General features: G+C 40.2%; 2 protein-coding genes across 6 annotated transcripts; one reads left to right on the top strand and one right to left on the bottom strand.

Annotated features, from left to right (window-relative positions):
• The first annotated feature begins 12331 nt into the window (after positions 1–12331).
• Positions 12332–74533, top strand: LOC111155090 (DNA topoisomerase II binding protein 1). Of its 5 annotated transcripts, none has more exons than XM_022515141.1 (28): positions 12332–12387; positions 12996–13086; positions 14843–14977; positions 17278–17421; positions 18281–18462; positions 19528–19724; positions 21305–21484; positions 22181–22335; positions 25578–25741; positions 25885–26132; positions 33742–34058; positions 34748–34920; positions 39673–39884; positions 41583–41869; positions 48630–48803; positions 48895–49004; positions 53566–53689; positions 54266–54412; positions 54531–54633; positions 56635–56827; positions 58377–58597; positions 59616–59779; positions 60016–60127; positions 61660–61823; positions 63261–63398; positions 65332–65421; positions 65600–65761; positions 73823–74533. In XM_022515141.1, the coding sequence occupies exons 2-28, from the start codon at positions 13003–13005 to the stop codon at positions 73964–73966; spliced, it is 4524 nt and encodes a 1507-aa protein (XP_022370849.1). In that variant the 5' UTR covers positions 12332–12387; positions 12996–13002; the 3' UTR covers positions 73967–74533. The 5 variants fall into 5 exon arrangements, with proteins under 5 accessions (XP_022370849.1, XP_022370848.1, XP_022370847.1 ...); XM_022515140.1 differs by having other exon boundaries at positions 22166–22335; XM_022515139.1 differs by having other exon boundaries at positions 21305–21496; positions 22166–22335.
• Positions 74534–100447: 25914 nt separating this feature from the next.
• On the bottom strand, positions 100448–118814 carry LOC111154995 (CDV3 homolog). Its single transcript, XM_022514976.1, is given in 8 exon segments — positions 100448–102642; positions 102771–102820; positions 104350–104509; positions 108081–108226; positions 114900–114902; positions 117375–117451; positions 118197–118267; positions 118270–118814. Coding segments are annotated over 8 exon segments (681 nt in total). The 5' UTR covers positions 118436–118814; the 3' UTR covers positions 100448–102634.
• Positions 118815–126993: the final 8179 nt, after the last annotated feature.

The raw sequence follows: 126993 nt of genomic DNA, 5'->3' as shown, positions 1-126993 counted from the left end.
GTGGCGGATCCGCCTACTCCGAAGAGTTAGCCTTTTCGGCAAATCACCCTCGCCACACCCCCCGACCCCTCCCAGGGGCCGCTCGCCTGCAGCCCGGGCCCTCCGCAGCGCTGAAGCGCGGCAAGCTTCGGGCTACGCTCCCGCCAACCCGCGGCCACCCCCTCCGCCCAGCTCCAAGAGCAGCGAGGCTGCACCTCTGCTCGCGGGCTGCACCTCTGCTCGCGGGAGGGGTTCGGCCTGCCGGAGGTGCGAGTGGAAGCAAACTCGGAAGCCGCTGCACTGACGGCCTTCTCAGAGACGAACAGAGGCCGGAGGCAAGTGATCCGCCGGCCTCCCAGTTTAGTTACTAGAACGTAAGTTCCTTGACCCCTGGGCCATCATCTAGCCAAGCAGCTCTTAGATGTTTGGAAAAGACAGACTCCATAGGAATGGGGACCCACAGGATGAAACCTAGGGACTCTTCCCCCAGGGAAGCATGTGCACACTTACAAAGTTTTCAGCACAATTTTCAGGAATCATCGGACTCTTCTTCGAAAGCTTCTCCGCAGCCCACTCCATGTCCCTCCCGGAAGCCCCTCTTGTAAAAGACACGGTTCTGTACAACACTCTGGTGAAGGCTAAGGTCAGGAGAAACGCTGAACCTGAGAGGGCTGCTTCTGCTTAGTCCTGCCGCCTGCAGCCCAGTCCTCCTGAAGTCTGTGAGCTCCACTTGGGGAAAATTTAGATCAAGTTTTAACAACTTTTGCTGAAGTATAATAAACATACCTAAAACTTTACACATCCTAAGTGTACAACGAATTATCACCAGGTGAACACAGCCATATAACCACCACCCACATCACTGAACAGAGGGGGGCCTGGATGGCTCAAACGTTAAGCGTCTGTCTTCCCTCAGGTCATGATCCCAGGGTCCTGGGATGGAGCCCCACATGGGGGTCCCTGCTCCGCGGGAAGTCTGCTTTCCCTCTCCCACTCCCCTGCTTGTGTTCCTGCTCTCACTCTCTCTCTTTCTCTGTCAAATAAATAAATAAATAAAATCTTAAAAAAAAAACAAAGCAAAACATGAACAGAGCCGGGATGGGCCCCTGGTGCCCTCTTCCAGTGGCTTCCCATCCCCTCACAAAGATATACATTATCCTGACTTCTAACAACATAGACAAATGCTGTTGATTTTTTAACATTATAGATATGGAACCATACAATATATACAATTTTGTGTCTGTTCTTTCACGCAAGTTTTTATTTGTAAGATTCCTCATTGTTGTTGTGTATAGCTGTCCTTCATGTGTTCTCTGTGTTGCATATTATCCCATTCTTTATCTTTCCTTTTGGTGATAGTAGTTTCTAGTTTGTGCTCTTATAAAGAGCCAGTGAGTGCTGCTATGAACATCCTAGCACATGTCTTTTAGTACATGTAGGTATGCATTTTGTAGGATATTTCCTGGGAAGAGTAATTGCTTGGTCATAAAGTAGAAGTATGTCTAATATGTACTACCAAACAGTTTTGCAAAGTGGTTGAACCAATTTGCACTCCCAACTTAAGAATATGAGAGTTTGGGCGCCTGGGTGGCTTAGTGGGTTAAGCCTCTGCCAGTGACTCAGGTCATGATCTCAGGGTCCTGGGATCAAGTCCCGCATCGGGGCTCTCTGCTCAGCAGGGAGCCTGCTTCCCTCTCTCTCTGTGCCTGCATCTCTGTCTACTTGTGATCTCTCTCTGTCAAATAAACAAATATAATCTTAAAAAAAAAAAAAAAGAATATGAAAGTTTGGTTGCTCCACATTCTGACTGTTTTGGTAAGAGTGTTACTGGTTTTACACTGTAATTTTGAGTTTCTCTAATGGCTAATGAGGCCGAGCATCTTTCTATATGCATATTGGCTGTTTGGGTGCCTCTTGTATAAAGTATTAGTTCAAGTCTTTTGCACTAAATACATTTTAAATAGACTTTCATTGAATTAAGTTTGGGGATTGGCAATACAATTATTCCAACTATAAACCAAGGCTTGTCTAATAAAGCATCCTTGGAACTGGGCCTTAAGAATGTAAGACTGTGCTGTATTATTTGAACCCATCATAACTATTTTTTCTGCATCCTCTTCTTGTGTGCAAAGGATGAATCTTTGCTAAGTAAATATTGTTGTTTGTTTCAGTCCCAATCAAGATTGTGACAAATTCTTCTCTCTGGCAGAGATTGACCCTGCCTTCCACTGAGGCCAGAGATAGTCCTAAAGGAGTTAGAAGAGATTGTAAATCACAGAATTCACAAGGTCAAGGGCATGAGACCATGATATACAAACCTGGGCTCTTTTCTCTCTAATACACATGCACATGGGCATGCGTGTGTGCATGCAGACACACACACACACACACACACACACACACACACACACACACCCCTCAAACAGCTTACCCTCTTCCTTCTGTACCTAAAAGACTTCACCATCTTTGGACAACCCAGTGGGAGATTGTCCTAATTCCTCTACATCTTCACACCACCTCTAGCCAACTGAGTTAAGTTTTCAATTTAAGGGATGTACACTGTCTCTCTCTGTGTACCAGATGACTAGGGACAGGGTGGAGTGAGGAGAGGACCCCTCACATCTGGTGACCCTCTGGACTTTGGAGAAAAGACCAGCTGGAGCCCACTGACACAAGCATACGAGCCTCAGTTACACAGGAACTGTGCTTTCCAGAGAGGCAGTCAACATCCCGGCTGACCACAGCCCATCTGCTCTTGAGCTGGAAATAACTACATCTTTCTGGTCAGAGATTAAAGCAATCTCTGGACCAGTGATCCCTGCTGAAGAGCAACCCAAAGAAAATGATGAACAAGTTCTCACTTTGCTGAGATGCTCATCAGGATGTCCCTGGCATAAGATTTGCCCCAGAGACTGCTAAGAGGTAAACCCTTCCTTGGGACCTACTGTGATAATGACATACAAGACCTGAAAGCCTGCTACATCCACCCCATGCTGAAGACATGAGAGGGCAGAGGTTCTAAGAGGGGTCTCAGCTACTTCTCCTTGGAGTCAAGGAATTCTTTGACCTTTAGAATTTCTGAAAATGAGAATAAGAGTCTCTTCCTTTGTCTAATCTAGAAGAAAATGAATTTATATAGTTTTTAAAAAAGATTTTATTTATTTGACAGACAGAGATCACAAGTAGACAGAGAGGCAGGCAGAGAGAGAGAGGGGAAGCAGGCTCCCCACTGAGCTGAGAGCCCAATGCGGGGTTCGATCATGACCTGAGCTGAAGGCAGAGGTTTAACCCACTGAGCCACCCAGGTGCCCCAAGAATTTATATAGTTTTAATGCAAACCTTTTATTGAACTTGAACATACACATAGTGTACAAATCATAAGTGAGCAGCCCATGTGGCCAGTATGTTCTGTTTCCTTCTGAAAGCTTCATAGATTTTACTTACCCCTTACATTTAGATCTAGAATCCACCTGGAAATGATTTTTTTAAAAATACATAGACAGATTATTTTCCAGACAGTTTAAAGAGAAATTAGGTTAAAAGAAGCAGGTGACTTGTCTTACTGACTTTTTTTTTTTTTTTGCCCTTAATATTCACTCATTAGGTCTCCTTGAATTTTATTTTTTATTTTTTTAAAGATTTTATTTATTTATTTGTCAGAGAGAGCACAAGCAGGGGGAGCTGCAGGCAGAGGGAGGATTAGGCTCCCCACTGAGGAAGGAGCTGGATGCTGGACTTGATGCCAGGACCCTGGGATCATGACCTCAGCTGACGGCAGATGCTTAACCAACTGAGCCACCCAGGCACCCATGTCTCCTTGAATTTAACAAATGATTTATAAGCCCTTTAATTTGTACTATATAACTATAGTTATAAACTAAATAACTTAGTGAGCTAGCATAATGTCATAGAAGACAAAGCTCAGCCACATGGCCTAGAATATTTTAGAATTGATGTTTGTGAATGGTGTGAGATAGGAGCCTATATTCTTTTTTCTCCCATGTATATGTCCAATGGACCCAGCACCATAACTGGAAAGATGATTCTTTCCTTACTGTACTTTAATATAAACTTTATTAAAAATCAGGCAATTGTACATATGTTTCAGGACTCTCCATTCTGTTCTACTGATCAGTATATCAAGCCTTCCATTTATATCTCACTGTCTCAATTTCTATACCTTTGTTTTAAGTCTTGCTATCTCATGACATAAGTCTTTGGTTTTTTTCATCTTCAAGATAGACTTGGGTTTGTTTGTTGTTACTATTTTGGCTTTTGCCGTACCCTATAAATTTTAGAACTGACATGTCAATTTCTAGAAAAAAAAAAAAAACAACAACCCAGCAGATACTTGATTGGAACTATACAAAAATACAGATCAGTTTGGAGGGATTTGACATCGCCACAATATTGACCCATGCAACTCATGAACATGGTATATCGCTGCAATTATTTAGGCCTTCTTTACTAGTTCTTCTCTTGATAATATTTTGTAGTGTTCAGTTTAGGGGTCTTGAACATCCTTACTAGATTTGTTCCTAGATAGCAACTCGTTTTTGGTACTATTATAAATGGGGTCATGATTTTAGTTTATTTCCCACTTGCTTGTTGCTGGTATATGAAAAAAACAATTGGTTTTTGTATATCAACCTTGAATTTAATGATCTTACTAAATTACATTATTAGTTATAATAAGTTCTTTTGGATTTTATGTGTACATCCTTGTGCCTTCGTGAATCATGTTTTTGTTTCTTCTTTTTCAATTCTTATAATTTTATTTCTTTTTCTTGGTTTACTGCACTGACTGGGACTTCCAGTACATCACTACATAGAAGTACTGATAGAGGAGGAAAGTTTTCAATAATTCACCATTGGGTAGAATGTTTGCTAGAGTTTTGTTTCGTTTTAAATATTATTTATCAGATTAAAGAAGCTCCCTTCCTTCCTGGTTTGCCTATTTTTTTTTCCTTTAAATCATGAATGAAAGCTGAATTTTTATCAAGTTTTTTCTGTACCTATGGAGATAATCATATGATTTCTCCTCCTTTTTCTGTCGACATGGTGAACTACTCTGACTTTTAAATGTTAATCCACTATTACATTCCTGGAATAATCCCCACTTTGTTGTTACATATAATGCTTTTAATATATAGCTGAACTTGAATTTTAAACGTTTTGCTTAGGATATTTGTTTAGGATATTTTGTTAGGATATTTTGCATCTATCTCATCTTTTTTTTAAATGAGAGTAATTATTCTTCAATTTTACCCTCATTTTAATATCCCCATATGTTTGGTTTTAAGGTTATGTCTCTTATCCCCTCCCTTTTCTAGTAATTTGGCACCTCTAAGTCTCTAATGCCCTTAAATAAATGTTTTATAGTGCTTTATTCACATCTTCTAGATGTACTCCACAAGAGCACAATTTGTACATAAGTTACTTCTTCATGAAAGAGGCACAAGTGGGGACTATGTTAGCTACTAGTTTTTAACATTTATTTTTTAAGATTCTAGTATATTACTACTGGATTAATGAGTTTCATGGGTTATGGTGCTCATTTATAACTGTTTCAGCTTTTCCTTCATTCATTCATAACTTTGAAAGGAAGTAAGATCTATAAAAGAAGGCATCACATTTTTGTTTTTCAACATACTAATCCTAATATTGGAAAATAGTGTCTGGTAGGGCATCCAGATGGCTCAGTCAGTAAAGCATCTGACTTCATTTCAGTTCATTATCTCAGGGTCCTGGGATCAAGCCCTGTTTCAGGCTCCTCATTCAGTGGGGAGTCTGCTTGTCCCTCTACCCCTCCTCTGCTCATACACACTCTCTCAAATAAGTAAAATCCTTTTAAAAAAGAAAGAAAATAATGCCTGGTGTTATATAGGGCTCAAGAAAAGTATCGAATAGATGAATAAATGCACATAAATGATTGTCTCAAAAATGGGTTAAGCAATCTTGTCTGTATGCCTTTGGACAAAAACCAAGTAGGGTCAAGAGATGAACATTTCTCCTAAGGTTAATGATCTACCTAAAGCTAACACAGCCTGAATCCAATAGGGCAGAGGTGCTATCTGACCTCTGAGTGGAGCAAACTCTGAAAATGTCCTATGTACAGGAACAAAGTCATATTGCAAAGGAAGAACATCCAAAGTGCTAAAGCCATCTCTGTTGCTTTGGCACAACCTCTCACAATAGCAGAGCAGAAGGCAGGAAATTATATTGTGGGAAACAATTTAAAGACTTCATGATGGCCTTTGGAAAATTAGGAATTTGTAAATTTTTTTTTTAAATTTTATTTTTTTAAACATATAATATCTTTTTATCCCCAGGGGTACAGGTCTGTGAATCGCCAGGTTTACACACTTCACAGCACTCACCATAGCACATACCCTCCCCAATGTCCACAATCCCACCCCCCCAACCCCCCTCCCCCCATTAACCCTCAGTTTGTTTTGTGAGATTAAGAGTCAATTATGGTTTGTCTCCCTTCCAATCCCATCTTGTTTCATTTATTCTTCTCCTACCCCCTTAACCCCCCATGTTGCATCTCCTCTCCCTCATATCAGGGGGAATTTGTAAATTTTTTAAAAGATCTTATTTATTTGACACACACAGAGAGAAATCACAAGTAGGCAGAGAGGCCGGAGGCGGGGGCGGAGGGGAAGCAGGCTCCCCACTGAGCAGAGAGCCCAATGCGGGGCTTGATGCCAAGACCCTGAGATCATGACCTGAACTGAAGGCAGAGGCTTAACCCACTGAGCCATCCAGGCACCAGGAATTCGTAAATTTATCATTAACTGTGTACCAGGCACTGAAATAAGTGCTCTTCAAACATTAATTTATAGTAACCCTATGAGTAGATGCTATTATTATCCCTATTTCATAGAGGAAGAAAGTGAAGCACAGAGAGATTAAGTAACTTGCCCAAGGTCAGGCAATAGTACCTGTCAGAGCCAGGATTCAAACCAGGCAGCTCACTTCCATAGTCCATGGTCTTCCCCATGTGGCCTCTGGCGCTTGTCTCTGGAGCAATTTTACTCTCTTCTTTCCAAGGGCCTTTGAGGTAATAAAGACAATTTTTGAAGTGACCACACATTTGTGAAAACCTTGCCAAGTTTAGATTGATTAGGTTGGTACCAGTTGCCATAAAAGTTGAAGCTCCAAATCTCAGTGACTTAACATAATAGAAGAAAGCCCAACTGGCAGCAGTGGTGGTGATTTGTTAGAGGGGCAGGGGTGAAGAGTTCACCTGCCCAGCTCTGGTCAGTCATTCAGAGATCAAGACTGAGAGAGTCTCTGCCATTTGCAACATGTGGCTTCCAAGCTTGCACTGTGCGTTGACATCCAGAGTAAGGAAGCGTGGGAGATAGTACAAGAGGTTTTCATGGACCACTTCTACCTATATTCTTTTGGCTATAACTCAGTCACATGACTTCACCTAGAGTGGATGAGAACTGCAATCCCTCACTGGACAGCATCCCAACAACGACACACACCATGAAAGGGAAACACACATCTTGCGTCTTTTATCTCAGTTTGAGTTCCCACAGAAAACAGGCTCTTAAATAAGACTTTTCAAGTGTTTTATTTGGTAAGTAAAGAAACACAGGTAAGAGGATGAGAAAGGGAAAAGAAAGCATCCAAAGCTAGATATGGTTTACCTCTGGGAACGAGAGTAGAGTATCCCAATCGAGAAGTTTGCAAACAAGGGTCTGTGTACACCTGTCAGTCATGGGTCATAATCTCACCCTCTAGCCTACTGTGTAGGTGGTAAAGCAGACTCCTGGCATCAGAGAATGTCTTTATGCAAAAAAACACAGATGCTGGCAGTTGGAAGTTTGTACTTACACTTTGAAGGGATATGTCTGAATCACTAAAGGTCTGCTACAATCTCTCCCAGAATCGACTTTATGGCCCAGTGACATATGGACTAAAAAGACAAGTTGCTTCACCCTCCTTAGCCTTGCCCAATCACATACCTAATACACAATGGTGGGGCAGGAACAGAATAACTAAAATAAAACTCTCTTTCAGAAAGGGGAGGAGTAGAGACCCATAGCTGTTGTTAGTCAGGATCAACTTTGAAGTTCTGCTAGGCAGTATTAGGTGGTTCCTCTGCCTGATTAGATTCAGATTCTGCTTTCTGAAAGTAGATTTTTGATTCATTGCCCTCTCTGGCATCTCCCTCTGGGAGGTTCTTCCTTCTCCATTATCTTCTCTAGCTACATCTGGATTGGATATTGAGGAGTTTGAGCTCCTCGGGGGCTGTATGAGTTTTCACCCATTTCCTATTGTGCAAGCTTGAAGACTGTCAAAGTTTGATTGCTCCAGGTTTCTGGCTGCCTTCACAAAGCAACTATCTGAAAACCTTAGTATCCTTTGTATCTATTTGCTTCCAGTCAGTCCCATGTATTAGTCATCAACCTTGAACACAGGACAAGGGGAAGGCCTGACTGATTAGCCTGGTGAAGATACATGAGACAATTTTAGAGCATTTTTTACTTCCACAGATAGTAAAAGAGAATAAGCCAAAGGTGCCAGCTCCCCAGCTCCTTGTCCCACACACCAAAAGGGATGACACTGAAAGAAAACAGCTGAGGACCACAACCTGAGTTGTGGGGAAACCCATCACCATGGAGCCAAACGTAGACAGCAGTCAAGTGGTTCTGTTCTGAGGGGATGGTGCAGAAAGCCCCATTTGTCATCAGAATCTGGGAGGCTATGAGAAACTATCCATCACCTTGCTAAGAGAAACAGAAGGACAAGTGAGAGGTACCTCTGAGCTAGCAGCTCCACAGAGGCCTCCCATCCTCTCATGTTCCAGCAGGATCACAAGGTGTTTGGATGTGGCACCACCAAATATGCCACAATTCCAAACCCTTTCCTATATGCATACATGCAAAATTGCCAGGAAGTCATGGCAGAGCTTTCCCCCTACAGTAGTAGCCACACACACAGTTCTCCCCTAGACCAACTTTCAAGCCTGGCTGCTATCTTGGTCACACATCTCTCTCTCTCGGTTGATGGTGCCTATCCAGCTTGGGTGGTACAACCATACTCTCAACTAGATCCTTCCCACATGGATAGGTTGACATTTGTTTTGACATTTGTTGTGCAAAACCTCTCTCAGGTTTATCTCTTGTTTTTATGGCCCAGATGTAGGCAGCCTTTCCAACCTTGCAAAACCCTACATTTTTGGATTTTCTTAATTCCCTTTTATTTTTCACATACAAACAAACAATTCTTCTCTGAGTTTGTCTCTTTCTTATAATACCTAATTAAATGCAGCCAGTAGCAACATGTGTCACTAAGATTCCATTTTATTTTCTTTCCCATGCACCTCAGTAGACTCAATATGCTTATGCTTTACTTTCTAAGTTACCGAATACAACAATTTTTTTTTAAGATTTATTTATTTATTTGACAGAGAGAGACACATTGAGAGAGGGAAAAAAGCAGGGGGAGTGGGAGAGGGAGAAGTGGGCTTTCTGCAATGCAAGGAACCCGATGTGGAACTCGATCCCAGCAACCTGGGATCATGACCCTAGCCAAAGGCAGACCTTAATGACACCCAGGTGCCCCCGAATACAACAATTTAAACAAATGTTTTGCCACTGCAAAGATGGTTTCTGCAGCAATCAAGATCATTTACTAATCTCATTTTTAAGATATAATCCCTATCTTTATCCATTTACTGTACTAGAATCTTAAATATAAAACCCTATCCCTCAAAGAAATACATACTTTTAGTTTATTTATTAATTTTCAGAAATCTTATGTAGCAAAATATAATAAGAAATACTCATATTCCCTCCATTCATATTTCAAAAGTAACTATTTTGTCATATTTGTTTCTTGTGTTTTTTCATTCTACAGACAGTTAAATATCAAGTTCCCTTTAATCCTACACCAAGTAGGGTTTGGAATGTCTGACTGTAGATGACAGAAGTGCCCAAGAAGCAAGAAGATGACCCTGAATGCCATAGAAATGAAGAGAAAGTTAATTCTGAACCTCATCTTCTGAGGCAGCTGCCTGTGGAAAAATCACAGCTATTCCCCATTTTCACCAAAACTTTCATGGACCACAACCCATATCACCACTTTCATTCTTTCCTCAGAGATTCTTTTCAGGCAAACTTTTATGGGCATCAAAATCAGCCGGCAGGTCTATTAAAATAGAATGCCTGGGGCGCCTGGGTGGCTCAGTGCATTAAGCCTCTGCCTTCAGCTCAGGTCATGATCCCAGGGTCCTGGGATCAAGCCCCACATCGGGTTCTCTGCTCAGCGGGGAGCCTGCTTCCTCCCTCTCTCTCTCTCTGCCTCTCTGCCTACTTGTGATCTCTGTCTGTCAAATAAATAAATAAAATCTTAAAAAAAAAAAAATAGAATGTCTGGACCCACGTGCAGAGTTCCTGACTCAGCAGGTCTGAGATTAGGCCCAAGAATTTGCATTTCTCACAAGTTCTCAGGTGATGCTGATGCAGCCAGTCCAGGCACTACACTGGATTGAGAAAGACTGCTCTGTTTTGCCAAGATTACGTACTCAGGGACAGATCCAGACCCTCCCTGCCTATGTAGACACACAGACGGGAGAACCTGTCACCTCGTCTATTCTAAAGACAAGATGGACGCCTCCGCTGTTACAGTCAGCTGGCTGAAAGCTAAAAGGTAGAGCTCATTTTCCCCCTCTTCTTCGCTAGAGCAGCGGGGACTCTCCTATCCTGAAGCCTCCACTTGGCCCAGAAGTGCCAGGAATGGGCTCCTGCCTCCTGGGGCAGAGAAGGGCAGGCAGCACGTGGCAAGGAGTAAGGTGGTGTATCAGGAAGGGCAAGGTGCTTCCAGTCACACCACCTCTTCTCAAGCCCAGGGGCAGCCACTCCCTGGCTGATGGCCCTGGGCCTCACTTTCCCCATCCACACAGGATAATGACGCCCACAGCCTGGAGGACAGCTGAGGAGAGTAAATGGGAAGAGTGCAAGCAGGAGTCCTTCGTTGTCTGTGAAGAACCACAGCTTTGTGACACATCTGCTCCTTAACAATAAGCCGTAGTGCTGGTAGCTCATCCTCCTTGTTTTTATTTTATTTTTTACAACTCTAGTCACTTTGCTTCATTTTTAAGATTTTTCTCACCCTCTCCCCAACGATGGCCTTTACCTTTGAGCCCCAGTGTTACTGATGCTGACTCACCTGCCACGGGTGTATTTACACACGTAGACCCATCTGTAGGCACTGAAAAGAAAAGCAATCGGTATACATGCCATTAAGCTCTCATATTGCTCAATCCAAAGTCATGAGCTTCTCAGTCTCAAGAGTGAGGAATGAAATAAGAAACCAGCTAAGTGGGAGCCTGCTTCCCTCTCTCTCTCTACCTGCCTCTCTGCCTACTTGTGATCTCTGTCTGTCAAATAAATAAATAAAATCTAAAAAAAAAAAAAAAAAAGAAAGAAAGAAACCAGCTAAGCAGTTTGTCACTGGTTCTCAACAAGCCAAAATTCTGCAGGCCCATTTAACCCCTCTCCCTGACCTTTGCCATTTGAACATCAGGTTCTGCCCCAGAATCTCCCCAACACTCAGAGAGTTGCAGAGAAAGAAAAGGAGAGGCCCTTTGAAGAGGGGCAGAGACTACTGAAGATCTGGAAAAGATCGTTTTGCATTAGCTGTGTGATTCAAGCCATCCTGACATCTTCCTTCCCTTCAGAGCTCTGGTTTGTGGTAGGTGGTGCTCATATTCCGGTTATATTAGAGGTAAAAGGACTCTGTCTGTGGAGTCAAAGACTTGGATGCAGTTCTAATTCTACCCCTTAAAGCGTGACCTCACATCATTTAACTTATTGAAGCCTCCGTTTTCACATCTGTAAAACGGAGATACTACGATTTGCCTCATAGAGGGGTGATAATACATGGTTTCTCACGTACTGCCTGGCGAATGGCAGGTGTAAAATACTGATTGAGGAAACCTAATTTTCCCTGGGGCTTCATTTTTCGATGTGTTAGGACCACGTCTAAGGTACTCCTAGCCTGCTGCCCCACCCCCTGAGCCGTGAGCACTTGGCCTACTCCCAGCGGGGCCCAAGCAGCCCCTTCAAAGCCCTAAACCTGGGCAACCCCTAAACCTATTGGCGACAGTGCCACTCCCACCGCCCCACCCCCACCCTTGACATCTCGGCCCTCCTCCCTCAGCTGCGGCCCGCCTCACTTCCGCAGGAAGAGGCGGGCGAGTCCGCGCGCTTGGCGCGAAAGTCGGTTCGCCGCATCGGCAATTTCCGGGTTCGGCGATTGCTTCGGGTCGGGGGCGCCGCCGGCTGCGGCGGGTGTGCGCCGGGCTGGCGCCCGACCCCAGCCACCGCCCAGCAGGCCGCGTGCCCCTCCACTCGCCTCCCGAAGACCCCCCCTGGCTCCACCGAGGTGAGTGAGGCACGGAGAGAGGACCCAGCTCCCTCCCCACCCCAACTGGGGGGTCGCGACACCTTCCCTGGCCTTCGGGGCCCTTGTTTCCCGCCCGTGTAACCGGCCTTCGGACCGGCGGGTGGGACTTTGACGCCGGACAGGACGTGGCTGCGGTTGGACCGAGAGCCGGGCCTCTCTGTGGCAGCTGGCAAGCAAGAGCATTCGGCCTTCTGGGGGCATGGCCTTGCTAACCGGCTTCCACTTTTCCATTAAAGTCCGTTTACTGAGGGGTGAACAAACGTCAGGGGCCGTGGACAGTTCCGTTCGTGGATCCTTGAGCTAAGTGCAGTTGAATGCCCATTGGCTTAGGGGTCTTAGAGCCCCATAACAAAGGGCCCGAATGTATTCAATTTAGGGACATTAATTTTGTTCTCTGATTTGCCAGGATTGGTGTTGTCATCTTTTTCCCTGACTTTGCCCGCATTCCAGCGTTTCTTAGAAACTAATGAACGAATCCATGGACAAGGCCTTGTCCTTGGGCATTGTTGTCTGCACAGAAAAGTAGACGCTTTTAACTTTATACATGATGTGTTTTGTCCTTGTTAATGGTTCCTTTATTTTGACAGTTCAAAAATGTCCAGAAATGACAAAGAACCGTTTCTTGTGAAGTTTTTAAAGTCTTCAGACAATTCCGAATGTTTTTTTAAAGCACTTGAGGTAAGAATAGTTGAAAATGCCTTGTTTGATGCTGTGAATTCATTTTTTTCGTTTTTAGTGTTTTCGATTTGTTGGACTCTTTATGTCTTAGAAATTTATTTTCTTACTAGTTTTATTGTAATGTACATTAATATAGATGTGTCGTTACATATTTTTGGATTGATGTAAATATATCATTATAATGTATTTTGGGGAGCATGAAGTCTATTACTTTTTTTTAGGATTTTATTGGGTAGAGAGAGAGATCACAAGCAGGGGGAGAAGCAGGCAGAGGGAGAAGTGGGCTCCCGGCTGAGCAGAGAGCCTGATGTGGGGCTTGATCCCAGGACCCTGAGATCATGACGGAAGGTAGACGCCTAACTGACTGAGCCAGCCAGCCAGGCACCCCATTATGACATTTATATTGAAGTTCGCAAATTTGCTATACTTGGAAATTATATTGCTTTCTATGTCTACTAACTAGAGTAGACCTTTGTATGCTGAAGAAATTTGAATCTGTTATATACTGATTACACTTCATTTTTTTGTAGTTAAAAGTATGTTTCACAGTGTACAGTGTAATATGGAAAGATGTGGGGGGTATTGTAGAGCCTTCCTACTTACAGACCCCAGCAGCATCAGTAGAGTTGGAAGTGTAGAACCTTGGGCCCAACTCAGACTGACCAATTAGATTCTGCATTTTAATAAGATCCTCGGTATAATTCCTATATATATTAGAGTTTAAGAAGCACTGTTGTAGCAGGTTTTTTTTTTAAAGTTCATTCAGCAAATAATTACTGAGTGTCATGACCTGTTAAGCACTGTTGTAGTCCTTGGGATACATTGGTGAGCACAGCAGGGAAAGACCCATACTTTCTCAGAGCTTACATTCTGTTTTAGCAGGAGGACCTAGACATAAATCAGGATAAATGAGTAAACTGTATAATATGTTACATGGGGCTCTGTGCTGTGTGAAGAGAAAAGAGCAAAACAGTTTAAGGAGTTCTAAAGGATGTTTGTTGTGGGAGAAGGGAAGGTTACAATCTTAAGTAGAGTGTGATTGGTGAAGGCTTTATGGAGAAGTTAAGTACACTTGAAGGAGGTGGGATGGTTAGACATGTGAATGTCTGGGGAAGAAGCTTTCAGGCAGAGAGAACAGCCATACACAGGTCCCTGAGAAAGTACTTGGAGTGCCTCCCCAACATACAGTGTGGCTGTAGTGTAGTGAACAAGGGTTGGGGGAAGAACATTAATGGGTGCTTTAGAGAGTAAGAGTAAAGAGGTCATGTAAAGAGCCTTAAGAGCCGTGGTAAGGACTTCGACTTTTTCATTTGAGCAAATCTGATTGAAGTGAGGGATCAAGTCAGGTGAAGACTGGGAAAATATTTCATGGAGTGAGAACTAGAGCAGAACCTCTAAGGAGTTTATGCGTGGCTTGTTCCAGACCTAGCAAGAAACAAGAAGTGACTAGAGAATGGTAAGCAGGGGAGAAAAGAGGTAGAAGGTTAGAGTGGGGAGATAGGCAGGGGCCAGACTCGTGACCTGATTTGTATCATTAAAGAGATTACTAGTTGCTGTATGGATAATAGATTTAGGGCAAGGAAGGGAAAAGGAACCACTTTGTAGACTTCTGCAGAGGTCTAGGTGAGAGATGATGGTAGCTTTCAATGGGAGAAAAGATTGGATTAGAGATGGATTTTTGAAGATAGAGTTCATAGGACTTAAATACAGGTGAAAAATTTCAGGTGCACTCTTTCATTTTTTTTCTTTCTTTCAGTCAATAAAAGAGTTCCAATCAGAAGAATATCTTCAGATCATTACAGAAGAAGAGGCATTGGAGATAAAGGAAAATGACAGGTCGCTTTATATCTGTGACCCTTTTAGTGGCATTGTCTTTGATCACCTCAAAAAGGTTTGCTAACTTTTCGTGTGTTCCTTCTGTAGTCTGATTTTTGTTGTTTTTGCTTCAGTGGACATAAGTTCTTTACTGACCATGAGGTATTATACAGATTATGAATATAGAAGAATCTTTTGGTTTGGGAGACCAGAATTATATTTTTAAAGACTAATCGTGTTATGATAGGCTTTTGTTATATGTAATTTTTATATTTCAGGATATATAACTTCTCTTAGCTTAAGTCAATGATATAGTAATAAAATACTTTATTGACGGAGTTCTGCCGTACTTAAACTCAGTTTGATTGCAAGATTTTCCATAAAAATTTGGGAAAGACCTCAACATAATGCTTGGTTATTTACTGTCTTTCATATGTGCTCTTTCACACACAGTTTTCATACCTATACCTTGTAGAGAGGGTCTGAAACATTATATGCCTAAAGGAAGCATTTTGGGGATGAATATTGCTGATATACCAATGAGCCATCTTATTTCTTTTTGTTGATTCCAGAGTCTACTGACTCATTACTTTTTTGGTGTCTGGACAAGAGAGAAGCATTGAAATAAAAGTAAACTGGCTGTAATTCCATCCAGATTACAAAGAAGTGATTCTTGTTTGAAGGAGAAGAAAACATAGAAGAGTAGGTAGATGCAGTATCTGCACAATTTATGGAAGGTCTGTGCCCACCTTTGCCAAAAGCATTGTTGGTCTACCCTCCTTTTGAAAATAACACACCTTGTCAGATAGAATCAATAGCATTAAAAACAAATTTTCCTATGACTGAACAAAAAGGTAACAATAATTGTTTACCAAGCGCATCTTTAAATCAGTCATGCCCTGGTGACTTTGGCAACCATATGCTTTTTAGATCTGACTTGAATGTGCTGATGTTGAGCAAGACTGTCAACTTTTCCTAACTCAGTTATCAGTGAAAATAAAAGGCCATTTAAAAAAAATTTTTTTTTAATTTATTTTCAGCATAACAGTATTCATTGTTTTTGCACCACACCCAGTGCTCCATGCAATCCGTGCCCTCTCTAATACCCACCACCTGGTTCCCCCAATCTCCCACCCCCTGCCCCTTCAAAACCCTCAGATTGTTTTTCAGAGTTAAAAGGCCATTTTTAATAGCCTTGTAATATCTTTGAGAAATACTTACTTGGAAAGACATTGAGTTAAAGACAAAGTATTTAAAACACAAATGTAGAAACTGCCTAGGATTTTTGTATGTTTGTGTGACAGAATAGGTATTTTAGAAGGGGTTAATTAGGCTCTTAAACTTTTGAACTGCTTGGTTGGCTGGATACTTCATTTAAAAACTATATGAATTTTCCCAATTATTATAGCATAAGTCTGTTATTCCTATAACCTATCATTAAGACTGTTTGTTTCTGATATTAAAATTTGGTGGTGGGATGCCTGGGTGGCTCAGTTGGTTAAGCTGCTGCCTTCAGCTCAGGTCATGATCCCGGGGTCCTGGGATCGAGTCCCGCTTCGGGCTCCTTGCTCAGCAGGGGGCCTGCTTCTCTCTCCGCCTCTGCCTGCCTCTCTGCCTGCTTGTGTGTGTCTCTCTCTTCCTCTCTGACAAATAAATAAATAAATAAAATATTTTTAAAATAAATAAATAAATAAAATTTGGTGGCAGTTGTGATTGAATGTGGCTCTTAAAGCTTATTTCTTTTGATAACCTGCACTAATTGCCTGTGCGTTTAATGTGTAGTGTCTCTGAGAAATTATATAATGGTCCTTATTTTGTCTTATAACAATTTAGCAGTGGTCATCAACTTCTGTAAAGAATTGCTAAATATTGAGGCGCCTGGCTGGCTCGGTCAGTTTAGCATCTACCTTTGGTTCAGATCATGATCCCAGGGTCCTGAGATCGAGCCCCATGTTGGGCCCTCTGCTCAGCAGGGAGCCTGCTTCTCCTTCCCCCTCTGCCTGCTGCTCCCCTGCTTTTGCTCTCTCTCTCTCTCTCTCTCTCCCTCTCTTTCTCTGTCAAATAAATAAAATCTTTAAAAGAAAAAAAGGGTGGGGGCCTGGGTGGCTCAATGGGTTAAGCCTCTGCCTTCAGCTAAGGTAATGGTCCCAGGGTCCTGGGATTGAGCCCCGCATCAGGCTCTCTGCTCAGCAAGGGGCCTACGTCCCCCCCTCCCCACCCTGCCTGCCTCTCTGCCTACTTGTGATCTCTCTGTCAAATAAATAAATAAAATCTTTAAAAAAAAAAAAAAAGAAGGAATTGCTAAGTATTACAAAATATAATTTTATAAGCGAGAGGTCTTTTCCTACATACTAAACTTTCTCCCTTTTTTTGTAGCTTGGCTGCAGAATTGTTGGCCCTCAAGTAGTCATATTTTGTATGCACCACCAGCGATGTGTCCCAAGAGCTGAACATCCAGTTTATAATATGGTTATGTCTGATGTAACTGTATCTTGTACAAGCCTGGAAAAAGATAAAAGGGTAGGTACTGAGAGGAATATCATGATCAATATATTTATGTCCACACTTAATCTTTCACTGCATAGGAGACACTTTGAAAGACCTTGTACTCGGTGTTCATGACTTAAGGTCTGTATACACCAATGTATAGCTTTTCTATTTTAATGAAATAGAAATAGTGGAATCTGTTTTATTGAGAACTACTTGAAAGAAAACTCTTTTTCCCCTTTTTCCCCTGAGTTTGAGTCACATTTTTCCATAATAGGTGGTTAATCTTCTTTAAAAAAATGTTGATGGAGTGCCTGGGTGGCTCAGTTGGTTAAGCTTCTCACTTTGGCTCAGGTCATCATCTCAGCGTCTTGGGGTCGTTGGGCTCTGAGCTCAGTAGGGAGTTTTCTTCTCCCTTTCCCCCAACTTGTGCTCACGCTCCCTCTCATGCTCACTTGTTCTCTAATACATAAAATCTTTAAAAAAATTATTTTAAAAAACTTTGAGAGGTAGAATGGGCTGTGGGTTTAACATTTGCTATGAGGAAAGAAATGCTTTGACAATGCTAAAAGAGAAAATACATATTTTTATATATAATGTGTACAATTAATATTTTTAAATATATATATGCACAGTATATTATAGAAGCAACATAGGTTAATAAACTCATGGAGTTGAAAGGAACAACTATATGAAAGTAATTATTTTAAAATTTATGTATAATTCATATTTATTTTTATCCAAAAAGTAATTTGATTATTTAACTTTATAGTGGTGAGAAACATTTGTGCCTTCAAGTTAATAACAACAAAAGATATTTGAGTTTTTGTATAAAAAAATGGAAGAGGTATTGTTTGCTTTGGTATTAATGTATTTTCTTTTGGGTTTACAGGAAGAAGTTCATAAATATGTACAAATGATGGGTGGACGTGTATATAGAGACCTTAATATATCAGTAACTCACCTTATTGCAGGAGAAGTTGGCAGCAAAAAATATTTAGTTGCTGCAAACCTGAAGAAACCTATTTTGCTTCCTTCTTGGATTAAAACACTTTGGGAAAAGTCACAAGAGAAGTAAGAAAGACATTTATGTGTTTTCTAGATTTGAAAAAATGATACATTCGATCATTTTGGTGTATTGTGGGTTGTAACAGGGGAGGTTTTATGTTGTCCTTTTGGGATTTGTTATTCAGGGACCAAAAAAATGGGGTTATTACTCTTCACTGAAAATAAGCATAATCTGCAAGGTCTCATCAAGGTATAAGTTGATAAGTAGAATAGGCTTTTGATTTAATACTAGTTACAAGGTAAGAAATGCTTTGACAATAAAAATTGTTTTCAGCAGTACATGCCTGTAAAATAGTTGAGAAGATCATTGTGGCAACTGTTGTTCTTAAGTTGCATTATCCTTCTACTACTGTGCTAAGATGGAGAGTAAATTAGCCATTTTGACAGTCGTATTCCCTCACAAAGGTGTCTATGTAAAGTTGAATATAAACATATGTCAGCCATTAGGATGTGGTCATTCAGTAAATGTTTATCAAGTTCGTTTTATGTACCTGGCCTGAGCTAGGCTTTAGACATACCTACTAAGCAAAGCAGGATAGCATCCCTGCCTGCCCCTGTGGACTTAGAAATGGGCGTTTTTTCCAGTCTTTTTTCAACACCATCCAGCACATTCTAAACCTGCCTCCACACTGGTGCCTTTATTCTTAACACATCTGTCTTAAATGGAAAAAGAATGACATTTTTGTTAGTATTATGCTAAAAATTATTGCTTATTATTTATATCGTATGATGGAAGGATAAAAAGTCCATCTTTCTAGTAGGCAACCAAGGTCCTTTGAGTTTTTAAGTAAATTCACATGTAAAATTTTGGAAAATATACCACTTTGACCAGCATGAACTCAGAAGAGTTAATGAAATAACATTTTCCCTTAAAACAGCTTTATTTAAGAAGCTCTATCTGAAATACTTTTTTGATGAGCGGATAGTGTAATTTTGAGTTTCAGTACCCCTTTTCTAAAAAATGAAGAAAGCATTAGTGATTTCTGTTGTTTGTCATTATTCTTCTGATAAATTTTAAACCATTTGGTATATTAATATGTTAATTTTTTCCTTGTTACTTATTTTTTCCAGAAAAATAGCTAGGTATACTGATGTAAACATGGAAGACTTCAAGTGTCCCATTTTTCTTGGTTGCATTATCTGTGTGACTGGCTTGTGTAGCTTAGACAGAAAGGCAGTTCAGCAACTCACAGTTAAGCATGGAGGTCAATACATGGGACAACTGAAAATGAATGAATGCACACACCTCATTGTGCAAGAACCAAAAGGTAAAACTATGTTTCCCAAATGGAAAAAATGCAAAATTTTCTCTAGTATTTAACATTTTAAGATCTTTACAGAATAGCTTTTGCTTCTGATGTGTTAAAAATCTCATATTTTTTTCCTCTAAAATCTTAGAAAAATAGTTTGGTTCACAAATCTGTAGAAAAGTTACATGACTATCCAGGTTTATCCAGGTCATTGAAAAAATATTTTTTTCAATTTCCAGTGGTTTTTATTGTTTGATTTTTTTTCAAAGTTTGCTACATAGTTACCAAATAATTACAGAACAAGAAATTTGGATGAACAACAAAAAGGCTAATAGATGTAGCTAAATGACATTTCTTTCTAATGATAAATTTTATTTTATTTATTTATTTTTAACATTTTATTTATTTATTTGACAGAGAGAGAGATCACAAGTAGGCAGAGAGGCAGGCAGAGAGAGGGGGAAGCAGGCTCCCCCCCGAGCAGAGAGCCCAATGTGGGGCTCAATCCCAGGACCTTGAGACCATGACCGGAGCTGAAGGCAGAGGCCTAACCCTCTGAGCCACCCATGTGCCCCTCTAATGATAAATTTTAAGGGCCTGGCTTAGTTTTTAATTGAATGAATCTGATTTACTGGATGAACTAGAAGTTATAACTTGAAGATACACCTTGCAGAGCACGAGGCAGTTAAAAGAAGAAAACTATACTACCAATAAGAAGAATTCCTTAAAATTGTGTTTAATTTTGGTGTCCTGAAATGTTTATTATCTATTTTGGAAGATTTTTTTTTTCCTTTACAAATACCCTTAAAATATATACAAATTGATGAGAGAGGAATTTTGTTAATGTTTTTGTTATTTATTTATGTCTGTGTTTTATTAAGCTACCTAGATAGCAAAATAGGAAAAAAAAAAAAAATCCTGCTAAAATTAATTGGTAGTTGTCCTTAAATCAGAACTTTGTGTATGGCCAACTATGATATTATAATTGTGAGTAGAGTTGGTAACTGCTATTGAATTTCTGAACCTGAAGGCAGTTCATCTCTTTGCTCTCAAGAATGTCCAAAAAAATCCTTTTTGTGTTATTGTTTAGTACACAGTGACCTCAGTTTCTCTATGGTACTGTTTCAAAATACATTGTGTTAAAAGTTGTTTTAAGGTGATAAAAAGATATATTTCTTACAATATGCCTGTTTGGACTTCAAGTCAAATTCTATTGAGATTAGAATAGACTGTTCAAAGCTGGTATTTTTATATTGTGGACATTTACAATCTTCACAGTTGTTTTATTCAGTCTTACTGAAGCCACATAATTCTGTGAGTTATTCCCATGTTACAGAGTAAGAAACTGGTTTAAAGAAATTAAGCAGTGGAGACTATACTCAAACCTAGTATTTCAATCACCCCATATAAATTATGCAATTTTAAGAGACAGACCCCCTTGCATACAGTATATAGCATACTGTTTATATAAGAATAATTACTGGTAACTTTGATTTTGTTTTGGTGAGTTTTTTCCCATAACCTATCATGCTTTAATATTTCTACAAAGATATATTTTAATGGTTTACATTTTTCACTATTTCTTAATGACGTGATAGGTCAAAAGTATGAATGTGCCAAGAGATGGAATGTACACTGTGTGACCACGCAGTGGTTTTTTGACAGTGTTGACAAAGGTTTTTGTCAGGATGAATCCATATACAAGACAGAGCCGAGATCAGAAACAAAGACTGTGCCTGATACTTCAACTCCTACTGGCCAGATCAACACAGTTGATAGTAAGTTTCAGTGTGAGTAAAGTAAACAGTCATTTTTAACACCACTTTCTTTGTAAGAATTGATTTGTAAATAGGATCAGTGAGATATAGTAGGGAATTCCATCCTTTCTTGCTATGCTTCCAGGCATAATTATGTAGGCTAAATTGTATGAAAACTAGTCCAGAATTCTAGGTATTTCTTTTTAAAATGGATGTATATTTTCTTTCATACCTTAGTTTAATGCAAAAGATGATTAAAGAAGCCGAGATTACTACAAAGACTTTTTTAAAAAAGAATTTTTCTAAACCTGACTGATGGGCAAATGTAATACATTTTTATTAGTTTGCTACTATTATAGACCATCTATATTCATATAAAATTGAAAACCATTTCTATTTTGTACATGCCATGTTAGAATTTATCATACGTTATACTTTTTCCTTTCCTGGACTCTACAGCGAACAACTTCAGATTGCATATGGAAGCAAGCCACTATTAAATGTATTAAGTATGTTTTTATTTGAAATACGATATGAGCCTTAGTTTCATTTTCCCTTGTCATGCTTGGCCACCAAGATTAAAATAAAAACATTTGATGCTTACTTTGGAAATTATTCACAGCCCTTTGTAATTAACCTATAGGAAAATAGGTAATCACTATTTTATCTCCATAAATTTCTACATCTTTGTTTGATATGTAGGTCGTACTCTTTCAGATGTCAGCCATATTTCCAACATCAATGCAAGTTGTATAAATGAATCGATGTGTAATTCAGTTCTTAATAGCAAAGTGGAGCCTACACTTGAAAATCTGGAAAATCTGGATGTCAGTGCATTTCAAGCACCTGAAGATTTATTAGATGGTTGTCGGGTATGTCTTTATTATGTAATACCTCAGTGATAATGTACATCAGTACTTCTAGCCTGACTTTGAAGACCCCTCAGAGTTGGGCTTATTCTTTATCCATGTAAACTATTTACTCTAGCCAAGCAGATGTAAGTACTGGGCCACATCTGTCCATAACTGTCATTTATTAAGTGTTATTAATATCCTAGGCTGTGCTAATCAATTAATATATATTGTTAATATGTTGTATGTAATCTCGTTTAACTCCCACAAATAACTCTAAAATGGATATTACCCTGAAACTGAGGCTTGTTCAGTTCTTGTTCAGATTCATGCAGATATTAAGTAGACATCCATCTACTCCAAATCCTATGTTCCTGACCACTAGACCCACTACTTTGTTTTATGTCTCTTGGGCTACTTAATTTTTTAGTGTGTAAATAAACTATCTTATAAGTGCCTTGATGGAAACATCATATGCTATAGATCTCCTAGAGCTGAATTTTAATATATTTCTACTTGTAGAGTGGATAGGCTGTATATTAGTTGATAAAACATCAATTTATTGTCAGAACAGGAAGTGTCTTATATAATCTTTTATCCTAGACTCTGATAATTATGGATATGACTTTTAGTTATTGTTTTTTTTAAGATTTATTTATTTTAGAGAGGACACCACAAGAGGAAGGGGCAGATCTCAAGCAGACTCTGCACTGAGCATGGAGTCCAACATGCCCCTTGATCTCAGTATCCTGAGATCATGACCTGAGCTGAAACCAAGGTTAGACGCCTAACCAACAGGGCCTCCTAGACGCCCCTAACTTTTAGTTATTCTTACAGGAAGTTTATGATTCCTGATTTTTGTTACAGTATCTTCTAATAACAGAGGTTATTTAGTTTGGGATATAAATGGAGTTAGGAATAGATCTGCCATTCTTAAGAAAATTTTTTTAAAGACATCTAAAATACAGATGAAAAAGCTTTATATTTATTAAATTGGTTTCAATATATACATAGTGATACTTAGAAATAAATTATTGCATATAATCCTCAAAGTACTGTCCTCAGCTTGACTTAAATTTTCTTGTGTAATCGACTATGTAAAGGATATCTCAATTTATAGGTGAGAACACTGGTTTAAAGAGCCTAAGTCAATTATCATGGGCATGTAATTAATTATTGGCCTCTGAACCAAAATTTACACCCAAGTTTTCTGAATTCAGATAAACTCCTGTTTATTTCTTTTTTTTTTTTTTTTAATTTTTTTTTATTAACATATAATGTATTTGCCCCAGGGGTTACAGGTCGTGAATCGTCAGGCTTACCCATTTCACAGCACTCACCATATCACATACCCTTGCCAATGTCCATAACCCAACCACCCTCTCCATATCACCCTCCCCCCAGCAACCCTCAGTTTGTTTTGTGAGATTAAGAGTCTCTTATGGTTTGCCTCCCTCCTGATCCCCTCCTGTTTCATTTTTTCCTTCCCTACCCCATAAATCCCCCACCCTGCCTCTCAAATTCCTCATATCAGGGAGATCATGTGATAATTGTCTTTCTCTGATTGACTTATTTCGCTCAGCATAATACCCTCTAGTTCCATCCACGTCATTGCAAATGGCAAGATTTTCTTTTGATGGCTGCATAGTATTCCATTGGTGTGTGTGTGTGTGTGTGTGTGTGTGTGTGTGTGTGTGTGTGTGTGTGTAGATAGATATGCACACACACCACCTCTTCTTTATCCATTCTTCTGTTGATGGACATCTAGGTTCCTTCCATAGTTTGGCTATTGTGGACATTGCTGCTATAAACATTTGGGTGCATGTGCCCCTTCGGATCACTACATTTGTATATTTGGGGTAAATACCCATTAGTGCAATTGCTGGGTCGTAGGGTAGCTCTATTTTCAACTTTTTGAGGAACCTCCATGCTGTTTTCCAGAGTGGCTGCACCAGCTTGCATTCCCACCAACAGTGTGTGTGTGTGTGTGTGTGTGTGTGTGTGTGTGTGTGTGTGTGTGTGTAGATAGATATGCACACACACCACCTCTTCTTTATCCATTCTTCTGTTGATGGACATCTAGGTTCCTTCCATAGTTTGGCTATTGTGGACATTGCTGCTATAAACATTTGGGTGCATGTGCCCCTTCGGATCACTACATTTGTATATTTGGGGTAAATACCCATTAGTGCAATTGCTGGGTCGTAGGGTAGCTCTATTTTCAACTTTTTGAGGAACCTCCATGCTGTTTTCCAGAGTGGCTGCACCAGCTTGCATTCCCACCAACAGTGTAGGAGGGTTCCCCTTTCTCCGCATCCTCGCCAACATCTGTCATTTCCTGACTTGTTGATTTTAGCCATTCTGACTGGTGTGAGGTGGTATCTCATTTCCAGTTTATTTCTGTAATTTAAATTTACAAGTAGTGGGGCGCCTGGGTGGCTCAGTGAATTAAGCCGCTGCCTTCAGCTCAGGTCATGATCTCAGGGTCCTGGGATCGAGCCCTGCATCTGCCTCAGCATCCCTGCTGAACAGAGAGCCTGCTTCCCCCTCTCTCTCTGCCTGACTCTCTGCCTACTTGGTGATCTCTCTGTCTCTGTCAAATAAATAAATAAAATCTTTTAAAAAAAAAATTTACAAGTAATAAGATCTTCAGCATTTAAGGAGCGACCTGCATTTTAGATATTGCTATGCACTAGTATCCAGAAGGTAACTGAATTCTAGCTTCCATTTTATTTAAAGCCTCAAAGTACTTACCTGCTGTCTACAGCAGGATAGATATGGATATCTAGATATGGATAATAGATATGGATATAGATATGGATAATAATGCTATGGGATTGTGAAGAAATAATAAAAAAATAAAAATTTCAGAATTGTTGGGGCACCTGGGTGGCTCAGTTGGTTAAGCGTCTGCCTTCGGCTCCAGTCATGATCTCAAGGTCCTGGGATTGAGCCCCATGTCAGGCTCCCTGCTCAGCCTGGAGTCTGCTTCTCCCTGTCCCTCTGACCCTCTCCTCAGCTCCTGCTCCCATTCGCTCCCAACTCTCTCTCTCAAATGAATTTTAAAAATCTTTCTTAAAAAAAATGTCGGAATTGTTAAAAAAAAGTTTCAGATTATACTCTATTCTTAATGTATTAAATGTACGCAGAGCTGTGTATTTACACACAATGCATTTGGATATATATTTTTAATGTGTTCCTGTTGAGAGAAGCAAACCATCTTAAATGCATTAATCTAAAGTAAATATTTTCATTCTTTGCAGATCTATCTTTGTGGTTTTAGTGGCAGAAAGCTTGATAAACTGAGAAGGCTTATTAACAGTGGAGGTGGAGTTCGTTTTAATCAGCTCAATGAAGATGTAACTCATGTTATCGTGGGCGATCATGATGATGAATTGAAGCAGTTTTGGGATAAATCAGCCCACAGGTTTTGTCCGTTTTTAATTCAAAGCAATTTCTACTCTAATGATTTTTCTTAAAATTGCCTATCCATGCAATTATGGAAACTGCATGGCAAGTGGGATGATAGTCTTTATAGTTTAAACTAATAATTATGTACTATTTTTGCAGGCCTCATGTAGTAGGAGCAAAATGGTTGCTAGAGTGTTTTAGTAAAGGTTACATGCTTCCTGAAGAGCCATATATCCATGCTAACTACCAGCCAGTGGAAATTCCAGTTTCAGATCAGCCTGAGAGTAAAACAGCCCTTTTAAAAAGGAACAACAGCTTGTCTAAGAAAAACTTGGCTCCTGATGAAAAGCATGAACAAGCTGATGAAGATCTGCTCTCTCAGTATATAAATAATAACCCAACAGTAGGTAAGAAATAGTTGATGAGTATTTACAGTCATTAAGAAATGTTTTAGTAGGGGCACCTGGGTGGCTCAGTGGGTTAAGCTTCTGCCTTCGGCTCAGGTCGTGATCCCAGGGTCCTGGGATCGAGCCCCGCATCGGGTTCTCTGCTCAGCGGTGAGCCTGCTTCCTCCTCTCTCTCTGCCTGTCTCTCTGCCTACTTGTGATCTCTGTCTGTCAAATAAATAAATAAAATCTTTAAAAAAAAAAATGTTTTAATAGCTTAATACATACACATATGATTTCTGCCAGTTTTTCTAGATTTTAAGCTAAACCTTTTTCTTCCTTGATCTTTCTAAGGCAAAGCCTGGGGGGTGCTGAACCCTCTGACTGCCTTGTCTCTCTTCAACTCACTGGCTCCTCTTTGATCTGTTTTATATGCCAGCATCAGTTTGTTAGTGTGAGTTTGTAACAGCATGAATTTTTCTTTTTAAATTTTTAAGATTTTACTTATTCTTTAGAGTATACATAAGGAGGGTGGGGCAAAGGGAGAGGGAGAAGCAGGCTCCCTGCTGAGCATGGATCCCAATGCAGGGCTGGATCCCAGGACCCTGAGATCATGACCTGAGCTGAAGGCAGATGCTTAACAGACTGAGCCCCCCAGGTGCCCCATGTAACAGCGTACACTTTTATTTTAACCTTGTAATTATCTCTTACTTGGTTATTGTGATCATTAATGCATACAATGCTACACTGTACCACACCTTTGTATATAGTCTTCTTAGTGTGAGAAGGAAACTTGCCAGTGAAGAGTTGTGAGCAGAATTTCTTCTTACTTAAGAAAAAATTTTTTGAAATATTTAATACAGTGAAAAGGATGTCAAGAATAATGCGATGAGTAGCCATATACTACTACATAAGTATAAGAAAAATAGAATATTCCACTCTACCAAAGCCTCCTGTGAGTCTCTCCATTTTCCTTATAGTTTACATGTGTCTATATATATATATGTATTTATATGCAATATAGATATTCATTTTGTGTATATTTTAGCTTATATAGATGATATACAGTATGTACTCTTTTGCTGCTCCCCTCCAACCATGAGAAATATTTAACCAAGTAACTGATTGAATATACCACAGTTTATCTGTTTTCCCACCATATAGACATTTTTATTGTGTCTTTTTTTTTTTTGCCAGTGCAAACAGTACTGCTGAGATTGTTCTTACCTATGTCTCTGTGATTGCTCAGAGGTTTCTTTACATGTACAGGATGCCAAGTTTGGTCTGCTCTGTATAGATTAGTGATGCACATGTGTTAAACTCCTCCACTGTAATGTTGACTTTGACAGTTTCTCCATGTAGTTCTGTCAAATTTAGTTTTTTAATATATTTTGATGTTTTATTACATGATGATCCTCATTTTCCTAATTTTGTTTTTCTTAAAATCTGTTTTGTCTGATATTAATAGAACTATCCCTGCCTCATGTGAGTCAGTATTTATCTGGTATGACTGACTTTTTCTTTAAAACTGCAAATTTGGTTGCTTTACATTTACTGTTACTTGTGATATATTTTTATTATTTTATACCATCTTATTTCATGCTGTTTATCCCATTTTTCTGTGCCTCCATATTTAACATTTTTGCTTCCTTTTGGATAGCTTGAGCTTGCCCCCTCTCACCTCAATCTCCACTTCCCTATCCTCCCTCTACTGATGTAGAAGTTACATCTATTTATATTTTTAGAGATTACTTAGAACTAGAATGTGCATCATAATTTGAAATCTAAAGTTAATCAGAATTTTTTTCTTCATCTTGAATAATACGAGAACTTTATACACTATCTTCAACAGCACTGCTAATCATACCCCCCTACATACACTCAATTTATGTGATTTGGGCCAGTATTTTCATTGTCTTTTTTAATCTGACAGATGCTTAGGTTTTATATGGTCCATACTTGTTTTGATTTACCAACATGTTTAGCAATTTCTTTGCTTCTCATTCTTTGTTGTATCTGAGAATTCTCTTCTGGAATCATTTTCTTTCCTCATATAAAATAATATCCTTTAGAAATTTCTTCAGTTTCTGTTAATGTCTTTATTTCTGCCATTGTGCTTAAAAAATAGTTATGCTAGGAATACATCAATGTAATATCACCTCACACATGTCATAAAGGGTAAAATAAAAAAACACTAGAAATAACAGGTGTTGGCAAGGATATGGAGAAAAAGGAGCACTTGTGCACTGTTGGCAGGAATGCAAACTGGTGCAGCCACTCTGGAAAACAGTATGAAGGTTCCTCAAAAAGTTAAAAGTGGAACTACCCTGTGATCAGCAATCACACTACTAGGTATTTACTCAAAGAATATAGAAACACCAGTTTAAAGGGATACATGCAGCCCTATGTTTATAGCAGCATTATTTACAATAGTAAAGATATGGAAGCAGTCCAAGTATTTAATGACTGATGAATGGATAAAGAAGATGTGGTGTGTGTGTATACACACACAGGAATATTATTCAGCCATAAGAAAGAATGAAATCTTGCCATTTGCAATGGCGTGGTTGGAGGTAGAGTATAATGGAAGCAAAATAAATCAGAAAAAGACAAATACCAAATGATTTCACTCATATATGGAATTTAAGAAAGAAAATAGGCAAGGTGGAAAAAAAATGAAAGATACAAAGCAAGAAACAGCCTCTTAATTATAGAGAACAATCTAATGGCTATCAGAGGGGACAGGGGTGCAGGGATGGGCTCAATAGGTGATGTGGATTAATGAGTCTAAAGACCTAACTAGAAAAAAGTTGCTATGGGCTATGTTAAAGAGGTTACCGCCTGAGTTCTCATCTAGGATTTTTATGGTTTCAGGTCTCAGATTTGGGTCTTTCATCCCTTTTGTGTATGGTATAAGGAAGTGATCCAGTTTTATTCTTTTGCATGTAGCTGTCCAGTGTTCCAAACACATTTTGTTAAAGAGACTGTCCTTTCCAATTGCATATTCTCTCCTGCTTTGTTGAAGATTAATTAATTAATGACTATAATTAATTACCATGGTCATTAATTAATGACCATATAGTTAAGGGTTTATTTCTGGGTTCTCTTTTCTGTTCCGTTGATCTGGGTGTCTGTTTTTGTGCAATACCATCCTGTTTTGATTGTTTCAGCTTTGTAGAAATCTGGAAACGTGATGCCTCCAGGTTTGCTTTTCTTTCTCAAGATGCTTTGGCTACCAGCAGTCTTTTGTGGTTCCACACAAATTTTAGGATTGTTAGTTCTAGCTCTGTGAAAAAATGCTATTGATTTTTGATAGGGATTGCATTAACTGTGTAGATTGCTTTGGGTAGTGCAGACATTTTAACAATATTTGTTCTTCCAGTTTATGAGAGTGAAATGTCTTTCCATTTCTTTGTGTCGTTTTCAATTTCTGTAATCAGTGTTTTATAGTTTTCAGAGTACAGGTCTTTCACCTCTTTGGTTAGGTTTATTCCTAGGTATCTTATTATTTGGGGTGCAGTTGTAAATGGGATTGTTTCCTTAATTTCTCTTTCTTTTTTGCTGCCTCATTATTGGTGTGGAGAAATGCAACAGATTTCTGTATTTGATACTGTTTTTGTTTTGTTGTTGTTTTGGGGGATTTTTTATATTTTATTTTCCCTTTAACTAGGCTTCACACCCAGTGTGGGGCTTGAACTCATGACCTGGAGCTGAAGAGTCACATGCTCTACTGACTGAACCAGCCATGCAGCCTGTACATTGATTTGGTATCCTGTGACTTTACTGAATTCATTTATCAGTTCCAGCAGTTTTTTTGTGGAGTCTTTAGGGCTTCCTGTATATAGTGTATTATCTCCAAATAGTGAAAGTTTTAACTTTTTCCTTAGCCAATTTGGACATCTTTTGTTTTTGTTGTCTGATTGCTGTGGCTAGGACTTCCTGTACTGTGTTGAATAAAAGTGGTGAGAGTGGACATCCTTGTCTTATTCCTTGTTAGGGGGAAAGTTCTCAGTGTTTTCCCATTGGATGTTTGCTATGGGTGTTTCATATATGGCCATTATTATGTTGAGGTATTTTCCTCTAAACCTACTTTGTTGAGAGTTTTTATCATGAATGAATGTTGTGCTTTGTTAGATGCTTTTTCTGCATCTATTGAAATGATCATATGGTTTTTATCCTTTCTCTTATTGATGTGATGCATCACATTGATTTGTGAATATTAAACCACCCTTGCATCCCAGGAATAAGTCCCACTTGATTGTGGTGAATGATTTTTTTTAATATATTGTTGAATTCAGTTTGCTAAGTGGGGTGAGTGGTGGTTGCAGAGGAAGAGGGAAAAGCCCAACATGGGCCTCAATCTCTCGACTCCAGGATCGTGACCTGAGCCAAAGACATCCACGTAACCCACTGAGTTAGCCAGATGCCTCATGAACCCCCTCCTTTTTTTTAAGATTTTAGAGAGAAAGCTCACAAGCAGAAGAAACAGTAGGCAGAGGAAAAAACAGGCTCCCTGCTGAGCAAAGATTCTGATGTAGGACTCGATCCCAGGACCCCAGGATCAGAACCTGAGCCAAAGGCAGACGCTTAACTGTCTGAGCCATCCAGGTGTCCCACATAAAAACCATTGTTAACTTATAGGCTACAGGTCCAGTTTCGCCTTTAGGCTATAGTTAGCCACTCCTGTACAAAGTACCACTAAAGTTTTCAAAAACTAAGTTTTTACCTTTTTTTTTTTTATTATTATTTTTTATTTTAGTTAGTGAACATACAGTGCAATATTAGTTTCAGGAGTAGAATTCAGTGATTCATCACTTACAACACCCAGTGGTCATCACAAGTGCCCTCTTTACTTTTTTTTTTTTTTTTTTTAAAACAAGTGCCCTCTTTAATACCCATCACCCGTTCAGCCCATCTCCCATCCACCTCCCTCCCACCAACTCCCAGCTTGTCTTCTAATCTTAAGAGTCTCTTATGGCTTGTTTCCCTTTCTCCTTTTTTTTTCTTTTCCCTGTTCCCATATGTTCACTTGTTTTCTTTCTTAAATTTCACATACGAATGAGATCATATGGTATTTGTTTGTCTCTGACTGACTTATTTCACTTAGCATAATACACTCTAGCTCCATCCATGTCATTGCAGATGGCAAGATTTCATTTTTTTGATGACTGAGTAATATTCCAGTGTGTGTGTGTGTGTGTGTGTGTGTGTGTGTGTACACACCAACATCTTTTTTTTTTTTTTAAGATTTTATTTACTTATTTGACAGACAGAGATCACAAGTAGGCAGAGAGAGAGGAGGAAGCAGGCTCCCCCTGAGCAGAGAGCCCGATGTGGGGCTCAATCCCAGGACCCTGAGATCATGACCTGAACCGAAGGCAGAGGCCCAACCCACTGAGCCACCCAGGCGCCCCCACACCACATCTTCTTTATCCATTCATCTGTTGATGACATCTGGGCTCTTTCCATAGTTTGGCTATTGTGGGCATTGGTGCTATAAACATTGGGGTGCAGGTGCCCTTTCAGATCAGTACATTTGTATCTTTGGGGTAAATGCCCAGTAGTGCAATTGCTGGGTCATGGGTAGATCTATTTTCAACTTTTTGAGGAACCTCCAAACTGTTTTCCAGAGTGGCTACACCAGTTTGCATTCCTGACAGTGCAAGAGGGCTCCTTTTCTGTGCATCCTCACCAACACCTGTTGTTTCTTGTATTGTTAATTTTAGCCATTCTGACTAGTGTGAGGTGGTGTCTCATTGTGGTTTTGATTTGTATTTCTCTGATGATGAGTGATGTTGGCATCTTCTATGTTTGTTAGCCATTTGGATGTCTTCTTTGGAAAGGTATCTATTCATGTCTTCTGGCCACTTCATTGCTGGGTATTTGTTTTTTGGGTGTTGAGTTTGATAAGTTCTTTATAGATTTTGAATACTAACTCTTTATCTGATATGTTATTTGCATCTATCTTCTCCCATTCCATAGGCTTTTAGTTTTATTGATTGTTTTCTTTGCTGTGCAAACGCTTTTTATCTTGATGAAGTCCCAGTAGTTCATTTTTGCTTTTGCTTCCCTTGCCTAAAGCAGCGTGTCTAGTAAGTTACGAGGCCAAGGTTAAGAGGATGTGGCCTGTGTTCTCCTCTAGGATTTTGGTGGTTTCCTATCTCAACATTTAGGTCTTTCATCATTTTGAATTTATTTTGGTGTATGGTGTAAGAAAGTGGTCCAGTTTCATTCTTCATGTTGCTGTCCACTTTTCTTTTCCCAACACCATTTGTCGAAGAGACTTTTTTCCATTGGATATTATTTTCCTGCTTTGTCAAATATCAGTTGACCTTACAGTTATGGGTCCATTTCTGGGTTCTTTGTTCTATTCCATTGATCTATGTGTCTGTTTTTGTGCCAGTCCCATACTGTCTTGATGACTACAGCTTTGTAATAAAGCTTAAAATCCAGAATCGTGATACCTCCAGTTTTTTCTTTTTCAAAATTGCTGTGGCTATTTGGGGTCTTTTGTGGTTCCATGCAAATACTAGGATTGTTTGTTCCAGCTCTGTGAAAAATCTGGTGGTATTTTGATAGGGATTGCATTAAATGCATAGATTACTTTGGGTAGTATGGACATTTTAACAATGTTTATTCTTCCAATCCATGAGTATGGAATGTTTTTCCATTGCTTTGTGTCCTCTTCAATTTCTTTCATAAGTGAGCTCTACTTTTCAGAGTATAGATCTTTTAACTCCATAGTTAGGTTTACTCCTAGGTATCTTGTTTTTGGTGCAGTTGCAAATGGGATCGTTTCCTTGATTTCTTTTCCTGCTGCTTCATTATTGGTATATAGTAATGCAACAGATTTCTACACACTGGTTTTATATCCTGCAGCTTTGCTGAATTCGTGTATTGGTTCTAGCAATTTTTTGGCGGTCTTTCAGGTTTTCTGCATATTGTATCATGTTGTCTGCAAATAGTGAGAGTTTGGCGTCTTGATTCACCAGTGCTTATCCATATTAGGGATTATATATTTTGTTACTGACAGTTATGTTTTTTTCTTCTACTTATCTGTCAGCCAACTTGATTCTGAAATGTAATAGTTGAAACTATTTGCTTGAGTCCTTCATCAGTTCTCTTAAATCCATATTATAGTAACTAAACAGCTGTAATCTCAATATGAAAATTTTAGGAGTTTTTGAAAAATAAGTAACCATAAAAAATAATTCTCTTTATTATATTCATACAGTTATTTCCATGTGAAGGGCTTGATCACTTAGGCCTGTTACTTCTGTTTTTTTCCTTAACAATATTTTCTCAATTCTGTGAATTAGCAAAACCAATTTTGGGACTGAGACAAACCCAGAGAGTTATTGGAGTCCCCTAATTTTCAATTAATTGGAGTTTCTACTATACTAGGAATACCTGCAACAGTGACATGATTGCTCTTGTCATTCCTAATGGAAGGTGGAAATAATAACTGTATTCTTGGTAGCCAAGAAGATGGGGTGGGTTTGTATCCTTTCCTCAGGGTGTATTTACTGAGCCTTATTTTTTGTGAGTGTGGTCGCTATTCTCAGGCTTCATGTTACCTTAAAATGTAAGATAAATCCTCTGCTAGAAAACATTTCTTTTTCTCTTTCAGTTGAAGCTGTGAAGTCTGAAGTTGAGCCCTTTAATGACTCTACTCATATTTCTCTGCCAGAAGAAAACCAGTCTTCTGTCACTTGTTGCCTCCCTGACACTTCTACAATTACCGAAGAAGGTTTATTTAGCCAAAAGACTTTCCTTGTTTTGGGCTTTAGTAATGAAAATGAATCTAATATTGCAAATATCATAAGAGAAAATGCTGGAAAAATCGTGTCCCTTCAGAGCAGAATTGTTGCCGATTACGCTGTGGTTCCTCTGCTGGGGTGTGAAGTAGAAGCAACTGTGGGAGAAGTTGTCACAAATACGTGGCTGGTAAGAAGACCCTGTAGTAGTTGAAATGTAGTGCTGAAGGATATCAGATGCTGAGAGTGTTAATGATTATTTCCTAGACAATTCAGTTTAGGTGCATTGGTGTTTGAGCAAGGTTTAGATTTTGCCTTTACCAAAGGGAATTGTAAGATAGGAAAATGTACAAGCTTCTTGGCCCCAGGCCTGGCAGAGTAGAGCTTATTATTTCCCTGGGGCCACAGCAGCAACATTCCTTCTTAAGAAGTTACCCTAGGTCATCTCCTACTATTTCAGTCCTCCCTGTTTTCTCACAACCAAAGCATGTGTGCACTTTCGGATTATTCTTTTTTATTTTGTTTATTTTTTGTTCTTTTTATTTCTTATTATATCTTTTTTATTGACTGAACAGTGATAATTTCATCATTTTTTTTACTTTCCAAGAGTTAAGAGGAAAATTTATAAACTACTACTTGGGAAGAAATTAAATTTACAGCAGTATTTAGTAAGTTAAATGATAAACCTGCCTGCTCTTAATATCCTGTATAATGAATTGATTTTTTTAATATAATGTGAAATGTATTGAGAATAAGCATATACAAGGTTATATTAAATTGCTTTTCATGTAAACTCAAATTACTGGTAGTGTAAAAACCAGTGTTAACCACTGGCTGCTTATTTCAGGTTGGCATTCTTGTGTTTCTTGTTTCTAAAAGGTAACCTGTATAGACTATCAGACTTTAATTGATCCAAAGTCAAATCCTCTCTTCATGCCAGTCCCAGTGATGGCAGGAATGACTCCTTTAGAGGATTGTGTTATTTCATTCAGCCAGTGTGTAGGAGCAGAAAAAGATTCGTTGACATTCTTAGCAAATCGCCTTGGAGCAAGGTATGTAGTATTTTTTGTGCACCTGCTATCATGGTGTATCTTCTATCTGTTTTGACTTATTGGTGAACATTCAAATTGGAATTGGGCCAGGTGTCTTTATAATATTTATGGGTAGGGTATAGTGTACCTATGTGATGGCTCAGTACTACTAGATGGATACCTGGCAGAGGTTCAGACCATGGGCATTAGTGCTCACCTACCAGCAAAGGGAATGTGTAAAGCTCATACAAGGGCCATTACTGAATATGGCATATCCAAGCTTTATTCCCTTCCATGGGTCCATTTGGGAGATTTATTTTTTTTCAGTAATGAATACTTGGGAAGGAAAAAAAAATGGACTTGAAAGTTATTTCCAAAATCCAAATTAATCCAACCCCTAAGTTAACTTTAGGTGGTAACTGTTTTAAAATGAAGTAGAAAACTGTTCTAACAGTAAATGTAAAGGAACTCAACTTTTATATTAAAAAAAAAAGTTCTTTTAGATTAGATCTTGAAGCAACACTTAAAATGACTTTAAAGAGACACACCCAAAACAAATTGATTCAGAACATCTGAAAAAAAAAAAAGAAAAAAGAAAAAGACGGGCAAAGGTATGTCAAAGAAATGCGAACAAAAGGAAAGGAGGGGTTGCAGTTCTAATGTCAGACAAGTTTGGTTTTAAATGAAGAGGCATTAAATAAGAAAAAGAAGAGTGCTATAAATTGCTATTCACACTGAAGTTAATATATATATATATAACAAAAGAACATGACTTATTCATAAGACAAAAACAATAGGAGATACAAGATGGAATCAGCAGAAATACATTACTTGTAAGACTATAATTCCCATCTTTTACTTCATGAGAGGTCCTATAGAAAACAGGGAAGGATCTAGATTTCAATAGCATAGTCATCTACCCTGAAACACCAAACATACCTTTTCATGTGCCTGTAGAACACTTATAAACATTGCCTATAATGAAACTGGCCACAAAGAAAACCTCCGTAAATTGCCTAAAATAGGAAGAGTGCAGACCATACTCTCTAATCATGATGTAAAGACTAAAAATGAATAGTATAAATAGAAAATGAAAAGACCCTATAAACTGGACATTTTAGAACTATTTCATAACTCTTGTTCCAAGGGGGATTCAAACCCATTTACAAGCCTTGAAGTCATTTATCAACACAATGGTAATAAGCAATCCCAGTGCCCAGATTGTGATCCTAAAATACCATTTCCTGCTAAAAGAAACTAAAATGTAAAGAAATGATTAATTCCAGGGGTGCCTGGGTGGTTCAGCCCATTAGGCGTCTGCCTTCATCTCAGGTCATGATCCCAGTGTCGTGGGATTAAGCCCCACAGCCGGTTTCCTGCTCAGTGGAGAGCCTGCTTTTCCATCTACCCACCCCCCATACTTGTGCTCATACTCATGCTCACTCTCGCTCACTACCCCTGTCTCTCTCTCTCTCTCTGCACTCTCTCTCTCAAAGTCTTTAAATCTCAATCTCTCTCTCTGCACTCTCTCAAAGTCTTTATATATATATATATAGTCTTTATATATATGTATATATATGTATAATATGTATACATGTATGTACATATTATATGTATATATACATATATACATACATACACATATATGTGCGTGTGTGTGTGTGTGTGTGTGTATATACATATACATTTATTTATTTATTTATTTTCCAGATCTGGGGCAAAAAGGTGCCAGTGAGTCTGGAACATTTTGTCAGACCAGATAGCAAGGACTACTAAGAAAGTTGCATCAAAGGACCTCTGCTGGCCAAAGACAGGACAATTTAAGTACCACTAGACAGAATAATGGCAGTGGATCCAAGCACATCAAATAATGTTTAAATCATAATATTATAATGACACCAGACAAAGCTAATTGGTCATATTTGAAAGATGCTGGGAAACCAGCCTGTTATTTTGAATGCTGTTAGAGAAAGAGAAAGGATCAAGTATTTATCCTGCCTTTCCTATGTAATCTGTATAAGAGTACCATAATAATGGATAAGACAAAGTTTCCCTTTAAGAGGTGTTCCAACAAGAGGCGCCTGGCTGGCTTAGTGGGTTAAAGCCTCTGCCTTCAGCTCAGGTCATGATCCCAGGGTCCTGGGATCGAGCCCCACATCGGGCTCTGTGCTCCACGAGGAGCCTGCTTCCTCCTCTCTCTCTCTCTGCCTGCCTTTCTGCCTACTTGTGATCTCTGTCTGTCAAATAAATAAATAAAATCTTAAAAAAAAAAAAAAAAAGGTGTTCCAACAAATAAATGAAGAAGGGTGGGGTTATAATTCCTAATGAATGAAAACATCTAGGCCCTGAAAATCAATAATCATATAATAAAGAGGAAAACAGACATCATGTGCCTCCTGATGAAGAACACATGGCCACCTTGAAGTGGCCTTACAAAAATGATAAAACCTCAATCCGATGAAGCCTCTGGATTCAACTACTGATTTATAGGAAGTAGGAGAATAGCATGTTAAACTATAGCACAGAAATGCAATTAGCAAAATTCAGGCCCTGAGATAAATTATGTTATAAATAATACAGTGTCTTCAACAAATATCTATTAAGGGGATAGGGAAAGAGGATGGATCCTATAACTAAAAAGACAAAACAAAACTGTAGTGTTTAAGAATGCACTATGTGATAAAACTAAAGAAAGGTAAGGAAGTGATTGCCATAAATATCCAAATAGATTATAATCACCAAGTTTTGTATTTCCTTTTTTGCTGTGTTCTGTATTTGAATTAGGCTAAACAATGAAAAGCTTTTTTTAAAAAAACTGAAGTTGCAGAAGATCTAGAAAGTAACAACAGCAAAAGTATGACACCAGGTTCCATGGGGTAAACTAAAGCAGTGCTTGGAGAAAAATTCCATAAAGTGGCTATGTAGCAAATTAATATACAGAAATCATTGACCGTCATACCAGCCAGTTAGGAAAGTTAATGAAAACTAAGTTTACAATGAGAGATAGAATACCTACCAACAGGTTTAACATGAAACCTGCAAGAGCTACAGAAGCTTATAAAATGCTATTAAGGAAACAGTAGAAAAGATATCCATGTTCTCGGAAAGAAGATTATAAAGAAGTTTCTATTGTTTTCCTATATTACTATATAAATTTAACATCCCAGTTAAAATGCTGCCCAAATTTTTTAGGGATAGCATTAAGCAAACTAAATTCTTGAATTCATAAGTTAAGTTTAGCAAGCAAGAAAGTCATGAAAATTCTGAAATAGAATAGTTATTTAAATATATTTTGTAAAACCTCACTAAGTAATAGTGTGGATTTTATAAGTTGCAGAAAGTTTAGTGAGTGAACAAAAAGTCTAGAAATGGACCCAAATACAAACAGGAATTTAGGGTATGATAAAAGTGATATTTTTGGGGTGCCCTGGTGGTGGTTAAGTCAGTTAAACATCTGCCTTCGGCTCAGGTCATGATCTTAGGGTCCTGGAATTGAGCCCCACATCAGGCTACCTGCTCAGTGGGGAGTTGGGCTTTCCCTCTCCCCCTCTCCCTCACTCTGCTTGTGCTCTCTCTCAAATAAATAAAATCTTTATTAAACAAAAAAGTGATATTCCAAGTCATTGAAGGAGAGAGATGGCTTATTCAGTAAATAGGATTCAGTAAAGTTAGAGCCACATCTTATACCAAAATAAGTACCAAATGGATCAGTGAGTTAAATGTGAAAAATGAAACCATGAAAGTGCTAGGAAAAATGTGGGAGATTTAAAGCATCTTAAAAGTGGGGACTAGAGCATAAAACCTAGCAGTTGTTAAAAATTCTGTTTAAATGTTAAGTGGTGGACTTCTCTTTCTGCCCCTATGTTCTCTGTGTTTAATATCTGTCATCTTGAGCAAGTCACTTAATTGTATCTTCTTTTTCTTTTTCTTTGCATTTTTTTAAGTTAACATATAATGTATTATTAGCTCCAGGGGTACAGGTCTGTGAATCGTCAGGCTTACACAGTTCACAGCACTCACCATAGCACATATCCTCCCCAATGTCCATGACCCGACCACCGTCTCACTTAATTGTATCTTTTCCCAGGTTGTATCTTTACAATATTTTGTAAAAGGAATGCCTGGATGGCTCAGTGGGTTAAGCATCTGCCTTTGGCTCGGGTCTTAATTCCATGGTCCTGGGATTGAGTCCCAGGTCATAATCCCACGATCCTGGGATAAAGTCCCACATTGGGCTCCCTGCTCAGTAGGGAGCCTGCTTCTCCCTCTGCCTGCTCTGCCTGCCACCCGCCCTTGTACTCACACACATTCTCTCTCTCTCTCTGGCAAATAAAATCTTTCCCAAAACCCCCCAATATTTTGTAATATACTAGTACTTCCCAAATATTCATAAGAGATTGTGTCTGAAAATGCTTTGCAAAGACATAGTGGACTAGAAAGATACAGTGTGTTATTTATACCCTTTCTGTGCTCCCTGGCTATTCCATGCCTCCTTTTGGGAAGAAAGACCCAAAATGGGTAGGTGATGACTAATTAAGGAGGTAATTTTCCTGGTTAGTTCTTGAAAGTCTAGTTTAATTTTCTTAATGTTTTTATAAAAACTTTTACTGTAGCAATACGTTTTTACCTTAGAGTAGGCATGTAAGAGGGTTTGAAAATATATCAGCTTTTTATCAGTGAGTATTATACATAGAAGTCTAACAACAGTTGTATTAGAAACTTCTTAGCTTGCCCAGTTGTGTTTATGACCATTTGTTTTTATTTAATTTTCAGTGTTCAAGAATTCTTTGTTCGCAAATCCAATGCAAAGAAAGGCATGTTTGCCAGTACACATCTTGTATTGAAAGAACCAGGTGGTTCTAAATATGAAGCTGCCAAGAAGTGGAATTTACCAGCAGTCACCATATCTTGGCTGTTGGAGACTGCTAGAATGGGAAAGAGAGCAGATGAAAGCCATTTTCTGATTGAAAAGTCTGCTAAAGAAGGTTAATACTTTTATCTTGTTCTTTTATATGTATTTTTACAATTTGATGGTCTCTGGAATATGAATGTGTTGAATCTTGTTTTGTTTTTTTTTTTAAGATTTTTTTTTTATTTATTTATTTGACAGACAGAGATCACAAGTAGGCAGAGAGGCAGGCAGAGAGAGAGGAGGAAGCAGGCTCCCTGCTGAGCAGAGAGCCCGATGTGGGGCTCGATCCCAGGACCCTGGGATCATGACCTGAGCTGAAGGCAGAGGCTTTAACCCACTGAGCCACCCAGGCGCCCCTGTGTTGAATCTTGTTTTTAGAAAAGTTCATTGATTTCTAGTTTTCACATTGAGTATTGTGCACTGCTGTTGAGCATTCCTTATTTGGTGGCAAAATAAATGTGTTCATAGGACAGATTTAATTTTTATCTGCTCTCTACTACAGGCAGTGTCTGGAAGCTGGAAGATACAAAACAATCTAGAAGCATTCTGGGGTCTCAGTGTTTGAAGTCCAAATTTGTGGGCTAGGATCCCATTTATTGTTTCTTCTGTGGCTCACATTGACGCACCATGTCATTCATGTGCTCTCTCTTCCTCTCATCTTTGGACTTCTGCGTCTTTTCTCTGGCCCACCTCCTGGTTGCCTCTTTGTCCTTATCTTTCAGTCCTCCAAGCTTGGATGTTATTTTCCGTTGGAAAGCCTTCCTTAACTCCCAAGTACGGCCTTTGTCTTGCCAAATTTCCCTCCATTATCCCCTTTAAACCTTTGATCTCAGTGTTCTAATATCTAGTTTGCTTTCATGTCTCCCTACTCAGTTACAAGCTCTGAAAGGGCAAAGAATAAGTGTGTCTTGTGCATTATATATTTCCATTGTCTAGCATTGGACCTGGCATGGCATAGCCATCTAATAAGCGTTTTTGTTAAATACTGAAAAAAGACTGGTGGGAGGACACAATATAAGATGATGGCATCCCTGGGCAAACTTCAATAGCTTGGGAACAGCTCTCAGAGCCATTATTGCTTACCCAAACAGACTGGAAATTTTAGAACTGAGGCAAAGTGATATTTAAGTCATATTAAAATTTCACTAAGAACTTTATAAAATCTTCACTGTAGTTGTTAACTCAGAGTACATGTAATTGTTTTTGGTTTTTTCCCTTAACTCAGTCATTCACCAAGATGACACTTATATAATATTTGGCAAATCATGAGGTTATTAAAAAATATTTCAAGTTAACAAATGAAACAGGAAATCTAATTTCATTAATTGTTTCAGTTGATGTTCTGTGTTTATTTCAACATATATTTTAATGTATCATTTGGTTTGTTTCTCAGAAAGTAGGTATATAACTTTGTGATTTAAAATGTACTTGAGGGGGCGCCTGCGTGGCTCAGTGGTTTAAGCCGCTGCCTTCGGCTCGGGTCATGATCTCAGAGTCCTGGGATCGAGCCCCGCATCGGGCTCTCTGCTCAGCAGGGAGCCTGCTTCCTCCTCTCTCTCTGCCTGCCTCTCTGCCTGCTTGTGATCTCTCTGTCAAATAAATAAATAAAAATCTTTAAAAAAAATAAATAAATAAAATAAAATAAAATGTACTTGAGAATTTACATGAAAACTAACAATGAGACATAAAAATAGCACTTCGTATATTCATCTTCAGAGATAAAGGTGACTTTAGTGGTTCACATTTGTTTCTTCTCGTTTTAAATCTCTAGAACAAAGTGTGGAAACTGAAACAACAAACAGGGTGAATCTAAACCCAGGTACTCCAGAGCATCCTGTTGCACACCTGGAAACTCATAGGAAAACAGCCGTCACGCCTTTAGATATGAACTGCTTTCAGAGTAAAGCTTTCCATGCTGTGATCTCACAACACACCAGACAGGTTTCGGCCTCCCCACCAGTGGGACAACCACTTCAGAAAGAGCCCTCCTTACATCTGGATACACCATCAAAATTTCTGTCCAAGGACAAACTCTTCAAGCCTTCCTTTGATGTGAAGGTAGGGATTACAGAATATGGTCCTAGAGTTAACAATTAATAATTTGTAGTATATGAAGTTAATAATTAGTTATAATATAACTTATAACTTATAATAATAAGTTAATTGAAGCTCCAAATTCTGCATCACCTCTAGTTTGTGGTAGTAAGTTCTCCAGGGATACTGGCAGATCATATTATCGAGTCCCTCCATATACTTGGGGTTGAGATAACAGCTGGAGGTAAAATGGTGTGAAATTGGGACTGAGTTCAAGTCCTACATCTGTCATGAGCAGTATGACTCTAGACAGATTATTTAACATATCCAAGCATAGACTTTTTCTTTTGTATAAAGAGGATATCACTTGCCCTGAAAACTCACAGATTTATCTGAAGGATCAAATGAAATGGTGTGATGAAATGATTTTATTAACTATGATATAAACCCATTGCTACTTAAGTTTTGATTCTAGCAGTACACTCAGCGCTTGCTCTCCAAGAATTTGTCTCTTACCACCTTATCTTGCGGTCACTTCCCTTGAAAAGATGGGTTAAGTCTGCGTCTTTGTTTGATCTCCTGAGTACTGGAGGATGGCTCCCTTTCTGAGAAATTCATTCCCAGATCAAGACATTATTTGACAATAAATGGTTTCCTCTTATTCCCCCAAAATGATTTTCTTTACTATTCCTTTAGTAGCTGTTGGCCTTTCGAATGGCTATTGAAATCATTGTTTATGATTCTTTTTATCCATGAGTCTTTGCACCGTTATTATACTAGTCATCTATTGGAGTTTTGCTGATAGGGTATTAAGAAGCAAGGTTCTGGGACACCTGGGTGGCTCACTCTGTTAAGTGTTTGACTCTTGATCTCTGCTCAGGTCTTGATCTCAGGGTCTGGAGTTCAAGCCCAGTATTGGGCTCCACCACTTAAAAAAAAAAGCAACATTCTAATAATTTTTACTGGTGTGTTAGGAAATAGGTTTATAGAATTTACAGATTGTTCATCTTCAGAAAATAAATATAAATTGATACTTTGGATAGTTTCACTAAGCAAAACCTGTGCTCGAAAAAGTAACATTTTGTGCTATGATTAACACTGCTCATTATGCCTTAAGAAATAGAGAAAAATCACTGGTTTGAGACCTGAGATCTAGAATCAGGCTTCTCCTTTGCTTGTTGCTGTCTTTGAAAGAGGTCAACCTCTTTGGGCTCCATCATCTCTATCTATAAAATCATAGGGTATATCTAGATGATCTCTAAGGTCTCTTAACTCACAAACTTTTTTTTTTTTTAAAGATTTTATTTATTTATTTGACAGATCACAAATAGGCAGAGAGAGGGGGGGAAGCAGGCTCCCTGCTGAGCAGAGAGCCCGATGCGGGGCTCAATCCCAGGACGCTGGGATCTTGACCTGAGCCGAAGGCAGAGGCTGAACCCACTGAGCCACCCAGGCGCCCCCACAAACTTTTTGAATAGTAGATGAAATGACACTAGTAGGCAAGAAAATAAGAATATTCCCTGTCATTGACACTGTTCTTCTTTAGATACCTTGCAGAAAGCTGATGGTTCTAAATAGTCTCAGTGAAGACACAAAACACATTTAAAAGTTTTATTATTTAGAGTCATAATTCACTTAGGAGTGTTTATTTTTTTTTTTCTTTCTTTTGGGGTGGTGGTTTGGGGGCTTTTTTCTTTTTGGTAATACATAAAATGGTACTTCGTCTTACAATCAGTGCTTCTTCAAATTGATGTAATATGGTATATTGAACTTTGTACTCTGAAAACAGAAGGGCCCATGAAATAATCACAAAATTGAACACATTAGGCCTCATATTTTAAAAATCTATTTAATTTTTAATTGGCATCAGAGAAGTACAGCAGATGTGCTGCTAAATGATATGTTAAAGTTAACAGCTGGAAGGCTACTGTATATGTTCAGAAAGATCATTGCCAGGTGCCTTAGAGCCTTCCTTATGCCTCTCCTTCATCACTGTTTCCTCCTTCCTCCCGGAGGTAACACTCCTGACTTCTAATACTAACTTTGTTATGCTTGTTTTTTTGACTTTTAAATGTGGAATATAATATATATTCTTTTTTTGTTCAGCCTTTGTTTGAAAGCTCTGTCCATGTTCCTTTAACTTTAGTTCATTGATTCCATTGCTGCAGAATATTCCATTAAATGAGTATACCATAATTTACATTTAGATGGCTACTAGATTTTTGCTCTTACAAATCATGTAGATTCTTGTGCATGTCTCTTAGAATATGTGTGCATGCATTTCTTTTTGGTATATACCTAAAAGTGAACTTGCTGGGTCATATTTCAACTTTAGTAGAGACTGACAAATTGTCAAAGTGGTTGTACCAGTTAATAGTCCTACTAGTAATGTGTTGAGCACCCAGTGTTCCCCATCCTTTTCAATAAGGAATTATAAGGTTTGAGGTTGTTATTGTTAATATTGTTTTTACTTTTCACTTGGAAATAATTTCTTTAAAAAGTTGCAAAATAAAAATACTAGGAGGAATACTCATATACCCTTTGTTCAGAAATAGAGTTTTCATTACTTTCCAGATGGAAACACTTTGTTTTGTTTTTATTATTTTATTACATTGTGATCAGAGTGTTGTTTGTAATATTTCTACCTCATAGAACTTACTGATGTTTGTGCCCTGATATATGTCAATTTTTGAGAACATTGCTTGATTTTTTTAGAATATTTTATGAGCAGATATATTCTCCAACATGGATAGTCTTTGCTGTACACAGGCATACACACGAGATCGGACTTCTTGATAATGTTGTTTAGATCTTTTATATCCTTTCCTATTTTTTAGTCATTTAACTCACTCATACTAAGTGGTGTTTTTAAGTTTCATAATATGGTGTGTTTCTCTTTCTTGCATCTTGTGTGGTTTTGTTTTTAGATAGATGATTGGTATGTTAACTAGTACATAGATATTACAACTATTAATGTAACTTGGAATGTGTTCTTTTTCTCATGTAATACTTTCTGGCTAGAAGTCTACTTTGGTATCAGGATTTCAATCCATACCATTTTATGATTTTCATTTGCATTATAATCCTGTGTAGTCCTTCATTTTAGCCTTTGGAGATTGCTGCATTTTAAAGGTAGAATTGAGCATAGAATTGAGTTTGGCTTTATGAGCCATTTAAAAAAATCTTTTCCTTTTGGGGTGCCTAGGTGGCTCAGTGGGTAAAGATTAAAACCTCTGCCTTCGGCTCAGGTCATGATCCCAGGTTCCTGGGATCGAGCCCCGCATCGGGCTCTCTGCTCAGCAGGGAGCCTTCTTCCCCCTCCCCCTCTGCCTGCCTCTCTGCCTACTTGTCATCTCTTGTCTGTCAAATAAATAAATAAAATCTTAAAAAGAAAAATATTTTCCTGGGGCGCCTGGGTGGCTCAGTGGGTTAAAGCCTCTGCCTTCAGCTCAGGTCATGATCCCAGGGTCCTGGGATCGAGTCCCGCATCGGGCTCTCTGCTCCGCAGGGAGCCTGCTTCCTCCTCTCTCTCTCTGCCTGCCTCTCTGCCTACTTGTGATCTCTGTCTGTCAAATAAATAAATAAAATTAAAAAAAAAAAAAATATATATATATATATATATATATTCAAGAAGAGAAATTAAAGATATATATATCAATCAAGTAATATACCATGTTATAGAATTGGAAGTCTCATATTGCTGAGATTATGGGGGTAAGTAAATGGAACACATGCTTAACTGCAATCCCAATCAAAATCCCAGGAAGATTATTTTTTGTAGAAATTGATTGGAAAACAAGGGCACCACTGAAATTCAGTGGGAAAGACAGTCTTGTCAATAAGTGGGACTAGAGGGGCGCCTGGGTGGCTCAGTGGGTTAAAACCTCTGCCTTCAGCTCAGGTCATGATCCCAGGGACCTGGGATCAAGCCCCGCATCGGGCTCTCTGCTCGGCAGGGAGCCTGCTTCCGCCTCTCTCTCTGCCTGCCTCTCTGCCTACTTGTGATCTCTGTCTGTCAAATAAATAAATAAAATATAAAAAAAAAAAAGAAAAAAGAAAAATATTTTCCTTTCAACCAGGTGACTTAAGCCTATTCACATTTAATATGATTTCTATTTGGTCTCAATTCTGTCATATATTATAATTAGTTGACGTTATGTATGTATGTATGTTACATGTTTCTTCAGGTATCATGTCCTCTGTTTTTGTTTTTGTTTTCCTTTTTTTTAGGAAAGGGTTTGTTAGTTTTATTCTTAAGGTGCCCTTAAACCCCTATCTTAACCTTATGTCAGTTGTAAATTATATGATTTGACCCCTACTACTGTTGCAGTCAGTAATCTTATTCTGGTTCTCCATTTTCTCTCTTCCACTGTTTTTAATTACATTTATCAACTTTGTCAGAAGATAAAATGTTTATATATATATTTTTTAACCCATGGACCTCACCCTTGTTTAGTCTTAACTCTGCAATCAAATATGTGAAATGCTTACTGTCATTAAGGAGGAATGCACTACAGGAGGACGTGCATCCTCTAGAATATTTGGGAAGGACATATGTACAATATTTCCTGAGTTCTGCACATTCAAAACCTTTACCAGGGCCTTGATTATTCAACAGATTGTTTGGATGTATTGTTCTTGGTTTGCATTTTTTTTTCTTGAGTTTCCTGAAAATGCTACTCTACTGCTTCCTTTCTTTGTATATGTTTTTGAAATTTCTGATGCCAGTCTAACTACGTTGTTTTTGTAAGTTATTTTATCTTTTTTGCCAGAAAGCCATGTGGCGTTTTCTTTTATCTTTAAAATCTAATGATTTTACAAGAGTACGTCTAGATGATTGATCTCCGTCAGATTTCCTTAGTACATGGCAGGTGTTTAAATGTTTGGAATTTGAATCCTCTAAATTTTTGATCTGAGAGATTAGATGAATGGAGCTGCTGGTCAACTGAGTTGAATGGAACAGGTTGGGATCAGGGCCTCAGACCGAGAGTTTGTATTTTCGACACATAAAGCCTGTTAGACATCCAAGTACTGTTAGATAGGCAGTTACATGCATAGCTTGAAGTTTGGATTATGATCTGGGCTAGAGAAAGAAATTTGGGGATTTGAGTTTGTAGGTAGTTATTCAAGCATTGTATGAAGTTGCAGTAACTGAAGCAGTATGTCATCACATGAGTACTCATATTGATACACAGGATTACACCCCACAGATAGGAAAATGTATTATATGATAAAGGTGGCATTCAAATCAGGCAGCGGAGTAACCATCTGAGAAAACAGTTGGGATGAAAACTCACCTTACACCAGAATAAATTCCAGAGGATTAGATATTTAAATATAAGAAATGAAGGTATAAAGATTATAGGAACAAGCCATGAAAGAGTAAATTTGTTTTTCAGTAATGCCAGCATTAGGAGGACCTTTCTAACTATAACATATACCTCAAAAGAAAAAAGAGTCATATGAATCTGACAGCATTAAAAAATTCGCCACATTCAACTGCAGATTTTATAAGTGTGCAATAAAAGTATTTAGAATTCTCCATGGCAAAAATTTGACAACAAATTGAGAACAAACGTGCATATATCTCAATGTATATGTATGCATATAAACTCTTAGAAATATATTCAGGCAAGTGAGTAAAAAAAGAAAAAGCAGGGCCCCTGACTCTCGATGTCAGCTCAGGTCACTATCTTAGGAACATGGCATCGAGCCCTATGTCTGGCTCTCCCTCTGCCCCTCCCCCAGCTGTCTCACTCCCTCTAAATAAATAAATAAAATCTTTTTTTTTTTTTTTAAGACAAAGTAATGGGGAAAATGGGCAAAGTTAGGAAGAGATAGCTGTCACAAAAAAATTAAATGGAAATATTATACATTCATAAAGATGTTTAATCTCATTTAGTATAAAAGGGTGGAAAATTAGAGCAAACAGTTAAATTTTTTTAACCTATCAGATGGGCCAAAAAGAAAAATCTGATTACCCACTGGTGCTGTCAAACATGTTGGGAAACATTCTAATGCTTTGCTCATGAGAATGTCAGCATTGTTACACAAATTTTGCTTAAATGTTTCCTTTTGCAAAATGATGTGTGTACAAGGTTGTTCATTGCATCATCATACTGGCAAAAGATTATTAATCTAAATATTCATCAGTTGAATAGTGGTAAATCCAGTCAGCTGTGTGCATGGAATACTATATAAATGGAAAAGAGAATGAGCAGCGCAGCCTGAATAACACTGGCCCCTTCTCATGAGGGAACTGTGGGTGACATGGGAACAGGAATATATTTTGTCCTTTTGAGGATTTACCACAATTCTCAGCTCAGCCGATTTATTAACCTTACAGTTCAGATCTTGCTTATATCCATCCTTGCTTGTTTCCTTCCATGTTTATTGTTTGTTCATTTTGCTTTTTGGTGTCCTTAATTTTATCTGCACCTCCCGCTCTGAGATTCAGCCAAATGTGATGAGCACAGCTGAAAATGTGAGCATGTTGTGAGTCTCTTCGAAACTATTTGCTGGACAGTATGAAATTTTTTTTTTTATTATGTTCAGATGCAGTTAATACTTCATTCTTTTTGTTTGAAAGAAAACTGGAGGAGGCTAAAGCTATAATCCAGTTAATTTTGAGGTTTATCTCTTCTCTCTTTACCTCTCCCTTCCTCTTTCCTTGTACCATTTACCTTCCTTTTTCCTTCTGTCCCATCTTCTTCCCTCCTGTCCTTTTCTCCTCTTCCTCCTACATTCTTTCTCCCCTTTTCTTTCTCCCCTGACATACATGTAGGATGCACTTGCAGCCTTGGAAACTCCAGGAGGTCCTAGCCAGCAGAAAAGGAAACTGAGTACGCCACTTTCAGAAGTCATTGTCAGAAACTTGAAACTTGCTTTGGCAAATAGCTCTCGAAATGCTGTTGCTTTGTCTGCCAGCCCTCAGCTGAAGGATGCCCAATCGAAGAAGGTAGAATTAGATCTCTTATTAAAAGCAAATTATAGATAAAATATTTCAAACAATAATAGTTGACCTTATGTCTTTTCTTTTCCATGGACAGGAAGAAGCCCCCAAACCACTTCACAAGGTAGTTGTATGTGTGAGTAAGAAACTCAGTAAGAAACAGGGTGAACTGAATGGGATCGCAGCCTCTCTAGGAGCAGATTACAGGTAGGTGACACATCTTTCTGTTTTGGTACTGATATTGTCTAAACATATAGGAAAACCTAAACCTATTGTATGCATCCACAAAGGAACATTTACTTTGCCTTTTAACATGCCATATTGTCTGCTGTATCTCCAGTTGATTTGTCATTTACTTCAGCCTTGAAAAATACCCTTTCCCGTTATCAGTTCACATTGATACATGTATTTTTTAGGGTATGTGCAACCCATATGTGAGAACCTATTTTGTGCCACTCACTATTCTAGAAACTTGGGTTCCATGAATTATGAGTACAATCTAGAAGAATCCTTGCCTAATGTATTTAATAAAAGATTCATAGGATATTGACTTATATGAGATGTGAGATTAAGCATATTTGTACCTTAGTGTGTTTCATGGTAGAGCTCTTCTGTGAGCAGTACTGTAGCCATCCAGGCATTCAGTGGTCTTTTTGTAGACTGGTTTAATTTCTATTTATTTTCACTACTTTTGGAGACAGAGATTATCATATCTGCCCTCCACCTGACAGCCAAGCTAGAGACAGACTTCCAGTATAGATGGCATGTGTGCCAGGGATTGAGAGAGCCTTACCTGTGCTGGCCAATCCTGAGTCCCTCGTATTCCACTGTCTGCAGTGCTAGCTTTCTTGATCACTTCTATTCAGCCATTTATAGATAACATAATGATTGGTCCTACAAGTAATAGTTTGAGAAATACATTTGGGTCTATCTTCCCCTTTAGTTAAGTGTTATTTTGGTTAGCTTGCTATTTGATAAATTAGATCAGGAGAATAAAAATAAAATGTGTCTGAGATAGTTAAAAGCATCTTAATGTGTTTAGTATATCTGTTGTAGAAAAGAAGAACTTTCTTACCTGTTTTATATTACCTGCTTTGTGTATTATTATATAATATCTACTATATGATTACATATTACCATATTACCTTTTACCAGTTGCTGAGCTCTTAGTATGAGCCAAGCTTTATCTATCTCATTTCTTTCTCAAGAGTCTTGTGAGGGTATGTGTATTTGTCAAAATTGAATGCTTTATTGTATAATCGCTTGGCATCTGTACTTGATATAAGACATAAAAGGAACCTGTAGAACTTGAATTTTATTAAGACTTAAAATGCTCAGGGGGGAGCCTGCTTCCTCCTCTCTCTCTCTGCCTGCCTCTCTGCCTACATGTGATCTCTGTCAAATAAATAAATAAAAATCTTAAATTTAAAAAAAAAATGCTAGTCCTCTCAGTGTGAAAATAGAATCTGTTACTGAAATTGGTAAGTAATTCAGATTTAACTGATTAAAAGTTTGCTTAAATCCATTCCTTGGGACACCTGAGTAGTGCAGTCAGTTCAGTGTCCATCTCTTGGTTTTGGCTCAGATTGTGATTTCAGGGTCATGAGATTGAGCCCTACATCAGGCTCTGCACTCAGCAAGGAATCTATTTAAGACTTTGTCTCCCTCTCCCTCTGTCCCTCCACCCCTACCCCCAACTCATGCACATGCTTACTCACTCTCTAAATAAATTAATCTTAAAAAAAAAAATCTATTCCTGAAAGGGATTTCTCAGACTTTTCTCAGGGTGTTAGATGAGAGAGAAGAACACTTTAATACGTAGAGGTTACAGTATTTATATGTTTATAGAGTAATGTGTTCTCAAATGAAAACTGTCCTACTTTTTCCCATCCATAAGCTAGAACCTGAACATCATGAAGAGATTATCTGACACACCTCCGGCTTCCTACTGTTAAACACCTAGGCCAGAGCTCCTCAGCATGTCATAGCATTACCTCTTCTAAAAGGATTTCACAAATATGACTTTTTTTTTTTTAAAGTAAAGGACCACACCCAATGTGGAGCCCAATGCAGGCTTGAACTCATGACCCTGAGATCAAGAGCTGGACACATAACCAACTGAGCCCCCCATAACTTAACCACTTTCATAATTTTAATAAATGAAAGTCATCAGAAGGCACAGAACCATAAAATATATGTTTAGTATGTAAATACCTGTGGCTGATGACACTGGAAGAAAACAGTATTCATATGCTTACATACATATGTAAACTCACTTAAAATGCTACAGCCCCAAGGCTAAAACAGATACAGAGACTCAGATACCATGAGCAGCATTTCCTTTGGTAACAGGAACAAGATTTGTTCACAATTTGGCAAAGTTAAAAATTAAGCAAAGTATAGTCTTCCATTAGTTGCTCAGTAGTTAGATGTCCTATATATTAGTGTATATTTAAACTGGGAAAAAAAAAAAAAAACAAACCAAAACTTACTTGTGTTTTTTTAAGTAAAATAGGCCTCAGGCTTATCTAATTGTAAACAAACTTTTTTTTAACCTCTGAATTTGTGTCAGGACATTAGAAAATCATGCAAGATATGGGATAATTGTATTTATAACTGTTCCTCAGAATTTCTAGCATCCCTTGAACTTATTAAATGCTATTAGCGCCCCTCATCATATAAACCACATTATTGTAACAACAAAATCACTCCCACATATTTACAAAATAGCTTGTAAAGTAACAGTTTTGCTGAAAGCACTGATCTAGACCAGAGGGTCAGCCATCTGTTTTTGTGAGGTTTTTTTGGGAATACAGCCATGCCTATTAGTTTACATATTATCTATGACTGCTTTAATACAAGGCAAGAGTTGAGTAGTTGTAACTTTTTACAGTTGCAACTGTCACAGCTTTTTGCCCTGCAAAGCCTAAAATATTTATCATTTGGTCTTGTGAGAAAAAATTTGCTAATTCCTGATCTAAACCATCTATGCCCATTGACAGTCTGTCATTAAAGGATCTCTAAGGACTGAAACTCATAGTTTCCATATCATCACAGTGAGGCATGAAGCAAGATGAATCAGGCAGATACGTTCCTCTATTTTTCTAATTTATAATTTATTTAAGTTTGTATTGTTTTCCCTAAATCAGAAGTGGAAACAACTATTAGACTAACAACTAAATCAGGCAAGATGTTCTTTACTCTTATTTTTAAGGAAACACAGACAATAGAGTAGGAACTAGAGATGTTTATAATTTAGAAGGAAATATGCCTTCTAAATTTGTTTAACTTGGCTATTTAAAAAGTTCAGAGAGGGGCGCCTGGGTGGCTCAGTGGGTTAAGCCGCTGCCTTCGGCTCAGGTCATGATCTCAGAGTCCTGGGATCGAGTCCCGCATCGGGCTCTCTGCTCAGCAGGGAGCCTGCTTCTCTCTCTCTCTCTCTCTCTCTCTCTCTCTGCCTGCCTCTCCATCTACTTGTGATCTCTTTCTGTCAAATAAATAAATAAAATCTTTAAGAATAAATAAATAAAAAGTTCAGAGATATTTCTTAGTTAGTAAATGGAAAGTGTGTTAAGTGTCCATGATGAGAAACCTCTTTTTTGGCGATTATATTCAGAAATACAATTTTTACTTTCTCTTTGGTTTTTACTTGATTTTAAGAAGTATAGTATGTATTTTACAATTCTTAGATTATTTTCCTAGGTCAGAAAACTATTACATGGGAAGAATCAGGAGATTGTAGGATAATGTAATCCTTAAGAGTATGGGTTTTGAAGTCAAAACTGGCTCTGTCACTTACTGAATATTCTTAAACATGTTACTTAACCTTCAGTGTCCTTATCTGTAAAGTGGATATAATAATATTAATGTGTTGGGATTGTTGAGAGGAATGGCTGAAATGTTATATAAAGAACATAGTTTATGGGCACCTGGGTGGCTCAGTTGGTTCATCGATTGCCTTCGGCTCCAGTCACCATCCCAGAGTCCCAGGATTAAGTCCCACATCGGGCTCCTGGCTCCGTGGGGAGTTTTCTTCTCCCTCTGACCTTCTCTCGTCTCATGCTCTCTCTCACTTTCTCTCTCTCTCTCTCTCAAGTTAATTATTTTTTTTAAAAAAGAACATAGTTTATTGTGGTGCATACAGCAGATGTAGAATGACTAGTAATTGCCAATACCCGGAGGAGAGATTGGATGCTTAGCCTATTTTATTGATTTGAAAATACCTTTATTGTTACTCTAAGGTGATACTCATTGTGAAAAAAAAAAAAAAAGGAAAGAAAGAAAATTTAAACAATTCAAAAAAGTATAAAGAGGGGCGCCTGGGTGGCTCAGTGGGTTAAAGCCTCTGCTTTCAGCTCAGGTCATGATCTCAGGGTCCTGGGATCGAGCCCCCCATCGGGCTCTCTGCTCAGCAGGGAGCCTGCTTCCTCCTCTCTCTCTGCCTGCCTCTCTGCCTGCTTGTGATCTCTGTCTGTCAAATAAATAAATAAAATCTTTAAAAAAAAAAAAGTATAAAGAAACAAGTAATATTTTGAAAGACTGCCCTCCAGATCTTTCTCTGAACTTACATACTTAGAGATATGTATGTAACATTTGACCCAAAAAAAAAAAAAAAAAAAAAAATGGAGCCTGTCATTTAACGTCCATGTTTACTCTAGATCGTGAAAGTTTTGTGAAGGTGAATATATTCTATTCATAGAGAGTAATGATCATCTTAAACTCAGATATTTCTCTTAGTTATTTGTTTTTTAAAATTTGGTTGTTTCAGATGGAGTTTTGATGAAACAGTGACTCATTTCATTTATCAAGGCCGACCAAATGACACTAACCGAGAGTATAAATCTGTAAAAGAAAGAGGAGTACACATTGTTTCAGAGCACTGGCTTTTAGAAGTAAGCAAGACTTTTTTTCCTTCCCTCTCTATTAAATGAGAATGTATACAAACATTGTTTTGAAGACACAAACCAGTTTCCATGTATGTAAACAAGTTTGATAACCTTAGTTAACAGTGCACACTTCATTTCTTTGGCATTAAAAACTTAAGATCAGTCCCTAAATACTTAACAACTCTTTAATGGGTACTCTTTCTGATTTCTCTGGTTCTTTTCACTAACTAAAAATTATGTGAAAGATAACGTTACCGTAATTTAAGGAGAATTAATTTAGCATGCCAATGCAGTTTAGAACTATTTCTTTGCTTTCTGAATATTTCTAGAAGTATGAATGATTCCTTGGCAAAAGCAAGGAATGAATTAGATCTTATTCTTCAGTGTACATGACATTAAAATTAGAGCAATTTTGTCATTTGTATGATGGTATATTTCAGTATCACCTACTTTTCAAAACTTTAATTATGCAAACTTTTGCCACCTTAGGATGTAATGTATTGGTTGTCCTTATTCTACTTCATGTAATTTATTTACTAAGATGTTTTTCAGTCCTGTTTAAAGCATGCCATTGTATTTCAGTGTGCGCAAGAGTATAAACACCTTCCTGAATCTCTTTATCCACATACTTACAATCCCAAAATGAGCTTGGATATCAGTACAGTGCAAGATGGCAGACTCTCTAATAGTCGACTACTCTCAGTGGATTCAGCAACAAAGGATGATGAGGTAGATAATATGGATGACACATTTACCCCCTCCTTAAGCTGAATGTCTAATCATATGGTGCTTTGAAATTTTATGTAGTGACTTGGTTTAAGACATTGTAACTTTTCTCCTTAAATAGCCAGATCATTTGCCTGTAGAAGAAAACGATATAGACAGTGTGGCCACCAGTAACAAAGAATCAGGAATATCAAATGGCGGTGGAAGGAGTGACTCTAAAGGAGGTAAAATATTTTAAATTACAAAAAAAATTTGTTTACAAATATATTATCTTTCATACAGAATGCTTCCATTGCATTGAAAAACAGTTGTTTTCTGTGTCGCTATAAAGCATATGTTTGAGGATTGAATTAAAGTTCCATGCCAATCATTAAGTAATAATATACAAAGCTTTAGTGATTTTTAAGTGTCAAACTTGTGAAATCAGTGGAACTAGGTATTTTACGGAGGTAGTATGATAGCCCTATTTTGTTAAAGGTAGGTGGGATTGGTGGTTTTGTAAAGATTTCTTCTTCAGTTCAGTTCTTTTCAATAACTTCCAAAAAGCTTTGGTATATTATATATATGACATGGTTTAAAGGTATGGAAGGATGCATGAAGAGTTTCTCCCACCCTTCCAATGTTTTTAGTTTCTTAGGTTTTTGAGTTATCAGAGTTGTTTTATGCATACATAATCATAAGTACATATGTTCTCCCCTTCTGCACTTTAAAAAAAGAATGTATAAAGGGTAGACATACGATATATGCTGTTTTACCCTTTGATCCTTATCTTTTTTGCTTAATAGTTTAACTTGCGGAGTGTTTGATTTGGGTACATGAGCTTCTTTGGTCTTTTTCTTTTTTCTTTCCTCTTTTCTTTTCTCTTTTTCAACTGTCTAGTATTCATTGGATTGACTGAGAAGAAGAGGCTATAAAGCAACCAAAACTGACTATTTGAAGTTTTTAGGATTGCAGTCCAGGTGATATAGCCCATTGAAACTCCTCTAATTGCAAGCGGGGAGTACAGGCTTATATAGGCAAAAACCAGATGGCTATATAACTTGTTTTGAAAGAAATATGATTGGTGCTGTCAAAATTTGTTTATTTATTTTTAAGATTTTACTTATTTGAGAGAGAGAGTAAGCAAGAGAGAGAGAGCACAAGCCTGGTGGGGGCAGAGGGAGAGAGAGGAGCAGGCTCCCCACTGAGCAGGGAGCCCAGTGTGGGATTCGATCCCAGCATCCTAGGATCATGACCTCAGCGGAAGGCAGACACTTAACTGACTGAGCCACACAGTTGCCCCTGGTGGTGTCAGAGTTTAAACTGACTAATACAAGATTATCATTTGGCTAACAGGTATTGACATCTCTCCTTCAGTTCAAAATAGAAGGATATTTCTAGGAGGTGTTGGAGTTTGCAGTTGACAAATCGCAGTTGACAGAAGTTAACAATTCATGGTGTTCTAGGAATTAAAACAGGAGACTGCGCAGGCACTACTTCCTTAGCGTCCTTTGACTCTGTTTTAAGTGACTCTCTTAGCAGTGCTTCATTTTGAATCTTCTTTCACAACTGTGTGAATGGCCATTTAGCCTGTCCCTTTTGTGGGCAGCCAGTTTATTTCTGATTTCTTGCTATTACAAAGAGTGCTCCAATGAATAACTTTGTATCTATAGATGTCCTATTTTTAATTGATTAATATTTTCTATTTTCCTTACTCATCTTATCCTACTAGAGCTTTCCTTATGACTTATCTATTTAGTTAGTTCCACTCAGTTCATTCCAAAAATATTTAATTTAGTGCCTATTTCTATATTTAATCTACAAGGAAACCAAAGGTAAATATACTGTGGTCTGCTTTCAAGGACCACAGGAGAAAAATCACATATGTTAATTCCTGTAGTGCACCTCAGAGTGCGGTACATAACACAGGAGAGGGTCACAAGCAGGCAGGGAGCTCTACAAAAGGGATAATCACCAGGTCTTAGCAGTGTGTCTTAGTAGAGCTTCTTGATTTTTTTCGTACGCAGTCATCCTGGTAAGGACTGCCTTTGTGTTCTGCAGTATTCTGCTGTATTCTGCAGTATTCCTAGTCTTAGTGCATTACTATAATGTGTAGTAAGTATTCAATAAATGTCAATAAATTTGTGTTCAGCCAGATCTAGACAAAACAGTTAATGTGTATGAGATGCGATAAAAAAGAAACTTAAAACAAGAGAGAAAAACTTAATTGTTTACGTGTTTTCAAGCTCTGACACAGACCTTGGAGATGAGAGAGAACTTTCAAAAGCAGCTGCAGGAGATAATGTCTGCAACATCAATAGTGAAACCCCAAGGGCAGAGGGCTTCTCTTTCAAGAAGTGGTTGTAACAGTGCTTCTTCAACCCCTGATAGCACTCGCTCTGCCCGCAGTGGGCGAAGTAGAGTCCTGGAAGCACTGAGGTATGTACCTGTCACTGATGGTGGAAAGGAGTGTCTCTGACTTGAGAGAAAGGTAGTTCATTAGGTTCCTACTGCCTCAGTTTCATGAGTTAAGCCTAATTTTGCACCTTTCGGCCGGGGAGAGGAGAGGGGGATTGTGATCTGTAAAGCCAAAGATTAGACTGTCAGGATCAGGAAAAGTGTTATACACTGGGCTTTGTTTAGCGCAAACTAAATATATTATGTATTGGTTGTGTGGCTTTTTACTGGCTCACTTTTCCTTCCTCCCTGGCTTTTTCTCCTTCCCTCCCTTGTTCCAAGCAGTTCTAGAATTCTTACTTTGGAATAGGAAGCAGACAAGGGTTTGTTCCATACCAAGCAACTGCTTTCACGTTGTGGTATGATTAATATTTTTTATTACCTCCCCTGAGAAATTATTTTAAGATCCAGTTTGCCTCATTTGAAATGGATTCAATTGGTAATTCTCTCTGTTCTGTCATGTTAATGTTAAATAATATTAGTTCTAAATTAAAGTTATATCTTACTAGAACTACATGTGTTTTGTATTCTCTACGAATTTATCTTCTAGGGAAGGTGATTACAGATCACAGTGTGATATGACTGAAGTTCAGTAGTGTAACTACATCTTTTTCCTGATATAAGAATCTCCAATTGTATTGATGAATGTTAGGTGACTTGTATATTGAACTGATTAATAGAGCTATGCATCATGAGGCCAATTCTATGTCTGGATGCTGAGTGAAAGTGGCTTTTTATTTACTATGCTTCAGATCATGTGTTGTCATTACAGAGACCCTAAATCTTGTGCCAAGTCAGAGTAGACAAATAAACTCAGAATAAAAGGCTATCTTCCTTGTATTTGAGGCAAATGAACTGTGGGGGTACTATCAGCTTTGGTAAATTAAATTTGCTAAGATTCCACTTACATGTATATACATAGAAGGAAAATAGTTGGAATTATATTTACTCTAGTGAAGTTGCTAAAATTATGACATAAAACACACTTCACTCTAGTTCAGTATATGGCTGCTCTATCTTAGACTCTAGGAGGTTTGGTTACCAAGAGCCAAAGGGACCTTCTTTTAAGGCAGCTTTTATAGTACTCATTATAGTTTTTATTATTTCAAGTGATAAAAATACAACATCTCGTAAGCAAAGTAACCAGTTTTCTGAACATTACCATGTTTCCTTTCCCTAAGTCTGTATAATTAGAAAAAATTCCATTTTTAAATACAGCAATCATTTTAGAATTTTAAAACAATTTCTTGACAGTAAACTTTCCCCTTTGAAGTTTTAAATAAATGGAAATTTAGTCAAAAATGGTGTTTCCTTTTCTAACTAAAATATTTTGTCAGTTTCTGGAAGAAATATTTTAAAAAGAAAAAATGTCCCAAAGTGCATCTACTCAATATTTTGAGGTAGCTTACTCTTTGCTAGATGGCGGGCATATAAAGGTGAGCCTTGAATTTGCCATCTAACTTACGGAATTTATGAGTATAGATTTTGTTGTAGTTAACTGTTTATTAATATTGTCGCTTTTATTCCTTAGGCAGTCACGTCAAACAGTACCTGATGTCAACACAGAGCCCTCCCAGAATGAGCAGATCATTTGGGATGACCCGACAGCCAGAGAGGAGAGAGCAAGACTTGCCAGCAGTCTGCAGTGGCCTAGTTGTCCTACACAGTATTCAGAGCTTCAGGTTGACATTAAAAAATTGGAGGACTCTCCTTCCCAGGAGGCTTTACGTGACTCAGAAATTGCTGAACAGGGTAATGAGAAGAAATCTATTCATTTGTTTGTATTAAGTACATGTTAACTTCTTAAAAGTAGATAAGCATATCGCAGTTCTCTGAATTACACATGCAAACAAAAAAAACTTGCTAGATATTTCTGATTTCGGTTTAAATGTAAGAGAAAAATTACTATGAATTGAGGTAACTTGTTAGTAAAATTGAAAAATATATTTTGATTCTTAAATTTGGAAATTGAGGATTGGACAGTTTTTTCCATAGTTTTCCCTATTGTTCTTCCTCTCATTCTCATCCTTTATTTGTATCATTAATGTTTGTTTTCTTCCCAGTCATCTTATTTTCATCTAAGTTTCTAAATTCCACCCAGCAGGTACCTACGTTTGTTCTTTGGATTTGTATGTGTTCCCAGTTTTTTTCCCCTCGGGCTTTACCTTGAAGACAAATTGATTCCTATCTTTCATCTTTGGTCATCTTTTTCCCCCCATTTTCTCATATCACATGATTATGTCTCTGCACTAGGTAGATTTTCTCCAAGTATAACATGACTTTCATTTTACAAATTTGGGTTACATTGTTCTGATGAAAGCCGGGTAGTTAAAAGGTTGGGAGGGGCACCTGGGTGGTTCAGTGGGGTAAGTCTCTGCCTTCTGCTCAGATCATGATCTCAGGGTCCTGGGATCAAGCCCCGCATCAGGCTCTCTGCTCGGCAGGGAGTTGGCTTCCCCCTCTTTCTCTCTGCCTGCCTCTCTTTCTACTTGTGATCTCTCTCTCTCTGTCAAATAAATAAATAAAATTTTAAAAAATAAATAAAGGGTTGGGAGGAGCCCACAGATAACACCATTTGCCTTTTTAAAAAACTAATTAATTGCATTTATTTATAAGCTCTAGAAATAGGCTATTTCTTTTTGCGTGTACTTTTTACATTCCAGAATTTGTGTTTAATTTCATCTTGGTTAAGACAGATGAGAATATTTGCCTCAATTTGTTCTTAGTCGTATTTGGATAACATCACACTGCAGCATTTTATTGCCCTCAGCTGTCTGTGATCCCGGAAACGTGTGTGTGACTGAAGCTCCAAAACCCCAGATCTCTGAAGAACTGGAAACACCGGTAAAAGACAGCCACCTGATCCCTACACCTCAAGCGCCCAGTATTGCCTTCCCCCTCGCCAACCCACCAGTGGCTCCGCACCCTAGAGAGGTTAGTTTATCCTTAGTATGATGAAAATCTTTTTGATATTGCTATTATGCTGCATTAGAAATTTGCTGGTACTACTATTAAGAGTTCGCAAATGTTGAAAACTGCATTTCTCTGCATCCTATTATTTCTGTATTTGGTAAGTCAAAAAACTAAAAATGTCACTTAAAAGAACCATGTACCTGATTGATAACCTTTTTAATGTTAATTTTTTCTAAAATAAAACTCTTTCATTTCAGATTATAACAATAGAAGAAACACATGAAGATTTAAAAAAACAGTATATATTTCAGCTGTCATCTCTGAATCCTCAAGAACGTATTGATTATTGTCACCTGATTGAAAAACTAGGTACAAGTATTTTAAGTCAAAAATGTAACCTTCCTTGGAAGTCAGTGTAGTTGATGTCATTTGTAAGATGTACAAATTGAGAAAAAAAAGATGGGTGGGGCACCTGGCTGGCTTAGGTGGTAGAGCATGTAGTTCTTGATCTTGGGGTCATGAGTTTGAGCCCTATGTTGGGTGTGAAGTCTACTTAAAATAAAAAATCAAAAGATGAGTAACTTAAAAAAAAAAAAAAAAAAAAAAGATGGGTAACTTATCCTGGGTGGTATGTATTGACTCAGCATTAGAACTTTGACTTTTTATACTTCTAAATCTTAAGTCACTGGGTCATAGGATTTAAAGATTTAAATTGAAACCAACCATTAAAATGATTTAAGAGTCTCTTTTGCTGCCTTGAGCTTTTGTTCCTTGATGAAATCATTGAAATTACAGACTTAAAATACAACTGCATTTTTGTGAAGCTGAAGGTATGGTAATACCCAGAGAGGAGCTCGTTCTTAGGTAACATTCTTACTCAATTATTATCAGGCTCCATCTGACATCCTGGAAGCAGCATACTAGACCGGTAACCTGGTGTTTGCTCTAAGCAGTACTGTCCAATAGAAAGAGAGCAAAGGCCACTAATTTTAAACTTAGTAGTAGCCACAATTTAAAAAGGAAAAACAAGTGAAATTAATAAAGCGTATATTTTATTTAACCTTTACATGAAGTATGTTCAACATGTAATCAATATAAAATATCAGTGACATTTTGCACTTGTAGCACATCTCAGTTTGGTCTGGCTATGCTTCAGGTGTGTGACAGCCATGTGTGGCTAATGGCTGCTGTATTGGACAAAGTAGCTCTGCAGAATTAAGGAACGTATAGGGGGAGAACTCAATCTGACAGCTTCGTATAGAGGAAACATTAAATAATGGTTGTTTTCAATGACGGCCCTGAGTCCTCAAGAAAAGATTAAGTGTTACTTAGTGCTGTCCTGTTAAGAATGTGGAAAACTATGATAGATTTTTTTTTTTTAGTATTTCTGTCAAATACAGTCATACAGTTGAGAAGCTGTGTTTCTTGGAAACTAGACTCATGTGGAACACTGTTTCCTGGTCCCCCAATCAATTAGAGTTATAAATCAAAATTGTTCGGCTTTACCTAGAGCTTCCAGAACAGAAGAAGCTGCTTCATTTGCCTGTTTCCTATATTTTGTTCCGTTCCTGTAAACTCTGGACAAGAGTAATATCAACTAACAGATAATTGTCTAGAAGAAGATAGAGAGGCGGATAAGGACAGATTGTGCTGTAATTGAGTCTTGAGCAGAAAGGTTTTGATACTAGAATGTGCTCCCCCTGCTTGTGCTTGCTCGCTTTCTGTCAAGTAAATAATCTTTTAAAAAATATATTTTATAAAAGTACATATATATGAAGTAAAATAACCATCAGTCAAGGCTTTTCAGGTTATTTGGTGCATTTTATTTATAAATAATTTTATGCTGAGTTGACATGTTTTTCCTAGGAAGAAGTTAAGAATTCAATTTTTCTCTACTTTAGGTGGATTAGTAATAGAGAAACAGTGCTTTGATCCCAATTGTACACACATTGTTGTGGGACATCCACTTCGAAACGAGAAGTATTTAGCCTCAGTGGCAGCTGGGAAATGGGTGCTTCATCGCTCCTATCTGGAAGCATGCCGGACTGCTGGACACTTCGTACCGGTGTGTATTCAAGTTAATATGAAGAATCATTTTTCATTAAAAGTAATTGTCCTAATAATTGATTCCAGCATCTACACTGACTGTTCATATAATTGAAATAACCAAATGTGACCAATTAGATGATACCAATTTTATAAGGTTCACATTAACAAAGCAAAAAAAATTCAGAGATCACAGTCCCAGATTCTCAGTTATATCATTTTTTTTTAAATTTTAATCTGTTGGGACACCTGGGTGGCTCAGTTGGTTGAGCGGCTGCCTTCAGCTCAGGTCATGATCCCAGGGTCCTGGGATCGAGTCCCACATCGGGCTCCTTGCTCGGCGGGGAGCCGCCTTCTCCCTCTGCCTCTGCCTGCCTCTCTGTCTGCCTGTGCTCTCTCGCTCTGTCTCCCTCTGTCCCTGACAAATAAATAAAATCTTTAAAAAAAAAAAAATTTTTTTTTTTAATTTTTTTTTTTTTTTTTTTTTTTTCTCCTCTTGGGAATAACAGAAAATTTCAGGATTACCTCATTGTAAGCTTTTATCTTTACTGCCAGCCCATTAAATATTAAATTGCCTGGGGACACCTGGGTGGCTCAGTCAGTTAAGCATCTCATCTGCCTTCCGCCCAGGTCATGATCCCAAGTCCTGAATTGGCTGCTTGTTCAACAGGGAGCCTGCTTCTCCCTTAGCCTCTCCCCGCCTGCTCCTGTTCTTGCTGGCTCACTCTGTCTCTGACAAATAAATAAAATCTTTTTTTAAAAAATTTTCTTAGGGATGCCTGGGTGGATCACTCGGTTAAGTCACTGCCTTCGGCTCAGGTCATGATCCCAGGGTCTTGGGATCGAGTCCCGCATCGGGCTCCTTGCTTGGCGGGGAGCCTGCTTCTCTCTCTGCCTATGCCTACCACTCTGCCTGCTTGTACTCCCTCTCTCTCTCTGACAAATAAATAAATAAAATCTTCAAAAAAAATTTTTTTTCGTAAAAGAACATTTTTTTAAAAATATTAAATTGTCTGTAATATTTTGGTCCCTAACTAACCATCATAGTAATATCTATCATGTAGTTTTTGAAGTTTTCAATCAAGATCCCTTAGGGATCTGATTTCTATGGACAGGTAATCAAGCTATTAACACATACTTCCACCGAGAACTGTCCTTCTTAGAATAGATGAAGCCCAATAATCTGTATATTACCCATTATTAAGGTGTAGTTATCTGTATTTCTTAGAAATGTATGCAGTATTTTTCTGATTTCTAATTAAATGTCAGAATACTTGACCCTCCCATGAAGCCAAATTAATGTATATTTCCTCCCTCTGCGCTCATAAATTGATGGCTTATTTAGTGCTCCGTATTTATAACAATTGAATGTATAGCTTTTAACTCTTACGTGATTATGGACTCCTTGAGGACATATTGTAGGACCAGATCCAAGTGTGTTGTACTAATTGTCTAGGAAGAAGACTATGAATGGGGAAGTAGTTCCATACTTGATGTTTTGACTGGAATCAACGTTCAACAACGAAGACTAGCACTTGCAGCAATGAGATGGAGGAAGAAACTCCAGCAAAGACAAGAATCGGGCATTGTTGAGGTATTAACATATATATGGTGATAGGAACGGCATTTAGTGTCATGACTATTACAGATTTTAATTTTAAGAGAATATGCTTATTAACAAAATAAGGATATTCTATTTTTATACTTTGTCGATATACTTAGTTTGGGCATTCTAAATTGGGCTTACTGTTAATTCCTAATTCTTTTAATCGTGACTGAGAAGAAGATATATATAACGTTGATGGCTCTTTTAAGAATATATATGTGAGTGGGGCTCCTGGGTGGCTCAGTCGGTTAGGCAACCAGTTCTTGATTTCAACTGAGGTCATGATCTCAGGGTGATGAGATCAAGTCCTGCCATCGAACTCCTCACTCAGCTGGGAGTCTGCTGGAGATTCTTTCTCCCTCTCCCTCTGCCTCTCTCCCCGCACTGTGCATGTGAGTGCTAGCACACGCTGTCTCTCAAATACATAAATCTTTTTTTAAAAAAAGTAAAAAGTGATGGTAAAAATAATTTAAATATATGTGTAAAATGTGACCCATACTATATTTCTTCCAAAGACTCTTCAGCATCTACCTTCAGGGGTTCTTAACATGGGATCCACAGACTCTCCTAAAGGGCTTGTAGATCAGACTCAGGAGGGCTATTTATATGCTTTGGATGGGGCAGGAGAATACATCCTTATTTTTCCTCACCTCTAATTGAAAACATTTCCTTTTATTATAGAAGTCTATAACAAATCACAAACTTTTAATAGTACCTATGATTTTACCCCAACAGAAATATATCTTTGCTTTGCATTATAATTCTAAGCATCTTGAGATATTGCTTATGTTCACTTTTTTTTTTTTTAAGATTTTTTTATTTATTTATTTGACAGACCGAGAACACAAATAGGCAGAGAGGCAGGCAGAGATGAGGGGAAGCAGGCTCCCTGCCGAGCAGAGAGCCCAATGTGGGGCTTGATCCCAGGACTCTGGGATCATGACCCGAGCTGAAGGCAGAGGCTTTAACCCACTGAGCCACCCAGGCGCCCCTATGTTCACTTTTTAAAAAATTGAAATATAGTTGATACACAGTGTTACATTAGTTTCAGGTGTGTAACAGATCTGTCAACTATACATTATTCTCACCACAAGTGTAGCTACCATCTGTCTTTACCACTTTAAAATTATAATAGCTATCCAGCCACCATTAGGTCTTTAATTTAATTCATTAATACAGAAGCACACCTATTATGTCACAAATTTGTAAATATTTGGTTATTTTTAATAAAATGTTTTTTTGGTAATCCTTTACACTTTATGTTAAAACCAGTATTTTAAAACATTGTTCATATGACAGAAATTACATTTCAATAAGGCTGTTTCTTTAAAAGAATTATTTACAGAACAGGTCTATAGGTTTCACTGGGCTGTCAGAGGGGTCCGTGGCTCACAAAAATGTTAGAAACCCAAGTTAAATAATCTTATGTGTTGTATGCTTAGCTCTCTACTGTGTCCAAGCTCTTCTTAGCCTTAATTCCCTTCTTTTAGAGTAATTCCACTGGCTTTTGTTGATTGTAATTCCTTAGTGAGATATTTTATAGTTCTGATTTGTAAATATTTTCAAGAGAAATATAATGGGGGTGTCATCTAATCTGAGAAGTTGTGCATTAAGTTCTACCCTGGATTAATTATAAGAAAAAGTACAAGAAAAGACTAGACAAAAGTGAAGTTGCTTTGTTTTATGTTAATCATTAAAACATTTTCCTTCATTCCTCAAGTATTTATTGATGGCCTACTGTGTGCCGAACACCATGGCTATGTGTTTCACAGTATTCTGACCAGAGACAGTTACCACTGTGGCAGATGGTAAAGGTTATAAGATTATTTGTTGACATAAAACTAAATTTACAGATAAAATAATGTATTTTTTGCATTTATTTCCCAAATAATTTCAACACTGATTATTTTTTCATTTGTAGGGGGCATTTAGTGGGTGGAAGGTTATCTTATATGTTGACCAATCCCGAGAAGCAGGATTCAAACGCCTTCTTCAGTCAGGAGGAGCAAAGGTTTGTATTGAGTCAACTTGAAGAATTTTTTTACACAAATTATTTTCCAACCAAGATTGCTACGATCAGTTCTTGATTTTCAGTACTTTGTGAGATGGCGGTCCTTAAGTACAGATTATACAGCTGAATACTTTGGGGCACCCATAGATTGTGATGCTTCTTACTTTTTTTTCTTTAGGTACTGCCTGGTTATTCTGTACCTTTATTTAAAGAAGCCACACATCTCTTTTCTGACTTCAATAAACTGAAACCAGATGATTCAGGGGTTAATATAGCAGAAGCTGCCGCCCAAAATGTGTACTGCTTGAAAACAGAGTACATTGCTGATTATTTGATGCAGGTTTGTAAGATTTTGTCCTTGATCTCCTCATCACCAGAGATAGGCTTATCTGCATAGGGATGTGACTACACAGCAAAACCCTTGGCTTGTTTATTAATAGAATGTTCAGCTCCAGTTGTGCTCTATACAATCCCTTTCAGTTTCATTCTATTTTTTATAATAATGAGTACATATGTAAACATTTAGCTTGGAGTTAAACGAGGCAGGTATAAAAATCTAGGTACCTCTCAAAGTCTTAAAAGTGCCCTATATAATGTTGGAATATTGCTTTTCACAAATAGCTTAAGTTTTTATTTGAATGGACAAAGAAAAATCTTTGTCCTAAACACTTAAAATACCATCAGGAATCAGCAAGGTATGACACATGATAATAAATGTCTTACTACAAAGGATTTCAAACATAATGGTATAGAAATAAGGGGAAGCCAAAACTCAGCCTGCTGTATAATTTTTGCTGTTTGTGTTTGGGAGTTTTTCAGGATATATAGAAAGAATGGCTAAAATGTAAACAATAAAATCTTTGTCATAAGGCAGTGGGATGTACTGATTAGGAATCAATAAGCCAATACTAACTGCTAGAAACACCTAAATAACTTTTTTAAAAGCTCAAGTTATTTTGTTCTCTGCTTTTCTCAGGGTTGTATTGTGTGTCAGGCACTAGATGTCTGGAGGAATGCAGTGGGGGAGTGGGCTGCTCTGTATTTCTACGTCTGAGCTCATCATTGCCTACCTAGCTCTCAGATGTAGGTCAAAACAGAACACTTCTGTGGGGGCAAAGCAGCAGACTAGGGAAGGGAGAGCAGTGACTTCATGTTCAAGTTCATGGTCAAGATGAGCCAAGCACAAGTAAGACTCTTGAGATAGAGCCACCCCAGTGTTCTGACCTCAGGATAAATGCAAGGGGGTGAGGGGGGGGGACATTAATTAAAAAGCTGGGTGCAGTGGCTGCAGGAATCTTGGTAATGACAGTGTTCAACATGTCCTTAGCCACACTGCTCCTGGATGGTCACCCTCTACTTCAAACTAGTGTCGTCCCAGGATCTCCATTCACCATTCTTTCTCTTCTCATTTGGATCTCCTGTTTCCGTATGCCATGTCATCCTGATCTGCTCTCATTTAGTTGAAGGTCATCTTGTAGTAACTTCTTGAGAAAGCTCATGGGAGATAAACTGAGATTTTCTATGTGTGAAAATTCTTTTTTCTGTGATTACATTTCTCTTATAATTTGAATGGGCATCAAATTCTGGGTTGGAACCTATTTTCTCCTTAGACTTCTGATCGCTTATCTCCTTCTAGTATTGCTGTTGAGTAGGTAAAGCCATTTTGATTTATAATCTCTTATATGTAACTGTAATCTATTAGGAAGCTCTTTTTGTCCCTAGTTTTGATATTTCAAAATGATAGACTATCATGAGGGTCTCATTATTATGCCACTCATGGTAGGCCTCTTCTGGTTTGGTAACTTGTGCCTTTCAGTTCTGGGAAATCTTGAATTACTTTAATAATTTTTTCTCCCTCCACTTTGTTTTCTCTAGTACTTCTGCTACTTGTATATTGGATTTTCTTATTTCACAACTATTTTTAATCTTCACTTTTTGAAAGGTTCCCTCAGTTCAGTCTTCTCCTTTTATCAGGTCTTCATTTTGCTATCATGTTTTTAATAAAGACCTTTTTTAGTTTTTTGAATTTACATTTTAGTATTCTAATAACACTTTGTTTCATAGATGTAATACCTTCTACTGGATCTCAGATGATTTACTGATTTTTTTTTTTTTAACTTATTCCGGTATATTCTCTATCCACTAAGCTGCATTTTCCTCTTTGTTTGGGTATTTATCTTCCATATTAGAGGAAGTTATCAGATTAAGAGTAGAGGATAAAAAGCTGATTGGAAGTACTGAGCACACAGTTGGGTCTTGGCAGTTTTGATCTGGATGCAATAGTCTTGGAGGTCTAGTTGTTGGGGATTGTCTTCTGGGTTCATACTTGGGTGTACTTCTTGAATTGTTTCAGTTTATCCAAAGAGGAGTCTTCCAGTCTGCCTGAAGGAGAAATCTGGGCACCTTTTTTTTTTTTTTTAATTGAGATATAATGACATAGGACATTAATTTCAGATGTTCAACATAACAATTGTATGTATTCGTGACTGTATATGCAAAATTATCACCATACATAATGACAGATTTTCTTTCTTGTGATAACTCCCAAGATTGAGTCTTTTAGCAACTTTCAAATATACCATACAGTCTTAACTGCTGTACTTACCATGTTGTATATTATATCCTCAGGATTATTTATTTTATAACTGGAAGTTTGTACCTCTTGTTCACCCTTACCCATTTCCTCCAGCCCTCACACCCTGCATCTGTCAACCCCGTCAGTTCTTTGCATCTGTCCCGTTTGGGGTTTTGGAGGGTTTTGTTTTTTTGTTTTGCTTTGTTGTTGTTTTATCTTTGTTTTAAGATTGCATTTATTTATTTGACAAAGAAAGCACAAACAGGGGGAATGCAAGAGGGAGAAGCAGGCTCCTTGCTGAGCAGGGAGCCCAGTGTAGCACTTGATTCCAGGACTCTGGGATCATGACCTGAGCCAAAGGCAGGTGCTTAAGCTACTGAAGCACCCAGGCACCCCTGTTTTTTATTTTAGGTTCCATGTGTAAGTGAAATCATCTAGTACTTGTCTTTCTTTTTCTGACTTATTTCACTTAGCATCATGCCATCGAAGTCCATCCATATTGCTGTAGTTGGCAGCGTTTCCTTGGCTGAAATATTTTTTATGGTTGATTAATCCATTTGTGTGTGTGTGTGTGTGTGTGTGTGAATTTTCTTCATTCATCTGTCAGTGAACACTAAGATTTTCATATCTTGGATATTGTAAATAATGCTGCAGTGAACATAGAGCAGATATCTTTTTGAATTAGTGTTTTTATTTCTTTTAGATACATAGAGGTTTGAACTGTTGAATCATAAGGTAGTTCCTTTTTTTAAAGATTGGATTTATCATAGTGTTAATAGTTTCAGATGTGCAATATAATGATTCAGCAATTGTGTACACTGCTCAGTGCTCATCAGACTAAGTGTACTCTTGAGGTATGTTTTTTAATATTTTGAAGAAAAAAATAATAGCTGCATCAGTTTACATTCCCACTAAAAGTACACATCCTCATCACCATTTTTTGATAATAGCTATTTTAACATGTGTTAGGTAATATCTCATTATGATTTTAATTTGCATTTCTTTGATGATTAGTGATGTTGAGCACCTTTTCATATACCTGTGACCATCTGGGTCTTTGGGAAAATGTCTATTCAGATCCTCTGCCCATTTTTTAATCAGATTGTTCGGGATATTAACCCCTATCTGATAGATGATTTACAAATATTTTCTCTCTTTCTTAAGTTGCCTTTCCTTTTGCTGATGGTGTCCTTTGCTTTGCATGAGCTTTTTTTTAGTTTGAGGTCTTCCCACATGTTAATTTTTGCATTGCCTTTCATTTTGGTGTGAAATCCAAACAATTTTTACCAAGACCAATGTCAAGGAGCTCATGACGTATGTTTTCTTTTAGTTTTATGGTTTCATGTGTTAGGTCTTTCATCCAAATCTTTTTTTGTTTTTTTTTTAAAGATTTTATTTATTTATTTGACAGAGAGAGAGAGATCACAAGCAGGCAGGGAGGCAGGCAGAGAGAGAGGGGGAAGCAAGCTCCCCGCTGAGCAGAGAGCCCAATGTGGGGCTCAATCCCAGGACCCTGAGATCATGACCTGACCCAAAGGCTCAGGCTTAACCCACTGAGCCACCCAGGTGCCCCTTTCATCCAAATCTTAATCCATTTTGAGTTTATTTTTGTATATGGTTTAAGATAGTGGTCCTGTTTCAGTCTTTTGTATGTAGCTATCTAGTTTTTCCAACACCACTTATTGAAGAAACTGCTTTTCCTATTGTATGTTCTTGGCTCCTTTTTTTTTTTTTTTTTTTTTTTTTTTTTATTTATTTGACAGAGATCACAAGTAGGCAGGCAGAGAGAGAGAGAGAGGGAAGCAGGCTCCCTGCTTCGCAGAGAGCCCGATGCGGGACTCGATCCCAGGACCCTGAGACCACGACCTGAGCTGAAGGCAGCAGCCTAACCCACTGAGCCACCCAGGTGCCCTCTTGGCTCCTTTTTAATTGATTGTGTATACCTGGGTTTATTTCTGGGTTTTCTGTGCTGTTGATCTATGTGTCTGTGTGCTAGTACCATACTGTTTGGTTACCATAGCTTTGTAAATAGAATTTAAAATCAGGGAGCATGATGCCTCCAGCTTTGTTCTCCTTTCTCAAGATTGCTTTGGCTATTTGGAGTCTTTGTGATTCCATACAAATTTTTTTTTTTTTTTAAAGATTTTATTTATTTGACAGAGAGAGATCACAAGTGGGCAGAGAGGCAAGCAGAGAGAGAGAGGAGGAAGCAGGCTCCCTGCAGAGCAGAGAGCCCCATGTGGGACTCGATCCCAGGACCCCGAGATCATGACCTGAGCCGAAGGCAGAGGCTCAACCCACTGAGCCACCCAGGTGCCCCGATTCCATACAAATTTTAAGATTGTTTTTTCTACTTCTAGAAAAAATGCCATTGGGATTTTGATAGGGATTGCATTGAACCTGTAGATTGCTTTGGGTAGTGTGGACATTTCAATAGTGTTAATTTTTCCAGTCCATGAGCATGGAATATCTTTCCATTTATTTGTGTCATCTTCAGTTTTTCTCGTCAGTGTCATCTAGTTTTCAGTATACAAGGGTTTTATCCCCTTGATTAAATTTGTCCCTAGGTATTTTATTCTTGATGCAATTGTAAATGGAATTTTCCTTTATATTTGGAATGGCTTTCTTTTAAAAAGGGTATCGTTGGGTCTTGCTTTTTTATTGTTTAGTCTATCATGTAATTATTGGTATGATTGGATTTAGGATTTTTTGCAGTTTTCAATTTGTTTTTGTTCTTGTATTCTTCCTTTCTTGCCCCTTTTTTTTGGTTGGAGGCAGGGTGCGTTTTGCTCTATAGATTACAATATACTTAACTTTTTATGGTCTAGCTAGAATGATATTGTGCCACTTCACATAGAATGTAGAAATCTTGCAGTCACATAGGTTCCTTTACTTCCCCTGTCCTTTAAACCAGGGGCCAGTAAACTGTAGCCCACAGGTCAAACCCTGTCCACTGCCTGTGTTACTAAGTTTTACTGGCACACAGCTCTATTCACTCATTTATGTGTTCTCTTTTCTGCTTTTGCACTCCCACAGCTGGGCTGAGTAGTTGCAACAGAAACTGTCGCAGACAGCCTGAAATATTTAATGTCGGGTCCTTCAGCGTAAAGCAGGGGCCAGCAAACTTTCTGTAGTTTGTTGTATATTTTCCATCGGTCTCTTACAGTTCCACAGAACAGTGTTCTGCCTTAAAGCAAAACTTGCTTAAACAATCCTATGTAGGGTGCCTGGGCGGCTCAGTGGGTTAAAGCCTCTGCCTTCAGCTCAGGTCATGATCCTGCGGTCCTGGGATCAAGTCCTGCATCGGGCTCTTTGCTCAGCAGGGAGCCTGCTTCTCTGTCTCTCTCTGCCTGCCTCTCTGCCTACTTGTGATCTCTGTCTGTCAAATAAATAAATAAAATCTTTAAAAAAAAATCCTATGTATTTCGAGGGAATTAAAAGGAATAATATAGTCATATTTATGCTATCTGGTATCAATTTTCAATTTTCCTTCATTCCAAAACTTTGATTTCTAGTTTTTTATTTGATTTTATGGGACCAATTCTGGTTTTCTTTTATTTGAGAGTGTCTATTTTACCTTTATGCTTGAAGGATCTTTTTTTTTCTTGTAGGGCATAGGATTTAGGGTTGATAGTTTTTTCTTCTACTAAAGATTCCACTTTCTGCTGGCCTCCATTGCTTCTGAGAAGAAGTCAGCAGTAATTTGAATTCTTCTCCTGTATGCAATGCAGTGTCTGATTTTTTTTTTTTTTTTTTCTGGCTGTTTCATCTTTGATTTTCACCATTTATGATACTTCCAGGTGTGGTTTCTTTATATTAATCCTGCTTCATGTCTGCAGGGTTTCTTCAGTCTAAAGAGAGAAGTAAACTTCTCTCTTTCACCAAATTTGAGAAATTTTGATCATTACTTCTGCTCCATTCTTTCCTAATTTAATCACTCATACCTTTTGAAACTGTCCCATAGGTCCCTCAGGCCATCGTTACTTTGTTTGCAATCATTTTTCTGTTTTCTAATTCCTATTTATCTGCCTCCAACTTCACTGATTTTTTTTGTTATTTTTATTCTATTCTTAAGGCTATTCCAGGAGATTTTTTAGATTTTTTTTTTTTTACATCTAGAATCTCTGTTCTTTTTTATAGTTTCTATTTGCTTTTTCAAGGGATAAGAGCTGCTTTAGTATCATTGTCTACTATTTCCAACATCTGGGTCATGAGCAAGATGTGCTGCTTTTATTTTGAGGTAATTGTAGCTTTACATGCAATTGTAAGAAATAATACAGTTCCCCCAGTGGATAACATCTTGCAAAAACAGAGTACAATATTACAACCAGGATGTTGACCTGATACAATCCTCCTTTCCCCACTCCTTTCCCCTCTGATTTCCCCACTTCTACTTCATGTCTGCCACCACAGTCAAGACGCAGAACAGTCTGTCACTACAGCAGTCTTTCATTTTGCCTTTTCTTAACTACACCCACCTCCTTCCCTTCATTCTCTTCTCCCAGCGGTCTCTCATACCAGTTAATTGCTAATCTGTTGTCAGTTTCTTTAAATCTTAAAATGAGTCAATATATTTTTTTTTTTTTAGCAAAATTATCTTGAGAATCATTGAGGTGTTGCTTGTATCAGTAATTTTTTTTTTACTTTTTATTGCTGAACAGTTCAGATATACTACAGCTTAACCATTAACGTATTGAAGGACGTCTGGGTTGTTTCTACTTTGGGGCTATTATGAGTAAAGCTGCTATGAACATTTTTTGCACATGTTTTGTGTGAAAATAAGATTTGATCGCACTAGGATAAATTCCTAAGTTGTGTGTGTCCAGAGTGATCATATTTTACATTCCTACCAATACAAGTGATCCAGTTTTTCTGTACCCTATCATTTGTCACTTTATTTTAGCCATTTCAGTATGTCATAATCTCTCATTGTGGTTTTAATTTGCAGTTCCCTAGAATGCCTTTGGTGTGCTTCCTAAATGTCTTAGGGTAGTTGCTTTTCATATATTTGGGTCAGAAGTCGTCATCAGGGAAGAGTTGAATCAAAAGGCACTTACCCAGTATTTTGTGATTCATTTTCGTGTTATCCAGTCTGCCATCTTGCTAGAAAATTAAGTTTTATCACACTTGTAATAAGGAGGGGAAAGATCCTTTAAGGTTGGAATGTGGTTGTGAGGAAGAGAAGTACAAGGATTTTATTTTCTTTTTTTTCCTTTTTTTTTTTTTTTAAGATTTTATTTATTTATTTATTTATTTATTTAACAGCGATTACAAGTAGGCAGAGAGGCAGGCAGAGAGAGAGGGGGAAAGCAGGCTCCCTGCTGAGCAGAGAGCCCGATTCGATTTGGGGCTTGATCCCAGGACTCTGGGATCATGATCTGAGCTAAAGGCATAGGCTTTAACCCACTGAGCCACCCAGGTGCCCCAAAAGTGCAAGGATTTTAGAGGCAGTGTATGAATTTTGGCTTTGCCACTTGCCAGTTATAAAAAAAGGTTAAATAACATATCTTATCTGTAAAATAAGAATAACAAATACCTATCTCACATGTTTTAAGATTAAATAAAAAAGATTTTTAAAAATTAATAATATAAGGTGTCACATCTTAACCATACTTTACAAATGAAACCATTATCAAGATCTAAGCTGCCCCAATTCCACCTGAGCTATATATTTTTTTCTGCTAAAAGGTGAGATTTTGTCACACCGGTTCTGTTCCCTAAATGTGATGTGCTAAGTAGCATACCTTAAAAGACCAATTTTAAGTTTCTCTGGTTACAGAGCACAGTCAAGGAAAAAAATGAACAGTGTTTTTTCCTCTTTTATAGGAATCCCCTCCTCGAGTAGAAAATTACTGTCTCCCAGAAGCAATTTCGTTTCTTCCAAATAATAAGGAACCTGGGCCTGGATTATCACAGAAGAGGAAAGCTCCTACAGAGAAAAATAAAATGAAACGACCTAGAGTAAACTAATAATGTTTACTCTTCAGTCACCAAACATTAGCATTTTAACTATAAAGCCTGAATGTTAGTCCTGGTTTTGCATAGTAATTTAAAGACAAGTGTCTGAAGAAGAATTCAGCTTCAGAGTGTAATGATGACCTTGCTTGTAGTTTTTAACACCTGAAATTTTAATCACTGAAATATTAACTGTTTTACCTGAAATAGCAACAAAACACAAAGCCTTAGCTAGCATTGATGGTGTATGGGGCTGTTTATTTATTTTCTTGTAAATATCTGAGACTGTAGCTTAGTGGAAGTTTTAGTAAGGTGATAGATTTTGCCTTAAGATGCCTGCTTTAATTCGTAACAATAAGGAAGTTGTCAATTAGGATTTATTCATATTTTCCCTGATTCTTCTCACCCCTTTCCCTCTTTTTAACAGGAGTCTGAGTACAAGGTTTAATGAGGAACTGAGGCTTTAAACTTAAATATGTGTGAGTGTATATATGTATATGCATGTTTGTACAGATCTCCATGATGTTTGCCAAGTTTGGGTGCCCAAACTTGGAAAATAAAGACAATAAAGAATAAAAGTGACTCATACAAGTTCAGGTAAGTTTTTAAATGCAAAGCATTCTGGTGTCCATTCTCTTGTTGAGGCATTAAATGATTGTAAGATTTAGCTTGAAAAGCAAATTGCTGGGGCACCTGGGTGGTGCAGATGGTTGAGCATCTACTCTTGGTTTCAGCTCAGGTCCTGGGATCAAGTCCCAAGTCAGGCTCTGGGCTGAGCACAGAGTCTGCTTGGATTCCCTGTCCCCTTCCCTCCGCCCCCTCCCCCTAAAATAACTTAAAAAACAAAACTCAATGAGTTGCTAGTTATATTTCAGATGTTTGTTACTTACGTAGGATATTCTGTTCCTGGGTTAAAAACCCTTTTATTGGAACTACAAAATTGCATTAGCCTTTATTAATCTAAATGTAAACACCAAATACTACATGTGTTACCACAGTCCTGGAAATGTAAGGCTACCTCATTTTGCTGAAAGGAAGAACCAGAATCAGAACCATGATTTTGATGTAAATGGTCCCATTTCATAATGACTCTTTGAAAGGCAAACTCAAGTGGCGAAGGGTTGAAATTCTTAACCTGGACACAAAACCCCTCAAGTTTTTAGTCAGATCTTCCTCTAAATGGAGAGAAATAATAGTGGAGGTTATCCCGACCCTTCAGAGGTTTTGGCTTTGAACTAAATTCACAGCTCAGGACAAAAAGTCCTACACAGCCAAATAGATAGTATTGTCATAGAGCCTGCTCCGTCCCCAAACAAAAACACCCAACATGCTTTTACCAGGGCCATTTTGTGTGAGTGGAGTCTTTTCACTTGGCAGTTTGCAGTAAGTTTCCCTGAATTTCATCCTTTAAATTCTTTGAAATAGTCACTACTGTTCAAAACGATTTCATGTGCACTCTGTTAAAGAGAATGTTAGATCCTCTTTCTCTCTAGCCCAGATAAAATTACATAATGTACCATTTTCTTTCCTGCCAAGATTATGAACTGTTTTTTTCAGTCAGTTCTTAAATAAATAGTTTATAATTTTAAGATTCCAGCTCTCACCGGCTCCTCCTGATTATTCAGAATCTCTACATCAACCATTTCAAGCTTTGGCTTCCATTCTTAGAGTCCTAATGCCAGCAAGGCCTTACATGCAAATAGTTCTAAGCACAGGAAGTTCTCTCATTTAAGAAGGAAAGAAAGCTTTCCTTGATTATTCTTAGTTTCTCCTCAGAATTGCTACAGTATTTCAATGTGACACTTCAATTAGAATCTTACATTCCTCTGTGGGTTTTCATGTGCATCAGTCTGATAGCCAACATTCCTTAATTCAACAAATATTCCTTAGCATATACGTAGTGCGCGAGATTCAAGAGCAAACCACCTTTAGAAAGCATGCTTTCTCAGAGATTAGAGAGGCAGGATCTGCATTACAGACTGAACTGTGCTGCACACACATACGCAGATTCAGAGGTTGCAGCCTAATCCCCAAAGTGACAAACTAGAGATAGGGCTTTTAGGGAGGTAGTTAGGTTAAGCAAGATTGTACAGCTGGGGGCCCTAATTCAGGCAGCTCATGCAGGACTAATAAATATTACAGCACAAAGATTCTTAACCTGGGGACCATCATGGCTAGAATGGGCATGGGCACAATTTGGTATACGTGCATTTTCAGGGCAGAGCTCAATTTTACAACTCAGGTCTGTGACTTACCACCCAAAAAAGACAAACCACTGTTATAATCTAAACCTAAGTCTAAATCTATAAATCTAAACATTTCACCCAGCAGTGCTTTAATACACATCGCTTTATATCAGGAGCTGGCAGACTTTTCTGTAGAAGTCCAGATAGTCAACATTTTAAGCTTTGTGAGCTGGGTCTTTGTGGTATTGTGTCCCAACCATTCTTCACTCAAAGCAATACAAAAATAGGCAGTGGGCCATAGTGTGCCGATTCCCACTCTGTAATCCTAAAAAGACTTTTTAATCTGGATCTGTCAACAAAGGCCACCCAGCTCTGTTTCCACATCTCAGCATAAACCTCACCTCTAGTGCAGCAACCCATGATCAGGAGGGAACTCCTGACCCCAAGCTTCTCTCTGAAAGGTGAGGGGTTTGAACCCCACATCTGGCACCCCAACTTTTAAGACCTGCCTCTCAGAGATGAGCTCCCAAAACATCTAGCTTTGAAAACCGAAGGGACTTGCTTCCACGAGCCCACATGGCATCGGCAATCTGAGAAACAGCTTCTTAAAGGGCTGACACGGACCCATCCACTCTGGAGCCCAGAGCAGATGCAGCTGAAAAGTGCCCTGACCTTTTCTGAGAGAGGCCTAGTTAGCTTATCTTAAAGCTTCAGCCCGAGGGGCAGGCATCCAATTGAAGAGGAAGGACCTACTTAAATACCCTCCAAAGTCTTGAGGCCTGGCAAGCGCCATCTTGCGCTCTCCCTCTGCCACACTCCCAGCCACTACTATTTCCTGGAAGGGAGCTTGTTCACACATTTGGTGCCCTGCTTTAATGTCTGGTGCCCCAGTTTTTGCAGCAGCTGCCACCCAGGAAACACCTCTTGATCACCTGGCTCCCGTGGGATGGTAACAAAAGCAAAAAGTGGTTCTTAATTGGTTCTTGCCTCAGCAACTGAAATTCAGCCTCAGGCTTCTTGTGAAGGAGGCCTGGTTGCTTATCTTAACGCTTCAGCCGGAACGACAGGCTTCTAATCTAACACATCTAGAGGCCTGTGGGCACGTTCCTGCCCTCTCCCCCTGCCTCACTCCAAGTTACTGGCATCTCCCAGGAAGGAGCTTATGCACTCTTCTGGTGCCCATGTTTGTGTGGCTTCTGTCCAGAGGACATACCTGGTCACCTGGCTCTGGTGGCCAGCAAGGCTTACATTCACAGATCTCGTAACAAATGCAGAAAGAGTTATTCACTGGGTACCTCCTGGGGCACTGCACGGGGACAGCAAACACACCCACAGTCTCTCTGTGAGAGGTCTATTAGCTTAGCTTTGTAGCTGTGGCCTGAGGGGCTGGTTTCTAACTAAACACCAAGGTAAGATAAGGACCAACTATAATCCTTCCCAGGGACCTCAAGAGCGCAGTAGTATCTTCACACGCTCCCTCTGCCTAGCGCCAAGTCATCTGTATCTCCTAAACAGGAGCTTGTGCACACATCTGGTGGCTCATTTTTGTAACTATTCCCTGGGAAATAATACTTGACCACCTGGTTCTGGTGACGCGCAGGGCTTACATTCCCAGGTCCCATAGGGCTGTTAATAATCCCAGAAAGAGTTCTTAGCTACCACCCTCGGCACAGCATAGACCTCAGACTGAAACGCACCCCCAGTCTTACTGTGAGAGGCCAATTGGCTTCCTTATAGCTGTGGCCTGAGGGGCTGGCTTCCAATTAAACCCACATCTGGAGGCCAACTATCATCAGAGACCAGGACGGGGGTCCAGTGGACACCATATTTTCATTGTCCCTCTGTCCTACCCCAGGTCACTGGTGTCTTTGAGAAAGGAATGGGTATATACATCTGGTGCTCCAGCATTTATGGCAGACCCCCAGAATATCCGTCCCATGATAGCCGGGTTATGGTGGCTGGTGGGGCTTCTGTTCACAGGTTCAGTGGGGCAATAGCAAAAAAAAAAAAAAAAAAAAAAAAAAAAAATTTAATAGGCAATTATCCCAGGACTCAGTGCAGAGGAAGCAGACAGAAGTGCCCATTTCCATTCCCCTGGAAAAGGTATATCTGCATACTTTAAAAGTTACCGTATGAGGGTCTGGCTTCCAATCAGAATTTAGGTGCTGACCAAGATCCTCCCTTTGGGACCCTGATAGTTCTTGGCACACTTCAGCTACTAGGAGTCACTGATAATAAAGTAGTCTGCTTGGACAAATGGTTCAAGAGACACCCAAGAGCTAGCACGGGGTTGAACAATAAGGATCATCTACACAAGACTACACCTTCAAACTGTGTTATCTAATGCACAGAAACTAACAGAGACTCAAAGAAAATGAAGAAAAGGAAGAATATATTCCCAAAAGGAAAAAAACAAAAACAAAATAAAACCTTAGAATAACACCATAATGAAATGGAGACAAGTGATTTACCTTGTAAAGAGTTCAAAATAATGGTCATAAAGATTCTCACCAAGCTCAAAATAATGAATGAATGAAGTTAAAATTTCAACAAAGAGAAAATATAACAAAGTACCAAACAGAAGTCACAGACCTGAAGAATACAGTAACTAAAAAAGTACAATAGAGGGGCACCTAGGTGGTTCAGTTGACTAAACATCCAACTCTTGATTTTGCTTGGGTCATGATCTCAGGGTTGTGAGATCAAGCCCCTTGTCTGGCTTTACACTGGGTGTGGAGCCTACTTAAGATTCTCTTTGCCTTTCCCTCTGCCTGCCCACCCCCTGCAGTCTCTCCCTTTCTTTAAAAAAAAAAAAAAAAAGTATACTAGAGGGGTTCAACAGGAGGTTAGATGAAACAAAGATCAGAGGGCTCAAAGACAGGAGAGTAGAAGTCATTGAATCAGAGTATCAAAAAGAAAAAAGTGATTAGAGCTTAAGGGACCTAGAGGACATCATCAAGAAAACCAATATATGCATTACAGGGCTCTCAGAAGGAGAAGAGATGGGGGCGGGTGGGAGGGATGGGGTAGTGCAGAAAACAGATATGAAGAAATAATGGTTGAAAACTTCTCTGACCTGGAGGAGGAAACAATCCCAGAGTTCCAAATAAGAGGAGCCCAAAGAGACCCACACAAAGACACATTATAATTAAAGTGTCAAAAGTTAGAGACAACAAGGGGGAACTTGAAAAGATGGTGGAGTAAGAAAATCCTGAGCTCGATTCCTCCCACAGACACATCAAGATTACAGCTAAATATAGTGCAACTCACTCTGAAAGTGACATGAAGATTGGCAGAACAGCTCTTCCACAGCTAAAGATATACAGAGAAAGCTATATTGAGAAGGTAGGAGGACAGAAATGTGGTTAGGAACGAAAATTCCCAGTGTGACCACCCACAGATGGGGAACCACAAACAGGATTATCACAGGTACAAAGATCCTCTCTGAGGAATGAGGGGTTTAATCCCCACATCCAGCACACCCTGCCTTGGGCATCTGCACTGGGAAGACAAGCTCCCTTAATCTCTGGCTTTGAAAATCAGCAGGGCTAAATTCTGGGACACCAGAAGGATATAGGAAACTGGGACTCCACTCTTAAAAGCAAAACATACTATATCACTCACTCCAAGAGCCATCACAGAGGCAACAGTTTCAAAAGCACCTGGATTATATGTGAAGGAGATTGACTGACCATAAAGCATGTGCCAAAGGGGCAGGGATCTCTAAGAACTTTCTCCAGGGATGGAGGTGCTGACACACACCATTTTTCTTGCCCTCCTTCAGCCTAACTGCTCCATTGCTGATGGGAGCCAGTCTAACACTCTACATCTACCTAGCTAGTGCTGCTCACCCCACTCCAGCATTTCCCTCCATACCCACCCCACTCACCCTGACAAGGTGCCCCTCCAAAGGAACTCCTGCCCAGCCACATCCAATAGCTCTGATTGAGACCAGCATCCTTCCAGAGTGACTACTTTGGAGTCACTTTGTGACAGCCCTTGCCAGGACCAGCAGGAAAAGGGAGTCAGCCCTGCCCACAAACACATCACCAAAAACTGTGGCAAGGACTTTCAGGGAGCTGCATGGAGACTAACCTCACCCAACAGCACACACAAGCAGCTACAGCAAGGTCTCACAGCAGGCTATGCTGGAAGCCAACCGTACCCACCAGCAGGTCTGCAGTAGTTGTGGCCAAGTCACAACAGGAGGACACACACAGTCCACAATGGGAAACTACAATGGGAAACCCTTGTAGTAGCCTTCTACATAAGGCCACTACCTTCAAGACCAGGAATATAGTTGACCTAATACACAGAAACAAACACCTAGTGTTAAAGTGAGGAGACAGAGGAGTAGATTTGAGATGAAAAAACAAGAACCTCAAAAGAGAACAAAACAAAACCGAGGGGCGCCTGGGTGGCTCAGTGGGTTGAGCCGCTGCCTTCGGCTCGGGTCATGATCTCAGGGTCCTGGGATCGAGTCCCGCATCGGGCTCTCTGCTCAGCGGGAAGCCTGCTTCCTCCTCTCTCTCTCTCTCTCTGCCTGCCTCTCCATCTACTTGTGATCTCTCTCTGTCAAATAAATAAATAAAATCTTTAAAAAAAACAAAAAAAAACACAAAAAAACAAAACCGAGATAACCAATCTACCTGATAAAGATTTCAAAGTAATGGTCATAAAGATGCTCATCAGATTTGGGAGAAGAGTGGGTGAATTCAGTGAGAACTTCAACAAAGAAAAAATATAAAAAGAACCAATCAGAGCAGAAGAATACAATAAGTAAAATGAAAAATACACTAGAAGGAATCAACAGTAGATTAAAGGATGCAGCACACATTCGTGATCTGAAGACAGGGTAGTAGAAAGCAACCAAGTTAAACAGCAAAAAGAAAAAAGAATTTTAAAAATGAGGATAGGTTAAAGGAACCCTGTGACAATTTAAAACATACCAAAATCCCATTATAGAGGTCCCAGAAGGAGAAGAGAAAGGGAACCAGAAAAGCTATTTGAAAAAAAATAAGAACTAGAGGAAAAAAAAGACAGTTAACTACTGAGGAAACACCCCCATAAGGCCATCAGCTGATTTTTCAGCAGAAATTTGCAGAACAGAAGAAAGTGGCATGATGTTTTCAAAATGCTGAAATGGACAGATCTGCAACCAAGAACACTCTATCCAACAAGACTATCATTCAGAATAGAAGGAGAGATAAGAGTCCCCCCAACAAATTAAAGGAATTTATAACCACTAAATGAGCCCTACAAGAAATGTTATGGGGGACTCTGAGTGGAAAGCAAAAATTGAAACAGTAAGAAAAATAGGAAGCACAAAAGCAAAAAAAAATAAAATAAAATAAGCGTATCTGTAAAAATCAGACTAGAGGAGCATAAAATAAACAATATAAAATATAACAAGTATCAAAATGTGGAAAGGAGTAAAGAATGAGTTCAAAATTAAGTAATATAGACTTGTTATATGCAGAAGATGTTATATATAAACCCAATGGTAACCACAAATCAAAAAAACAGTAATAGGCAAAAATAAAGAGTAAGGAATCAAAGTATATCACTAAAAAAACAAACAAGCCAGCAAACCATGAAAGAAAGAAAAAGAAGGATCAGAGGGAAAACTACAAAACCACAAAACAAGTAACAGAATGGCAACAAATACGTATCTATTAATAATTAGTTTGAATGTAAATGGACTAAATTTGCTCCAAGCAAAAGACATGGTGACAGAGTGGACAAAAATATCAAGACCCATCTATATGCTGCCTACAAGAGACTCACTTGCAGACTGAAAGTGAGGGATTTGAGAAACATTTATCATGTAAATGAGTGTTGAAAGAAAGCCAAGGATCAGGGCACCTGGCTGGCTCAGTTGGTGGAGCATGCAGTTCTTGATCTCAGGGTTATAAGCTTGAGGCCCCTGCTGGCTGCAAAGATTACTTAAAAATAAAATGTTAAAAAAAAAGAAAGAAAGGAAGGATGGAAGGAAGAAAGAAAGCCAAGTAACAATACTTACATCAGACAAAATAGACTTTAAAACAAAAAATGTAGGGGCGCCTGGGTGGCTCAGTGGGTTAAAGCCTTTGCCTTCGGTTCAGGTCATGATCCCAGGGTCCTGGGATCAAGCCCCGCATCGGGCTCTCTGCTCCGTGGAGAGCCTGCTTCCTCCTCTCTCTCTGCCTGCCTCTCTGCCTACTCTCTGTCAAATAAATAAATAAAATGTTTTAAAAAAATGTAAAAAGAAACGAAGGACATATATAATAATAATTTGTAATAAATAACGATAAAGGGGACAACTCAGCAAGATATAACAATTATAAGTACTTATGCACCCAACTTGAGAGCACCCAAATACATAATATAGTTAATAACAAATACAATAATTTCAGAACTTTAATATACCACTTACATTGATAGACAGGTCATCCAAACAGATCAACAAGGGAACAGTGGCTCTGAATACATACTGGACCAGATGGGTTTAACAGACATATTCAGAACATTCCATCATCAAACAGCAGTATACACATTGTTTTCAAGTGCACATAAAACATTCTCCAGAATAGATCACATATTAGGCCATTAGGCTACAAACAAAACCTCAACAAATTCCAAAAGATCAAAATTGTACCATGTGCCTTTTCTGACCACAATGCCATGAAAATAGAAATCAACCACACACACACACACACACACACACACACAAAATCTGGGGAGATCATAAATACACGCAGGTTAAAGAACATACATTTCAACAATGAAGGAGTCAACCAAGAAATCAAAGCAGAAATAAAAAACTACATGCAAACAAATAAAAATGAAAAAAGAAGTCCAACACCTTTGAGATTCAGTAAAAGTTGTTTTAAGAGGGAAGTTTATAACAATACAGATCTAACTTAAGAAGAAAGAAAAATCTCAACCTAACTTTACACCTACATGAGGTAGAAAAAGAACAACAAACAAAACCCCAAACCAGCAGAAGGAAGGAAATAATAAAGATTAGAGCAGAAATAAATGATACAGAAGCTACAAAAACAATAGAACAGATCAATGAAACCAGGAACTTGTTTTCTGAAAAGATCAACAAAATTGATAAACTACTAGCCAGACTCATCAAAATAAATAAATAAATAAATAAAACAAACAAACAAAAACACACATAACAATTGGGAGAGAGAGACAAAGGACTCAAAAAAAATCACAAATAAAAGATAAATAACAATCAACATAACAGAAATACAAACAATTTTAATACTATGAAAAACTGTATGCCAAAAAATTAAGGGCACCTGGTTGGCTCAGTCTGTTAAATCGTCTGCCTTTGGCTCAGGTCAGGATCCCAGGTCCTGGGATCAAGCCCCACATCAGGCTCCTTGCTGAGCAGGAAGACTGCTTCTCCCTTTCCTGCCATCCCCTCTGCTTGTGCTTGCTCTCTCCCTCTCTCTCTGTCAAAGAAAGAAAGAAAGAAAAGAAACAAATATTAGACAAACCAGAGAAATGGATACATTTCTAGAAACATATAAACTACTAAAACTGAAGCAGGAGACTCAGTGAAAGCCCACTTCAGGAGAGAAAAGCAAGATGGCCGAGGAATAAACCTAAATTTCCTCTGGTCCCAGGAGTTCAGCTAGATAATTATCAAACCATTCTGAACACCTACGAACTCAACAGGAGATCCAAGAAAAGAATAGCAGCAACTCTACGAATAGAAAAGCAACCACTTTCTGGAAGGTAGGACATGTGGAGAAGTGAATCCGAGGCGATAGACGGGAAGATAGATGTGGGGGGGGGGGACGCTCCCAGCAAGCAGTGGAGCAGTGGAGCACAAAATCGGAACTTTAAAAGTCTGTTCCACTGAAGGACGTCGCTCCAGTGGCTAAGAGGGGGTGGGGGGGTGGAACACACTTGCTGGGACACTGTGGTCTCAGGACCCTCGGGGTCACGGAAAGAAGGGGGGGACTGGAGTGTTGCAGACCTCCCAGGTATCAGAATGGGAAAGCCGACTACAGAGATGAGCTGAGCAGTGGCCTCTCAGCTTGGGGTTACCTTAAACCATGATCCATGGCACTGTTAGACTACTACACTTCAAGCAGTGACCCCAAAAGTGGCAGATCCAGGGAGACCACCCCACCTCCCCCAGGAGGAACACATGCTACAGAAATCTGCTGCTGTTTGGTGTCTCCAAACGGGGCCATGTGCCAGAGATAGAAACACTTGGTCACAGGCTGGGCAAGCATGGACTGTGGCCAGAGACCAGGGAGACAGAAGTGACTAACAGCACTGCTATTCAACACAGTACTAGAAGTCCTAGCCTCAGCAATCAGACAATAAAAAGAAATAAAAGGCATCTGAATCAGCAAAGAAGAAGTCAAGCTCTTATTCTTTGCAGATGATATGAACTTTATGTGGAAAACCCAAAAGACTCCACCCCAAAACTGCCAGAACTCATACAGGAATTCAGTAAAGTGTCAAGATATAAAATCAATGCACAGAAATCAGTAGCATTTCCATATACCACCAAGACAGAAGAAAGAGAAATTAAGGAGTCAATCCCATTTACAATTGTACCCAAAACCATAAGATACCTAGGAATAAACCTAACCAAAGAGGCAAAGAATCTGTACTCAAAACTACAGAATACTGATGAAAGAGATTGAAGAAGACACAAAGAAATGGAAAAATGGGGGCACCTGGGTGGCTCAGTGGGTTGAGCCTCTGCCTTCAGCTCAGGTCATGCTCTCAGGGTCCTGGGATTGAGCCCCGCATTGGGCTCTCTGCTCAGTAGGGAGCATCTCTCTATCTGCCTACTGCTCTGCTTACTTGTGATCTCTGTCTGTCAAATAAATAAATAAAATCTTAAAAAAAACATGGAAAAATGTTCCATGCTTATGGATTGGAAGAACAAATATTGTGAAAACATCTGTGCTAACTAGTGTAAACTACACATTTAATGTATTCCCTGTCAGGTCATCTGGGTGTCTTAAAGTAGATAAATGTCTGCCTTTGGCTCAGGTCATGATCTCCAGGTCTGGAGACTGAACCCCACGTTCGGCTCCTTGCTCATCAGGGAGTCTGTTTCTCCCTCTGCCTTTGTCTCGCCCCCTGCATATACTCTGTCTCTCTGTCTTGCTCGCAAATGAAAAATAAATAAATACATAAATAAATGCAATCCCTATAAAAATACCATCAACGTTTTTCAAAGAGATGGAACAAATAATTCTAAAATTTATATGGAACCAGAAAAGACCTCAAATAACCAGAGGAATGTTGAAAAAGAAAGCTGAAGTTGGTGGCATCACAATTCCAGACCTCAAGCTCTATTACAAAGCTGTCATCATCAAGACAGTATGGTACTGGCACAAAAATAGACACATAGATCAATGGAACAGAAATGAGAGCCCAGAAATAGACCCTCAACTCTATGGTCAGCTAATCTTTGACAAAGCAGGAAAGAATGTCCAGTGGAAAAAAGACAGTCTCTTCAACAAATGGTGTTGGGCAAATTGGACAGCCACATGCAGAAGAGGAAACTGAACCATTTCCTTACACCATGCACAAAATAGATTCAAAATGGATGAAAGACCTCAATGTGAGACAGGAATCCATCAAAATCCTTGAGGAGAACACAGGCAGAAACCTCTTTGACCTCAGCCGCAGCAACCTTCCTAGAAACCATGCCAAAAGCAAGGGAAGTAAGGGCAAAAATGAACTATTAGGACTTCACCAAGATAAGCTTTTGCACAGCAAAGGAAACAGTTGACAAAACCAAAAGACAACCAACAGAATGGGAGAAGATATTTGCAAATGACATTTCAGATAATGGGCTCAAAATCTATAAAGAACTTATCAAACTCAATATCCAAAAAACCAAATAATCCAGTCAAGAAATGGGCAGAAGACATGAACAGACATTTCTCCAAAGAACACATCCAAATGGCCAATAGACACATGAAAAATGCTTAACATCACTCAGGATCAGGGAAATACAAATCAAAACCACAATGAGATAGCCCCTCACACCAGTCAGAATGGCTAAAATTAACAAGCCTGGAAACGACAGGTGTTGACGAGGATGCAGAGAAAGGGGAACCCTCCTACACTGTTAGTGGGACTGTAAGCTGGTGTAGCCACTCCGGAAAACAGTATGGAGGTCCCTCAAAAAGTTGAGAACACAGCTACACTACAACCCACCAATTTCACTACAGGGTATTTACCCCAAAGATACAAATGTAGTGATCTGAAGGGGCACATGTACCTCAATGTTTATAGCAGTAATGTCCATAATGGCCAAACTTTGGAAAGAGCCTAGATGTCTATCAACAAATGAATGGATAAAGAAGATGTGGTATATCTATACAATGGAATCCTATGCAGCCATCAAAAAAAGAAATCTTGCCATTTGCAGTGACGTGGTTAGAACCAGAGGCTATTACGCTAAGCAAAATAAGTCAATCAGAGAAAGACAATTATCATGTGATCTCACTGATAGGATGAATTTGAGAAACAAGACAGAGGATCATAGGGAAAGGGAAGGAAAAAATGAAACAAGATGAAACCAGAGAGGGAGACAAACCATGAGAGACTCTTAATCTCAGGAAGCAAACTGAGGGTTGCTGGTGGGGGGAGTGGGAGGGATGGGGTAGCTGGGGGATGGACATTGGGGAGGGTAAGTGCTATGGTGAGTGCTGTGAATTGTGTAATACTGATGAATCATGTAAGACTGATGAATCACAGACCTGTACCCCTGAAACAAATAATACATTATATGTTAATTAAAAAAAAAAAAACTTAAGCAGGAAGAAATAGAAAATTTGAACAGACAAATTTCCAGCAAGAAGATTGATATACTAACCAAAAATTTCCCAACAGCAAAAAACAGTCCAGGACCAGATGGTTTACCAGTGAATTACCAAACATTTAAAGAGTTAATACGTAGTCTTCTCAAATGACTCAAAAAAATAGAAAAGGAAGGAAAACTTCCAAATACATTCTATGAGGCCAGCAACCAAAAACCAAAATCAGATGAAGACACCATCAAAAAAAAAAAAAAAAAAAAGAGAGAGAGAGAACTATAGGCCAATATCTCTGATGAACAGAGATGCAAAATCCTCAACAAAATTCTAGCAAACTGAATCCAATACATTAAAAAAGTCATTCACCACAATCCAGTGAGATTTATTCCCAGGATGCAAGTGTGTTTCAATATTCACAAATCAATCAACATGATACATTACATCAATAAGAGAAAGGATAGGGGCACCTGGGTGGCTCAGTGGGTTAAAGCCTCTGCCTTCGGCTCAGGTCATGATCTCAGTGTCCTGGGATCAAGCCCCGCATCAGGCTCTCTGCTCAGTGGGGAGCCTGCTTCCCTCCTCTCTCGCTCTGCCTGCCTCTCTGCCTAGTTGTGATCCTAAGATTTATATGAAACCACAAAAGACCCCAAAGAGCCAAAGCAATTTTGAAAAAAAAATCAGAGGGGGAGATGAACTGTGAGAGACCATGGACTCCAAGAAACAAACTGAGGGTTTTAGAGGGAAGGGGGCATGAGGGGGATGGGTGAGTCTGGTGGTGGGTATTAAGGAGGGCACAGATTCCATGGAGCACTGGGTGTTATATATAAACAATGAATCTTGGAATGCTGCATCAAAAACTAATGATGTATTTTATGGTGACTCACAGAACACAATTAAAAAAAAGAAGAAATGAAAAGCTGGAATAGAACTACTGGGTATTCACCCCCCAAAAAAAACACAAAAACACCTAATTCAAAGGGATACATATACGCTTATGTTTATTACAGCATTATTTAAAATAGCCAAAATATGAAAGCAGCCTGTGTCCATCAAATGGATGGATACAAATGTTGTGGTTTGTGTACCCACACACACATGCACGCACACACATACACAGAGGAATAGTATTTAGCCATAAAAATGAAATCTTGCCATTTGCAATAACATGAATAGAACTAGAAAGTGTAGGGGCACCTGGGTGGCTCAGTCAGTTGGGCATCTGCTCTCAGCTTGGGTCATGATCTCAGGGTCTTGGGATTGAACCCTACATCAGGATTCCTGCTCACTAGGGAGTCTGCTTCTTCCTCTCCTTCTGACCCTCACCTCACCACACTCATGCATGCACTCTTTTTCTCTTAAATAAAATCTTTTTTTAAAAAAAGAACTAGGGGGCACCTGGGTGGCTCAGTGGGTTAAAGCCTCTGCCTTCAGCTCAGGTCATGATCTCAGGGTCCTGGGATCGAGTCCCACACCAGGCTCTCTGCTCAGCGGGGAGCCTGCTTCCTCCTCTCTCTGCCTTCCTCTCTGCCTACTTCTGATCTGTCTCTGTCAAAGAAATAAATAAAATCTTTAAAAATAAAATAAAATAAAATAAATAAAAATAAAAAAAGAACTAGAAAGTCTAATGCAAGGAGAAATAAGTCAGTCAGATAAAGACAAATACTGTATGATCTCACTCACATGTGGAGTTAAAGAAACACAACAAGACAAGGGAGGGGGGAAAAAAGAAAAAGAGACAAAACAAAAAACAGGCTCTTAACTATAGAGAACAAACTGGTGGTTACCAGAGGGGAGGTAGGGAGGGAGATAGGTAGAATAGGGGTGGAGAATAGAGTACACTGAACCATGATGGGGGAAAAAAAACTAACCAAATTGTTCCAAAGTCATATATATATATTTTTAAAGATTTTATTTATTTATTTGACAGACAGAGACCACAAGTAGTCAGAGAGGCAGGCAGAGACAGAGAGAGGGAGGAAGCAGGCTCCCCGCGGAGCAGAGAGCCCCGATGTGGGGCTCAATCCCAGGACCCTGGGACCACGACCCGAGCTGAAGGCAGAGGCCCTAACCCACTGAGCCACCCAGGCGCCCCTCCAAAGTCATATATTAAAAAAACTTGTTTTCGCCCTTGTTTGGGCTTTTGATTCATCATTTTGGTCTGCAGTTGGCACGTAATTAATCTTTTATTTAGAGTTTGCAATGATTTTAGAGAATGGGATTGGCAAAATAGCCATCACAGACTCCGGCAGTGCATTTTAACTTTTTCCCATGAAAAAGTAAATCCTTCACCTTTGAGAATTTTTCATTTGAAATTCTAAGAAAAGTTTTGCATGCTATAAAAATCACTTCCAGATTTTTAAATTATTCTAATCTAATAATGATATTTATGGATTGTCAGTTAGCTCTTATGTTAACATGTTTGAAATTGCTATTGAGTTTTCCTAGCATTGGAAGCACACATACATCCATATACAAAGCTAATAGTCAGCAATTCTTTGAAGATGTTGCTAGTATTTTTTCCGTGATTTTTTAAACTATTAAATTACTAATCCAACTTAAAAAAAAAAAAAAAAGACAAAGCTAGAGCTACCACAATTCCAGACTTCAAGTTATATTACAAAGCTGTAGTCATCAAAACAGTATGGTACCGGCACAAAAACAGACACATGGATCAATAGAACGGAATAGAAGACCCAGAAATGAACTCACAACTATGTGGTCAATTAATCTTCAAGAAAGCAGGAAAGAATATCCAACGGAAAAAAAAGAAAACGGTGTTGGGGAAGTTGGTCAGCTACATGCAAAAGAATGAAACAACCACTTTCTTACATGATATACAAAAATAAACACAAAATGGATTAAAGAGCTAAATGTGAGACCTGAAATCATAAAAATCCTATAACACAGGCAGTAATGTCTCTGAACATTATTCAGCAGGGAGCCTGCTTCTCTCCCTCTCTTCCTGCTCACATGCACACATGCTCTCTCTTTCTCTCTCAAATAAATATTTTTTTAAAAGTGAAAATAAGGGACGCCTGAGTGGCTCAGTTGGTTAAGCAGCTGCCTTCGGCTCGGGTCATGATCCCAGCGTCCTGGGATCGAGTCCCGCATCGGGCTCCTTGCTCATCAGGGAGCCTGCTTCTCCCTCTGCCTCTGCCTGCCATTCTGTCTGCCTGTGCTTGCTCTCTCTCCCTCTCTCTCTCTGACAAATAAATAAATAAAATATTTAAAAAAAAAAGTGAAAATAAACTATCAGGACTACATCAGAATAGAAAGATACTGCACAGTACACACATTCAAACAATCAATAACACGAAAAGCAACCTACAAAATGGGAGAACTTTTTCGCAAATGACATATCTGATAAAAGGTTAGTATCCAACATATATAGAGAACTTCTAAAACTCAACATCCAAAGAGCAAATAACCCAGTTAAAAAATGGGCAGAAGACATGAACAGATACTTCTCCAAAGAAGACATCCACATGGCTAACAGACACATGAAGAGGTAGAGGCTCAACATCACTCATCAGGGAAATATAAATCAAAAGTACAATGAAAAGAACTATAATAAGATATCATCTCTTGGGGCGCCTGGGTGGCTCAGTGGTTTAAAGCCTCTGCCTTCGGCTCAGGTCTTGATCCCAGGGTCCTGGGATCGAGTCCCGCATCGGGCTCTCTGCTCAGCAGGGAGCCTGCTTCCTCCTCTCTGTCTCTCTGCCTGCCTGCCTCTCTGCCTACTTGTGATCTCTGTCAAATAAATAAATAAAATCTTTAAAAAAAAAAAAAAAGATATCATCTCACACCTGTCAGAATGCACAGTCTCATTCCGTACTTTGTATTCTTCTCCTACTTCAGCTGACCAGTCCACAAGGACAGCCCTCATCCTCTTAGTGAAGTCTGGCTATTTCTTCCTGAAGCCCACTTCAGGCTTACATTTAACCTCCATTTCCCAAAGGTACATGGGAACATCCTCATGGTAATCTGGGACTTCATTGACACTCATCGGCTTTTCATCTTTTAGCCCAATTGACGAGTCCACAGCCTGTGGTGACTCCAAACTACAATCCACTGGATGGTCAGGAGGCAGCAGTAATTTTCTTGGTCCAGGTAAAGGAATGGCTGAATTAAAAGCCCAGACATTTTCATGTTCTGGTTTGTTTTTGGTTTTTTGTTTTTTTAGATTCAGCGGACCTCTTTTGAGTCTCTTCTCCTACTTCATCCACATGAATGGTAAATACAAGGCCGTTAATGGTTTGCTTTCCAGGGAGGAACTGTGACATGCTCATCATTTATAGGAAGATCCAGAAGAGGTGCAACCCATCATGTCTTGGGCCTCTGCTGTGGTGCTGGAATGCATGGGTTCTTGCTCTTTGGTACCTTCAGCCTGGGGTGGGTGGGCATTGCTGGGTGGGTGGTGTCTTCTCAGGGTTGAGGTGGTTTTGTTTTGTTTTGTTTTGTTTTGTTTTGGAGAGAGAGACTTAGCAGCAGGGGAGGAGCAGAGGGAGAGAGAGAATCTTAAGCAGGCTCCATGCCCAGCACAGAGCCCAATGCAATGCTCAATCTCACCACCCTGAGATCATGATCGGAGATGAAATCAAGGGTTGGAGGCTTAACCGACTGAGCCACCCAGGTGCCCTGGGGTTGAAGTTCTCCCGGCACCATATGCCAGCCTCAGGTCCAGATTCAGAGCTGTTCAACATCACTGTTCCCAGGGTCGTGGTGGGATCAGCCTGTGGCACCAAGCAGCATGTACTCTGTGCTGCTGACCCCACCAAGAACTGTTCCAGCCATGACCCATGCTGCAGGCCGAGTCAGCCTACCCACTGGGATCACACAGTTCTAAGGGGATTGCAAAAGGGGTAGGGCAGGAACTGCCAGGTGTGGAGGGCTAAAGTTGCCCCCTGTAAATCATATCTGAGAAGGGGTTAATATCCAAAATATATAAAAACTCATACAAAAATAATCAATCCAATTTAAAAAATAGGCAGATGTGGGGCCCCTGGGTGGCTCAGTGGGTTAAAGCCTCTGCCCTCAGCTTGGGTCATGATCCCAGGGTCCTGGGATCGAGCCCCGCATCAGGCTCTCTGCTTGGCAGGGAGCCTGCTTCCTCCTCTCTCTCTCTCTGCCTGCCTCTCTGCCTACTTGTGATCTCTGTCAAATAAATAAATAAAATCTTTAAAAAAAAATGGGCAGATGATCTGAATAGACTTTTCCCCAAAGAAGTCACACAGATGGCCCACAGGTAAGTGAAAAGGTGCTTCAGCATCACTAAACACCAAGGAAATACAAATCAGAACCACAAGGAGGTAACACTTAACCTCTCTCAGAAAGGCTATTATCAAAAAGACAAGAAATAACAAGTGTTGGCAAGCAGAGGGGGGAAAAAATGAAGCTTCCTGCACTTTTGGTGGGAATATAAATTGTTACACCCATTATAGAAAATAGTAAGAAAAATTAAAACTAGAACTACCCTATGATCCAGCAACTTCACTTTTGGGCATTTATCCAGAGGAAGTAAAAGCAGTAGGCTGACAAGATGTCTGCATGTTCACTGCAGCATTATTTATAATAAACAACCCAAGTATCCACCCATGGCTGAAAGGATAAAGACCTGATGTATACACGCAAAACACCCACGCCCACAGTCCACAGGAAAATTATTCATCCATAAAAAAGGAAAGAAATTTTACCACCTGTAACATGATGGACCTTGAGGGCATCATGCCAAGTCAAAAAAGTCTGACAGAGAAAGACAAACCCCGATGATCTCACTTACATGTGGAATCTAAAACAAACAAACAAAAAAAGATAAAACACCAAACTCAGATACAGACAACAGATAGGTGGTGACCAGCAGTAGGGGATGGAATAGGAGAAATGAGTGAAGGGGATCGAAATGTACAAACTTCCAGTTATAAGCTAAGTAAGTCCTGGGGTTGTAGTGTACAGCATGGTGACTATAGTTACAGTTCTGTATTGCATATTTGAAAGTGGCTAAGAGAATAAATCTTAGGGGCACCTGGGTGGCTCAGTGGGTTAGGCCTCTGCCTGGCTCAGGTCATGATCTCTCAGGGTCCTGGGATGGAGCCCCACATTGGGCTCCTCTGCTCAGCACGGATCCTGCTTCCCCCTCTCTTTCTCTGTCTGCCTCTCTGCCTATTTGTGATTTCTGTCTGTCAAATAAATAAAATCTTTTTAAAAAATCTAGTTTAGTTTTTTAAAGTGGGCTTTATGCCCAACATGGGGCTCTAACTCACTACCCTGAAATCAAGAGTCACGTGCTCTCCCGACCAAGCCAGCCAGGTGCCCTGAGACTCGAAGTTTTAAGTCTCGGTTTAGGCTGAGTCCAACCAGATGTTGCCATTCCGAGTTTCAGGCACCCTCTTTCCCAATCAACATTCTAAATGTCACATGAGACACTTAATGAGGTTGTGAATTCAACTCAAGTTGTCATTCTGCATTCTGCACAATTTTGTTTGGTTTCAGGAACATCAATTAGTCCCCAGCTACAGGAAATGATTCTATTAGGTCTGGCCAGGAGGCTCTCTGGTCCTTGGACTATAGTACTTGAGTTGAGAGTTTAAGGACCCGAGCCTGCCATTTATTCCCAGAGGCACTCCAGTAGGTACAGAAGCAGCTCCTCCTGGGTCCTCGCAGTCATCATTACTGCCATAAAGGTCAAGTGCAACCCAAGTCTCAGGGGGCTCCCAAGGCACTTGCTTCATCCCCAGCAGAGGTAGCACCTTCATTGTAATACCACTGCGTGTCATGGATCATGAGCAGCTCATTCCCCCTGGCAGGGAGCTCATCATTTCACTTGAATCCAAAGGCACCAGCAAACCAATCCCCAAATCCAAACTTCGAAGGTTTTTTCCCCTGAGACCATTCCTGCTACCATTTCATCAGCCAGGAAACAAATTAAACCAGTCAGTGTAAGAGGAAAAATGTAACATAAAGAATTACGAACTAGTAAAAAGTTCAGTTAACTACTAGAAGGGTAAAAGGTATGTCGGGGTACAGCAGCAGTGACCGCAGAGAGCAGGCTCACCCCTACAGCTGAGGAACACTGAGCACGCAAGGAACTTAGAATCTTAAAGCTAGGGTCCTGCTCAAACCTGAGGCTCAGACCCATGAGGGGAGAATGCAGTTGCCATCACAGGACCCAGCCTGACCTTGGCAGAGAAACTTGGAGGGTGGGAGTTGTAGCTGAACCACGAGGGCTGTTCAGGAGCACGCCCTAGGCCCCACACAGCGATCTGCCTGCCGCCCTGCATACCGGAAGAAAAGCCTTCACTCTTCCTGACTCTACAGTGCTGCTCCAGCACCCTCTGCTGGCAAAGCCACTTGGCAAAGGAGAGATGGGCACAGGGTCCAGAGCTCCTGAATCACAACACGGGGCAAAGAAGGGCAGCTTTGGAAGCTAGAGGCAATCAATTAATGACAGGCACATGACTCCTAGGAGATCTAGGAAAGCAACACGCTAAATTCAGAATGTGGAAAATTCTACAAGCCAAATGAGCAGGTTTCTTCAATAACTGAACGTTAAGAATAAAGTGGGGAAATTCTGGGAGGTCTAGAAAACAAAATGCAACAGGTCATCCTGGCTTGGATTCTGTTTCCAACAAACCAACTTTAAAGAACCATGTGAAATGAAAGGATCAGAAGGCCAACAACGCATCTGATATTAAGAAAATGTTTGGCTTGGGCGCCTGGATCGCTCAGTGGGTTAAGCCTGCCTTCAGCTCGGATCATGGTCTCAGGGTCCTGGGATCGAGCCCCGCACCGGGGGCGGCGGGGGAGGGCCTCTGCTCATCGGGGAGCCTGCCTCCACCCCTCTCTCTGCCTGCCTCTCTGCCTACTTGTGATCTCTCTGTCAAATAAATAAATAAAATCTTAAAAAAAAAAAATGTTTGGCTTTTAGGTGTGGTCATGGTATTATGGTGAAGAGTCTTTATTCCTAGGTGAAATATTTACACATGAAATAGATCTGGGTTTAGCTTTAAAGTAATCGAGGGAACAGGGAGGGTGTTCATAAGTGAAAGGAGAGTGGCTGCAAGTTGATAATCATAGAAGGTGGGTTATGGGTTCAAGGGCATCTATTACACTATTCTCTCACGTTTTTCATTATACAACGTCCTAAGAAAAACAAAATCCCATCTCCAGCAATTAAATAGAGGAGAGTACAACTCACCTCCACATTAGGAAATCTATGTGCTGCTGTTCTGAGAGGCAGGATGTGGAGAAGCCGGGCTCTAGTGCATCTGTGCTGACCTTGGGATGGGACTTCGGCAGAAGGTATTTTCAAGTCAAACCAGAGAAATGTTTCTTTCCCACCTCGCTTCTCCGGCATTAATTCCAGCTAAGGAGTGGAAGCAAAGCCTCAGGTTTAAGAACGTGCTAGAGCCAAAACACCTGGGGTGGAATTCCAGCACCTTCATTACCAGCCTTGGGATTTAGGCAAACTACTTAACCTCTAAAGATTTTATTTATTTATTTGACAGAGAGAGATCACAAGTAGACGGAGAGGCAGGCAGAGAGAGAGAGAGAGAGAGAGGGAAGCAGGCTCCCTGCTGAGCAGAGAGCCCGATGCGGGACTTGATCCCAGGACCCTGAGATCATGACCCGAGCCGAAGGCAGCGGCCTAACCCACTGAGCCACCCAGGCGCCCCTACTTAACCTCTAAGATCCTATTTTCTCATAGTGAAGGGACGGCCAGGGATTAAATGAGCAACACTTGTTCCTGTTTAGAAGTGTGCCTGGCTCAAGGTTAAATACTACGTGTATTTTTTTACTATAAGATCTTATTTGTTTTGTTTATTTATTTAGAACACAAGCATGGGGAGGGTCAGAGGGAGAGAGAGAATCCCATCCAGATTCTGCCTGGAGCATGGAGCCCAGCTCGGGGCTCAAACTCAGGACCCTGGGATCAGGACCTGAGTTGAAATCAAGAGTCAGTTGCTTAATCAACTGAGCCAGGCAGGCAGCCCACTGTATCAGTGCTTTTTAAAAATTCCAATGAATGATTTACTATTTAACACTTCAGTGATTTTTTAAAAAGATTTTCTTTATTTATTTATTTGACAGAGATCACAAGCAGGCAGAGGAGCAGGCAGAAAGAGAGAGGAGGAAGCAGGCTCCCCGCTGAGCAGAGAGCCCGATGTGGGGCTCGATCCCAGGACCCTGAGATCATGACCTGAGCGGAAGGCAGAGGCTTTAACCCACTGAGCCACCCACAGGCGCCCTGACTTTTTTTTAGCTCTCAGCTGGAGCTAAGGTTTAAAAGAAGGAGAAAGAAGGAAGAAGGGAATGTCAGGGAAGAACGAAGAAGTATAATGGAAGCTTGCAGCCTTCTTTTACCCCCATTCTCACGGTGCTTTTGAGGATGGGAGTTCCTGATTTCCAGCTTTAATTCAGGTACTAATTAAAGACGTACATTTCAACTGTAAAATCAGAGAAACTCAGGAAGAAAATCCCAATGGTGCCAGCATGTTAAAGCCAGAATCGAGTCTAAGAGGACTCCTGTCTGTGCCTACCCACCATTAAAAAGGATGCGAAGTGCGACCATCTGACCCTTAAAAGGAAGAAGCTGGTGAGTGAAGTGAATCTCAGGCCAAGAGTGTGGGTGGTAGAAGCATCTGAGGTTCCAATTCCTAAGCAGACGAGCTGCGGGATTCTGCAGATGCTGATGCTTATCTCTTCATCTCTTGCAAAGTTAATTATGGTTCATTTTGGAGTCATCAGGGAGAACTGAAGAAACCCGTAAAACCCAGAGGTTTTGTAACTGGGCAACATAATGGATGAGCAAATTAAAAGTGGCCACAAGCAGGGTAGGGCAGATTAACAATTGCAGGGAGTGAATTCTGGAACAGTCACATTTACTGTCAAGACACAAGGCCACTGGAATAAGATCACTGTATAGAGAAGGAAAACAAAGTAGCTACAGGAATCCTGTTAATGGTGAGGTCATTTTCTAAGAAATGATGGGAAATCTTAAAAATGGTATTTATTTTGATAATTCCTGAACTATAAATAGGTATACATAAAAATCAAAATAATTTAATATTTCACCTTACAGACCCCCCCCCCCATTTCAGTATGAATTTGCCCCCATTTCAGAGTATCCAAGAATGCATTTACAAACATGAGCCATCCTTTCTGGGCTAAGAATACAACTGAAAACAATTTCTCCATTTCTCTAGCCCTGTGACTTTTCCAGCTCAGTCACAGAGAAGTCATCTGTCTCTTATTTGGAAGTAACCCAGTGTGTCCCAAACACATTAGAATTAACTGGGGAACATTTAAAAAAAAAACAAACACACAAATTCCCTGTGGACAAGTCACACTGTGTAGGGGAGGGGAGCACACCTCCTGCTCCTGTGCTCGCTCTCTTGCTCTAGCTCTCTCCCTCCCTCTCAAATAAACCCTTAAATGAAAAGAAATGGCAACAAAGGACCAAGAATATCCCGTGAACTGAGCTGATAAAGCGGTGGCAGGGTTTCAGAGGCCTGAGTCCAATTCTGAAAGTAGTTCTACTGCAGGTAAAATATTATCAAGTAGAGGTACACCTGGGTGGCTTAGTCGGTTAAGCATCTGATTGTTGGTTTCCTCTCAGGTCATGATCTCAGGATCATGAGATCGAAGTATTGCGTTAGGCTCCATACTCAGCAGGGAGTCTGCTTCAGACTCTCTCCCTTTGCCCCTCCTGTCACTGGCGCACACACGTGGGCGCACTCTCTAAAAGAAATAAATCTTTTTTAAAAAATGCTATTAAAGGGCGCCTGGGTGGCTCAGTGGGTTAAGCCGCTGCCTTCGGCTCAGGTCATGATCTCAGGGTCCTGGGATCGAGTCCCGCATCGGGCTCTCTGCTCAGCAGGGAGCCTGCTTCCCTCTCTCTCTCTCTCTCTCTGCCTGCCTCTCCGTCTACTTGTGATCTCTCTCTGTCAGATAAATAAATAAAATCTTTAAAAAAAAATGCTATTAAACAGCATCACAGTGCTACATAGAAATGCTTTCTGAAAGGAAGAGTCAATACAGCAAACTTCATTGTTGTCTTAAGAAATTGCCCCAGCCACCCCAACCCTCAGCAACCACCACACTGGTCAGTGAGAAGCCATCAATATCAAAGCAAGATCCTCCCAGCAAAAAGATTATGACTCGCCAGAAGTTCTGATGATAGTTATTTTATAGAAACATTTTTAATTAAGGCATTAAATTGTTTAGGCAGTCCAATTTGCACACTTAAATGGACTACAGTATAAACATAGCTTTTGTCCAGAGAAATAAAAAAAAATCATTTGACTCACTTTATTGCAGTATTTGCTTTATAGCAGTGCTCTGGAAGGGAAACTCCAACCCAGGGAATGCCTGTGTGGACTTTGGCCTCAACCGCTTTCGTCGGTCACCATAATCTGCCTCGCTCTTCTTCCCTATTCGTATCCCGCACTCCAAACTCAACATCCCTTCCTGCAGGTTTCTACTCCAGACCAGTCTCATATCCCAGTAAAGGCAGATAGACAAGTAAAATGTTTAGCATACCAAATAACAGAGGAGTCTTCAGCAAATGGCACTGGATGACTGGATATCCACATGTAAAAGAACCAAGTTAGACTCCTACCTCACACCATATTCTAAAATTAACTCAAAATGGATTAAATATCTAAATGGAAGAGCTAAAACTACAAAACTCTCAAAATAAGGATAAATATTTATGACCTTGGTTAAGTCACATTCCTTAGACACACCCAAAGCACTAGCAACAAAAGGAACAAGATACACTGGGGTTCATCAAAATTAAAAACGTTTGTGCTTCAAAACACAGTAAGAAAATAAAGATGGGAGAAGATAATTACCAATTACAATGATGAGGTACAAGTATCCAGAATATATAAAAAACTTTCAATAATGAAAACAAAAACAAAAAATTAGCAAAGGATTTGAATAGACATTTCTCCGAAGATACACAAATGGCCAGTAAGCACACAGATATTTAGCATCACTAGTCACTAGTTCCGGAAGTGCAGATCAAAACCACAAGGTAACAGCTCACACCAACTAGGATGACTAGAACTCGTCAGGTATAACTCTGTAATTATGAGCATGTGGAGAAATAATCCTCAGATAGCACTGGTGGAAATGTAACATGGTGAAGCCACTTAAAAGTTTGGCAGTGACTCAAAAAGGTGTATGACCCAGCAATTTCACCCCTAAATACAGAAAAAGGATCGAAAACATACTGACACCTTATACATGGAAGTTCATAGCAGCATTATTCGTAACAAGGATAAAGTGGAAACAACCCAAATGTTCAAGTGATGAACGAACACTGAACACGGCATCCACAAAGCTGTTTGGCAATACAAAGAACAGAGTGCTAATGCATGCTACATGGACGACCTCAGACACCTACCAAGTCACAGAAGCTAGTCTGAAAAGACCGTCGAACAGCCATGTTTATGGGAGATGTCCAGAAAGAGAAGTCTAAGGGACGAAGAATAGTTGTTGCCTAGGGCAGGGGACTTGGGGAAATGGTCAAGGATTGCTAATGGGTATGGAATTTGGCAGGGGGAGGGGAGGATGAGGAATATGTCCCAGAATTCAGAGTGATGGTTGCACAATTTTTGAGACTAAAAACAGTACTTACATGTAAACTTTAGGAGTGCAACTTTCGGCTCAAGAAAAAACAAAAAACACCAAAAAATAAAAACCCCAACTATGGAAGATTTTAAGAGGGACGTTAGTGACAGGGAATGTTTTTTTTTTTTTTTTTGGTAAGTGTTCTATTTTAAGTAGGGCTGTCAAGAAAAATCTCAATCAAGTAGCCAGAATGCCCTAGCAGCAATTGTTAACATTAAACATTAAAACTCCATTACCAAAAGTGACTTAAAATACCTTCTCTAGCCTAGAAAATGTAGGGAACTATAATGCAGACTAAATCCTTAACTTTAAAATGGTTGCTCATCATTTGACAAATGTGTAAGCTTCTCCTGGGACAAGGCCCGAGATCTTTATTCTACACAGTAAAGATTGCAGATTCCCTTGCTATGGTTTATGACAAATTTAATACACTAACAAAGAAAAAAACATACATTTCAATGCTTCAACTTTCGTAAAGAATACTCATCCTAGCGCTGCAGCCACCTTCCTTGCAGGTCTGTCTCGTTAACATTCTGCAAACGTTCCTGGAACAGGAGTTGAGGAGTACCATCCTCCTCCAGCGATGGAGGAGTGACATCAATTAGCCATTTTCAAAAACAGAGGATAGGGGCGCCTGGGTGGCTCAGTGGGTTAAAGCCTCTGCCTTCAGCTCAGGTCATGATCCCAGGGTCCTGGGATTGAGCCCCACATCGGGCTCTCTGCTCAGCAGAGAGAGCCTGCTTCCCCCCTCACTCTGCCTGCCTCTCTGCCTACTTGTGATCTGTCAAGTAAATAAACAAAATCTTTAAAAAAAAAAAAAAAAAAAAAGAGGATACATGTTAAGGGTTAAAAATAAAAACAATCAGACTGCACAATCCATATATTTACTTTTTATTGAATTTGTTAATGTTACAGAGTTCTTGCACTGCCAAACCATGCCTGAGAATTCAAAGAAAGAAATGGTACAATGGACAGCCTCATCCACCCATCATACAGTATATTAAAACTTGATTCATGTGCACTTTTATATTTCACCATCTTTTAAAAAGTTATAACAAGAGTTGGAATTTTAAATCTCCTGCAGGTCTTCAGATTTCTAGTATAGTATGCTATTAAATAAAAGTTCCACATACTCATCTCAGTTCATTCCTCAGTAACATAACCCCCAACAAAATTTTGCTGGAAAAAAAATGCGTACTTTTCAGGGGAAATGTGTGGCTCAAGATCCAAGAGATTATTTGTTAAGATTTTTGGTTCCCAAATGAAGTCTTCAGTTTAACCAAGAATCCCTTGTTTCTTGCTTAATCATCCAACCTCTCCTTGGCTGGCTCGGCTGCTCACCCCAGCACACCAGAAGGTAGGCACCCTGCCTGCCACCTCAAACACCACCGAAGTCATGGCCCAGATGTGGTTGGCAGGTCCTGTCAGGAGATACTGTGACCTCCCAGGAGTCATTTCTGCACTGACACTTTCATCAAGACTGAAATCCTGGAGCTGACCATGCCGGGGTAGTTTTACTTGCTCACTTGCTTCACTCTTGCCAGGGGCAAGTCTGCAACTCCTGCATTTGGCAAAGGGATTTATTAGAGAGAAACCCAGACTCTGCATCAAGTGGTCACATTCCACTTTGAAATATTTCTACTGAACCGAAGATACAAAACTAGTAAATTACCAGACTATCTCATTAGATGGAAAGACTTTTCAGTAATCCTGGGTAGCTTCCTGAAGTCCCTTTAAGCACTAAAAATTACTGGATAGTTTAAGCTGTAATTATTAAAAGCAGAAGTGCTACATCGCCTTTTACCCCTGACTCTTCAAATGAACATAAAGACATACCAGGAGGTTGGTAACAGAGCTAAACTGGCACAATCACTGCATCTTTAGAATGTCCAATACCTGAAAAATTTGGGCACAAGTTATCTGGAAATCCTGTCAAAGATATTCAAGATCTGTGAAAACCTAAATGGGTTTTAGCTTCCGGTTCTGCTCACATCGCTCTAAACTGCTAAGGGCCGGTCAGTGAATCCCTTGGCCTGAGCAGAACCCACTCTCTTTCCACTGCAGTTTACTGTACAGTTTAGACCTGATTAGAGGAGGCTTAGCAGCACCTGAAGTAGAGCCCCCCACATCCACTGCCCTTGACATCAAAGGCTATTTGGTTCCACTCTAAGGATTGGCAAATTCATGAGACATTTTACAATTCTAATGCATATTTCAGGTCACTTATTTAACCAAGCAATATGCTCTGTCAAAGAACTTATTCCAAGTCAAAGAAAAAAAAAAAAAAAAGGAAAAAAAAGGCCTTAATGGGTGGAACACAGAAAAAGCACTACCCAAATAAAAAATTACTAAAAGAAATAAGATTACTCCCTCCCCTACCCACTTTCCCACTTGGTGGACCCAAGTTTGGTTGAATTTAATTTGTGGTTACCTCAGAATACAACTCAAAGCTTAAATTATAAAATCACAACCCTACAGAGATTATCTGAACACATGAGTTCTTTTGAGAGCGGCATGTTCCAAGAAGTCTAACACAGCCCACTACAGAATATCCTTAAGGGTGGGGCACAGGACAGGTTAATTAAGGTCACTTAAATCTTCATCTTTTACAGCAGATCAGAACCCAGATGGCTGACTTTCTGCAGGATTTCTGATAGGAATCCAGTAGAGCTGGTTTCAAGCTTCACACCGACACATACTAGCTGTAACCTTCCGTGTCCAGAAGTTGTGATCCACATGAAGTCCGCAACGAGTGCAGCAAACCTGAGGTAGTCAGCCCTTACGAAGGCTCAGTATCTGAACATAAAAAGATTTTGAAATGACCACTGGCTGCAGTTTGTTTTTGTATTGGCAGAGTAACAACGAAAGAACACTGCCGAATCTAGTTCACACATTTACACAACAGTGAGAATCCCCCTAAATCCAGTATATACAAAAAGCAGCTGTGACACCTGCACCTCCACAGTGCCAAGGGCCGGTCACTTATATCGAGTGGTCTGCATCGGCTGTGGGTCCAGCAGAGATCAGATGATGAATGGCTGTTCCTGGTGGTTAGCTGCAGTCTAGTTACCTTAGAAGGGTTAGCAAAGACCATTCCTTAATTGTACTGTGTGTGGCTGCTTTTCTGATTTTCAAGCACAGCATACTGGTTGTCTAGCTGAAGTTTAAGGGCCTGGTTTTTTGAAACCTCATCCCTACCTCTAGTTTTGTGTCTTACTACTTCAAAGCTCTTCTCCATTTCTTTATCCCTAAGGGAAAAGAAATGTAATCAGTAAATTTCTTCTTCACTAGGTTGTCGATCCTCCCAAAAAAAAAAAAAAAAAAAAAAAAAAAAAAAAACCCACCCCCCCCCCCCTTCCAACAAAAAAAAAAAAAAAAAAAAAAAAAAAAAAGCAAGCCACACCCCCCCCCCTTTGAAGTATCCTGAGGGAGGAAGAGGGGAAAGTGGTAGAGGAATCCTGCTTTCCCTAAGTTTGGGTTACATCACTTGCTTTTACAAAAGACCTACGTTAGTATGGTGACATATTTTTTCCTAACAGTGAAAAGCCTCTTCAGATTTCTTTCAGTTAGTGTTAAGTTAGGAAAGAAAGTAGGTCTTCCGGTAACAGCAAAGCAGTGTAATGCAACCTTCAGAAATGGGGACTCTCTTTGCTTTATGCCTTTCTGGCTTAGGAACCATCTCATAGGAACTCTCTACTTTCGACAGCGGGGGAAACCTGCACATAAAATCATTATCAGATCATTTTCTGGGCTTCAAAGAAACAGAAAACACAAATACTGAATCTCTATGGTCCTATTTTCTGTGGCAGCAATCTATTTGAATACTGTTTACTGCAAACCTATTTTGGGACCAACTTGAAGACAACTGCAGAGTCAAAAGGCTATCTGATGACACGGTGATTCCTTCTAAGAGTCACTTTTATTTTTAGTAAATACAAACAATACATCTCTTTATGCCTAAGGGCAACAATTTTCTGATTCAAGTCAGGTTCTACTCATTATTCAATGATTTCTCCTCACTTCTCCTTGATGGGAGTGGATCAGATAAAGCAAGTTGAGTCCCGTGGGGAATCACCGCCCCTTATTCTGTAGGACAGAGCAGAGGAGCAAGTCCAATGGAGGCTTAAGTTCAAGCCAGATGGGCTCTCAAAGAGACAAAAAGACTGGTATTTACTTTAAAAGCCACCCCCCACCAAAACCAGTATTTCCATCTGATGTCCTTTACATTTCTTGCCACTTTATTTACTTTAAAAAAAAAAAAAATTCATGTCCCTACAAAGGATGTGGAAGTGCCATATGTGGTCATTTAATTCCAGGTAGCATTCATTTTAAGTACCTGCTGAAATAAGATTATTTTAATATTAGATTTATAAATGCCAACATCTTTCATCTTTTCACATCAACGGGGAATACAATGAAATATTGCTCTTACATTTCTAGTTTCCATGTTATAAGGAACATGTGCTTACAAAGAATTCTAAATAGATACATGTCATAGCTACAGAACAACACAAACCAGGAATAAAGAAACTTTTGTAGACAATGTCTGTCTTTGGTGCTTCTTACCCACTGCCCCCTTCCAGGGTCCTTCCCCTTTCCCCACCCTCATGCTTGTTAAGTTCCACATAATGCGCAGCTGCCTATCGGCTGTAGCCTGGGCTTTACCAAGGAGATCCCCTCCCCTTCTACCTCAGGTGGGTTTTCCTATCTCCTATATCCCACTCGCTGGCCAAGGGACAGGGTTCCCAGACAAAAGGCAGGAGTTGACAGTACTTACTTCCGGCTTTCTACATGCTTGGCAGTGGACTGCAGGGATGGGAACTGTGTATCACTGTAGATTTCTGGTGGTCCTTGTGGTGTTTTCCTTGTTGTGGTTAACCTGGCTCCAGGAGGCCTATACACACCGCTAGTCATTGCCGGTTCTGGGGTCTCTGTAACTAACATTTCATTACAGTTTAAAGCAACTATTCAAATGCCTTGGCATTCTAATAAGCTAGTCCCGCATTCCCAATTACAGAAAAAAACCCCAATACCTACACAAGAAGTCTCTCTGAACAGAAGAAAGTTATCTGAGAAAATGTCTGACAGTGAAAATACTCTTCTCTTTCAGGGGCAGTCTTCTAACTTCTCTTCCATGTACAACACTTCGACTACCTATGTAAATGAGTTCTTTCAAACTGGGAGAGGAATCTTGTTTGTGGACCGGGAGACAGTCTGTCAGCTACTACTGTCTTTCAGAACAGCACAACCTCAGCCCTCAGTTTACATACAGGTAAATGTGGGTAATGACTTCTTTATCTGTTTGGTGGGTTAGATAACACACCATGTGTAAAGAATTTACTTATGAAAATGCTTGTGTCTATATTTACTTCTAAAAGACTAGTAAAAATAAGCCACTACAGATCTTTAATAATTTGTCTTCCACAGTGGATTTTAAGGATCTTTGTCTTATTTTATAAATACAGGTAAAGCAGGAAAAGAATGAGGCAGCTGAGCAGCCCAAAGTCTCCCAGGATGGCTAATGTTTTCGGGACAGAATCTTTCAGCCTTTCCTTATGTATCATTTTTTCTCTCCCCTTTCTTAATACGGATTCAGTACTTTATGTGTGTTTTCCATTTATCAAAAACTTCATTTCAAATAAACGCCTACGCCATCATTTATTAGCCGCAATATAATGCAGCCATTTGACTACTACTACTATAAAGGCTTATTGTCTCATACAGCTTTTAATTAAGTGTGGGAAAGCTGTAGTATCGCACGCATTCATTAGTGACTGAGCACCTGCTGTGTCAGGCGCTGTTCTAAACTGCATGGTGGAAGATACAAATGTTAAGGACATGCCTTCATGAACTGGACTGGATATTTAGGCTGCTAGCCACATGCAGCCATCTGAAATGAAATAAACTTAAGAATTCAGTTCCTTAGTTCTAGTAGTCTAGTAGCATTTTAAGTGCGCAACCACCACCTGTGGCTAGCAGCTATTTCAGCGAACAATGCTATTCTATCACACTGCAAGAAGTACTGTGGGGGGACGCCTGGGTGGCTCAGTTGGTTGAGCAGCTGCCTTCGGCTCAGGTCATGATCCCAGCGTCCTGGGATCGAGTCCCACATCGGGCTCCTTGCTCAGCGGGAGCCTGCTTCTCCCTCTGCCTCTGCCTGCCATTCTGTCTGCCTGTGCTTGCTCTCTCTCCCTCTCTGACAAATAAATAAAAAATCTTAAAAAAAAAAAAAAAAAAAAAAGTACTGTGGGGCAGTGCTCGGCTCGAGGGAGGAGGCGCATCCACGTAAAGGTTGGTGCCATACCAAAAATGAGTGGGGGAAGGGATTGTAAAGGGAGCACACGACGGGCAGGGGTCTCAGTGTTGAGGTGGAAACCAAACAAGGCCTAAAAGCCGTAAGGAGGCAAACCTAGCTAGCGTAGGCAAACAAGCCACATCTGGTCCGACTCCAGCTTTCCTAAATGGCTCACTGGAATGCAGCGACACTCTGCCTGCATCAGCTGTCTCTGTGCTGTCACAGCAGGGCTGGGCAATTAAAATCCTCTTCCGCGCGGCCCTCAAAATCTAAATTACCTCTTATCTGGCCCTTTGCAGAAGCAGCTTTCTTAGAGGCTCCTAATATAAAGGAAAGAGGATTCAGGATGAGAACCTAGACACAAAGGGCCTGTGGCAGCAGTGTACCTGACACCCTCAAGAAGCAGGGTGAGCGAGGACCAGATTCAAAGAAACAGCAAGTCAGAAGAAGGGATCACAAGGCAGGGATCCCAGGCCTTGGAGGTCGCTGAGAACTTCAGCTTCTCCCCCGAGGAGGGGGCATGCACAGAAGCAGGCAGACCAGCAAAGAGAGGACCTCACTGATCCATATAAAAATTAACAGTTCCAAGCAGGGTGGTAGCAGTGGCCCTGGAGAGAACTAGTCACAGAGTCTGATTTTGAAAATAAAGACAAAACAAATTTACTGACAAATGAGATTTAGGTGTGGAGCAAGGAAAAGGCATCAAAGAGGACTCCAAGAGTTGTGGCCTAAGGGACTGAATGAACAGCAAGGAGATTAGGAAAGCGGTGTGCTAACCCCTGACATGGGTTTGAACTGCATGGCTCCACTAACACGTTCATGTTTTTGATAAATACGGTAAGAGAACTGTAAATGGATTTCTTCTTTACGCTTTTAATATTCTTCCTCTAGCTTATTCTAAGAATATAGTAGGATAAATATATAAAATATATGTTGTTACTGATAACAACTAGTAACTGGTTATTGATATGTTTGTTACTCTTAAGGCTTTTAGTCACAGCAGGCTCTCAGTAGTTAAATTTTGAGGTAGCCAGAAGTGAAACGTGGATCTGACTGCACAGAGGTTCAGGGCCCCCACCCTCGCATTGTTCAAGGGTCCACCGTACATGAGTTCAGCTGGGGATATGCGGATATCGAGATGCCGGCTTGGCAGCTAAGCGTGTGTGGAGGTCAGGAGAGATGTTAGCTGGTGTGAATTTTTTGGAGTTGCCGGCATGTGGACACTGTCAAGGGAGGGAGGGCACAGAAAAGAGAGAGGCAGGGGCTGACCACTGGGGTAGAAAATAAAGTCCAGCCAGGGAGACAGAATCAACAGTGGAGGGAGCAGGAGACTGTGGTGTCCTGGGGTGATCAGCTATGGCAAGCGCTGCTGATGGGGCAAACTGGGTGAGGATGGAGACCTGGACACAGAGGTTAGCAATGCTCAGGTCATCAGAGAGAAAGTAAAAAAAGCTAAATGGAAAAACATATATATACACCTAGCAAAGGGCTAGAAAGGATGCCAAGAATGCTGACACATACTAATTATGTGTGATATCTGGGCAGTAAGACTTGGAGTGAACTATTATTCTATTATTCTGCATTTAAAAAAAATGGGTATATGTTATAACATAATGTTTCTCAAACTTCTCTCAACACTGCCATTTCTAAGGAACCCTTTGAGACATCTGTTTCCTAAACACCATGCCCCCACACCAGGAAATGTTAATACCACAGATACACTGTGCACCTGCTCACACACTTCGCTGTTGCCCTCTGGTGGGCAACACCCCACTAGAAGATCTAACACTTCTTCATGCTCCCGCCAAGAACCTCTTCTTATCAACTCTTAGGAGTTGATAAAATGTGCCCTTCTGAGAATTCATGCCTCAAGACAGAGTAAATGAGGAACAGGGTAAAAAATAAAAAGACAGGTGGAAACATAGGTACAATATCCCTTAGCCAACTGTCAAAAATTGACCCAAATTACAAGTATTTAAGTTTGGCAAGTTAGTTTACATATAAATTTAAGGAGCCTACAGAAAAGCACATCTCTTAAGGTCTAAATTCCTTTACACAGGATGTGAAACTCTTCAAACGGACAAATACAAACATCTCTCGTAAGAGCAGAAAGGAACCCCACTCATTGTACTACAAGCATTCATTTAGTTGCATGCCAACAGTACACTGAATTACACACAGACAGCTGTAGGAGAATAAAATATTAAGCTTACCAATTACTGCAGCAGGAGGTGCTTGCACTGGGGCTGTTTTATTCCAGGGGCCTGAAGATTTCTCTACACTGCCGCCACCACCTCCACCTTCTTCCCAGTTATCACCTGGATCTTCTCTTTTCTCATTATCATCTTCTTCCTTTTCACTAGTGGTAAAGCAAACAAGTGAATTCAATTACAGAACTACCAGGAAAATCACCACTCCATATCCTTACTTGTTTCAAGGCTATCTGTGTGACCCTAAGACAAGTCACCCAACCTCTTCAGAGCCCCCGTGACCCACTTGCTTAAAAGAATCAGAGACAGAAATAAGGGATTTTATCTGTTATACGCTGGGACTTCCACCTGACTTCATACGAAAGGACTGCACTGCTACAAAACGTTTAGAAAACTACTTGGTCTGATAGTCTCTGCTTTCCTTTCTTGCAAACCTCATATAGTTAAGAACACTTAGAAATATTTACCATACTGACATGCCAGGCTTAGGACAATCTATGTCATTACATATAGCAGCCCCAAGTAAGAGCAGGACCCCAGCTACCAACCTCACGCAACTGAGGGAGGAAGAGGCCAGGCTAACCTGAGAAAAGAGGACTTAAGAAGGATTAAGAGGGTAAGCTCTGGATTTTTCTAGGACCAGACCAGAGTGGCTGAATAGGCACTCATGGTAAGCAAATTTTCAGTAATAAAACAGTTCTTGTAAGTTGTTTAATTTCATTTCCTAATCCTTTAGCACATATTACAAAATACTCTCAAAATGAGAATTCACATTCCAACAGAAGAAACAAGCTGTGTTCAGTGTTGACATCAGTGCTACAGACTTTGTTAGTGCCAGTCTCTACTGTTTGACACAGGGAAGATATAGAACTGGTTCCTATCACCAGATATGTCACCCATTTAAAGAAGAGAATACAAAAACTCAGTCTTTGGCTTTATTAGTAATTAGAAATGCAAAAGATAGCCTCAGTGGTATCCCAAGACTGTGTGTAGTGTTTATGCCTATTTCTTCTTTATTCTTAAATTGGCTTGATTCAAGAATCAGGGAGTCAAATCTAACTGCCTTTTGCCAAGATTCTCCCTTGCTGCTGCTACCGCCTCTGGCACAGACAACCAACCTTTCACTGAATTGTTTCGGGACAGTGGTGGTTTTCCCTAGAACTTCAGCCTATCAACCTCTTTACCATTCTGACCACACTTTTCTCTCCTAGTGAAAAAAAAAACAAAACAAAAACAAAAAACAGGGCTGTTGCCTAAAGCTGTCCTCCGCCTTTTACTCTTTCAGACATCTTCTCCCTTTGACGCCTGATCAGTGATCATGGCCTTAACAACGTACAGATGACTCCCACCCTACTGTGCATGACCCTGGGAACATCACGGCCCCTCCTGGCTTCTACAGAAGGACACTCAGTGTTTTCCTGCCATTTCTGTTAAAACAAGGAAAGTGCTAGCTATAAGACAAATTTCTCGAATAACCAACGGTCTCCTTTAAAGACCCTTATAGAGGGTGTGGGTGGCTCAATGGGTTTAAGTGTCTGCCTTCAAGCTCAGGTCACGATCCTGGGTTCCTGGGATCAAGTCCTGCCTCAGGTTCCCTGCTCAGTGGGGACCCTGTTTCTCCCTCTGCCTCCCACTTCCCCTGACAAATATTTGTCCCTCTGACAAATAAAGTAAGATCTTAAGAAAAAAGAGAAAATTTCAAAGACAATGACCAACAACAGAGGTGATTCCAGATTTTGGAGGCCTAGGGTGACAATCAGGGAGGGGAGAGGGGAATGAACACCTCCTCAACCAGCATTTGTAGCATGATTTTACTTACGACTCTAAAAGGAAAAAAGAATGAGAATAGGGCCAAGCCACCCTTCAGTTTCCCTTTTTTTAACACATAATACAATCTGTACAGCCATTTAAAATGCTGACATGGAAGGAATATGTCAGTTAAGCCAATGGCTTTCTAAAACAAAATCTATACACCTTAATGTAAGTAGAAGGACATTCTGATTTAAAAAAAAAGTTAAAAAAAGTAGCTGGGTGCTAGAATGCCTGATTTTATTTTCTTCATGCAGCAAGTAGTTACGAGCAGATTCTAAAACCAGACTTCCTGGTTCAAACCATCTAGGTTTTGCCACCGACTAGGCCAGGAGACTTTGAGTATGACACTTAACTTCTGTATGCCTCAGTTTCCTCTATGTAAAATGGGGATAATAGCTCCATTATGAAAATTAAATGAGTTAATAGACACAAAGCACCAAAAAAAGTGCCTGGCATAGAGTAGGTGCTGTTAAATGTTATGACTTTTTTTTTTGGGGGGGAGTGGGAGGTGGGGCAGAGGAAGAGAGAAAATTAAGCAGATTCCATGCTGAGTATGGAGTCTGACGAGAAGCTCAATCTCTCAACCCCAGCTGAAACCGAGTTGGACGCTTAACTAACTGCACCACCCAGGCGCCCCACTATTACATGCTTTTTAATATCCATTTGAGTTTTCAGACAGATGCCATCTTTATACTAGGAAAAAAAATAAGAGAACAAAACTCAAAATCTCAAAAACCCAAAACACGAACAGTTCTTTTTAAATAGATTTTTAAAAATTTTTTAAATTTTAAAATTAAAACTTTTTAAAAATTTTTAAATTTTTAAAAATAAGATACCAAACACTATGACCCTGTTTTTGACAATTTACACATAGAAAGAATGACCAGGTAAGGATATGAAGGTCCTAATTTATACAGGAGTCTAACAGTGGTATCCTAACATTAGAACTATTCCAAAATATTTTCAGTCACCCACTTCTGAGAACTGATGCCAATGTAATTTTACTTTCATGTAATTTGCTTGGTTCCTGAGTAAAAACCTAAGTGTTATTTACCTAGTTACATAAGACTTGTTAGTATGTCCCAGTAACCCAATCCCAGCCAGACAAGGAAGTAAGACCCCCTACAAGGACTTTAAGAACCTTCACCGTACTTTTATACTCATATATATCCCCAAAGTATGCTAGCCTTCTGTTTGTCATTTACATTGTGAAACACCTCAGCAAAATGTGCTGAATCACTTGTTCAAACATACACACTATATTCTAAAATAGATTTTTCTTCAAATTCTTTAATATTGGGTGATTAATATATCTAAACTGGAATTATCAGCTTACAGTAAGCAATCAACTGAACACTAAAAAATTTAACACTGATTATCTCTAAGCAGAAGAGATTAGAGATCACTCTCATACATTTTTTAAGCTGTTATACCTTTTAAAAACCCTTTAAAAATAGTTTTTCTAATTCACAGTAAGATACTAAAGAAAAGCCCCAAACTGGCTTGACAGAATACTGATGATCCATGTAAAAGAAGTTCCTTTACTAGTAATGTTTTAAAGTAATGTTTACTACCTCTTTACTACCTTTAAAGTAATGTTTACTACCTCTTCACCCTGAGACAAGAATGAATAAATCACAAATCTAAAAATCCTTTTTTTAAAAAAAAAGATTTTATTTATTTATTTATTTGACAGAGAGAGAGAGAGAGAGATCACAAGTAGGCAGAGAGGCAGGCAGAGAGAGAGAGGGAGAAGCAGGCTCCCCGCTGAGCAGAAAGCCCGATGTGGGGCTCGATCCCAGGACCCCGGGATCATGACCCGAGCCGAAGGCAGAGGCTTTAACCCACTGAGCCACCCAGGCGCCCCTAAAAATCCCTTTAAATTACAAAATAGTACTAAGTAAGAGGAATTTAATTAAAGGGATTGTGCATCTGTAATAATAGGCACAAGACAACCTAATATTTTGGTTTCTTAAGATTCTAAAGTTAAACTAAACATTGGAAATTGTCTAGTAAGGACCTTTTATCCAAGAGAGGGAAGGAACAAAGGCGCAGAGATGCTAAAAACCTTGTCAAAAGGCTGTAGGACTAAGGGCAGGGTAGAAATAACTTAAAAATCTGATTACTTTTTCTTACTTACACACTTCCAGAAATGTCAAATCTCTAAATGTCTTAAGACACACGTTGCAAAGAATCATTTCCACAGGAGATAATTAGGCTAAAATTTGGTATTTGACCCAAAAGAATATATAGCTAAATTTATAACTAAATATACAGCTGATTAATATATCAGCTAAATTTCACATTTCTAAACACTACACTGCTACTTGTAAATACATTATCACAATTTAAAGTCTATGGTCTTAAATATGCAACAGTCTGTAAGGTACTAGTAGTGGTATAGCTGAATGAAGCAAGAAAATGTAATACTTACGGAGTATCTAGAAGGCCAGACCCTGTCCTATCACTTCACAAATTAAAACTCACAATAACACCAAGGCAGGCAGGAGACTTACTGTACAAAGGAAGACACAGACACTCAGACTAAAATTTAAGCCCCTTCCCCAGGACTACAAAGTAGCAAGCCAAACCCCTTGTCTCCAGAGCTCATACTCTCTCATGTTGCTTCTTTCATTTTATCCTCTTTAGAGCTCTAACATAGGACACAGAAATTTTCTCTATTTTGAGCAAATTCATTTTCAGTACAGCTGATCAAGATGACACAACCTGCAACAGTTTCTTAATAAAGATGGGACATCCTTACCTCTGTATCTCACAGGACTTTACATGAGAGTTTATACATCCTAACCCTCCTTCCCCAATACTAGGGTTTTAGCAGCTAAAACAAAATCCAGACTTGACTGTGCTTCTGCATCTCCACTGGTTTGCCCTATTACCCAACCACTGTTACAACAGCAAAATGGCTAGACATGGCCTGATGAGCTATGCTGGCAGCTTCCCCCAAAAACTCTTTCTCAATGCCTTCACGGGAGACTAAGTGTCTCTCTCCTGTGTTCCACAGTATCCTGCCCATCACTGCAATGATCTACTGGTGTTAGTAGAGCAGGAATTATTTCTACAACCTTGATGTCTGGCACACTACTAAGATTTGCTACAATGAATCCAGCTTTGCTGCAGGAGTGATTTCTTCAAGTAACAACTTACCCAGCTCTACCTAATGGTTTTAAAGGTCTAGATTCTTTTTTTGTTGTTATTAAGATTTTATGTATTTGACAGACAGAATACGCACAAGCAGGGGGAGGGAGCGGCAGAGGAAAAGGGAGAAGCAGGTTCTCTGCTGAGCAGAGAGCCCAATGCAGTACTCAATCCCAAGGCCTTGGGATCATGACCTGAGCTGAAGGGAGATGCTTAGCCAACTGAGCCACCCAGGTGTCCCTAAAGTTCCAGAATTTTCTTTCTTTTTTTTTTTTTTTTAAGATTTGACAGAGACAGCAAGAGAAGGAACATAAACATGGGGAGCAGAAGAGGGAGAATCAGGCTTCCTGCCAAGCAGGGAGCCTGATGAAGGATTTGATCCCAGAACTCTGGGATCGTGACATGAGCCAAAGGCAGATGCTTAATGACCAAGCCACCCAGGCACCCCAAGTTCTAGATTTCTTAAGAAGGTTTCTAAAAAAAACCACTGGGTTCCAAGAACTCATTTTTTTTTTTTAAAGTAAGCCCAAGATGACGCTTGAATTCACAACCCTGAGACTGAGTCACGTGCTCCCCCTACTGAGCCAGCCAGGTGCCCCTCCAAGAAGTCAATTTATTATTGAAACAAGACAAACGCTCAACATTTAGTAACTTCAAATATTAAATTAAATCCATTTTAAAGATGAGAGGCCTACAGGTCCCATTTAGACTGCTAACAATCCAACAATCCAAGCTCCAATGTTAAGCCCCTTTTATCACCATCCCAATGGCACCCCCCTAAAGAACTTGTCTCTACATGAGGACCTTGAACACATCAGTTAATTTAGACACAAAATCTGTACGCAAGCTCTTTTAATACTCTTGGCACTTAAATCTTGAGCTAGTTGGTAAATGTGTTAGAACATTAATACAGCATTGTTTGCCGCTACTGAAAATTTCCTTTCAAAAGAACACTTACCTTCAATAAAGGTCCAGCATGCTAACCTATCATAAGGTCTAGTGTCAAAAAAATTTTAAGGCTATATGCAGAATTTGCAGCTGACTAAAGCAAATGTGACAAAAATGATCAGGAGATCTAAGCAAAGAGTATATGGGTACTTATTTTATCTTTCTTGGAACTTTCCTGAGGTTTCTAATTTTTCAAAGCGAAAAGTTGGAAGAAAAAACTTTAAGATTATAAGGCTGAAAATGTCAAGGTATTTTAAGTCAAATTCCAAAGTTTCATATTCCCTTGTCTCATACAAGATAGCAAAGCTGCCTCTCTCATAGAAAAAGTTTAATTGAAGGCATAAAGAATCATGTGCCCCAACTTCTCAAAGGTATGTCCTTCCTTCTGCCCCTTCCTAAGGGCTTCTGCCTAAAAGATTAAGACCAAGCTATGGAAGACAATAATTCAAGGTCTATAGTTGAACACTCTGAGAAGGATTTTTGTTTGGTATGGTCATACTCATGCCAACCTGAACATGTCATTTTCTATCAGGTTCACAGTGAATTGACTCACCAGTCTTTAGTCATGAAAGTAGTCAGTGTACCTTCACTACCCCTTGTCCTCAAATCTTGGTATTCTAAATCAGGTGCCTCATGGTTAAGTAACAGACTGCCAAGACTAAGTTATTCTAATTTACCCAATGAATAGAGAAGATTAGTATTGCTGAGTGGCTATTTTACAAATACCCTATTCAAAAATCCTCACAATCCTAGGAGTTGTCTCAATTCTGCAGATCAGAACCAACACTCCAAAAGTAAAATGACTTGCCCAGGGTCACACAAGCAGAGGCTGAAACCCAGGCTCCTCTTTCCCCAAAGTCCATGTTTTTGTGACATTATCAACTCCATCCCATTTATGTGAGTAACCTACTTCCACTCCTTTTAAGAAAACAAAGTGTCTTCTTTCCTTGGGGATCCCGATCCTACAGAGTTTCACTGTCAAAACTTTTTTTTTTTAAAGATTTTATTTATTTGACAGAGATCACAGGTAGGCAGAGAGGCAGGCAGAGAGAGAGGAGGAAGCAGGCTCCCTGCTGAGCAGAGAGCCGGATGCGGGGCTCGATCCGATGACCCTGGGATCATGACCTGAGCCGAAGGCAGAGGCTTTAACCCACTGAGCCACCCAGGCGCCCCACTGCCAAAACATTTAATACAAAGTTTATAAGGACAGACAGTATATAGTGTGAAAATCTGTCATTATTAGACCTCAGATGATGTCTCACACTCAAGTCTTTCCTGAAGGCTGTTAGATCGTGAAGGTAATGGAAAAAATACTCTTGACTCCAGGGTGACTGAGGAGCCATAAAGGCAGCTGAAAATATGTTTTTCAATGTTAGGTTAGAGAAAGACTTGTGGCAGACCACTCAGGAGTAAGACTAGGTGCTAGGAATAACGAGAAAAACAACATAAAAGCTAGTCAAGCTTCAGGTCAAGCAGAATTTAAACACTCATACTAGCTGAGATTTACCTACGCCCCTGGCAGAGGTGAAAGACATAATTTAAGAAATGTTTCATTATCTCTGGAGTAGCCAGAAAGACAGACAAAAATAACCTTGAGTATGGATATGAAATATATAATCAATGACAGAAAAATAGACCTCCATAATAAAAAAATATAATAATAAAAATCCTCCATAATATAATAAAATCAATTTCCAGCATTCAGTGAATTCAAAACCTTTCCCCTCAGAAAGTGCTACTCTTGCTCAGTAAGTTCAACATGGTCAAACACTATTCCTCCTGTCACTCAATCTTCAGAATTCGCAGTTAAGAACCAGTGCTCAGGAAAGATGGACCAAGAACCTTATTCTACAGCCAAACAGGAACCACACAGCCAGTGCCAAAGCCCCAATGGATAGGAACTTCACATCTCCTCCTCTTCATTTTCACAGGTCAAACCCCAGAATCAGGGATATTTTCTTTTTTTTTTTTTTTTAGGGATATTTTCTTAACTACACCTCTCCAGAAACATCTCACATACAAATTCAAGAAGTTTTTGGGAGTAAAATTTAGCCTAATCACTTCTACTTATCATTACTTCAAAAGAACCTCAAGAGTGGAGAAGCCCCATTTCCTAAAACGTTTCCCACAATCAGTCAGGTTTCACTTTGGTTAAGCTCACTAAACGACGAGAGAACCTAGGAGATAAACGCCTGGCACTCTGGGAGGTATTCAACAAAAGTAAAAAATATTAGCCCTGGTGTTTGAATTTGAGTAACTTATGTAAGGCTGTAAATATTACCACTTGGAGAAGTCAAAAGACAGTATTCTGTTAAGGAAAATTACTTCTGCCCGTGTGCCACGTGGTCACTGGTATACACAAACTGCAAACTTCGAACTGGAGGCAGTTCATTACATCATTTCTTTAAACTGGGAATGAAAGAGTTTTAACCTTAAAAACGGTGGAACCATACATTCACCCATTAAAGTAAGACATCTATTCACATGAATCTAAAACCAACTATCACAGATTGGACTTAATATGTTAATTTCAAATCCCCTAGACCAACCAACCCATTTTTTAAAAAAACCAGTCTTCTTGAACGTTTTTTTTTTTTTTTTTAAAGATTTTATTTTATTCACTTAAGAGAAAGAAAGAGAGAAAACAAGCAGCGGGAGTGGGAGAGGGAAAACCAGACTCCCAACTGAGCTGGGAGCCCAAGAGGACCTGGAAATTATGACCTAAACAGCAGATACTTAACCATCTGAGCCACCAAGGTGCCCCTATTTTCTTGAACTTTAAAAATAACAAGCTCAGACTATCTGATGCCCTATAAAATTCTAGGGAGAATAAATCTGCAGTGTTAGGATAGTGATTATTCTTGGGGATGAAGGTAGTGACTAAAAGGGCTTTAGATAACCTCTGCAGGAGTAAAGTTCAGTTTCTTGACCTTGCTGTTGATTACACAGATTGGCCTCACTGGGTGAACATATAAAATCTGTACATCAATTAAGTATACTTAAATTACAAAAATACGTATGTATTAACTTGCTTATTGGAGAGATCTGAAAACCACGTTATTTTTGAATCAAACGAACAAAACCCCTAGGTTCAACACACCAATGTTAAAAAGTGAATGTCTTCAAACCACAAAATCCATTTCATTTTAGCGGTCTCAAATAAGTAGGCAAGCTCTCACATGATTTTGGAGCTGACAGCTAATTTGATCAGCATACAGAAGGACTGCCCCCACAGAGACAAGGAAGACACAATCCATTACAGCCCTAATATGCATATCTAAAGCATGAGGCCCCTGTGATGCGGTTTGGGGGCTAGTAAAAAACCGAACAGACTATACCTATCCTAAGGGTTATCTAAACGCGTTTGTAACCAGATCATACCTTATTTGCATCGCCTGAACTCTGAGGCCGCTGTAATCAACCTCTTTTTGCTCAAATTCTTTCCACTCATCTTCATCCTGTAAAACACACACCATTTGATCAATTAAAGCTATGTGTTAAACACAACTAAGGCAAATATCAGATTATGAAAAAAGGATCAAGCGTCTAGAACCTAAAATATAGACTCGTTTTCTGGCCAAAGGCCCTTTTTGATTCCAAGGCGGCCAACTAAGCTAGAGGACAAACGTGCCTAGCAGTCCAACCCTTACTTCCACCGGGTTCCCTCCAGAGAGCTGTTACTTTAAAAGCAACCAGGAAAAGTCGAATGAAAAAGTCAATGGTAACCCCACAACTAAATGTCTACCACAATGTTGTCATGAGACTTATTCTGTTATGGGTTTAGAGGCCAAGCCATGGCAATTAAAGCTGCCACAAATGCGATTGTTAGAAAATTCTGCTCAGACTGGCGGGCTGAAGTCAGAACACCAAATTACTCAGAGCCGACGTCACTCGATAAATGCCGCTCTGGGCTGGGTACTTCGGACCCAGACTCATTTCCCCTCGAGGGTACCGCGGACCGACTCTAGGTCCCGGCCAGCGACACGAGGTGGAGGGGCGGGGCGGGAGAGGGCTGGGGGTCCCGCGGGGGAGAGGCGGGCCGGCCCGGCGTGGGAAGCGCCCGTCACACCGCCAGCCTCCGCGCCCGTCCGCCCGCTGGCCGGCCCCTCCCGGACGCTTCCCCGGGCTGGCGGCCGGCGGGGGCGGGCACATGGGCGCAAGCGCGCGGCCCGGCCCCGAATCCCGGCCTCTCCAGCCCCTCACCTTAGTCACGGCCTTGGTGGCGGCCCCGGGGCCGGAGGCCCCCGCGCCCGCGGTCCCGCCGTCGCCCGGCGGGCCCCCGCGCCCGCCCCGCCGCCCGCCGCGCCCGCGGCTCCGCTGCTCCCGCCGGCGCCGCCCGCCGCACTCGCGGCACTCGCCGCCCGGCTGCTCCGCTCCTTTTTCTTCTTCTTGTCCCTCTTGGCGAAGAAGTTGTCTAGGCTCCGCTCCTCCGTCTCGGCCATGGCCGCAGCCTCCTCGGCCTGGATGGGTGGGGCTGGCGGCGGGCGCGGCCCGCGGGGCTCAGAGCTCGGGGTCGAGGCCGGCTCTGCGCTCACGCTCCCGGGCGCGGCGACGCCTCAGCCCCGCGGGGTCGCCGAGGCGTGTGCGGCGGGGCGGGCGGCTCCCCCCGCGTGCTGGCGGGCGGTGGTACGGTCCGCCTAGGTGATCGCGAGCCGGTGCCGCCGCTCGAAGCCGCCGGGGCTGCCGCTGCTGCCGAGCCCGCGGTGCAGGATCCCGCCCGCTCCGCAGCCGGAGGGGAAAAGGAACGCGCGGGCCAGCGGCTCCGGCGAGAGTGCTTGGCTAGCGGCGGCGCGTGCAGGAGGAAGACACGCGCGCGCAGGCCCGGAGAGGAAGGGAGAGGGGGTGGGGAGGGGAGGGAGGGGGAGGAGGGAGGGCGGGCCACCAGAAGAGAGAGGCAGCGCCCGCGCGTGCGTACTTAGCTCCGCCCGCCGCTGTGGGAGCGCAAAGGGGAGGGCGGCGGGAGGAGACGGAGGCGGAGCTGCCAGAGGAGCCAATCAGGTGTCAGAACGAAGCGCTTAGGCGACAATCCCTGCTTCAGACGGGGCGGGGCCTTGGGACAGAGAGAGGAGGGTGTATGCTAAATAAGTGGGGTTCCTGGTGGCTCCTGCCTCCCGATTGGCCAGGGGTTTAGCCTTGAGGGCGGGCGTTTAGAGGACTAATTGGTGACTTGGCTGGAGGTCGGGTGAAAGGGGCGGGTGGGTTCCGTCTGAGCGCATGCGTAGGGTGTACGCGTGTCTGCTCGCGAGCGAACTGTGGCCTTGTGGCTTGAACTTTAGCGAAACGGAAAGGTTTTGTATTAAGCTAGCTGTGTTCAAGATGGTAACTCCTCCTCCGCTGCACTCTGTACTTTCACCTCCTCTGGTCTGGCAACTTTTTAAATTTTCATTTTATGGGATGGTTACTAGGAAATGAGAGGAGCCGTGGGCCTGAAGTTTTGGTCTTTTTACGAAAATCTTTGATAAGCCGGTAGGTAGATAGGGGGTTAATTTTGTCTGGACTCCACCCTTTGCTAGCAGTCTACCAAGGTCAAGCTAAAGAAATCTGATCCTCGAGCTTCTGATATGTAAAATGAGGGTATTCTTGTAAGATAAGTTCGGATGGAGGACCTGTTAGCTGCCCAGCACCGTGCGTTAAGCATTGGATGTGAGATGCATGATAATACATTTAAATAGTGCTCCCCGCCCTGACTTGAGTCTAAATGATGGATGCAATTTATCCTTAGCTTTTATATATCTGGTAAAAGGAGGAGAACGGTGTGTCATAGGAATGGGGGATAAAATACCCATGTTAAACCTGGTTTTACCATTTAAGTACCTTTTGGGCCTTGAGAATGAAAGGAATTCTTTAATTTGAAATCGGTGGCCTAATGTCAAGTATTAGACTTTCAACTTCCTCCTTCTAAGGACAGAGGAGAGTGCAGCTACTAAGGAAATGACTCAGACTATGTTAGTAGCTTCATGGGGTAGACACAGTACAGCCAGTAAAAGGAGTGACGACTTTGTCTTTTCCTTCATAGTTTCCGCATTGAAGGTTGTCTTCCCTCCCTCCCTCACCTCTACTACTATTAAAGAACTGAGTTCCCAATATGTCAACAAAGTAAATCAAGAACTTAGCCTTGGGCAACAGTAAGCTTAGGTATAATTCCCCAGATGTAGCCTGCCCCCAATCACCCAGGTGAACCCTAGGTAACTTCCTTCTGTGACACCACTTATCTTCCTGTGATGCAGGCCAAGTCCTGCCCCCACCCACATCTCCCTTAAAGTTAAGTCTCTGATCAAATTTCTTTTTCCTCCTTTCTGTCCCTTTCTCCCTCCATTCCTTCCTCCCTCCCTCCTTTTCTAACTTTTGTCCTTTCAACATCTATGAAGCACCTATTTAGCTATATTTTAAGGTTATGTGCCTTATTCTAGGTTGAGTAATTTGTCATTCCTGGCTTCAGCTCCCTTATAATCAAGAAATTCCAGATACGAATAACTGGGATTCAGCCCCCCCCCCCGCCCCTTTCTTAGGTCCCCATCAAGTATCAGTGTCTTGAAGGAATTAATGACTTGGGAAAATGTAGAGAAGGCATAGCAGCTGAGGGTTGACACCACAAAATTTCCCACTACATTTTTCAGTGTGATTCATGACATGCTCCCAGAACTTGATCATATGTACTGGTCAGGCTAGTAGAGACGCCAGTATCTTTGTGGTTGTGTCTGTAGTTATTCTTTCTATATGTCTATTGTCTGTAGTTATTCTTTCCTCCAAAAAGCTCATCCCTTCCTAGTGGAATCCTCTGCTCTGAAACCTACAGAATGCATTCCCACTAGTTCCTCTTCAGTCTCCCCTGCCACCCTTCTCTAGGTTGGTTACACAGCGCCCTGAATCCTGCCATCATCCCCTCATCATCATCTGCCCTCACCTCAAAGCATCCTCCAGCTCCCTCTTGATGGTTTCTTCCCCTCCGCCTTCCAATATTTAGACCGTCCCCATCTTTATTTTTTTTTTTAAAGATTTTATTTATTAGAGAGCAAACGAGCACAAGCAGGAGAGAGTGGGAGAGGGAGAAGCAGGCTCCCCACTGAGCAGGGAACCCCAAGTGGGACTCGATCCCAGGACCCTGGGATAATGACCTGAGCCAAAGGCAGATGCTCAATTGACTGAGCCAGCCAGGCACCCCAAGACCGTATCCATCTTTAAAGTAAAACAGACCTTAACTTGTTCTTGCTGGATGGAAAGTTGAACCGTGGTGAGGAGTCAGACCATTCCCAGGTATTTCAGCACATCTTCTAAGTATCTTAGAGTTGTCTGAACATGGAAATGTCTCTCTGAGCCCTCTGAAATGGTATAATCCAAAAGAGATCATTTATCTCCCTCAACAAGACCCACTGAGCCAACATTCTGTGAGCTCAAGAGCTGGCAAAGGGCAGCTGGACCCAGCCCATTGTCCCTGGGTTCTTTTTTGCTGAGCTGTTTGTTCCAAGTTCCATTCTGCTACCTAGGCTGAAAATTCCACACACGCTCAGCTCAAAGGAATGTGGCTCATATTGGCCAAAGAGCTTGCCAGGAAATAGGGAGCAACTTTCATTTGTGGCTTCTTGTCATTTGTGGCTTCCTCTCTCACATCTGTGAGGCAGATTGTGCTACGGCCTGAGCTATTCCACCATCCTTTTCCAATTGGGGAGCAAATGCCTTCAGACCACTTCCTCTGGGGAGTCTCTGGTGACTTCTGCAGGCAGCCTGGTTCCTGACCTTTAAAGGTCCAGAGACCTTTTGTTTGGTATGGTATTTGATGCCTTCCTGGTATTTCCATGATTTGCTTGTTGTTTAACTTCACTCACTCACTCACTCATTCATTTATGTAAAACATTTCTTAAAATGATCACTTACTCCGTGCCAGGCCCTATGATACAAGTTAAGGATAATTAAGTCAGAGATAGGCATTACCCTCACAGAGCTTACTGTATGGTAAGCTGCTACCAGAAACAGACAAATACATGTACATACAGCTACAGCCCTTGAAAACCCTGCACAAGGGAGGAATGGTGCGGGGCATCAGCCTGCATCACCCAGGCATTTGATGTTGTAGAATGTAAAATTGTTTCCATTAGTCTCCAATTTTTTCACATGAACAGGGGAATAAATAAGACATGGACTACCAAAAAGTGTTCCTTAAAATTGTTCTCTGTTGGCTTCAGAACGCATACTCTCAGGTATAACAAAACATTTGACTTTCTCCCTCAACCTCAAGTCCCTCCTTTGTCATCCCTGACATTAAGGCCCTAATCAGAGGCTGAACAGATAGCAATATGAACAAGGTGCCAGATCAGTGGCTAGCCAGAGAAGCCTGTTTCTAGAGATATGTAACAGGCTGCCATGTATGACCCTATACACACATACCACCAAGGCTGGCAAGCAGGGGTTGGACTCATTAAGCCCACCCCTAATAAATCTGGTCTGCTGTTAGTGGAACCACATGAAGTTGCTGCTCTCTGACTGTTTTTGGCCTGCCCACATAGCAATTTCATATGGTTCAACCTAATATATCTGAGAATAAATACAAAAAGGCCATACCTAAAGGAAGAGCTTGGACCGGCCCACCCACCCATCAGATCACCTCCCTGAGTATCCTGGCGAGGGCGGGGTCCAGGGCTGGGACGGAATAACAATGGAATGACTAGCAATCTTATCAACTGTACTGTCTGGAGAAAGCAGGAAACAAGAATGAGGGAGAAGGCTGGAGAATAGAAAGGAAAAAGAAGTAGGGTAAAACCAAGAGGCCAGCCGGTGACACTTATTACCCACCGTGGTCCAGGAAAGAACAACAGGAAACTGGAGCTCATACAGAAGTGCCCTGCTGTGAGGTTGAGGCGACTCACTAAGCCCCACCCTGACTTAAATGAAATCTGCCCGCAGCTAACTCTTGGGATATACTCACCAACCAGCCAGCTGATGGCTGATTTGGCTGATTGCTTATATTGGGAAAAGGATGCCCCAGTTGAGGGAGGAGCATTCCAGTTACTGAAGGACTAACACCAGCTGTGAATAAATACACGAGTATCTGGTTATATACTTCAGCCTCCTAGGAGTTGGATTGTTGGGAGTCAGGCATCTCCAGGCAGCTGGACCTCAGAGTACCGACTTGGCTGCAAAACAGGTTCAGCTCTCTGGTAAATACATCAAAGTAAAACAACCCTGGGTGACCTCTTTGAGAGCAAGTTAGATGGCTCTGGCACTAAGAAAAACCTTATGACTCAATCATTTTGATCACAGAGTGCAAGGATGTAATTATGCTGGAAAGGCACGATTATCCTGTTCCTGACCCCAACTCCATTCCTGGTCCTATCTCATGACCCAACAAAGTAAATGTGAAATTCTGTGGCCCTGGTTACCAGGTCAGTAGGTCAAAGGAATCGTCATTTCTACTTGGTCTACGAAGGCAGGATAAGGGTGAGGGCACTGGGAGCACAGAGAGACCTCCTCCATGCCAAAGGCAAGTCCTTTACTTCTTCTTCCTGCTCTTTACCTCAGGGTCAAGTGCCTGCTTTCTGGAGTCAGACCTGGATTCAAATTGAAGCTCTGCCTCTTCCCAGCAAGTCTTTTGACTTCTGTGCAGCTCAGGTGTGTTCATCCGTAAAGCGGATGATGAACACAGTTGCCTGTGAGTTGTGAGGACTGTAGGAGGGAACGAACTGAGGACCAGTCAGCTCAGTGCCTGCAATTGTCAGCCCAATTAATGTTAGGTATTGTTACTGGGATGTTCATGTTATTGCTAAGGCATGTATCATGAGTCATAGTTATATGGGAGTGTTAGGTGACTGTTCCTTGTATCTATCCTCTCAGACCCTGCTTCTTCATTACTGGGTCTTCAGTACCTACGGAGTGAATGCCCGCTCCAGAGGAGACAATCATGAAACATTCACTGACAGTTAGAAAAAAAAAGTCATTCTTTATGTTTGCAGTTACTAGATATGAAATAACTTAGTATTTTGGCATCTTCTCTCAAATCCAATTATATAGTTTTTACTCACGTTAAACCGTCTATGACCTCAGGATGTCTGGATCAAAATGGCCACTCGGAAGAACCCTGTCTGTCTAGTGACAGACTGAGCACCTCACTGCTACCTGCTGTTCCACTCAGTCTTTTGAGCTGGGGAGTCCCTCTCCCACTCAGCCCAAACAGAACTGGACTTCCTGACCTACTACTCCTCAGTCCAGCATCTGAGGGGAGAAGCTAGGGGTCTCCTCAGGTAGTCATTGATAAACCTCCTATCAGATGATTACACAGAAGAAAGCATTTTGATGACCATGACCCCACCTCCTGCACGGAGTTAATCTTAGATGGTGATTCTGAGATCTGCCCCCCTCGACAGGCCCTCCCCACCGTCCTGAAGGGACCTTTCCACACAATAGGAGGCCCTGCCTGAGGAATGCTGAAAGGTTAGGAACTGGAAAATTTTTGTGAGGTTGCATGGGGCTTTCTCCCTTGTTGCTGGCAAACCTCCTTCTTGCCGGCATCTGTGGGTTGTGGTCCCCGAGGAGCAAATATCATTGTCATGTATTTGTAAACAATTGTAAATTTATGTAGCAATTATATGTTATGTATTGAACTTGCTGCCAAACACAGCTCGACCAAGAATAACTCCACTTGTAAATTCTCAGTAAAATGGCAAAGTTAATTGAAGGCTCTTAGTGTACTGTGTCTCTTGTTCCCCTCTGCCCCCATGCCCATGGCGTGGAAGCTCAGAACCCAACCTATCCCTGCTCCGCCCGCCAAATTGCCTCAGCTCTGCAGTTGTTCCAAGAGCATTTATCACCATCTCCCCACCCAGTTTCTACATCCCTATGTCCTTCACATTTCCCAGGTTATCCTACACGGAAGGGAACCTCTTTGCCTGGGTGTAGAAAATGTGAAGCCTGAGAAGTCTCCTCTCTTAACTCTCAAATATGTCATTTGGAATAGAAATGACCTTGACTTGCCTGACCAGCCTCACCTGAAGCTGACTCTAAGTATGTACCTAGACTAATAACCTTCCGGGTTTCCCGAGGACTTTCTGTTCACTCCACACACTGCCTCCAGAGTCCCCTGCCCAGGCTGGCCCCTTCCTGGACTTCCTTCCTTGATCCTGCCTCCCTGGCCCCATCGAGTTAGCCCCCTCAACGCCCCCACCCCCCGCCCACCATGAGACTCACAGCACCACTGCCCTCCTGTAGATTTGGGGGACACGCTTTCCGTTGAAAGATGATAGGTTTTGTGTTTTATAGATTTGTTTATTTTTACATACCTTATCTCCTCCTCCAAAGGCTTAAAAAGAAAGAGGGCAAAAGGGAATATTCAAGTAGGCCAGGAAGAAGTTGGTCAAGGAGACTAGTACAAAAAATGCACGACTAAACTATAGGCTCTGGAAAGTTGCTTTTTGGAGGACAATTTTCCCAGATGATGTCACAGAAAATTTCTATCTCAGCCACTGATGATGAAAAAGCTTACAGGGCCATGGTTAGATGGCTGCCCAGAACTTCACAATCTTGTGAGTCTGAGCAGTGTAAACAGTGGTATCTGCTTGCATCTAGGTAGCGTTGTATGGCTGCAAAGTTCCCTTGGCTCTAGCTCTGGCCTGTCCTGTATTTTCCGCTCTTTGGATCTTTGCATGGCTGGTCCCTCATCCTTCACTGTCCAGAGGAAAACCTATCCCACCTTCTGCTTCCTGATGCCCGGGTGGAATGAAATTCTGCCTCCCCCAAGTTGTTTGTCTTTGCTCCTCTGATTTTATTTATTTGAGAGAGAGAGATAGCTAGAGAGTACAGGCAGGGAGGAGAGGGAGAAGCAGGCTCTCTGCTGAGCAGGGAGCCAGATGCAGGACTCCATCCCAGGACGCTGGGATCATGACCTGAGTAGAAGGCAGACACTTAACGACTGAGCCACCTGGGTGCCTGTCTTTGCTCCTCTTAAAGCACTGATCTGAGCTGGTGCCAGTCCCCTTGGCACTTGTCTTTGGCTGGCTGCAGATCTTGAGGAGGTCAGAAACAAGGGGATTTAGGGGCACCTGGGTAACTCAGTCAGTTGAGTATCTGCCTTCTGCTCAGGCCGTGATCCCGGGGTCCTGGGATCGAGCCCTGCGTTTATTTGGCCTCCCTGCCCAGAGGGGAGCCTGCTTCTCCCTCTCCCCATCCCTTCCTGCTCTTTCTTGATATCTCTCTCTCTCTCTCAAATAAATACTTGCAAGAAAGGAAAGAAAGGAATTTTCTTCCTGGGGCTCCATCTGGGTTAGTGCTTTCCCTTAAGTATAAAATCCATGGGAATCTTTGAGCTGAAACCCTCCAGGGATGTGATGAAAATGGGGTAGTTTGGGACTCCCTTCCTAGGAAGGAAGGGTTGGCAGCCTCATGGGCTGCTGAGGCCTCAGGATCTTTCCCCAGCATCCTTCCTCACTTCTCCTTCTGGGCCTGCTGTGGCTCTCCAGATCTCTCTCCCTCCTGGCCTATGGGGCCCTCCCTCCCAGGTCTGCATCCCTGGTCCTAGCAGAAGTTGGCCTGGCCCAGGTGCGGCCCTCAGGCACCCCTAGCTCGCCTGGTCCCATTATTCCCTTCCTGGTTCTCCTCCTACCCACCCAGCTGGAGTCCTCCCTACCCCCACCCTCCATCCTCTCAATCACTAAATCCTGCCATTGCCCTCCATCCAGGATGTTCTTTCCAGATTAAAAAAAAAAAATCAGATTAGGTCCTCACTCCTCTGTTTAAAACCATTTAATGTCTACCCACTGCTCTTTGGGTATCTGCTAAAATTCTTAACAGGATTTAAATACCTTTTACCTGGCCCTTTAGAAATAACAGGATTTGTAATCTTTTTAAAATCAACAAGAATCCTGACATAATCTTCATTTTTCCAGCTGTCAAAGCTATTCAAGGTTAATGAGGTCTGCATTAACTTGATAAAAGGTGATTAACTCATCTGGGCTGAATGGGTGTGCGTTTCAAGGAAATTCTTCTCTTTCTCTGCCGCACCTGGGACACCCTCCTT

Source organism: Enhydra lutris, unplaced genomic scaffold (assembly GCF_002288905.1).
Source record: "Enhydra lutris kenyoni isolate GAN:26980312 unplaced genomic scaffold, ASM228890v2 scaffoldscaffold39, whole genome shotgun sequence".
In the NCBI taxonomy this organism is placed as follows: Eukaryota; Metazoa; Chordata; class Mammalia; order Carnivora; family Mustelidae; genus Enhydra; species Enhydra lutris.
The sequence above is the reverse complement of the archived record's forward strand: the minus strand, read 5'-3'. Positions and strand labels throughout refer to the sequence as shown.

Coding starts and splice junctions, on each gene's coding strand:
- LOC111155090 (XM_022515139.1), top strand. CDS start 13,003: ATGTCCAGAAATGACAAAGAACCGTTTCTTGTGAAGTTTTTAAAGTCT. Junction 63,399..65,331: donor AAGAATCGGGCATTGTTGAG/GTATTAACATAT, acceptor TTTCATTTGTAG/GGGGCATTTAGTGGGTGGAA. Junction 65,422..65,599: donor TTCAGTCAGGAGGAGCAAAG/GTTTGTATTGAG, acceptor TTTTTTCTTTAG/GTACTGCCTGGTTATTCTGT.